A 133,734-nucleotide genomic window follows, 5' to 3' on the forward strand; every position below is an offset into this window, starting at 1 on the left:
GCTCCAGGCCCCTACAGTAAAATAGGCCCAGCCAGCCGCCAAAAAGGCTGCCGAGGAGCGGCCCCCCTCCCTGCCACTACACTATGCTACATGCTACAGCAACAGGCAGGGACCTCAGGCGCGGCCCGGGCCCGCCGCTGCCAGCACTATTACCTGCAAATGGCGCAGGCTCTTTAAAAATAATTTGGAATGACAGGCTGCCACTCTCGCGTTGCAGGGGTCAGAGGCTGTGACACGTCATACAGAGGCTTGGGGCAGACGTGCGTGCCTACGCGGTGCACGTCTACTCCCATGAGCCCCTGGCCAACCCAGAAATGATTTTTAAAGAGCCCGTGTCGTTTGCAGGTAATAGTGCTGGCAGCAGCGGGCTCTTTAAAAATAATTTCCGGGTTGGATTGACAGGCTAGGGGCACCGCGTAGGCACGCACGTCTGCGCCAAGCCTCCGTCTGACGTGTCACAGCCTCTGACCCCTGCAACGCGAGAGTGACACGAGCAGCAGCCTTCCCCGCATCCTCACACTGCAGCACCACCGATCTCCAGGAAGGTAGGGAGATCGAGGATCGGGTGCTGGGGTGATGTAATGTTAATGAGCTGGAGAATGAGGACAGGGAACGGGGGGGGGGGGGATTGCATTGATGATGAGGTGGAGGGGTGTGCTGGGGGGGCAGTTGCAATGATAAGGAGACTGAGGATGGGGCGGGGGGGTTGCAATGATGAGGAGACTGAGGATGGGGCTGGGGGGCGGTTGCAATGATGAGGAGACTGAGGATGTGGTGGGGGAATGCGATGATTAGGAGGAGGGGATGCTGGGGGGTGCAATGATGAGGAGGAGGGTGGAATGATGAGGAGACTGAGGGTGGGGTATGTTTGGGGGGGGGGTGAAATGATGATCATGAGGAGGAGGAGGAGGGTGGAATGATTAGGAGACTGAGGATGGGGTGTTGGGGGGGATGGAATGATAATGAGGAGGAGGGGAAGCTGGGGGGCGTGCAATGATGAGAAGACTAAGGCTTGGGTGTGTGGGGGGGTGCAATGATGAGGAGGAGGAGGAGGGTGGAATGATGAGGAGACTGAGGATGGGGTGTGTGGGGGTGCAATGATATTCATGAGGAGGAGGGTGGAATGATGAGGAGACTGAGGATGGGGTGCTGGGGGGGATGGAATGATAATGAGGAGGAGGAGGGGAAGCTGGGGGGGGGTGCAATGATGAGGAGACTGAGGATGGGGTGTGGGGGGGTGCAATGATGATGATGATGATGAGGGTGGAATGATGAGACTGAGGATGGGGTGGGGGGGGGGGTTCAATGATGATGATGAGGAGTCTGAGGATGAGGTGCGGGGGGGTTTGCAATGATGAGACTGAGGATGGGGGGGGTTGCAATGATGAGACTGAGGATGGGGGGGGAATAATATGGAGTGCGGGAGTGAAGAGCCAAGGATGGGTGGGGTGTATGGAGTGATGAGAATAGCGAGCATCTTGCGGAGGGGAGGGGGCATTGGGGTGATAAGCTAAAAAAGCATGGGGTGGGGGTGTTGATAAGACAGAGGATGGGATGAAGGGTATGCAGTGTATGGCAGTATTATATCCGGGGGGTAAAGTGTGTGGCAGTATTATATTCAGAGGGTACAGTGTGTGGCAGTATTACGTTCAGACGCACAGTGTGTGGCAGTATTATATTCAGGGGTACAGTGTGTGGCAGTATTATATTCAGGGGGGTAAAGTGTGTGGCAGTATTATATTCAGGGGTACAGTATGTGGCAATAATATATTTAGAGGGTACAGTGTGTGGCAGTATTATATTCAGGGGGTACAGTGTGTGGCAATAATATATTTAGAGGGTACAGTGTATGACAGCATTATATTCAGGGGGTACAGTGTGTGGAAATAATATATTTAGAGGGTACAGTGGTAGGCAGTTTTATATTCAGGGGGTACAGTGTGTTGCAATAATATATTTAGAGGGTACAGTGCGTGGCAGTATTATATTCTGGTGGTACAGTATTTGGCAGAATTATAATGTGTTATTATGAATATTGTCTTTATAAAGAGGATGAGGATCTGCTGACAATGTGAGGAGCCTATGATGTCCGGGCATCAGACTCTACAGAGAAGATGGAGCTGGAAGAAGTCCTGGCGTCTGGACCAGATAAAGAAGGAAAGGAAAGACAACAGAGAAGACATCACTCAGGTCACTGATATAATTGTGTGTTCTCCTGACTGTCCCATCAGCTCTGCAGTCACTTGTAAGTTCCGTAGTGATGATGGGTGACAATTTACCGCATTCTGTGGCTCTGCAGCTGTTTCAAAATGGCAACTTCCTTAATTCCTGAGTCTCTTCTGACATGATGGGAGTTGCAGCTTAGCAACAGCTGGAGAGCCACTTGAACCGAGGGGATTGGTGGGGGTCCCAGCAGTCTGACCCCCACCATAAAAATGGTCTGCTTATTTTAAAATGCCCGGGCCTATTTTTGGTCCCAGTCCAGCCCTGCCTGTCAGTCACTTAAATCACTGTGTATTCTCCTGACTGTGTCCCATCAGTGCTGTAGTCACTGATATCTTTGTGCGGCCGAGTAATAAAATTGCTTTGCGTTTTCATTTTATATATTATGTAAATATTTTCATAAAAAGGCCCAGAAAAATTCTCAGCACCAGGCCCATGATGCTCTTAATCCGGCCCTGGTTACAAGGATACCCAATATATATAGGTTTTATTTTATTTTACTACTTAATAAAAAATTATAACTACATGCACCAAAATGAGTATGTTTAAAATTGTCATCTTCTGACCCCTATAACTTTTTTTTATTTTTCCTCATACGGGGCTATCGAAGAGCTAATTGTTTGCACCGTGGTCTGTAGTTTTTTATTGGTACCATTGGTACTTTGTTTTGATTGGACTTTTTGGTCGCTTTTTATAAAAAATTTTTATGGTATATGAAGTGACCAAAAATGCACAATTTTGGTATTTTTTTACGTGCGGTTTAGCTACCCTTATATTTCAATAGTTCGGACATTTACACACGTGACAGTACCACATATAATTATTTTTATTTTTTATTTTATTTTTTTTTTAAATGGGAAAAGAGGGGATTCAAACTTGTATTAGGAAGAGATTAATTCACTTTTATTAACTTATTTTTTTTTTTTACTTTTTTTTTTTTTTTTAGCCCCCATAGGGGGCTATAGCATGCAATCTTTTGATTGCATACAATGATCATTGCTATGCCACAGGGTGCAGGGGGGCTGAGGAGACCAAGGATGGGGTGTAGGGGCAGGGTGATGAGGAGACCAAGTATAAGAGGGGGTGGGGGTGTATATGTATGTATGGTGTGTATAAGTATGATGTATATATGCATGATAGATCTGGGCATGTATGATAAATGTGTATGATAGATGTGTGTATGTATGATAGATCACACATCTATTGAACATACATCTATCATACATACATACATATACTCACACAATACATACACCAGTCATAGTTACATCTCTCATAAATACATAGATACACTGTACATCAATGCGGAGAGATTGGGGGCCAGGAGGCGATGTGGTATTGGTCGCCTTAGGGCAGCACAAACCTAAAATATACCACTGATGGGTTGGGGAATATTGGTTTAGATTGGTGTTCTCCAATCTGTTGCACAACTACAACTCCTATCTTGTTCTGACAGCCTTTTGGAGCAGGACTATGGGGTCTGGGAAGGGGGGCAGAAGGGCCTGGAGAGGACTTAAGGGTCTGGGGAGGGGGGAAGAGGAGCCTGGACAGGACTTAGGGGTCTGGGGGCAGAGGAGCCTGGAGAGGATTTAGGGGTCTGGGGGGCAGAGGTGCCAGGAGAGGACTTAGGGATCTGGGGGGGGGGCAGAGGTGTCAGGAGAAGACTTAGGGGTCTGGGGGGCATAGGTGCCAGGAGAAGACTTAGGGGTCTGGGGGGCAGAGGTGCCAGGAGAGGACTTTGGAATCTGAGGAGGTGGAACAGAGGAGCCTGGAGGAGAAGGACACAGAGGTCAGGGGAAGGATGGTGCAGGGGTGAGAGTCAGCTAAAGAAGAAACGGTGTGTGGCTGAATTATATTCAGTGGGTACAGTGTGTGGCAGTATTATATTGAGGGCACAGTATTTGGCAGGGTTATAATGATTATTGTCTTCATAGAGGATGAAGATCTTCTGTCAAAGTGAAGTACCAATGAAGTCTGGGTGTCAGAGTAGATGTAGCTAGAAGAAGTAATGACGGTTTGTACCAGATGTGGAAGAAAAAGACAACAGAGAAGACATCACTCAGGTCACTAATATCATTGTGTGTTCTCCTGACTGTCCCATCAGAGCTGTAGTCACTTGTAAGTTCTGCAGTGATGATTGGTGACAATGTACCCCCATCTGTGGTCCTCCAGCTGTTGCAAAACTACAACTGCCATAATGCCTGAGACTCTCCAGACATGATGGGAACTGTAGTAGCTCTTAAACAGCTGGAGAGCCACTTGAACCAAAGTGATTGGGGGTTCCCAGCAGTCGGACCCCCTACCCCCCAAAAAAAAAAGTCTGCTTATTCTAAAATTTCTGGACCTATTTTTGGTCCCAGTCCAGTTGGGGGGGGGGGGGGGGTTGGGGGCCCGAAGGCAATTTTTTGCATCGGGGCCCTGTGGTTTCAAGCTATGCCCCTGGTTTAGGTGGTTAAAGGATTGGCATCGGGGAGAACATTGATACCGATCACTGACAGCAAGTGTCAGCTGCAGAAAGCAGTTGGGACCTACCCGCCCTATTCTTAGTTTATGCCCATGTGCCAAATGCATTTGGCCTGCATTGGCCTGGGCACATGTAGTGGTCAAGTGCGATCTGTACCAGCTTCTTTGTCAAGCTTACTCAGGTGGCTGAAGTATAAGAGGCTTGGACAGTAAAATGTGTGTCTAAAGTGCTAAAGGCCATCATCCTCCGCTCTGTCACCTGGAGTGGCGCAGGACTTCGCCTGTAGACCGCACAATGAAATGACATAATTGTGTGGCCTGCAGCATATGGCTATGCTGCTCTATAAGACAGGAGGCCCTGCTCCTGTACATACATTATGGAGCACGTTTTGCAATCGGCATAATGTATGTACAGGAGCAGGAACTACTGCTTACATCCAGTCTTCCTACTCCTGTGCAGGTGCTGCTGTAAGGGGGCGCACAGGCAGCAGCCTGCCCCCCTCTGATTTACCATGATTTCTCCAGGTATCCCGGTAGACCAGTCAGTCCTGGTCGCTGCTGCTGTGCCCCCTTGCAGAAGCCCCTGAGATGAGTGCCTCATTCACCTTATGGAAGCTACGGCTGCAAGTACCAGCATGTGAATCTGGCCTTAGATTCCTCAGAGAGTTCTGCAGTAATATAAAAAATTCTCATCCAGGGTCTGATAGCATCTCAATTCCATGTAGGTATCTGCTTTAGTATACTGTGAATTTTCAATCAGTTTTTCTCTTCCAACTACTGCAATGGAATGAGTATCATTGGCAATCATCTTCAGCCTTTAATATGATTGGTTACTGGATTACAGAAATGTCACGTGACCATTTAAAATGATCAGGGTAATCCTCATTTCACCTTCACTATTAGTGGAATAATGCTGGCCTTGCTAAGAATCATCTTACACGAATGCTTCCAAATCAGGCTTACAGCTCAGAGCAGGGAGATGGCATGAGCTCCTTCTGTCCCCCTGAAGGAGAAATACCCAGGGAATATCCTAATTTCCCTGGGTTTCTGTAAATCTCCATTTTTTATTTTTTATTTTGATGTGTTGAACTTTCTCCGCTGGATTCAGAGGCATTCCTGGGAAGGTGCAGTCTGATCCGTAAGTACTGTACTCAACATGAGTGGGCTGACAGAGGAGGCCGTGGAGAAATTCTTAGACTCTAACCCAACATTTGCCAAAGAGTACTATGACAATAAATTTAGACCTGGTGTTATATATGAGCTTCTGAGCTCCGAAAGAACCAATGTGGACTTCAGCACTTATCATGACCTAAGCAGCGTGGAGGAAAGTGAAATAGTCTTTGACTTGATCAGAGGATTCCAGGAGAACCTAAATGTTGAAAGATGTGTCTTCAATGTACTCAAGAGGATATCCTTTGTTATTCAAGCGGACCGTATGAGTTTGTTCATGTACCGCATGAGGAATGGTACTGCGGAATTAGCCACCAGGCTTTTTAATGTCAATAAGGATGCTGTCATGGAAGATTGCCTGATACCACCGGACTCTGAAATTGTATTTCCTTTGGATATTGGAGTACTGGGATTGGTGGCACAGACCAAGAAATTAGTTAATGTTGGAAATGTATCAGAGGTGAGTAAAATATATGTCAAATACTTTGCTACCTACTGTTCTAGCCTTATGTGCAAACCGTACTTGCTATTGTTTCCTTCTTTGCCTAGCCTGCATACCGAGTATAATAATTCCATGCAAGAGTTCAAGCAGGTCATGTACAATACACATGGATATCTAATCCAGGATTAAATCCTTTCTTTGAAATGTAGTTGCACCTTTACAAGATAAGCTGCCGTGTGTATGTCATTGCATAAAGCCTGAATTTCTTTCAGTTAGTAAAACCTTTTTCTAGTTTCTTAAAATAGCCTGATATCTATATTTGTCACAAGTAGTAGATTTTAAAGTACTATACACACTAACTAAGCATTTACTCACAGAATTCTAAGGCAGTTCTACAGAGCTCATTTGTGTCTGAGAGGATAATCCCATTAAGATGATATAGGTGGAAGACATGTCAAGGAGAGCTATATACTTTTTTGGGCTTGGTATACTTTTTATTTGCCTTTTATTTATTACTACTCTGATACCAAAATGTATTACAAAGTCAAATACCATATACTGTATGATGTAATCATAAGTACACTAGATGAGCTAATATTATCCATGAAAAGATGAAAATGTATAATAAATATTACACATACTTTTAAGGTAAGTATTTGAAAATCACAAAAAGTATACTCTTATGATAGATTATTATACTCGTATAGATCAGTCAAAATAGCATCAATCATAAGGACAAACATTCCAAAACAAACAATTAAAATATATATATTTTTACAGTTTTATTTAATAAAAAAAAAAAAAACATAAAAAGCAATGATAAAACCTACCAAATTGGCCTGGCAGATGCTACAAATAGGGGGTTATCTCTTTTGGGTGTCACTGAGGGGAAATCTTCTGCTTATATACATTAAAAAACAAATAATGAAAACTTGTCTGAGCTGTGCTTGACATATAGAGAAATTCCACACTAAGGGTGCATATTTTCTGCTGCAGATCTGCTGCAGATTTGAGTCAGCAGATTTTTCTGTCCATTGAAGTCAATGGGCAGCAAAATCTGCAGCAGATCTGCAGCATAAATATGCATGTGTGAACATACCCTAGGGGTGCATTCACACGTGAGTATTTTCTGCTGCAGATCTACTGCCGATTTGCTTCAACAGATTTTGCTGCCCATTGAAGTCAATGGACAGCAAAATTTGCAGCAGCAAATCTTCTGTAGCAAAAATACGCACGTGTGAATGCACCCTAATGGGAACATTTTACATGAGCAATCCTTCCCATAGTAAATGGTACATTTCCCCAAAATGAAGTATTTTCTGCACTGATGACTTACTCTGTATGATAGCTACAGCCCAGCATTAGGATATAAAAATTAAAGCAGGTCAGATACATTCCCTCACTGGAAGTGAGCATCAAGGTCATTTACACACAGTGATTCCTACTGTGATGGGTCATTTCTGGCTAAAAATAAGAACAAACCTCCCAAAAAGGAATAAACAGTAATTAAGTAAAAACTGTGAAAAATACAGTATATATATATATATATATATATATATATATATATATATATATATATATATATATATAATTTGTGGTGGCCCAGTACGAGATGGTGTTGCCCCATACCTTTCCTGCCCTGTCAGGCAGTGTCCCCAGAGCCCCCTGAAGTTGTTTCCCCATTTGTATATATGTTGGATACTAAAGATGTGTTATACCTTTAATAAAATGTACCATGTGATTGATAGCCTGGAGGTACCAGTCACCAGCTGACCCACAGAGTGATCTATGGGCTCCCTTCTAGTCTCCCCCATATAAACCCTGGGTGGAGCTTGCTTTGCTCTCTTGCTTCCTGCTGAGGTCCAGTCAAGTCGTGCCAATAGTGTGCGCCCAGAATAGTGGAGGCCTCAAGTCAAATCCTGCAGCCATAAGTCAAGTGCAAGTAAGATAAAGTCACCGTCCTGTCAGTCACAAATCAGTCAAGTTAAGTCACCTGTCTACCCAGTGTTGTCTGCACTAAATTCTCCAGTCCAACTACAAGTCCCAGCAAACCTGCGAGGTCTCTGTGTCACTGGTCACCTCATTGGGCCCTGACTGTACTGCATAGACTATAACAACTGTCTACCCTCAGTAAAGCTACCGTTGTCCGTAACTTGGCGTTGGTGTCTTCATTGCCCCCATGCCGTCCAGAATCCAGCGGTATACCTTCGGGTGGTTAAGGATAAACCATGCCCTGGTGTTATGAACACAAGGGGTTAATACCATCTGCCCAAAGGGTAATTACATCTGCCCTGCACCTCACACCCCACCATACCACATAATATTATTAATATATATATATATATATATATATATATATATATATATATCTTTGTAAAAAATATACCGTCACAGCAGAGAAGGAGGCCTTGAATATCATCGGACAAAAAGCTTAAAATACTGCCAAAACTTTATGTGGACACAATAAAACAACAGCTGTAAGATATTCAGGCCCTCCGCCTCTGCTGTGACAGTGTTTTCTATCTTGTTTGTATCTCTGGACTGGCACCCTAGTTGGTCCCTTGCAGGCTGGCATGCTTAAAATGCTCTTCTACCAGCTCACTCTAACAATCGGTGGTGTCTGAACACTCAGACCCCTACTGATTAAAACTTTTTCCATGTCTCTATATTGTATCAGAAGTTTTTTAAAGTAACAGTGCTTATTCAAAGGGAAACTCTCAGGTGCATCACCCACACTAACATTCTTATACAGGTTATTAGATCAGATGATGTTGATTCCAATGCAGGTTAAATTTTTTAGATCCATTGCATCTTTCTTAATATGTAAATTAGATTCCTGGCGTACTGATATTCCTCTCTTTATCCCGTTGCCAATATGGGCTGTGTCCTTGTCATCACATATGGCTCCTAATGATGAACCGCATGTGCTGATTCCCCACGATAAGGATCACACTGCACATGTCAGCCATATGCTGAAGAGAGGAATATAAATATTTATAAAGGGGAGGGGATTATATCACTGCACCAATGTGGGTAGGCAGAATGGTGCACCAAGAAACTTATTCACATATAAGAAGTTTTGTCCATAACTTGGGAAAAGTGTAACACCATCACCCGCGCTATCAACCTGTATAAGCAGGTCAGTGTAGGGGATGAATAACTGTGACTTAGATAACAATAAGATCACATTTTAGTAGTAGTCAGTGCAGAAATCAATGTCATTTCAAAGAGGCTTATTTTAGAGTTCATCCATGAATCAGTAGGCCATCAGTCCTTAGTTACTTACCAGAATTTCAAGTTACTTAGCAGAGTTTCTAGTTGCTTACCAGAGTTTCTAGTTGCATGATCAGCCCAAAAACTGAGTTCTTCATATAGTGAATTTATGAATAGTCACATCCAAGCTTGAGATCACTGTATGCGATGCAAAGTTGGTTAGAATGGTTCTAAAACATATGAAAACTTGTTCTCTTGACTGGTTACCATACTTTACCATCTGACAGTCTGATGAATTCACTTGGATTTGGCATATGGCAAAATGCTTAGGTTGGGTTCAGTATTTAGAGCTAACATTGAAGCTCATTTTGGTCAGCAATTTTAGCCAAGCCAGCAGAGAAACCAAGACAAAGTAAACTTTATTGGAAATATTTATACCTTTTGACAAGTTTTGGACCTACTTTTGGACCTAGTTTTGGCTAAAAAAAACTGACCAAATACTGATCAAATTACTACAAATAATATTTGACAAAATATTCCAAATATATACAGTATTTCCAAAATGAAAACTTTAGTAGGGAAAAATAATCTGAATGATGGTCTGCAGATGTCTTCTATAGTCTGGGAAAGCTTAAAAGAAACCTGCCAAATGGAAAGTGAATTCTTCCATTGGACACTTGGTTATAGAGCTGAGAAGACTATTATATAGTTTTATGGAAAAACATTCTGTATAATTTGGCATTTCCTGAGCTAAACCTCTGCTCATTCTGGGTTAAGGAGTCCACTGGGTGGTCCTACAGAGTATTTGACACCCTTTTCTGTATCCACATTCATACAGAAGGATATCAATCACTGAAATTGGGACTGACCGCTGGAATTCTAAGCCTCAGCTCAGAAGAAATTAAAATCAAGAAATGTTGTACAGAAAGATGTTCCATTAATGGGATACACTGTTGCTATACATCTTATCCCATTTCCATGCACACACGCCCGTCACGCCTCCTCCCATAGACATGAATGGAGGGGGCATGGCTTGACGTCACAAGAGGGTGTGCCATGATGTCACAACAACAGCCTTCCAAACCCAACATTCTGAACATAATTTTCAGAATGCCGGGAATCTGTGCGGAGATCGTGGGGGGTCCCAGTGGCATAACCCCCATGATCAGACATCTTATCCCCTATCCTATGGATAGGGGATAAGATGTCTAGTAATGGAGTACCCTTTAAACAATTTGTACATCTGTTCAGCTCTTCTTACTCTATAGCATAATGCCTATGGGTCAACTCCATTTTCTGTGTCACATATTCACTTTAATGTTACAGTTTCTAATTGATTTGCAGTAGTTGAAACCTGTATTGAACACCATTTTTCTAACTACATATTATTAAAAGGTGCTAATGAGATAATTTTCACCAGATATTGGTAACATTCCAAATAATCCATACATACAAAGAAACCAAAACAAATAATTTATGTGTAATAATGTGAAAGGACACAGGGAAAAAGTCTTTGTTGGTAATGGCAGCTTCAAGGTGCCCCCTGTATGAAAAAGCTAGTCGCATGCATTGCTACTAGTTTCTCAAACAGTCTTTAAATCTTTCTGGTTCTGCGGGCCTTTTCTATGAATCATGATCTTCAGTTCTTTACATGATCTTCAGTTTCTTTAAATTTTCAAGGAGTCAGGACATAGGCTGGGTCATTCCCGCAGCTTTATTCTCTTTCTTTGAAACCATTAAGATATTCCCTAGCTGTGGGATCATTGTCTTGCTGAAACGTCCACTTCTCCCTCATCTTTATCATCAGCAGTGTTTTGTCAAGATTGCCCATTCATCCCTCCTTCAATCATGGGAAGTTTGCTAGAACCATTTGCTGAAAAGCCGCCCCACACCACGATGTACACTTTTGTATTATGGCCCCAAAGGTGCTCACTGAAACTTTCAGAAGCTTAGAAATATGCCTGTAACCAACACCATTGTTATGTTTTGCAACAATTAGGTTGGAAAGGTCTTGAGACGGCTCTTTTTTTTTACTCATCATGAGATGTGTCTTGTTGACACCTTGGCAATGAGACCTTTTTGTAGGCCATCAGTTTGGACTGAACCAGCTGATATTAATTTGCACTGAAAAGTATCTGTATTGCTTTTTTGATTACTGCTAGATTTCAGCTGTTGTCTTTCCATGTTGTCTTTGATTTCCATGCCTTTTTGTACCTCCCTTTTTCATATATTCAATACTTTTTCCCTGTGTATTACACATAACTTAATTTATCAGCGTATTTGTTTTGGTTTATTTGTATGTATTATGGGTTACTTGGGATGTTACCAACATCTGGTGAATAATTCATGTCAATAGCCCCTTTGGAAATATATTTAGGAGTAAAAATGGTAACGTGTTCAATACTTATTTCACCCATTTGAAGCTGCAAAGAAGGGACCAATACAGTATATCTAGCAAGCATATATTGATGTAGTTTTGATGTAATTTTGTATACTTTATATCCATAAAAGTTTCTATAATACTTTTACAATCAGAACCAGAATGGAAGGAATGGAAGGAATGTTATGGTCTTGAAAAGAAGGCAGCCATATTGTTTGGATAATGTTAGAGAATGTTTGAGAAGCGTGGTTAATTAAAATAAAATGTCTTTTAAAGAAAATATGAGACTGATTAGAAGTCATATTAAGTATGTAAGTAAGTACAATATAGTATTGTACACATATCTAGTCCTCAAGACTTGTCTTCTGGTTGCTGACTCACCAGCCCCATGTCTCCTCTAAGGCCTTCTGGATAAGTTGTAGGCACCATGAGGGACATTTATCAATGTTTGCTTATTTATTGATTTTTTTGTAATTTTTTCCTTACTTTTTTCAGCCTGTTGATAATTTTCTTTAACATAAGCAATTTTTCCTTTTTTACTTTGGTAGTAGCTTTTTCTGCTCCATGTTTGAGCTGGAGTAAATGTAATCAATTTTTAATCTTGTTGCGACTTTTTTTTTTGCGCAATTGCGACTGTCGCAGTTGATAAATACCCGAATAAAGCAAATCCATTTTGAAAAATTTACTACGTAAGCAAGTTTGAATTTTCTTGCTTTTCTTGTTCTTCATGCAAATTGTCGCACGAAAACACACTTAGTCGCAGTTGCGACAATTTTGCGACAATTATAGTAAAGAAAACCTGATTAAACCCGTTGATAAATGTCCATCTATAAGGTTTGCAAAGACTGATTTACTTTTGTGAAGGGCCCTATTTTCTCCAATTCATGTGTGATAGTCAAAGACATCGGGCTTAAGAAAGTGTTAGTGTAATAGAAATAAAGCTTTGACTTGTCACAGAGACATGTTTTTTATCACCTGTGTGCTGAGACCCCAAAGATGGCTAGAAGAAGCAAAGATACATGTTTCTCTCCCCATCTCCCCTCATTGCAAAAGACAGATTATATATAACGTCTACGTGCATCTCTTACCTCTAGCAATCAGTGGTGGTCTCAGCACCCAGACCCCGACCACTTTAATCACCTGTACTGAAACACTTACTGTCTTGGCTGCTGATAGGAGCTCCTGCGCTCGCTTCATAGTTGCACTGCCATTAAGTACATACAGTTATGTCCTGATGCCTTAAGTGCCAGAGCACCTGGATGTACATTTACGTCCATTGTCCTTGAGAGGTTAAGGTCTTTCATATCAAAGCAAGGTGGTTGTTATTTCAGATTGGTAGCTGGATTCCTTTTTTCAGATAGCATAAATGGCATGCCACAAGCATGCGTGCTTGACTGCTTTTATGCATTAATTCACTGCTGTGATCAGTGTCTGCGATTTACCTTCATTGTCTATAGGGAGTCTAAAGGAGTCTGAAAATCAGCTCAGGTCTTGTCACATGCCCACAATGCTGCTTTCATATTAAAGTTACTTTCACACAGCAGTACTTGAATAGAAGTAAGACATAAACAGAGAAACTATAATGGAAAGATCTGCACCTCTTCCATGCTTTAGATGTGTCATGTGGTTAGTAGATGTTGTGAAAAAAATTCAAATGTATTTTGCCGTCTTTTTCCATTGCTTTAGAAACATGGTTCACTCTTGGCCGACTGATCAGCTATTTGAAGGGATTGTGGAGCTGCAGCCTTTTCATTGTTTACATCAGGGATTACTGCATAACAATGTACTATTCTTTGCAGCTGTGCATGTCATTGTACATGTGCCCAAATCTCTTTCTGTGCTGATGTAAAAACCTTTTTTCCTCTAAACGTAGAGGATGCCCCCTTGTTATAGACACAGTCCTGGGTATAAATAGATCATGGGAGAGATCTCTGTACTGTCCCCTGATAAATTTATACATAGTTATTAGGTCTCCCTTAAGCCTAAACTAAATAACCCAAATTCTGATAATCTTTCTGGGTACTTTAATCCTCCCATTCCCCGTATTACCCTGGTTGCCCGTCTTTGAACCCTCTCCAGCTCCACTATATCTTTCTTGTACACTGGTGCCCAGTACTGTACACAGTATTCCATGTGTGGTCTGACTAGTGATTTGTACAGTGGTAGAATTATTTCCTTGTCGTGGGCATCTATACCCTTTTTCATGCACCCAATGAGTTCATTTGCCTTTGCAGCAGCTGCCCGACACTGGTTGCTACAGCTAAATTTTCTATGTCAGTCATCCCCAATATTTTTCTGTTTAATACTTGTCCCCAGCATGTATTTTTTCTCTCTATGTGCATAACTTTACATGTGTTTGTGTTAAACCTCATCTGCCACTTCTCAATCCAAATCTACCACCAATCCAGATCCATTTGTAACAGGGCACTGTCCTCTACTGTGTTAACCGGTTAAAACAGTTTAGTATCATCTGCAAAAATGTACACTGTTGTGTGTAATCCCTCCACAAGGTCATTAATAAACATATCAAGGAGAATAGGGCCCAGAATTGACCCAATGATAACCAGTGGTACACCTACTGCTTAGCGAAACCAGACCCCACTGGGGGCGCACACCAGGTGAGGTGCAAGCCACCAAACAGATCTACCATGGCCACCACTTTTTACATACATACGCAATGGCAGATATCCACAGTGAGAGAAGATAAACATCAATGTGTCAACTAAGACAGTGTCAGGAGGGCTCAGCAGTGGCAGTGAAGTAGTCAGCTGCAGGAGGGAGTTAATTTTCTGAACCACATCTAAGTCCCAGTCAGAAGTTCAGGAGAGCTGCGCTGATGTCACATAACTTATTTGTTACATCAGATGGTGTGACTGCATATGTGTCCCTACATAAATATAAGTAAGACTGTGGGGAATAAGGGAGGCACCATTGCTGAGGATTGGCTATACCTGAAGGCAGCAGCAGCAAGTGCAAGGGAGCATGTGAGTCAGTAGATACTGTGCCCCTCTCTCCTTAGGATTAAATACTGAGCTCCCTATATGGATTACATATTATGACAGTAGTTAATCCATATAGGGGGCAAGTATGTTGTGTGTCCGCTAAGGGACTTTGAAGTGAGCTCAGAAGATGCAAAATACACTTGCTAGACCATTAGGAAAGCAGATCGGGACCATTACAGCAAAATCACTAGAAGACGACAGCCAGAGGGTCCCTACTTGCTTTTGTGCTGTCCGATCGGTGCTCCAGGAACACAGGCAACCATGGTAGCCTGTGAAGGTGAAGCGCCGATAACACTGATTAGTGTTATGCTATGGCACAGCATTGTTCAGTGTTTGCAATTGAAAGATTGCAGGTAATAGTGCCCTATGGGAACTAAAAAATTGTTAGAAAAATGTAGTCCAGGGAACTAAACTTATCAAAAAAGTGTCTCTTATCCTTGGGGAGAGCTCATTTAGTGAAGATGATGTGCTTTGGGAAGTTGTTGTACCCCTTGCAGACGATTCCCCTTGTATAGCCTAAAAAAACTGCAACTGACTAAACAACTGGGATGGTTAAATATGCCATGCATTCGCACATATAACATGGCAGCTTTATTCCGACATGTTAGAGATTGGGTGCTAGGGAGTACATATTTTTCTGACTTAGGCTGGGTTCACACCACGTTTTGTAACTACAGTTCCCGTATACGGCTGGGAGGAGGCGTGGCTTAATCGCTGCGCCCGCACTCAGCCGTATAGAGGAACTGTATTTAATACATGTCTATGAGCTGACCGGAGTGAACCGCAGCCTCTGGTCGGCTGCGTTTTTGGCTGTATGCGGTTTCCCGACCGCAGGCAAAAACGTGGTCGACCGCGTTTTTGCCTATGGTCGGGAAACCGCAAACGGCCGAAAAAGCAGCCGACCGGAGGCTGCGGTTCGCTCCGGTCGGCTCATAGACATGCATTAAATATGGTTCCCCTATACGGCTGAGTGCGGGCGCCGCGATTAAGCCCCGCCCCCCTCCTCCCAGCCGTATACGGGAACCGTAGCTACAAAACGTGGTGTGAACCCAGCCTTAGACTGGGATGTTAACACCCTCCTTCACTCTAAATACTCGGTGATACGATGTAGTGCCCTCCTACATGACACAATACCTTTTGGGATATGCACATTTATGTAATTCTGGGATCCCCAGCATTCAAGGCAGAATGAGACAACAAACTCTACAAACTATGGGTTGACAGGGGGGTTGCTACTGTAAGGGGGGACTCTCTTAATGTAGCTTGAAGTTAGACCAAAATTCCACTTCCCCCGCTTCCCAAATCTTACCATATTATCAGATTCGGGCCTTTTGTAGGTTTCAAGCCAGACACATTTCGATAACCTGGCCATGGAGGCCAAATTTGATCTGATGGGCCAACAGACTAGCTTATATTCGCATATTTATGGGTCTCTAAGGGAACATTCTACGCATACCATGGCTTCAATCTTTGATCATTGGGCCAAAGACGTAACTGCTGAGGACCTAACTTCTAAATTCCTGTAGGGACTGAGGCATGTGTGAGAGGCGGTAGTGGGGGGGGAAGGCTGGTGAGAGATGCATTTTAAGATTCTCCATAAAGCGGTCTATGCCTTTAATTTTTCCCATTTGGAGGACCCCACACCACTCCATTACCTGAAAGCATGCCCTAAGCACCATTTAGATAAGGCAGACCTTCTACATTGCCTTTGGCATTGCGGGGAGGTAGCTGACTTTTGGAAAGTCATATGGGCTTTCTTAGTCATATTTGGAATAGGGACATTACTCTTGACTCGTTACTTTATATTTTCCATTATATTATGTTTACTTCGTTCTTGTCCCCCACCCCAATGGTGGCATCGAAGGGTATTCATCTGGCCTTATTGGTCGGAGTGAAGTGTTTACTGAGACACTGGCTTTAAGATACTGTGCAGAGCCTGTTGGAAGTTTATAGCTACCCTGCTTAGGCTACTCCACTTTGACTCCATGGAGAAGCTTAAGGACCCTGACAAACATGCCATGGCATTCTTCTTTAAGTGGCAAATAGTTATTAAGAAGGTTATGTCTGAAGAGGATAGGCAACACCTGATGGCAAAATATAAAATGACTAAATGGTATGCTTTGGAAGCGTTAAAGAACTCCCTTGGGGTACTCAAAGTGGCCAAGACTCGACCGACTTAGAAGATGTATGGGATGTTGCATGTGACTTCCTGGCCATGTGACTGTATGGGATGTTGCATGCTGATCCCGGCCTTCTGACTCTTGACCTTCTTTTGTTTTCTGTACCTGTTTGATTGGATTATTGACCTTCTCTGTCTTTTGCATTGGGTGACCATGTGTCTGTGTTTGTCCTTATTCATGTTTTTTTTTCATGCTTCTTCCTCCATGTTGTCCTGGTTAATTACATGTAGGTTTCTTTGATGAAGAGCACCACGTTTGTTAGGGTTGGCTTGTTTGTTTTTTTCTTTTGTTTTAGTTATTTTTCTGGATCCTAGAGGAACATTTTCTGCAAGGATATGGACACATGAACGAAGTATTTGTTGTCATTTGAGCTAATATGTGTTTTGATTATTCAGCTTTTGTCTTTTTACTCCTTGCTTTATATGTCCCTTTCCATATGGACAAACATTGTAACTTTTTATGATGCAAAATAATACAAATTGTTATTATGAAAAAAAAAGTGTCTGATTGTGGGGGGTCCGACCGCTGGAACTGCTCGCCATCTCATGTACAGGGCCCAATCTACTTATCCATCCTCAATGCACCCCAGCACATTCCTGTACGAGTGCAAGTGACAGCCCATTCTGCCAATCACCAGATGCGGTGGGTCATCCCTGAGGCTGATGATTGACTGAGCGAGCAGTCACTTTCGTTTGCCCAGGTAGGTTGGGGCCGCAGCACATCAAGGATGGGTAAGAAGACAGAGCCTCATACATGTGATTGCAGGGGGTCCCAGCGGTCGGGACTAACCCAACAGCCAACACCCCTCCACCCTACCTCCATCGCCCTGATAAGTTTAGTTCCCCAGTCTACCGCTTTAATAAATGTAAATAAGCCCCTGCCCTAACAAAAGTTTGAATCACCCCTTTTTTCCTAATTTTCAAATAAAATAATCAAAACACAAAAGAATAAAGCATATATAGATCAGAAGCAGCCCAAAAAAGAATATAATGTTTATTGTAACATAATGTACAACATAATGTACACAAAAAAAGACAATTACATTTAAAAACGTAAAATGCATGAGAATGTAAGCAAACTAGAGAAACCACTCTGTTACATGACAGAGCAGAAGCAGGGCTACGTAAAAAGTCACACATGTGGATGGGACTATTATGTATTCACGCACATGCCCAAATATAAGCTAATCTGGCAGAAGGGAAATGCAGAGTATGTAGATGAATAAATAAATTGCTTTTGTGCAGCACTGACTTAGGGTCACTATATAGCCTGTAAAGGGAAGCATAAAGACGAGTGCTACCAAAAAGACCACATCCTGCATGCTAGTAAAAAGTGTAACAGCGTAACACTGTAACAAAAGTGTAACAAAAATATACACATTTTATAGCCAATGTATATTACAAATATACATATAATGTTATTATCTATATTGTATAAAATGTTTTCACAAATGGAAGGTACACTTTAAAATATTTTAAAAAAAATACCAAAGTCTTCGGTATATATTCCCAAATTTTTCAAAATTGATTTTTTATTTATTTTTTAGTATATATTTCTTCCTTTTTTTTAAATTTATTTATTTTGCCATGTAGCATTGCTATTGAGCATTTTTTTTATCTTAACATGCTGGAGAAGGTATATTGAAACTGCTACTGTTCAAGCAGGCCTGGAATACTACTGTTTGGTATCTATGTACCACTAGTGAGTGGGCAGTTTTTGTTTTTAATCTTATTACATTTGTGCCTATTTGGACTAGGACATCATTTGTTGTTACTGTTTTATATCTATGCAGCATCCCCTCTAATCCCTGGTCATGGGTGAAGTGAATTCAGCCCTATTAAAGACCAACCATAGGTTTTTGGAAGGTAACAGGTGCCCAGTGGCACACCCACTAGGTGATAGGGTAATCTGAGGAGGGATAGGTTTCGGTAAAGGGACCCTTTGCTGGGTAATTGTACTGTCTAAACTTAGGGTGAATCTTTTCCCTATACTAGGGAGAGTTAGTGGGGGTCACAATTCATTACAATCCTGTATCCGGCTCCCGGCTCTATATCTGTTGCTTCTGTTACTTGGTTTGGTGTGGTTTTTGCCCAAATGGGTTTCATATTGGGCTCTTTTGACAGTATTGGGGTGTTATGGCACTGGGTATTGTTTGCTATTTCCGTCCAATTGTTTAAATGTGTCTAATAAAAGCTATATATTAGGTTTAATTCACAGTGATAGCCATTGTAGCACACACCTTTTTTCACCTCCCCGTATGGGCTGATCTGGAGTTATACATGTATTTCATTGAGATACTTCAATATAGTATCTCTTAGAAACCTTCAAACTATTTACATATACTGCAAGTATTGTAAGTTACTTTATGTGACCATTGACAAACACATCCAGAGGTGCATTTATAATGTTTGTGGCTAATAAGGAGTACAAAACTTCTCTCCAATGTGTTTCCAAAAAATGTGTTATAAGGCATTGTTCACACTGCATTTGTTTTTATGGTCAATGTAACTGTTTTATACTTCTGAAGAGGATAAAACGTAAACAGATTTCCCGTTGATTTACATTCTAATATAAAAACGAAAAAACTAACAAATTAATTGTAATGTATACTAGTACTGGAGATGGGTATTTGGTCCAGGAATTTATAAATGCAATGTATAAATGCAATGAGTCAATGATTTATATAGACATGAGCAATTAGATGACTGCTGATGAGGTGTCATTGATGTAATCAATGCATTTATGTAATTGGAAGGATGCTTTTCGGTATATAGCATTGTGTGCAATTTAATATTAGGTGCAGAAGGTAGACTTTAACTGGGGCCACTGACTCTTGGGCCCACTGGCAGTGGTGCAACATTTATCTTTTATTTATTTATTTATCTTTTTTTGGAGGTACAAGGGATGCATTACTACTGTTAAGGGCAGCTCTCTGGCGGGACGCTCCTGCACACGTGTCCTGGGCATTGCTAATAGTAACGCTCTGGCCGTGCAGTCTGGCCAGGAGCTCACTCTCCTACCTACCTTTGGTGGCTCCGGGACGCGCCTGCATACGAGTCCCGGGCATACCCTTACCTCGCTCCCTCTCTGGTCCTTCTCCTCCTGCACATTGCCGGCGTGTGCATCCCCTCCCCTTAGGGCGTGCGCACGCCGGCACCTCTATATTTCAATGGCCAGTACGCCCATAATTTGTCCACTGTTTGGCGGACCTTACATTAATCCGGCACCTCCCTGTTATGGTGCCAGATCTTTGTGCTTGTGCCTTAGAGAAAGCATTATCTTGTGTACCTATTAGTGTTCCAGACCTCCTGCTTGTGACCTGACCTTGCACCTTTGCCACCTGCCTCCTGACCTTGTGCCCATGACCTGACTGTGCTCCTTTGCTGCCAGCCTTATGACCTTGTGCCTGTGACCTGACTACGCTCCTCTGCTGCCTGCCTCCTGACCTGTGCTTCGTCTGACTACGCCTCATCTCCTGTGCCAAGTTTCACCTGGGCAACCTGTGTGAATGGATTGTGCCAGGGGTAGCGACCTTGGTGCCACCTGACGCCTGGTGAAAACCAGTGGCACTTTAGACTTCACTCCCTGGTACAGTTCAGTCCTTGTTCACACAGGACAGCGTATCCACTTCTCAGTTATTATGGTAAGGCCATAACAACTACCAATGAGACCATATAAATGAGGAGTTTGTAGAGGGGTAAGAAATAAGTAGAGGGGCAGAAATAAGTTTCGGCTGAAAAAGAGGAAAGAACATGAGTCCAGAACTTCCCAATGAGGGAGCTACAAATCAGCATCCCTTAGTATGCTGATGAAGTTAAAAACTCTGGTAGGAAAAGGAAAGGGGATACAACTATTAGGGGTCTGTTAGTGGTGGAACATTGCACAGAGGGTTTTCTATTGAGGGGAGGGGGGGGGAGACCTACCCGATGGAGGCATTATTGGTGCAAATGGGCCAATAATGGGGGCATTACCTCTCTGCCTAACTAATGGGGAGTCTATCTACTATATGGGGTGGGTCTACTTTATACCTACTAAATGGGGTGTCTACCTACCAGCTACTTGAGGGGTTGACCTACCTACTTCATGGCAGCACAAAGTGGGCATAACCTCTATATAGCAAGTAGAAATGAAAGAAATGAAGGTACTATTAATGTGGGGGCACTTTTACTGGTTGTACTTTTATTTATTTCTTTATTTGGGGGGGGGTACAAGGGATGCATTATTACCAATGAGGCCATATAAATGGGGAGTTTGTATAGGGGTGAGGAAGGTTATGGAAAAGTGAGGACCCTAAGATGTTTGTCCATCATTTCTACAGAAATGTTTCGGCTGAAAAGGAAAAAACATGTCCAGAATTTTCCCAATGAGGGAGTTACATGTATACTGTTTTTGAAAGTACGTGCATTTTAATAATGCTAATCATTATCATTGATCACAATGCAAAAGATACACACATTTTTACATGCAGTTTTTTAATGTGTTTAATTGAGTTAAAAAAGCACTACAAAACACGATGGCTGACATTTATCATTGTCTTTAGACTGTTTTTTGTGTCTATGAAAGGAAAAAAAAAGTGCAAGCAGGGTTTATTTGCGCCTTTTTTGCGCCTTTTGGTTTACACATTTCTGATGATTTTGAGTTGCAATCCACTGATTTTGGCAATACACATAATATGGAAGGGTTTTATGAAAGGCTTTTTGTGAAAAGGTGCAAAAAAGGTGCAACGCCAATGAAAAGTCTCTAAAACTACACCAGCCCAGACTTAGCTTAGCTTTTTGGTGTATGTAAAGAGAGAAATTTCAGAAAATGTGACCTGCACAAAATTTATCAAATGCTCTATGACCATTTAATAAATTTGGTGCTCCTACACATTACCAACACACAAAAAAAGTGTATAAAAATGCTTCTCTTACACCTACAATAATAAATGCCAGCCTATGTGTAATAGCGCACTACTGTATCTAAAAAAAATTGCCTCCAAAGAATACAATTGGAGGGTGAGGGGGGCACACTCATGGAATTCATTCACTGGGCAGAGCAACCTAATCTTCTGCCAGAGGATGGTTATGATTGACAGAGACATTCTCAAGACAATCTTATGTATCCCTTTAACCTGTTAAGGACCAAGGACGTACCGATACGTCCTGAGTCCGCTCTCATTCTATAACACATCATAGTGGGTCGGGCCCGGCACTTAGCAATGGCCGGGACCTGTTTCTAATAGCGCGCGGCACTGACTGTGGTGCTGCGTGCTACTAACCCTTTAGACGCGGCGTTCAAAGTTGATCGCCGCTTTTAAAGTGGAACTAAACTTCTCCCGGCTAGCTCAGCGTGCTGTTCGGAATTGCCTCGGTGAAATCGCAGCATCCTGAACAGCTGTAGAACAGCAGGAGGGTCCCATACCTTGCCTCCTGGTGTCCGATCTCCGAATGACTGCTCAGTGCCTGAGATCCAGGCATGAGCAGTCAAGCGGCAGAATCATTGATCAATGGTTTCCTATGAGAAACCATTGATCAATGTAAAAGATCAGTGTGTGCAGTGCTATGGGAGCTATAACATTGCAAAAAAAAGTGAAAAAAAGTGAAGATAATTTAACCCCTTCCCTAATAAAAGTTTGAACTACCCCTCTTTTCCCATGAAATAAAAAAAAAAACTGTGTAAATAAAAATAAACATATGTGGTATTGCCGCGTGCAGAAATGTCCAAATTATAAAAATATATTGTTAATTAAACCACACGGTTTATTTTTAGTGTATTTTGGTCACTTTTTATATGATGAAAAAATGAATAAAAAGCGATCAAAAATTCCGATCAATACAAAAATGGTACCGCTGAAAACTTCAGATCACGGCGCAAAAAATGAGCCCTCATACCATCCCATATGCAGAAAAATAAAAAAGTTATAGGGGTCAGAAGATGACAATTTTAAACGTATACATTTTCCTGCATGTTGTTTTGATTTTTTGTAGAAGTACGACAAAATCAAACATATATAAGTAGGGTATCATTTTAATCTTATGGGCCTATGGAATAAAGAGAAGGTGTAATTTTTACCGAAAAATTTACTGCATAGAAACGGAAGCCCCCACAATGTTCTAAATTGTGTTTTTGCTTCAATTTTGTCGCACAATAATTTTGTTTTCCATTTTGTCGTAAATGTTTTGGTAAAATTACTGATGTCATTACAAAGCAGAATTGGTGGTGCAAAAAATAAGCCATTATATGGATTTTTAGGGGCAAAATTTAAAGAGTTATGATTCTTTAAATGTAAGGAGGAAAAAATGAAAGTGCAAAAAACGGAAAAAACCCTGGTCCTTAAGGGGTTAAAGAAGGCACAGAATCTTATATGCATAGGCAATAATATTATCATAATGAAATAAGATGTTTGGACTTCAAAAATGTAAATAATAAATAGAGTTAACGTTAGGAAAACGTAACTGCGCAAAACTAAAATATGATTTAATAAACATTTAATATCTTTTTTCCAAATTTTTTTCATTAATAAAAGTCAATAAACAGTAAATAAAAATATAAATTAAATATCCCCGTAACTGTAACAAACCATATAACATGTTTTTTTTTTTTTATCTAGTGTGATTCGCTATTTTGTGGAGTACTGTTTATAGAGATATAACAAAAAAAGTTGGTTAAACCAATACCTCAAAATAACAAAAAATGCCTTATGACCATATAAATCCCACATTTAATAAGCCCAAAAAAATTGAAAAGAAACCACTGTATGCAAAATGAATTCAGTTTTATTGAAACATGATTATATACCCAACAATTACCCATAAAAAAATATATATACACATAGGACAATTAAAAAAGATGATGGGGGAGCACAGTACATAATAAAGATGTAACATGCACTGATGTAACATGCACTGTTAATAAAGTGCATATAGGATAAAGTGCACTAATGTAAGTAAGGCACTAAAATATATCAAAGTGATTCCACTACTGGATAATAACAACTAGTACCTCCTACAGGGTACATGAAGCCTGCCCATACCACACACGTATAATAATAAAAGCTGCCCATACATACAACAATAACAAGGAATTAAGATAAGTCCCAAAGATTTGTAATAGCGTGTATACCACACACACCGGACCCCCCACCACAGTTTGGATCATTAAGTTGGCAAAATGCCTCTGCTTCATATTTATCTACAGGCCACACTACTACATTACCACCTTCATCGGCTGGTTTAATTACTACGCCCTTCATTTTACTGAGTTGTGCAAGGGCTACTCTTTGTTCCTTAGTCAGGTTGTCATACTTCCGATTTTTGGGAATCCTATCCAGTTCCTCCACAACAATTTAACAAACATTTCCACCGGAGCGCTGATTGATAACAATGGGAATACTGTAGACTTTTTAGAAATGCATGATGGCCACTTACCAATTTCCCCATTCTGTTCTTGTTCCATTAGTAATACTTCTAGTGCCCTGAGCGCTTCCAACTCCAAAACAAGGAGGCACGCTAGTTCGTGAATTTTTTTTTTTTTTTTTTTTTATTGTTTTATTAACTTCATAGCAAAGAGGAAAATATCCTTGATTACCATAAATCTGTCAAAATTTGCAGCCGGACTAAATGTCAAGTCTAAAGATAGCACACTAATCTAGTCAGTGGTATTTCAGACAAATGTATTACCTTTAGATCGCTGTCTCCTTGTTGATCAGGTTTTGGTTATTGTTTACGTTTGGATGCATTATGCTTATTGTCCCATCGTCTCCAATTGCCATTGTTGGAGCTTGCTACAGAATTCTGCGATCTTTGTGAGCTGCCACTCACCACAGACATAAGGGAGTTAGACTTTACCAGGTTATTTTGTTGTTGTTGCTACCACCTGTACACTTTCTTGTTTTGGTAATCTGCTGCATCTCTCTGGAATTTTTTAGCCTTACGTTGTAATATTCCATTATGCCATTTAATAACAGATTCATTAATTTCCGACTGCATGTGGGCAATCTGTTCCACATTCAAGATGGACTTCAAGTTTTCTTGTATTGTCTTAATTTGGCCTTCCAATTTGGCCAGGTTTTTCTGATCCCAACCTATCAGTGTTTCCCAAAAAATTTTGAACACGCTTTAATTGCTTCTTCCCATCTTAAACATAATTCAACATCATCCATGGGAAAGGAGGGAAAAATCTGTATTCTTAGGCCTCTTGGAATCATTTCCTTGTGAATATATTGTTCAAGGGACAGCTTATTCCACCAAGTTTTTGTCCGTTTGAATAATAGGTCCTTGAGCCTCCTTTGTTCTATTAGGACATCTCCTTGGGTTCCACATGTCTGACCATTTTCAGGATCATTAAAAATCTCAGGTACTTTGGATAACCAATTGGTATCTCTGCTATGAAAATCCATGATAACTGAGGTCCTACAAAACAATACATATAACCAAAAAAGTAGGTTAAACAAATACCTAAAAAATAACATAAAATTGCTTATGACCATACAAATCCCACATATAATAAGCCAAAAAATTTGAAAACAAACCACTGTATGCAAAATTAATTCAATTTTATTGAAACATGATTATATACCCAACAATTACCCAAGAAAATCATATACACATAGGACAATTAAAAAAGATGATAGGGGAGCACAGTACATAATAAAGATGTAAATAATAATAATAAATTAATCTATCAATATCACAAAAAGAGATAAATAAACAATGGGAAAATTCCTAAATGTAAAATATATTATGTGGTCAATACCATTATGTATAGCAGCATATAGTAAACGAAGATGGGAAACAATATAAGGGCTGTAAACATACACTATATTGCACTGTTAATGAAGTGCATATAGGATAAAGTGCGCTAATGTATGTAAGGCACTAAAATATATCAAAGTGATTACAGTACTGAATAATAACAACTAGTCCCTCCTACAGGGTACAAGAAGCCTGCCCATAACACACATGTATAATAATAATAAAAGCTGCCCCTACATACAACAATAACAAGGAATTAAGATAAGTCCGAAAGATATGTAATAGTGTGTACACCACACACACCAGCGCCCCCACATAATCTTCCAATGCATTTCGCTGCTGCTTTGTCCAGGAGCGGTGAGGTGGGGAGAGGAAAGAGGGTATAAGATGTTAAGGTGTTTCCCGTGCACCGCCGCCCCAACCGAAACCACGCCACACTGACCCCAGCGAAGGAGCAGGAAACCACCGAAGCGCACAGCGACCCGCTGCCATCTTGAGTAAAGGAAAAATCTCCCTTACTTCTAGTGCATAGAGGATTGGTAAGATGTATCAAATGAGGACATAAAAAACTATACCGCACAAATAAATATACAATAAAAATAAGGATGAATTAATGGACATACAACATCGAATAAATAAATGTAAAATTAGAGCAACATAGTGAAACAAAGTGCAAAGTGCAAGTGATGCTAAAAAAATAATTATAAATATGTTAACCCCTTAACCCCTTAAGGACGCAGGACGTACTCAAACGGCCCCTCTTCCGAGTCCTTAAGGCCTTAGGACGTTTGAGTACGTCCTGTCAAATCCCGGCCCCCCCTGCCGCTAGCTGAAATCGTTCAACAGGCATCGCAGCATATCGCCCATAACTACAACTCCCGGCTTGCACAAACAGCTAAAGTGCATGCTGGGAGTTGTAGTGATGCATCTGCTGGTTGCATAACTACAACTCCCAGCATGCCCGTTGGCTGTCAGTGACTGCTGAGAGTTGTAGTTTTGCAACAGCTGAAGGCACACTGGTTGTGAAACTCAGAGTTTTTTTTTTACCTAATTCTGTGTTTCAAGACCGGTGTGCCTCCAGCTGTTGCAAACTACAACTCCCAGCATGCACCATACATGCTGGGAGTTGTAGTTTTGCAACATCTGGAGGCACACTGGTTGTGAAACACTGAGTTAGGTCACAAACTCAGTGATACACAACCAGTGTGCCTACAGCTGTTGCAAAACTAAAACTCTCAGCATGTACAGTCTGTCAGCGCATGCTGGGAGTTGTAGTTTTGCAACAGCTGGATGTTCCCCCCTCCCCAATGTGAACGTACAGGGTCCACTCACATGGGCGGAGGTTTACAGTAAGTATCTAGCTGCAAGTTTTAGCTGCGGCAAATTGTCTGCCGCAGCTCAAACTGCCAGCGAGAAACTACTGTGAACCCCCGCCCGTGTGACTGTACCCTAAAAACACTACACTACACGACACTAACACAAAATAAAAAGTAAAAACACTACATATACACATACCCCTACACAACCCCCCTCCCCTCCCCAATAAAAATGAAAAACGTCTGGTATGCTACTGTTTCCAAAACGGAGCCTCCAGCTGTTGCAAAACAACTACTCCCAGTATTACCAGGCAGCCAGTGACTGTCCAGGCATGCTGAGAGTTTTACAACAGCTGGAGGCACCCTGTTTGGGAATCACTGGCGTAGAATACCCCTATGTCCACCCCTATGCAAATCCCTAATTTAGGCCTCAAATGTGCATGGCGCTCTCGTTTTGGAGCCCTGTCATTTTTCAAGGCAACAGTTTAGGGCCACATATGGGGTATCGCCGTACTCGGGAGAAATTGTGTTACAAATTTTGGGGGGTATTTTCTGCTTTTACCCTTTTTAAAAATGTAAAATTTTTGGGAAAACAAGCATTTTAGGTTAAAAAAAATTAATTTAATACATATGCAAAAAGGTTCACTTAACCCCTTGTTACGTTCCCCGAGGGGTCTAGTTTCCAAAATAGTATGCCATGTGTTTTTTTTTTTTTTTTTTTGCTGTCCTGACACGATAGGGGCTTCCTAAATGCTTCCAAAAAGCCAAATGTGACTCCTTCTCTTCTGAGACCTGTAGTGCGCCAGCAGAGCACTTTTCACCCCCATATGGGGTGTTTTTTGAATCTGGAGAAATTGGGCTTCAAATTTTGGGGGGTATTTTCTGCTATTACCCTTTTTAAAAATGTAAAAAATTTTGGGAAAACAAGCATTTTAGGCCAATTTTTTTTTTTTTTTTCATTTGCAAAAGTCATGAAACACCTGTAGGGTATTAAGGCTCACTTTATCCCATGTTACATTCCCCGAGGGGTCTAGTTTCCAAAATGGTATGCCATGTGGTTTTTCTTTGGTGTTTTGACACCCTAGGGGGTTCCTAAAGGTGACATGCCCCCCAAAAACCATTTCAGAAAAATGTTCTCTCCTCGCTCCTTCCCTTCTGAGCCCTCTACTGCGCCCGCCGAACACTTTACATAGACATATGAGGTATGTGCTTACTCGAGAAAAATTGGGCTACAAATATAAGTAAAAATGTTCTCCTTTTACCACTTGCAAAAATTTAAAAATTGGGTCTACAAGAACATGTGAGTGTAAAAAATGAATTTTCTCCTTCACTTTGCTGCTGTTCCTGTGAAACAACTAAAGGGTTAAAACACTGATGAATGTCATTTTGAATACTTTGGGGGTGTAGTTTTTATAATGGGGTCATTTATGGGGTATTTCTAATATGAAGACCCTTCAAATCCACTTCAAAACTGAACTGAAAAATATCGAGTTTGAAAATTTTGTGGAAAATTGGAAAATTGCTGCTGAACTTTGAAGCCCTCTGGTGTCTTCCAAAAGAAAAAACTCATACATTTTATGATGCAAACATAAAGTAGATATATTGTATATGTGAACCAAAATTTTTTTTATTTTGAATATCCATTTTCCTTACAAGCAGAGAGCTTCAAAGTTCGAAAAATGCTAAATTTTCATTTTTTTCATCAAATTTTGGGATTTGTCACCAAAAAAAGGATGCAAGTTACCATAAAATTTTACCCCTATGTTAAATTAGAATATGTCACGAAAAAAAAATCTCGGAATCAGAATGATAAGTAAAAGCATTCCAGAGTTATTTATGTTTAAAGTGACAGTGGTCAGAATTGGAAAAAACGGCTGAGTCCTTAAGGTGAAAAAGGGCTAAGTCCTTAAGGGGTTAAGGACCAAGCCCATTTTGTCCTTAACCCCTTAAGGACTCAGGGTTTTTCCGTTTTTGCACTTTCATTTTTTCCTCCTTACCTTTTAAAAATTATAACCCTTTCAATTTTCCACCTAAAAATTGATATTATGGCTTATTTTTTGCGCCACCAATTCTACTTTGCAGTGACATTAGTCATTTTACCCAAAAAGGCACGACGAAACGGAAAAAAAAATCATTGTGCGACAAAATCAAAAAAAAACACGCCATTTTGTAACTTTTGGGGGCTTCCGTTTCTACGCAGTGCATATTTCGGTAAAAATTATACCTTGTCATTATTCTGTAGGTCCATACGGTTAAAATGATACCCTATTTATATAGGTTTGATTTTGTCGCACTTCTGAAAAAAATCATAACTACATGCAGGAAAATTTATACGTTTAAAATGTAATCTTCTGGTATAAAAAGTGACCAAAATAAGCTTTTTTGGACTTTGGAATTTTTTTGCGCGTACGCCATTGACCGTACGGTTTAATTAATGATATATTTTTATAGTTCGGACATTTACGCACGCGGCGATACCACATATGTTTATTTTTTATTTTTTTACACTGTTTTATTTTTTTATGGGAAAAGGGGGGTGATTCAAACTTTTATTAGGGAAGGGGTTAAATGACCTTTATTAACACTTTTTTTTTACATTTTTTTTGCAGTGATATAGGTCCCATAGGGACCTACAACACTGCACACACTGATCTCTCACACAGATCACAGGCGTGTATTAACACGCCTGTGATCAGTGTTATCGGCGCTTGACTGCTCCTGCCTGGATCTCAGGCACGGAGCAGTCATTCTCCGATTGGACACCGAGGAGGCAGGTAAGGGCCCTCCCGGTGTCCACCGCGGTGGTCCCGAACAGCCCGACTGAGCAGCCGGGTCACTTTCACTTTAGAAGCGGCGGTCAGCTTTGACCACCGCTTCTAAAGGGTTAATACCGCACATCGCCGCAATCGGCGATGTGTGGTATTAGCCGCGGGTCCCGGCCGTTGATTAGCGCCGGGACCGACGCGATATGATGCGGGATCGCGGCGCGATCCCGCTTCATATCGCGGGAGCCGGCGCAGGACGTAAATATACGTCCTGCGTCGTTAAGGGGTTAAGGACCAGACCAATTTTATTTTTGCATTTTCGTTTTTTCCTCCTCGCCTTCTTAAAATCATAACTCTCTTATATTTCCAGCCACAGACCCATATGAGGGCTTGTTTTTTGCGTCACCAATTGTACTTTGTAATGACATCACTTATTTTACCATAAAATGTATGGCGCAACCAAACAAATATTATTTATGTGGGAAAATTGCAAAGAAAACCGCAATTTAGCTAATTTTGGAAGGTTTTGTTTTCACGCTGTACACTTTCTGGTAAAAATGACATGTTTTCTTTATTCTGTGGGTCAATTCGATTAAAATGATACCCATGTTATATGCTTTTCTATAATTGTACCGCTTAAAAAAAATCTCAAACCATTTTAACAAAATTAGTATGTTTGAAATTGCCCCATTTTGACCACCTATAACTTTCTCATTTTTCCGTATATGGGGCGATATGGGCGCTAATTTTTTGCGCCATGATCTGTAGTTTTTATGAGTACCACTTAGGTTTTGCTTAGGTTTTACTTTTTATTCATTTTTTATTATTATTTTTTTTTTATAAAATGTGACAAAAGCAGCAATTTGGGACATTTTTTATTTTTTTACGTTTACGCCGTTCACCGTACGGGATAATTAACAATATATTTTAATAGTTCAGACTTTCACGCACGCAGTGATACCAAATATGTGTATTAATTATTTTTTTTACGCTTTTTGGGGGTAAAATGGGGAAAAACGGACGTTTTACTTTTTATTGGGGGAGGGGATTTTTCAAATTTTTTTACTTTTTAATTTAAAATTTTTTAACTTTTTTTTTTTTTACACTTTTTATGTCCTCATAGGGGACTATTCATTGCAATCAGTTGATTGCTAATACTGTGCAGTGCTATGTATCAGTATTATTGGTGATCTTCTGCTCTGGTCTGCTCGATCTCAGACCAGAGCAGAAGACCCCGGGAGACGGCCGGAGCAAGGTGAGGGGACCTCCGGCCGCCATGCTGGATGATCGGATCACCGCGGCAGCGATCCAATCGTCCATTCAAACTACCGCAATGCCGCAGATGCCGTGATCTGTATTGATCACGGCATCGGAGGGGTTAATGGCGGACATCCGCGCAATCGTGGATGTCCGCCATTACCGGCGGGTCCCTGGCTGCTGATATCAGCAGTGCTCGCGATCATGTCGGCGCGTAAATGTACGTCATGGTGCGCTAAGTACCACGTCACCATGACGTACATTTACGTCCATTGTCGTTAAGGGGTTAAAAACTGTGCAATAACATAAATAAAAAGTTTCCGTGATAAGTGAATGGTGACAAATTATGCTCATAGGATTATGTCACACACTGCGCTCCAGCCGTTAATGCCGGCCATGAGCGCATTCCTCCTCTCATGTCCCCAGTCGGCGGGGCTGAGATTCGCATCATGGGACGCGCCTTAATTAGTGTTGCTCGCGAATATTCGCATTACAAATTTTATTCGCGAATATAGCACTATATATTCGCAATTACGAATATTCGTATTTTTTTTTTCACAGTACACATCACAGTGATCATCCCTCTCTGCTTCCAGCTTGTGTGGTGTAAAGAAGGCTCTAATACTACTGAGTGAGACCGAATTTTCGCATATGCGAAAATAAAACGTGAATATTACGAATATGCGAATTTAGCGAATATATGATGAATATTCGTCCATATATTTGCGAAATATCGAGAATTTGAATATGGCCTATGCCGTTCAACACTAGCCTTAATGTGACTCCCAGCCTGTCACTCACCTCAGTCCCCAGCGACTTCTGTCCCTCAGATGCCGCCGTGGACTGAGGTGAGTGACAGGCTGGGACTCGCATGCGAGCACGTCCCGCGATGCAAATCCCAGCCCCGCTGACTAGGGACATGAGAGGAGGAATGTGACGGAGCTTTAAGATTTAAAGGGCCAATGCGCCCGTAATTAGTTTCCACACCTGTTATAAAGTTCTGCTCCTCCCACATTCCCCTGCCAGATCTGTGTTACCCTATTGCCTAAGAGAAAGCGTTATATTGTCTTGCCTTGCCGTGTTTCTGACCCTATTGCTCCATGACCTGACCTTGCTCCTGTGCGGCCAGCCTAATGACCTCCTGCTAAGTTCCTGACTTCGCATATATGCTGCCAGCCCTGACCTTCTGCTATGCTGAGTACGAGTTGCCGTTTCCTTCCTGTACCTCGAATTTCCTCAGCCGCCTGTGTGGTTGAGTCGTGCCTGGGGTAGCAACCTGGGTGTCGCCTGCCGCTGCAAGTCCATCCCGCCTTGCGGCGGGCTCTGGTGAAAATCAGCGGTACCTTAGACTCCGCTCCCAGGCACAGCCCGCATCTGCCACACAGGTCCAGCGGATTTACTATCTCCTGAGTTCCACACTACTGCACTTCAATGGATCTACTGTCTCCCGTGTTCTTGTTTACTGAACCGTTAGTTTTACAGTAAGATCCGGCCATGGATCCCGCTGAGGTACCCCTGCCTGAAGTTGCGGATCTTCCTTCCGTATTGGTTCGTCAATCACTGCATTTGGCTTGACAGGTGCAGCTACTCACTCAACTATCTGCAATGATGCAACCACTTTCTCCACTGGTTCCTGCAGTGTCTTCTGACTCCCAACTACATCTACCTTTACCCTCTAAGTATGATGGTGATTCCAAGTTGTGCAGAGACTTCGTTACTCAGTGATTAATGCACTTGGAGCTCTTGTCTGAACAGTTTCTGATGGAACGAGCTAAGGTAGCCTTTGTCATTAGTCTATTGTCCGGAAAAGCCCTGGCCTGGGCTACCCCCTTTCAGTCCGCGGTGACCCGATATTTTCGAACCTGACTGCTTTCCTGGCAGAATTTCAAAGTGTCTTCAAGGAACGTACCTTCTCAGCTGAGACGGCGTTATTAAGTCTCTGTCAAGGGAATTCCTTCGTTGGTGACTACGTGGTTCAATTCCGCACTCTAGCCTGCTGCCATGGAATGGCGAGGCCTTGCGTGCAACTTCCAAAAAAGGACTGTCAAGCAGGAATAAAGATGCCCTCGCTGCACGTGATCCTCCTTGACTGAACTTATTCACTTGGCAATGCGTATTGATGTGCGTTTTGCTGAGAGGCAGGAGGAACTACTTTGCTTGGAGAGAGAACCTGCCTGAACACAACGTTATCCTTGCCTGGCACCCGCGTTCCAACGTCCACCTCTACAGTCTCCTGTGCCTCTTGCTGAAGAGGCTATGCAAGTGGACCGTTATCGCTTGACGCTACAAGAGAGATCTCGTTGTTGCAGTAAGAATTTGTGCCTGTACTGTGCTAGCCTGGAACACTTTGTCAAAGACTGTACTGTTCGTCCACAGCTTCTGTGAAATGCTCACACCTAGGGTACGTGGGAGAAGAGTGCCTAGGTGTGAATACCTCCTCTCCTCGCTTAACCATCACTGTACAAATCTACGCTGCAGTAAAGTCTTCTTTCAGCGCTACTGCATTTTTGGACTCTGTCTCCGCAGGCGACTTCATTGATGCTTCTTTGGTCCATAAATATCATCTTTCTGTTAGGCTGGGTTCACACCACGTTTTTCAAATACGGTTACCGTATACGGTTTTCCGCTAAAAAACGTATGGCAAAAACCGTATGCAACCTTATACAACCGTATGACTCAAAATTAAAACGTATACCGTTTTTCCCCATACGGTTCTATCCGTTTGCATCAGTTTTTGCCAACGGTTTTGCTATTTTGTCGTAATTAGTTTTCCAGCAATTTAATAAAGTTACTATTGTTCTATTGAAATTCCAATCTGCGCATGTGTCAACTCCAAAAACTGATTTAAAAAACCGTATTCTGATATTCTGTGTACGGTTCTCATAGACAACAATGTTAAAAGAACCGCATACGGTTCGCATACGGTTTTCCAACCGGAGGCAAAAACGTGGTCGACAGCGTTTTTGCCTACAGTTGAAAAATCGGCAAAACTGTATCCGAGGCAAAACGGATGCAATCGTACACAACATTTGGAATACGGTTTACAATGCATTCCCTATTCATACGGTTTCGGACACGGTCGTATACGTTATTTTGCAGAAAACCGTATACAGTTACCGTATTTGAAAAACGTGGTGTGAACCCAGCCTTACTCGGCTTGCCAAGCCTTTGTTCATCTCTTCTGTTAATGGACAAAATCTGGACTCTAAGGTGCTATTCCGTACTGAGTCTCTCGTCATGCAAGTGGGTGTCTTGCGTATGGAAAATATTGAATTCTATGTGCTGGCTCACTGTTCTTCTGAGCTTCATCTTGGTCTGCCCTGGCTCCAACGTCATTCTCCGCAACTTGACTGGAAGTCTGGAGAGATTACATGCTGGGGACAGTTCTGTCAAAATCATTGTCTCGGTCCAGTCCAGCCTAAAGTCATTTCTTTCCTTCCTCCTATGTCTGGTCTGCCTCTACCTTACCAAGATTTTTCAGATGTATTCTGCGAGAAGCAGGCCGAAACACTACCTCCATGGCTAAGTACATCCAGGAGAACCTCCAAAACGGTTTTATCCATAAGTCCTCTTCTTCAGCCGGAGCAGTTTTTTTCTTTGTTGGGAAGAAGGATGGTTCTCTCCGTCCGTGTATTGACTACAGGGCACTTAACAAAATCACGGTCAATAATCGTTATCCTCTTCTTTTGATCTCTAAATTTTTTTACTGTCTTCGGGGTGCCAAGGTCTTCTCTAAGTTGGATTTGCGAGGAGCATATAACCTTATCCATATCTGCAAGGGAGACGAGTGGAAAACGGCCTTCAATCCCCATGATGGACATTTTGAGTATCTTGTGATGCCTTTCGGCCTCTGCAATGCTCCAGCTGTTTTTCAAGAATTTGTCAATGATATCTTCCGAGATGTCATCTACACCTCTGTTGTTGTTTACATAGATGACATCTTGATCTTCTCCACCAACTTGGAGGAACATTGTACACAAGTTCGTCTGGTTCTACATCGCCTCTGGATAAATCATCTTTACGCCAAATTGGAGAAATGCCTATTTGAGAAATCTAGTCTCCCATTTCTCAGTTACATTTTTTTCTCATCAAGGCCTGCAGATGGATCCAGAAAAACTCTCAGCGGTGTTGGATTGGCCATGCCATACTGGACTTCGGGCTATTCAACGCTTCCTGGGATTTGCCAATTATTATCGTCAATTCATCCCACATTTCTCCTCTTTGGTCGCTCCTATAGTGGCTCTCCCTAAAAAGGGCTCTAATCCCAAGTCTTGGCCTTCTGAGGCTGAACAAGCCTTCTCTCTCTTAAAGTCAGCGTTTGCCTCTGCACCCGTGCTCTCTAGATCGGATCTGGAGAAACCCTTTGCTTTGGAGGTTGATGCTTCTTCCATAGAAGCTGTTGCCATTCTTACCCAGGAAAACTCCAAGGGCAAGACTTTAACTTGTGGATTCTTCTCCAAGACTTTTTCACCAGCTGAAAGGAACTACTCCATTGGAGTTCTAGAACTCCTTGCTATTAAGCTTGCCTTGGAGGAATGGTGACATTTATTAGAGGAGTCTGTCCATCCGGTCAGCATCAACTCTGACCACAAGAATCTTCTATATCTATAGGCTGCTCATCGATTGAATCCCTGCCAGACAAGGTGGTCATTATTCTTTTCCAGATTTAATTTCTTCCTTCACTCAAATCCTGCTAACAAGAACATTTGTGCTGATGCTCTTTCCAGGTCCTCTGATGTCGTAGGTTTGGACTCCATGCCAAGGCATATTATTCATCCAGACTGTTTGATTGCTGCAGCTCCTGCTGTACTTCAGAAAGTTCCTCCTGGAAAATCCTTTGTACCCACCAGATTGAGATGCAAGGTTCTGAAATGTGGTCATTCTTCTTTGTTGGCAGGTCATACTGGAGTACGAAAGACCTTACTTCTTATCTCCCTGCACTACTGGTGGCCGCATCTGGAACGCGATGTCTCTGATTTTGTCCATTCCTGTGTTACCTGTGCCCGTGACAAAATTTGTCGGCAGAAACCTGCGGGACTCCTTCAGCCATTGCCTATCCCGGAGATCCCCTGGTCTCATATTGCTATGGACTTTATTACCGATCTACCTCAATCCCATAATAACACAGTCATCTTGGTTGTAGTTGATCTGTTCTCCAAGATGGCTCATTTCATCCCTCTACCTGGTCTCCCATCTACTCCACAGTTCACGAAGCATTTCCTACAACATATCTTTCATCTGCATGGTTTACCAAATCATATCGTCTCGGTTCGCGGAGTCAAGTTTGTTTCCAAATTCTGGCGAGCTCTCTGTACCCGTCTTGACATCAACCTAGACTTCTCCTCTGCCTATCACCCTCAGTCCAATGGTCAGGTGGAGAGGGTAAATCAAATTTTAGAGACCTATCTGCGTCTTTTTGTTTCTGCTCGACAGGACAATTGGGTTGATCTTCTTCCTTGGGCCAAATTCTCCTACAATCTTAAGGATTCTGAATCCACAAGAACCTCTCTGTATTTTATTATGTACGGACATCATCTCTGTTCTCCTCTTCCAGTTCCTGTTTTCACCGATGTGCCAGCAGTTGATGAACTTGTCATGACTTCTCTTCCATCTGGCAACAGACTCTGCATTCTTTGTCACTAGCCTCCTCTCGCATGAAAACCCAAGAAGATAAGAAAAAAAGACCACCTCCATCTTTCTCTCCCGGTCATTTGGTTGTCCTCCAGGTACATTCGTTTCAAGATTCCCAGCTACAAATTTGGTCCTCAATTCCTAGGTCCGTTCGAGGTCGTGCAGAAAATCAATCCAGTCTCATACAAACTCCGTTTACCTCCCTCTCTCCGTATTACTAACTCTTTTAATGTCTCACTCCTCAAGCCTCTACCATTACTCAACCATTACTCTCAAAAGAACACTGTCCCTACTCCCATCTCCGGTTCTTCAGATGTCTTCCAAGTCAAAGAAATTCTTGCCTCAAAGACTTTGCATGGAAAAATGTTTTTCCTGGTTGAATGGAGGGGATTTGGTCCTGAGGAGAGATCCTGGGAGCCTGAGGAAAATATCCTGGACCGTTATCTCCTCAAGAAATTTTTGCGCAACAAAAAGAGGGGGAGACCAAAGGGGGGGGTACTGTCACATTCTCAGCTCCAGCCGGTCATGCAGGCTGCATGCGAGTTCCAGCCCGTCACTCACCTCAGTCCCTGGTGGCATATCTGTCCCTCAGCTCCGGCGCCTGTGCCCCTGCCTCCTAGGGTGCTTGTGTGCGGGAGCTTTAAGATTTCAAGGGCCCGTAATTAGTTTCCACACCTGTCCCACAGTTATAAAGTTCTGCTCCTCCCACACTCCCCTGCCAGATCTTTGTTGCCCTAGTGCCTAAGAGAAAGCTGTTTCTGACCCTGTTGCTCCGTGAACTGACCTTGCTCCTGTGCCACCTGCCTACTGACCTCCTGCTAAGTTCCTCACTTTGCACCTGTGCTGCCAGCGCTGACCTTCTGCTATCCTGACCACGAGTTGCCATTTCCTTCCAGTACCCCAAATTTCCTCAGCCGCCTGTGGGGTCAAGTCGTGCCTGGGGTAGCGACCTGGGTGTCGCCTGCCGCTGCAAGTCCATCCCGCTTTGTGGCGGGCTCTGGTGAAAATCAGCGGCACCTTAGACTCCGCTCCCAGGCATGGCCCACGTCATCTGCCACACAGGCCCAGCGGATCTACTATCTCCTGAGTTCCACACTACTGCGGTCCAGTGGATCTACTGTCTCCCGTGTTCCTGTCTACTGAACTGTGAGTGTTACAGGACACCATGCAAAGGCATGGTGATTCTCGATCTAACACATATTGAATAGTTCATTAAATTAAATTAAATAATTCATTAATTAAATTCATAATTATATTACATAAAGTAAAAAAATAAAATGAAATAAAAGAATTGATGAAATGTGTGTAAACATTCAAAATTCATATAGATTACTACATGATAACAATCAATGTGATATAATAAGTGATTAAAAATGTATTAAACAATTAATTCATTAAATTAATTATTATATTAATGAAAATAAATAAGATAAAATAAAAAAAATGCAAAATACTATATATAATATGTGTTCTGCGAATATTGAAAATTCATGTGAGGTACTTAAGTGATATGAAAATGTGCAAACATGCAAAATTATGCACACTGCACATCCTCATATCACCATATATAAAAACCATGGGGGGCATGTATCAATGTTGGTGTAGGTAGACTTTTTTTGTAGATAATTTTGGTTGGTCTAAATTTGGTGCAATTGCACCAAATTTACCATACTTGTGCAAGGCACATGATAAATGTTGTGCAAAGTTCTAAATTTCCACACAGTTCTATTTGTACACCTGATCTACACAGGAAAAGTGGACACAGGGATTTTGCTCTAATGCTTTGAGGGCAGGATTCCATTGAGGTTTTTTTGTCCACCAGCAAAAACACCAGAAAAACTGTCACAGCTTTTTCCTGTGTTTTGTCAGTTTTTCTTGCATTTTTGCTGGTGTGTGGAAACACTCATTTTTGTATCCTGTGGTGATTTTATTCACTGCCTTCAGGTACCACTGTGGGTCAGATGCAGAGCGCTCAGCTCACAGAGTGTAAGGACGTAATGAGTGAGGCATAGTATATACATATACAGGGTGGAAAGCATCACTACTTACCTCCTAGGCTGAGCGGCAGTGTGAGAACGCTTCAAGACACACAGTTCTTCACTTCACCTGCTTCCAGGGCCGAAAAAATCACCCTATCGCCGGCCGAGTCGGGACTTCGCTGCGGCAGGTGTTTGGCTGAGTGCAGTATGACTCGCCGACCACCGGCAACCAGGAAGAGGCGGAGGCAGGAGCCGGTTACCGGAGGCACCGGGGAGCGAAAGAATGTATGTACTTGTTTATTTTTTTATTGCCGGCAGTATGGATGATAATTTTCCTATTCCGGAGTATTCCTTTGAGGCCCAAAGGGCCTAAAGCTTTCAATTTCGTAATCCATTTAGGTTCACATTGGAGTAATTTTTGATGTCTATCTATACCTTGCGGTTGTTGCGGAATATGTTGTATAACTGCAAATTGAATTGCATAATTTTTATTATTGTGGTGTGTTTCTATGTGAGCAATAAAACGAGTAGCACCCACTTTTGTACTTAGAGAGTAAAGATGTTCACGAAATCTGATATTAAGATTTATTTTTGTTTTGCCCACATAGAAATGGCCGTAACTGCAAAGTAAGCAGTAGACAACATAATTTGTTTTACAAGTAATAAATTGGTTTACTTTTACTGTGTATCCACCTAATTTTATGTATCTTTTTTTAAGAATGTATTTACAGTAGTTGCAATGTCCACATGAAAAATTTCCACGGGGATGTACTTATTCCGTTCGGTATTGGGTTTGTTAATTTTTTTTATTTTTTATGTAATCTGAAATAGTTTAATTTTTTCTGAAAGTCACTATAGGTTTATTTTTGTCTTGAATTAAAGGATCTTGTTCTAACATATACCAGTTAGATAGCATAGAGTTTTTTTTATTATTTTGTTCATGGGGCTATTATCGAATGAGAAGATACATTTTTTATTCTCTTTTTTGCTTTCTTTTTAATTTATTCCGGACAAGAAGTTCTTTTCTTTCTCTATGTTTGGCTTTTAAAAATGCTTCCTCGATTATTTTGTCAGGATATTTTCTTTCTTTTAGACTTTTTTTTTTAGATCTTTTGCTTGTGTAAGATATTGGACATTATCGTTATTGATTCTTTTGAGTCTAATATATTGTGAATATAGCTATTCACCAATCAGAGCTCCCGTGTTCTGGTGGCGGGGATTATGAATTATAACACCGTATACAGGAGCCGGCAGAAGCGCAGTGAAGCCGCATGTGCCGCCGGCTTTTTAAGTTAATAAATGCGGATCCCAGCGGGTCTCTGGAGAATTACCTGCTGCAATCCACACCTCAGCCCCTGGACTATAACTCCCATCATGGATGGAGTCTGTCCATGGTGGAAGTAGTAGTCCTAAGGGGAGTAGTTGTCCCATGTCCCATGATGGGAGTAGTTGTAGTATTGCAGTGCTGAGGGCTGGCTCCTGCATCGTCCAGCGTCTGACACTTTTCTACGTGTCCTTGCTACCACTCGTAGATTTTTTGCAAAAAAAAGCGCAATTGCTCAGAAAAAAAACATCCAATTTTTTTTGCGCAAATTATACATACCAGTCCACTGGATAAAGTGGTGTATGGTACACCAAACAGGTGACAACTTTAGAAAATCATCCACCAAAAAAAACGCAGCACAAATGAAAAAAAAAAAGGCCAATTGCCCAAAAATTATAGACGTGAAAAGTAGTGTAAAGGCAATGATACATGTCCCCCCCATGTTTAAATATATGTGAATAAATGCATATGAAAAAGTTTTTAAATACAAAAACCAAGTGACAAAATCAACTGCAAACTAATGTGAAAACTTGATGAGTAGGGGGAAAATTTTTTTTTTTTAAATAAATGTAAGCCCTTAGGGGTACTCCACCCCTACACATCTTATCTCCTATCCAAAGGATAGGGGATAAGATGTCAGATCGTGGGGTCCCGCTGCTGGGGAACCCCGGAATCACCGCTGAGGCACCGCGCTATCATTACTGCACAGAGTGAGTTCGCTCTGGGCGTAATGACGGGCAATACAGGGGACGGAGCAGTGTGGCATCATGGCTCCGCCCCTCGCGCATTACGACCCGTCCCCTTCCATAGACTTGCATTGAGGGGGCGGGCCGTGACATCATGAGGGGCGGAGCCGTGATGTCACAATGCTCCAGCCCCTGTATTGCCCGTTATTACGCATAGAGCGAACTCACTCTGTGCAGTAATGATAGCGCGGCGCCACAGCGGCGATCCCGGGGGTCCCCAGCAGCGGGACCCCGGCGATCTGACATCTTATCCCCTATCCTTTGGATAGGGGATAAGATATCTAGGGGCGGAGTACCCCTTTAGGGACCAGGACCATTTTGGCCTTAAGGACCAGACCAATTTTATTTTTGCATTTTCGTTTTTTCCTCTTCGCCTTCTAAAAATCATGACTCTTTTATATTTCCATCCACAGACCAATATGAGGGCTTGTTTTTTGCGTCACCAATTGTATTTTTTAATTACATCACTTATTTCACCATAAAATGTACGGCGCAACAAAACATATATTATTTATGTGGGAAAATTGAAAAGAAAACCACAATGTAGCAAATTTTGGAAGGTGTTTTCACGTGTACACTTTCCGTTAAAAATGACATGCTTTCTTTATTCTGTGGGTCAATACGATTAAAATGATACCCATGTTATATGATTTTCTATAATTGTACCGCTTAAAAAAATCTAAAACCATTTTAACAAAATTGGTATGCTTGAATTTGCCCAATTTTGACCACCTATAACTTTCTAAATTTTTCATATATGGGGCGGTATGAGAGCTAATTTTTTGCACCACGATCTGTAGTTTTTATCAGTACCACTTTTTCTTAGGTTTTGCAATTTTGGAGTTTTTATTTTATTTTTTTACGTTTAACCCCTTAAGGACTCAGCCCATTTTGGCCTTAAGGACTCAGACAATTAAATTTTTACGTTTTCATTTTTTCCTCCTCGCCTTCTAAAAATCATAACTCTTTTATATTTTCATCCACAGACTAGTATGAGGGCTTGTTTTTTGCGCGACCAGTTTTCCTTTGTACTGACATCACTCATTATATCATAAAATGTATGGCGCAACCAAAAAAAAAATTTTTTGTGGGGAAATTAAAACGAAAAACGCAATTTTGCTAATTTTGGAAGGTTTCGTTTTCACGCCGTACAATTTATGGTAAAAATGATGTGTGTTCTTTATTCTGAGGGTCAATACGATTAAAATGATACCCATTATTATATACTTTTATATTATTGTTGCGCTTAAAAAAAATCACAAACTTTTTAACCAAATTAGTATGTTTATAATCCCTTTATTTTGATGACCTATAACTTTTTTATTTTTCCGTATAAGCGGCATTATGGGGGCTCATTTTTTGTGCCATGATCTGTACTTTTTTTTGATACCACATTTGCATATAAAAAACTTTTAATACATTTTTTATAATTTTTTTTTAAATAAAATGTATTAAAAAAGTAGGAATTTTGGACTTTTAAAAAATTTTTTCGTTCACGCCGTTCACCGTACGGGATCATTAACATTTTATTTTAATAGTTCGGACATTTACGCACGCGGCGATACCAAATATGTCTATAAAAAATGTTTTTTACGCTTTTTGGGGGTAAAATAGGAAAAAACGGACGTTTTACTTTTTTATTGGGGGAGGGGATTTTTCACTTTTTTTTTACTTTTACTTTTACATTTTTTTACATTTTTTTTTACACTTGAATAGTCCCCATAGGGGACTATTCATAGCAATACCATGATTGCTAATACTGATCTGTTCTATGTATAGGACATAGAACAGATCAGTATTATCGGTCATCTCCTGCTCTGGTCTGCTCGATTACAGACCAGAGCAGGAGACGCCGGGAGCCGCACGGAGGAAGGAGAGGGGACCTCCGTGCGGCGTTATGAATGATCGGATCCCCGCAGCAGCGCTGCGGGCGATCCGATCGTTCATTTTAATCGCGAACTGCCGCAGATGCCGGGATCTGTATTGATCCCGGCACCTGAGGGGTTAATGGCGGACGCCCGCGAGATTGCGGGCGTCGGCCATTGCCGGCGGGTCCCTGGCTGGGATCAGCCGCGCATGACACGGGCATCGCTCCGATGCCCGCGGTTATGCTTAGGACGTAAATGTACGTCCTGGTGCGTTAAGTACCACCTCACCAGGACGTACATTTACGTCCTGCGTCCTTAAGGGGTTAATAGTCCCCATAGGGGACTATTTATAGCAATCATTTGATTGCTATTACTGTTCAGTGCTATGTATAGGACATAGCACTGACCAGTATTATCGGTGATCTTCTGCTCTGGTCTGCTTGATCTCAGACCAGAGCAGAAGACTCCGGGAGACAGCTGGAGCCAGGTGAGGGGACCTCCGGCTGCCATGCTGGATGATCGGATCCCCGTGGCAGCGCTGCGGGAGATCCAATCATCCATTCAAAGTACCGTACTGCTGCACATGCCATGATCTGTATTGATCACAGCATCTGAGGGGTTAATGGCAGACATCTGCGCGATCGCGGATGTCCACCATTACCAGCGGGTCCCTGACTGCTGATCGCGATCACTGCTCCGGTGCTCGCAGTCATGGCGGCGCATAAATGTACATCATGGTGTGTTAAGTACCACTGCACCATGATGTACATGTATGTTCATTGTCGTTAAGGGGTTAATTTAGAGTCCATAATACATAATTATAACTCATATACTAATTCTTCTGGGACGATGACTACAGATTGATTGATGCATCTACAGAACTGAATCCCATGTCATGATGCTATATATCAGGCCATCACTTAGTCAACTGAAATAAAAAAATATACAAATTAATAATACAATAATATGATAATATAATAATACTGTGTGATACCCCTTACCTCACCCACACCTATAAATTAATAACAAAAATAAGAAAGAAGAAGATAAAAAACATAAAGACCCTGAGAATTGTGGACAATAGAAAGCATGAGACCCCAAGATGCTCATTGAGACCTCGTGGAGACATTGGGGGAGATTTATCAAAACCTGTGCAGAGGAAAAGTTGTCCAGTTGCCCATAGCAACCAATCAGATTGCTTCTTTCAATTTTCACAGGCCTTCCTAAGAATGAAAGAAGCAAGCTAATTGATAAATCTCCCCCACTGTTTTTAATATACAAATCCACTTTGTTCCAGTTTTTATTTTGCGTCTCCACCTCTCAGTCCTAAGTGAATCCAGTCAATCCCTCTAAATTTCAGAAGTCTGGCGCTTCCATTGTGATGGGTTCTTAAATTTCTCGGAATCGGTTTGAGTTTTCGCATCCCCACTCTATCTTTGCTGGTGTCAGTGTGGCGTTGTTTTGGTTTGGGCGGTGGAGCGCAGTGCACAGATAATGCCATCTGCATCATCATTGGCCATCTGCTCCTAGACAAAGCAGCAGCGAATCGTGTTGGAGGGTGAGGGGGGGGGGGGGGCGGTGTGTGTGATTTACATGCTATTACATATCTTTGGGACATATCTTAATTCCTTGTATCAGGCCCAAGGCCTGATTATTAAAATCCTATATGTGCATTATAAGTTATGACTGTGTGTGATGGATTGTCCAGGACATGGGTGAGAGGTCATTCGGACGGTGTGTCCTTTTGTGTATTGCATTTTATTGGGGGTCTGGCTGTTTGTTTGTATCTCCTTTGAAGTCAGAGGCTCTTTTGAAGCAGCAGGATGTAAGGGACACTCTGGTCCCATCATATAATCAACCAGATAAGAGGGCCAGGAACAGAGATGCCCCCCTGGTGGGATCAGAGGGAAGGGGGCAATGGCGTCTCCCTCCAAAAAGCCAGATATATAATATTTAACAATGCTAGACTCAGGTTTTTCAATGCTGTGCAACAAGCTGACAAGACCATCCTAAGAACAGCTGGAACTCACTCTCATGGAATGCTATATCATCATGCTGTAAGAACTTCATCTTTTGTTTTCTGAACTTGTCTTGCCAAACTCTTTTATATATTGTTGTAACTGTATGTCATTTGTTTCTGTATTTTTATATATTTAGCACTGTGATACCTTTTATCAGATTAAATGTTTAATTAATCAGCTCTGGTCTTTGATCTCTAAATATACGAGCTCACCTTTCTGAAGGCAGCTCTGGTGGAAACACGTTTATCTAAGGGTTAATTTGGTGACTTGCTGGGACTAGTAGTGGATACCCAGAGGTCTGGTGGCCTTAACCCTTGCACCATCACACTCTCTCTAATGTCTTGGCTGGACCGATAGGGTGTGATCGTGACAACTGGTGGCAGCGTCGGGATATATTTAGAGATTTTTAGTGCTTGCTGGATTTTACCTGTAAGGAAATCTTAGCACTAAAAAGAAATTGCATACATATTCTTGTGTGTACATTCCATAGACAGAGCTCAGTGCTGGTTTAAAAGACATACAAAAAGAGTGCAAGACAGTTCTGTCCTCCCCATCTCCTGTTTTACCTCCTCTGTCTTATCTCGGAAATATGGAGGCATATCGCAAGCAGTCCAAGCCTGCACGGGAGCTAATGTGCCAAGAAAAGGACATCCCTACTGCAGGAAAGAACAAGGAATAACTTATTGCTGATCTTGTGGAGTATGATGCCCGTGCAGAAGAGCTGAGTGACATGAGACAAAGTCTTACAGCTGGAACTGCCATCCAAGGACTCATATCTCCTGGGGAATACAACATTACTTCCCATCAGGACAGTACTCCACATGAGGCCTTGGACTCTTATATGCGGACTGCCTTACAACACCTTGGGAATGTGGATGCCAATATGAAACTCCAACTGCTTCTCCAGTACCAAACTGCAGAGAGGGATGCCCAGGCACGAGCCGCAGAGAGAGAGGCCCAGGCACGAGCTGCAGAGAGAGAGGCACAGATACAAGCTGCTGAGAGAGAGGCGGCAGAAAGAGAGGCCCAGCAGAGACATGAACTGGAGGTTCTGAGGCTGAGAGGGGATGCTTTATCTGCACGCAGTGATATGCAGGATCAAGGAGACCACAAACCCTGCTTGGAACATTTCTCCATGTTGGAGAAAGATGGTGATCTGGATGTGTTCCTGAGGGGATTTGAAAAGGTTTGCTGGCAGTTCCATCTGCCTAAGGAACAGTGGGGGCGATATCTAACCCCACGGCTGCGAGGGAAAGCTCTGGATGTGTTTGCTTCGCTTCCCTCTGAAAGTGACCAGGACTATGAGGCAATAAAATCTGCCCTGCTAAAAAGTTTTAATCTGACTCCAGAGGCTTATTGGAAAAGATTTAGGACTTTGCAACAAAGCTTCACAGAAAGCTGCACTGAACATGCAGGTCAGCTAAGGACTGCATTCAGGCAATGGACTGGGGACCTACAAGTCACTACCTATGAGGCCCTGGAGGACTTGATGGTCTTGGATCAGTTTCTCCAAACACGGAGCTTTGAAGCCAGAGAGTGGATTTTGGACCGCAAGCCCAAGACAGCCATGGAAGCAGCAGAACTAAGATGACTTTGCCAACAACCGGGTGCCAGCAGCAAAGCGTGGATCTGCACAAGCTGGAGCAAGTACCTCGAGGGGAGCCACACAACCACAAAGCACCACCAGGTCAGCCGGGAAATTCTTGCCATCATCCCCAAAAGCAACAGGAGCCACATTGGGTCAGGGGGACACCCGCCGATGTTACAGATGCAACAATATTGGGCACCTGAGCGCCACTTGCCCCAACAAAAAGAATTCTCCACCAGTAGCTGGAGGACACACAGCCGTTCTTCTGGTGTCCGGAGCGGTGGAGAAAAGAGCGGATAACCTGCAGAGTGTAACTGTGGGTGACCGGGTGACAGTGGGTTTGCGAGATTCTGGAGCCTCCTTTACCTTGGTGAGGCCTGAAGTGGTGGATACAGAGGACATCATCCCTTTAAGAACCATTGCTTTAAAAGGAAATGGAGGTGTGCGGCCTGCTGTGCCCATGGCCCATGTGTACCTGGATTGGGGTACAGGCCAAGGTTTGCGGGAGGTGGGGGTCTCTGAGGACATCCCTGTTAATGTTCTGCTGGGGAATGATTTGGGTCGGATGCTCTGTCATTATGCTCCAGTGGACACTACCTGCACACCGGATGGGCTAGGAGAGAGCCCTGTTCATTCTGAGGTACTGTGCGAGACTTTGGGAGACACTGTGAACTGTGGTAATTGGGAGGGAGTGCAGGGGATTGATAATTGTTTACCTGTGACTGAACCAGTAATGTTTTCAAAAAGTGAAATGGGGTGTATTGTGACATGTGGTGACAATGCATTGCCAATGCCAAAACCTAGTGGAGATGGGCTAGGGGGAGGGGTTGGTGTGCCCCTGGTGACATTTAAGGATGAGGGACCAGCGGTGAGTGATATGTCCCAATCCTGTGAGCCTAAGGAGGAGGAGGGAAGGAGTGATAGCCCTGTGTATGATGCCTGTAACATTGTTATGTCTGTAACTGAGGGAGAGGAAGGTGGAGATGCTAGTTCACCTGGGGGAAATGTGCTCCCTGATGTCCCAAGATGGGGGGAGGGAAATGAGCATTTCCGGGAAGCTCTGTGCAGTGACCCTTCCCTTGAAGGGCTGAGACAATGTACTGAGCATACAGATGTTGACACAGAGGGGCATCGGGTATATTGGGAAAATGATATCTTGTACTGGGAGTCCCTTTCCAAAGGCATTCTAGGGGCCCAGGAGAGAGAAAGGCAGTTGGTGGTTCCTAGGCAGTACAGGAAAGAGCTGCTGAGGTTGGCCCATGAGACCGCCCTGGCAGGACATTTGGGAGTGGCCTATGCGGTCATAGAGAAGGAATGTCTACCTGTGGTCTGGGCTTTGCAAAAATTACAGCCATACCTGTTTGGCAGGGATTTTACTGTCATAACTGATCACAACCCTCTACATTGGTTGGACAGAGTGTCCGGTAACAATGGCACCTTGAAACAAATGCTAAAAACATTTGTAGAATCAGAGGGCAGAGACTGTGAAAAGTATTTACCCCATCTGTTATTCGCTTACAGGGAGGTACCCCAACAATCTATAGGTTTCTCGCCCTTTGAATTATTATATGGTCACAAAGTGCGGGGACCCCGAGATTTAGTTAGGGAAGAATGGGAAGGGGGGCTACATGCCCCTGAGACTTCTGTGGTGGAGTATGTTCTGAGATTCAGGGACAGGGTGCAGGCACTGACTGGGCTGGTACATGACAACCTCACAGCAGCACAGTCCAGGCAGAAGTACTGGTATGATCACAATGCAAGGGAACGGGTCTTTGAAGTGGGACAGAAGGTAATGGTTCTGAACCCCATCAGGCAGAATAAGTTGCAGGCTGCCTGGAAGGGTCCCTTCCCCATTTTGCAGTGCCTAGAACCCACCACATATGTAGTTGCCCTTGATGAGAAAGGTCAGAGGCAGAGACAGTACCACATTAATATGGCATACTATGACCCTGAGAAGGTGGTACTCAGTGTATGCAGTGCACTAGAGGAAGGGCTGGGTAGTGATCCCCTACTGGACCTAGTGGTGGAAGCTAAGAGCCAGGGATCCCTTCAGGATGTAGAGATCAATCCACAGCTCTTAGCTGCAAAGAAAAGGCAGCTAAATGAGGAAATAGGCCCCTTCAGTGCCGTCTTTGCCTGGGAATGCAGGACCTGTGGTGTCAAGAAGAGAAATAGATGGTTAATGGAGACAGATCTATTAGCCTGGAGAGGCAAGATCTCTCTGTCCCCATCTTAAGGGGGAGGTGTCAGGCCCAAGGCCTGATTATTAAAATCCTATATGTGTATTATAAGTTATGACTGTGTGTGATGGATTGTCCAGGACATGGGTGAGAGGTCATTCGGACGGTGTGTCCTTTTGTATATTGCATTTTATTGGGGGTCTGGCTGTTTGTTTGTATCTCCTTTGAAGTCAGAGGCTCTTTTGAAGCAGCAGGATGTAAGGGACACTCTGGTCCCATCATATAATCAATCAGATAAGAGGGCCAGGAACAGAGATGCCCCCCTGGTGGGATCAGAGGGATCAATGCTAGACTCAGGTTGTTCAATGCTGTGCAACAAGCTGACAAGACCGTCCTAAGAACAGCTGGAACTCACTCTCATGGACTGCTATATCATCATGCTGTAAGAACTTCATCTTTTGTTCTCTGAACTTGCAATGCCAAACTCTTTTATATATTGATGTAACTGTATGTCATTTGTTTCTGTATTTTTATATATTTAGCACTGTGATACCTTTTATCAGATTAAATGTTTAATTAATCAGCTCTGGTCTTTGATCTCTAAATATATGAGCTCACCTTTCTGATGGCAGCTCTGGTGGAAACACATTTATCTAAGGGTTAATTTGGTGACTTGCTGGGACTAGTAGTGGATACCCAGAGGTCTGGTGGCCTTAACCCTTGCACCATCACACTCTCTCTAATGTCTTGGCTGGACCGATAGGGTGTGATCGTGACACCTTGCTATTGTATGTATGAGCAGCTTTTATTATTATTATACATGTGTGTTATGGGCAGGCTTCTTGTACCCTGTAGGAGGCACTAGTTGTTATTATCCAGTACTGTAATCATTTGGATAAATTTTAGTGCCTGACTTACATTAGCGCACTTTATCCTCTATGCACTTTATTAACAGTGCAATATAGTGTATGTTTACAGCCCTTATATTGTTTCCGATCTTGGTTTAATATATGCTGCTATACATAATGGTATTGACCACATAATATATTTGATATTTTTTCCATTTTTGCATTTTCATTTTTTCCTCATCACCTTCTTAAAATCATAATGCTTTAAATTTTGCACCTAAAAATCCATTGTGGCTTATTTTTTGCGCCACCAATTCTACTTTGCAGTGACATTAGTCATTTTACCAAAAAATCCACAGCAAAACAGAAATAAAATTCATTGTGCAACAAAATGTAAGAAAAAATGTCATTTTGTAACTTTTGGGGACTTCCGTTTCTACGCAGTGCCTTTTTTGACAAAAATGATGCCTTATCATTATTCTGTAGGTCCATACGGTTAAAATGATACCCTACTTATATAGGTTGGATATTGTCGTACTTCTGAAAAAAATCAAAATTTATAAGTTAAAAATTCTCATCTTCTGACCCCTATAACTTTTTTTTTTCCATGTACGGGCCAGTATGAGGGCTAATTTTTTGCCCCATGTTCTGAAGTTTTTATCGGTACCATTTTTGTATTTATTAGACTTTTTGATTGCTTTTTATTCATTTTTTCCTGATATAAAAAGTGACCAAAAATACGCACATTGGCCGTGTGGTTTAATTAACGATATATTCTTATAGTTTTGACATTTACGCACGTGACGATATCAAATATGTTTATTTTCATTTTTATTTACACAGTTTTTTTTATGGGAAAAGGGGGGTGATTCAAACTTTTATTAGGGAAGGGGTTAAATGACCTTTATTAACTTTTTTTTCACTTTTTTTTTGCAGTGTTATAGCTCCCATAGGGGGCTATAATACTGTACACACTGATCTTTTACCCTAATCCCTGCAAAGCCATAGCTTTGCATGGATCAGCGTTCTAGGGGCTCGATTGCTCAAGCGACGGAGCAAGGTAAGGGGGCCTCCACTCGCGTCCTAGCTGATCGGGACATCGCGATTTTATCTCGATAGTCCCGATCAGCCCGACTGAGCTGTCGGGAGCCTTTTATTCTCGTTTTGGAAGCGGCGATCAACTGTGAACGCCGTGTCTGAAGGGTTAATAATGTGGGGCACAGCAATTTGTGCCGCCCGCTATTAGCCCAGGGTCCCGGCTATCATTAGCAGTCGGGACCGACCCGGTATGATGCAGGGTCACAACGTGACCCCGTTTCAAATACCGGGACCGGGCGCAGGGCATACAGGTATGCCCTGCATCCTTAAGAGGTTAATTGTCCTATGTGTATATGTTTTTTATGGGTTATTGTTGGGTATATAATCATGTTTCAATAAAATTAAAAAAGTTTTTCTCTGAATCAAGACTGTAGGATAATATGCTGACCTAGATCCATGTCTTTTCTTAGCTTTTCAAACAATGTTATTATGGTATTAAAGGGGTATTCCAGGCCAAAACTTTTTTTATATATCAACTGGTTTCGGAAAGTTAAACAGATTTGTAAATTACTTCAATTAAAAAATCTTAATCCTTCCAATAGTTATTAGCTTCTGAAGTTTAGTTGCTGCTTTCTGTCTAACAGCTTTCTGATGACTCACATCCCAGGAGCTGTCCAGCTCCTATGGGGATATTCTCCCATCATGCACAGCTCCTGGGATGTGACATCATCATTGAGCAGTTAGACAGAAAACTTCAGAAGCTAATAACTATTGGAAGGATTAAGATTTTTTAATAGAAGTAATTTACAAATCTGTTTAACTTTCCGGAGCCAGTTGATATATAAAAAAAAGTTTTGGCCTTGAATACCCCTTTAACAAAGAAAATACAAAAATATTTATTATAAGTTCACTTTTCATGCGTTTTACCATTACAGACGATATCTCAAGTGAATTTTCTATAATCCAAGAGTAAACTATGGTAGTACGTTTTTGTTCAAAGATACAAAAGAAAGCAGAGCTCTGGAGATGATCTAGCAATTAAAATATTCTTCAAAAAAAAATAATTATAATCATGAAAACTAGTAAGCTCTCCACTTGATGTTCAGAGTATAACAAATAACAAAGATTATTGCATAAGCTACCATTGTCCCCTACATCCCTGACTCATCCCTATGCCTAAACCTTTTGAACCCAAAATATACACTTGAAAACAATAATAGAACAAACTAAAGTAGTACATGTATTATTCTTCTATGCGCTTCCTATAACAAATATATGAGGGCGATGGACATTAACTAGAAAAGTCTGATTAACCCACAGATCTGGGAATCTTTCCACGCACATTGTACATTGCTGACACTGGGAATAAAATAGCTTTACAGATGAAAGCGTTGCTTCATTTTTAACATAAAGTTACAGGTTAAGTTTCTATATTATGCTAAGTAGCTTTGCAAGTGTTCTGCCTGTTAAACTGATGTAGACTTCCTGTTCATATCTAATTTTACAGTTGTAGTTAACATTTGATCTTTCTAAGCATCTAAATCAGGGGTTCTATACCGGGGGTACGCGTACCCCTAGGGGTATGCCAAGGGTTATGTGGGGATACGGCAATTTGCTGACAAATACCGGCCATGCATTGGCCAGTATTTGTCAGCGTAGAGCGGGGATTGGACGCCGCAGTCGCCGCTGCAGCTCACTATGTTGTACAGTGGCCGGAGCTGCAGCAGTTGCCACTTTACGTTGGCTCCAGTGGCTGCCGGGCCTGACGTGTGATGTCCCTGACATTGCACAGAGGTGCCGGCACAGCGCAGAAGGATGTCACACGTTAGTGCGGCCCTCCCACTCCCACCGAACTGGATAGACACAGGCCTGGTAAGCATGTTAAACTAAGTGTAACACCGCAGTATGGGAGGGTGTTATTGTATGTATCTCATATTTTGGCCAAGTTGGCTAAGGGGGATCAGACGGGATAATAATGGCACAAGGGGATTAAGATGGAGGGGGAGATAATGGCAAAAGGTGATCAGAGGGAGGGGGGAATAATGGCACAAGGGGATTAATATGGAGGGGGTAATCATTATCCCTCCCACCCCCCCTCCATCTTAATCCCCTTGTGCCATTATTCTCCCCAACCTCTGATTCCCCCTTTTGCCATTATCCGATTAGGGCAAAAGGGGATCAGAGGGAGGGGGGGATAATGGCACGAGGGGTTTAAGATGGAGGGGGGAACAATGGCACAAGGGTACTAAGTATCACATTAGACAGGTAAGCATACGCCATTATGAAATTAAGTACTTTTATTACTTATTTTGTCCGCAGGTACCCCTCGCGCGTAAATTCTGAATGAACTTACAAGTGAGAGGTACCCACGGACATACTTTCACCCTTTGGGGGTACAGTCGCGAGAAAAGTTGAGAACCACTGGTCTAAATGATGTCTCTTCTGATCAGTTGGAGAAGGAAAATACAGTATACAGGGTAAAAAGTGTTTTCTAAAACCAACAAAAATAATTAGCTTAAAGGGAGTGTATTGTCTAGACTTTTTATTTTACTGATTATATTTAGAACAAAATACTGAAACATGTTCTTTCTTTCTAATCTGTTTCTAATTGTACTATTTTATTTTCATTTGTTATTATGGGGTAACCATATTGCCTGAACTGTTTTTAACAGCATCTAGAGATATTGCATGGACATAGGCAGCAATAGTCTGGAGGTGACCCATTGACATCAACAGTAAAGGTTTATGGTCATGTTCTATGATATGTACTGAGGTCATTCCACAGGGAGGGGAAGGCTGAGCTGTGAATATCACCTATTGTCTTATCTATCTACTAGTGTGACCTTTCACTCTATTCCAGTGATGATATAGAAGAGACTGCTAGAAGGGGATATGTTCAGAACAGGAACTTAAAGCCTAATATTAGGCCTAGTGGTCAGAAAGCACAATTTCAGGATTGATTTAAAATAAAGATGAAAAATTTTGGAAAAAAATCACTATAAAAAATCTTGAAAATATGTTTAGCATAAAAACTTGGTTTAAACAATAATTTGTTTACGAGGACACATAAACAATTATGAAAATTCATTGCGAGGTGCCAAACAACTTATTGCTGACTGAATATATATATATATATATATATATATATATATATATATATGGAACAAATTGCAGCAGCACACCCATATGATGAAAAAATGACCTGGGGGGTTATTTATCATTGTGTTCTATTCCTTTTTTTTTGGTCTAAATCTGCAAATTTTCTTTACTTTCGCACCAGTTCTAAATTCCGTCATTTTGACCTTTTGGTCTTGCTATACCAGTTTTTGAAGTGACGGATGCAGTGGTAACGTATTTATTATCTGCGTGTTTTAAATTTTTGTGCAAAATATTCCACAAATGGTGCAAAAAATCCCGCAAATCTAGACCACCTCCTGACCAGGTCTAAAAAAAATTACTACTTCTGTCTGTTTGCTAAAAATCAAAGAACATCAGTCAAAGTGAAAGAGGGAGATAGAGACTTTAGCAATCCAAAAAAAGTGATGGAAATATCTTTTTTAATAACATTTCGTAGGGTACCATTAAAAAAAAATAATAATAAAAAAGATACACTAATGATGGAAAAAATTGTATTCAATGAAATCTTACCTTTTTTATAACTAAATTATTATAAATTTTTAAACAGGGATCAATTTATGTGGGCGGGCAGGGCACTAAAAATGTAGCTGACAATAATAAAATGTAGTGTGTGTGTGTGTCTAACTTTTTATTTATTTAAATTTTGTAGGTAGTACTACTACTCTCAGCATGGAACACACTGTTACATGATGGGAGTGGTAGTACCTGTACTAATTGACAGATTGCCCCGGGTTCTGTTGCGAACCTCCTGTATAATGTATAGATGCGGCCGGCTGCTCTTCTTTGGTCCCCTGCACTGACGTATATATACACCCATTCATATTTCCCACAGAGAGCTGTGATTGGCCAGATGGTTCCAGCCAATTATAACTCTGTGGGAAATATCAATAGGTGTATATATACGTCAGTGCAGGGGACCATAGGAGAGCGTCCGGCCTCCCGCATCTATACGTAATACAGGAGGATCACATAATACAGGTGTCAGGAGTGACAAGAACATTGTGCAATTGTGGCACAACTCTCAAGCAGCAGTATTCAGAAAGATGTCTGAAAGGTTCAGCAGCTCCTCCTTACATCCAAAGTGTGAACCATATTACAATGTTTTCTCCAACTTTCCCTCTCCTGGGGGACTCTCGGTGCTTACCAAGACCGAGGCATTTTTTTTAAAATTATGCATGCATAATGCTTTCCGGGCTGATCCAGCGTCTTTGTCAGGAACCTGCATATACATGCATATTAAAAAAATATATATATATATTTATTTATTATTACAGTGCCTCGGCCTGGATAAGCACCCAGAGTCCCCCTGGAGGTTGGAAAGTTGGAGAAAACATTATAACTGTGTGAAAGGAGCTGTACAGTCATTGTCAGTTACTGAAATTGACTATATCTTCTATGGAAAATTTGTGCAGAACAGTCCATGCAGTTTCATCATACAGGAGGTTCTAGTAGCTGAGATGGTAACTCTGTCAAGAGCACAGTAAAATACAGTGGCATATCTGCTACTAGGCCAACAAGGTCCAGGCCTAGCATTCAGAGCTGGAGCAGAGGTATAGCTGGGAATGGTCTCTCCCATTGCGTTGCCTCCTTTGACTGCCTGCTCTGACCCCTGCAGTGTCATGTGTGCTCCAGACTGATGACCCTGGGCTCCCTGCCCGGAAGCCACCTGGGTCATTCCCTCCTCCAGACCCTGAAAAACAGGATGCAGCTGCTGGGACCCATGTAGTGCAAAGCCGCACTGAGGAGCCTGCTGCTGGGGACGTGTGGAATAATCTGAGGAGTCAGTGTCCATCTCGTGGAGCAGAGAGCTACCCCACCCGGGGGGGGATTGGAACATATTCTGGACTGGAGGAGGGCAAGATCTGGTCTAATAGAAAGGGAGGGATAGTATATGCTGTGCTGGTGACACCAGTACAGAATAAACAATCACTCTCTAATACACCAATACAGTATATACCATGCCTCTCCATTACATCAGTACAGTATATACTATGTCTTTTTATTACCCTAGACTGGTGTAATAGACTTGGTGTTTACTGTACTAGTGTCATTTATTTGTTTGTTATTGTGCTATCTACAGCATGTATGGGAAAAAAATACCAGAGTGCCTCTTTCAGTTTGCAACATATTGTACATCTAACAACAATAATGGCTGAACGTCTTTCTGTGAGTAATAAATAAAACTTATTCCTTCACCAACTGTGTGTGACAATTTAGTGTTTTCTGGTTTTGTAAGGATGGATAAAAAAAAGTTAAAGAGTACCTGTCACCAAATAAACTTTTCTAAAGTACCTCAGGCTATGTTCCCTAACTACTCCTAACACTCCACCCACCCTTTAAAAAGCTGTGTATCATACCTTTATTCTTGCTCACATAGTGCAATCTCCCAGCAGGAGAAAGTGGGCATTTCCCAGCAGGCATGACATCACTAAAACCTGCTGGGGGACCACTTCTGCCCTCACATCGTTGCAGTGCTGTGATGAATAGAAGACCTCAAGCTCTATGCATGTTTCAGTGAGGCTCTATGCAGCTGTCAATCAAGCTCAGTGCAGAGAAACACTTTCTGAGTTTGGTCTTCTGCCAGGCTGGGAGGAGACCAAACTCACTGAATGGAGATCTATCAAAACCTGTGGAAAGGAAAAGTTGCCCTGTTGCACAGAGCAACCAATCAGATTGTTTCTTGCATTTTGCAGAGGCCTTGTTAAAAATTAAAGAAGCAAGCTGATTTGTTGCTATGGGCAACTTTTCCTCTGGACAGGTTTTGATGAATCCCCCCCCCCTCCCCCCCACTGTGTTAATTGTGGCAGGGACTAGAACAGCGCCACCTAGTGGATGTTTTTCCTATTACATTTTAAACGTATTTATATTGATAATTTTAAAAGCAAGTGAATGGGAAAGTGTCTGCTAATTACACAATGTTCCACTTACTTACGTGATGGATTCTTTTCAACAGCAGCAAAAACCATCCCAGAAATTTTTCTTTGCATCTGAACAGGGTTCTATAAACCCTACATGCATGGGATGCAGATTGTCGTAGGTATCAATGTTGAATATAGGGCGGAATTCACCCTAAACTTTGTATAAGGGAGGAATTCTAAAATGCATCAGCATACTACAGTTACTTGTCTGTAAAAATGTAAAGTTGTACAGCAACTTTTAGAAGTATGGATCTGATATTAAATACACCATGAAGCAATTGGGCATCCTGCAGAGAAAAACTAGTGTTATTTCTGCCAGTAATATGGAAGTGAGAATACATGCTGAGGAAGCCACAGATGTTTGTCAGTTGCCGTTAATATAAGAAAAGAGAACTTTATTAGGAAACTTTGGCTATAGCTCTAACTTCTGAATTTTTTATGTGATTTTAAAGTTTTGGGTGGGAGTACCCTTTAAACAGAAGCAGCTAATGCAAGTATAAATAAATGCAATCACTTTATATTAAGGGAAGTGTAACTCTAAAGAGGAGAATGTTTCATATACATAAACCTCATTCATTGTAACACTCCCGTAACTTTGCAGTGTTGATGGATTATTTTATGGTAAATAGTGCCACCTTCTGGTTATCCATTGGATAGACAAAAAGTTTTTGGTGCTTTTCTTTAACCAACGCTACAGTAAGATTGGATCATAAACGTAGGAAAACTGTAAGGTTTTATGCTACTCTTCATTTTTGGTTTGGTTTCACCTAAGGGAAATGCATAAAAAATGTATAAAAAAAATAAATTATATAATCACACAAAGAAAAAAGAAGCAGAGCGCTCACCGGTCCGATTGCAGGCAAAACGGGACTTCTTAATTCGGAGACCGTATGAGTCTATGCAGGGAGGCGGCAGATGGATCCGGGGGAAGTTCAGATGTCAGGCCACGGACCGTGTCATTCCCCTAGGTGCTTCATCAAGCCGCTAAAGGACGTCATCACGTATACTCCACTTTTTAAACTTCTTCCCAGGTAACGTCATGCAAGTGAAGAAAAGAACACAGGTGAGGATTAACTCTTAATGTGCTAGTGCTTGTAGAAAAAGGTAAAAACAGTGCAATATGAAATAACTTCTTACATGCGAGCATGGGATGATCCTTGCGGGGATTATAGTAAGGGGCCTAACTCATTTTTATCATTGAGATCTAACGGTCCTGTTGCATTCAACTTTGGGATCCATCTTGATTCTTTACCCTTACTCACAAATTCAACCCTTTCAATGGCTCCAAATTTAAGACTTGCTGTTTTACTGTTATGGCAAGAAACCATATGATTAATGAACCGTTGTGACCCTTTTGCCGTTTTAATTGACCTTACATGCTCCCTAATTCTATGAAAAAGGGGACATTTTGTTTTTGCTATGTAGTATAACCTGCATGCACAAATCATGAAGTACACTATATAGGAAGACCTACATGTTACTGACTGTTTAAAAAATACTGGATATCCTCAAAGCTGTATGGTTTTCGTTTTCAAATTCATATCACAAAATGAGCAGGAGCCACAACTGTGATTACCCACACTTCGAGTATCCGTGAGCCAGTTCGATTGTATTCTCTTCTTTTTGTGTTTCTGTTTTAGTTAGTCCCTAATAGATTTTTTATTTCTGAACGTGATGATTGGCTTTAGGCATGTCAGGTCTTGGATGTCATTGTCTTTCTCTAACATGAACCAGTTATCATAAATAATCTGATTTATCCTATCATTTAAATGAGTCTTTTTAACAGTGAACACACCCTAGGCAATTTTTTGTTATTTATTCCTTCTCCCATATTCTTTTTAGAGATGTACTCTTCCCTCAAGGTCTTTTTGATTTTTAATCAGGCTTGGGTCACTACTGTTAAGGGATATCCCCTGACAACTAAGCGATCAGACAACTCATCAACTTGTTGGTGGAATGTATCAGCGTTGTGGTTGATGCGCTTCAAGCGCACCATTTGGCCATAGGGCATTCCATTCTTCATTTGCACTGAATGGGAAGAATTATAATGGAGATATGCATTCCTGGCGGTACTTTTTCTAAAGCCTCCAGTCGGAATCTGATCATTTTCAATGCTAATTTTTTCATCCAGAAACTCCAAGGAGTTTCCCCCAAATACTGCTGTAAATAACATGTTCATGTCTTTGATATCATTGAGATATGAGACGAATTCCCAGAATTGGTCCAGAGTACCGGACCAAACCACGAGAATGTCGTCCACATCTCTCAATATGAGCTTAATATGATGCAAAAATGTATTTAGGGAAGTAAAAATGTAATTCTGTTCAAATATACTCAAAAAACATATTGGCATAAACGCAAGACACTGGGGACCCCATCGAGGTCCCCAAAAGTTGCCTATACCAATTACCTGCACACTGAAAACAGCTATTGGTTAGCACCAAAGAGGTAGCCTCTATAAAAAACTGAATGAAGTCAGCCGACTTCGCAGTGGAGGACAAAAACGTCTTGAGAGCCTGTACACCTGCATCGTGAGGGATGGGGGTACACAGGCTCTCAACGTCAATCGAAGCCAAACTGTTATCCTCCCTCCACTGAAAATTCTGGAGGGCAGAAATTAATTCACTAGTATCCTTCAGGAAAGTAGGTATAATTTTCACCAAAGGAGAGAGGAGCCAGTCCAAATAACTGGAAATAAACTGTGTCGGGGAGCCAATGGCAGCAATAATTGGGCGATCCGGGGGGAGGGTTCTGATTTTTGTGGATTTTTGGGAGGATATACATGTATATGGGTTGCACGGGCTATGTGGAACCAGCTTCTCTGCAGTCTTTAGGGTAAGCATGCCATTCTCTACGTTTTTCCTCAGTAGATTCCGAACCCTTTCCATAATCTTACTTGTGGGTTCCGCTATCAGCTTCTCATACACAGACCCGTTATTCAATTGCTTATTCATTTCGTTGTTGTAATCCTCCGTCCACCACAATACTGTAGCTCCACCTTTACCCGCCTTTGAGACTGTAATGTCATCCCTGCTTGCCAACCAATCCAATGCTAGTTTTCATGCAATTAAATATTATAATTAGCTTTTGAATACTGTAATGCTTTGATTTCCTTGCAAACCATACTGTAAAATAAATCTAAGGGGCTCCTTGGTGTGATTGGTGGATTAAAGGTGGACGCGTTCCCCCTTTTAAAACAGTGTGCTCACTCGTCTTGGTAATTTCTCTCCTCTTGCTGCCATTCCTCCCCTTCTTCCAGAAGCTCCATTAGATCCCCAGTAAGAATAATCTTGAGGCTTACAACTCTTGCCCATCCAAAAACCCAAAGGGCCTATGGAATAATGAACCTCCCCTTCTCGTGGTGCAACATAATTTTTTGTTTTATTTTTCGTTGTATGTTTGTGTGACATAGAATTTTTTTTTTTTTTAAGTTGAGCTTCCTAACACCCTTGAATAGGTCCTCCTCAAAGGTGGGGAAGTCAAAATCTTCCATCAGGCTGAAATCTAAGCCCTTATCCAACACTGACATGCATTCAGGGTCAGCTGTACATTGGTTAGATTCACTACCAGACTCTGAGATTGATCTATTGCAAGGAAACTGTCTTCCTTTTGTGCAGTTGCCCTTTTTCTTCTGCCACCTTGCCTAATTCTGCCCCTACTTGGGGCCACAGTCGGTCCCCTGTCCATGCGGTAGATTTTTTTGTGTCATTTTCATCTGGACTAGACTCCGACTCGGTGGTGAAATAGTCAGATGCTCTTACTTGCCTCCTTCGATTTTTATGTATTTTCGGTTTTCTGTTAAGTTTTCCTCCATGTGCCTTTTTGTTGTTATTTCTGTTCCATGTGAAGACCTGTTGGGTTTCAAAGTCCCTTTTGTCTCTCAACAGTTTATTCCGTTTTGTTTCCTTGATGGTCATTTGTAATGCAGTAAGTTTTTTCTTCACATTGCACATATATGCTGCAAATTGCGCAACCGACAGTCTGGTTTTTAATTCCTGCCGAGCCTTGCAGAGATCTACCGTGACTCGTTCATACAAAAAAAAAATTGGGAGAGAATTTGGCGAACCTTCTCTTGCCTTGAAGAAAAAAAAATGTGATTCCTGCACAGTGCTTGTCCTATGTAAAAACGCTTCTTTATTGAAACCAAATCTAAAAATACAGCAATATACAATCCAAGCAAAATTAATAACGCCCAAGGCTTTTCAGCCAAAATCTTATTCATAGACATTCTATGAATAAGGCTACAGCCGAAATGTGTCAGATGTTATTCATATTGGTTGGATTGAATATGGCTATATTTTAATATTTTGTTTCAATAAAGAAGAGTTTTTACATAGGACAAGCACTGTGTCCTATGAACGTATAATTTTTATGTCTATCACCTATATTTCTCTCACAGATACCTTCTATCTGTTGCTCACTTGATTTATCATCTTGCGTTCTTGAGGGGGCGTGTCCTCACTTTTAGTGATGAGCAGCATTCGAATTTGGGATATTTCGCGAATATATGGATGAATATTCATCCTATATTCACGAATTTTGTATATTTGTTAACTTTTTTTTCATTGCAAAATTTGTAATGAAATTCACAAAATGTGAATGCGCGATTATATCTTTCAACTAATGACTTTCCTATTGGTTGCTAGGGATGCTGCTAACCTCTGATAACTGTATTTGCATCCTTCTCATTAGCCCACAAGTTAACAGAAGGGAGAGTTTAGTGTCCTCTGGTGATATTTGCAAAATTTTGCATATTCGCCTTCTTTGGACCACAAGCTGGAAGCAGGGAGGAATGATCACTTTTTATTTACACAGTGCACATCATTGTGATGTGTACTGTAAAAAAAAATGAATATTCGTCATAACAAATATATTTAGCTACATTCTAAATATTCGCGAAATCACGAAGTGCACATATTCGCGATAAAAATTTGCTATTCGAATATTCGCGCTCATCACTACTCACTTTGCAAGACTCAGCTTTCTTCCTGAATGTCTTCATCCAAACATTGCAATCTGTATCCCTCCCCCTCCCTTTTTTGCATGCTGCAGTCTGATAGGACAGGAGTGGGCATACTTATTGGACTTTGTCCATGCCTGTGCTACAGCTTGGACAAAGATGATGCTGCAGCTGGCAGGATTATGTTCTGGATGGTATGGGGACCCCTAGTGGTGCTTTCTAGAAGCCATCATTTTTATAAAAAGTAAGCAATATGATTGGTTGCTATGGGCAACTTAGCAACTTTTCCTCTGGACAGGTTTTGATAAATCTCCCCCAATGAATGGAAATCTGGCTGCACATGTGCACTGCCACTCCATTCATTTGTGGTCATTTGATGTTCATTCTCAGAATAAGTGAGGGTCCCAGCAGTTAGACCCCCAGAATCAGGTAGTTATTACCAAACCTGTGGATAGAGGACAACTTGCGATGTTAAAGGGATTATCCAGCATAAGGTGATTTTAGTACGTACCTGGCAGACAGTAATGGACATGCTTAGGAAGGATCTGCGCTTGTCTTGGGGCTAAATGGCTATGCTGTGAGATTACCATAACACTGTGGGTAGCTGTTTGTGAACTAGTATTTCCTGTTTGACTTTTCTTTTTTGACTACAAATCCCACAATTACATCTTCCTCCCTCCCACACATCAGCCACCCCACCCATTGAAACATAAATGAGCTGCATCCATTCAAATCTGTGTGGTTTTAAATCAGGGTTCCTACAGCTGTTGCAATAGTTGCAGATTGATCCCTCCACCCATTGAAGTAGGCAGGTTCCCGGTCATCAGCTGATTAGTGAGTCAGGTCTTGGCCGCATTACAAGCTGGGACAACAGTCATTTTGTATGCTGGTAAAAATTAATATTGGGGTGAAAATCACAGAAGAATTGTGAGAAAACTGTCACACACAGGTACAGACACTATATTATGAACTACACTAACTTTACAGCCCCTGTAGCATAGTCAAATAAAAAAATCCTGCAATACCCCTTTAAGGTAACTCCTTTAATACCATATAGCTATGTTATTTAGAGGCTATACGGCTTTATAATCTGGATTCTGTGTACTATACCGAATAAAAAAACACATAGGGCAATATTTAAAAATCAATCAGAAAATTTTCACAAATGGTGCATAGTGTTGAGATTCAAACTATTCAATGTTTCTGTATATCCCTCCCCTTTGCCTTTAAGCCATGCCCCCTTGTCAATTAAGACACAAAACGTCTAAAACACAAAATGAATGTGACGCAAGGATGTATGCCAGTTTTTGTCTGCTATCAGGGCCGGACTTCTTTAAGAGCTGTTAATAAACCTTTAAGTGACACATGTAAATCCTCCAGAACTAAACCTACTTTTAAAAGTCTTAAATATCTTTTTGACACTTGTATTGTTCTCATAGTTACGTAAAGAACAAACATAGGCACTGCTAATCCCTTAATCTTAATTTAATTAGAACAGTCCTAGATTAACCTAGAGGTACAAGTTGTTTTAGCTGTCTGCTTTAGCTTGCGAGCAGCTGGTTACAAAGCTTAATTTGTCATTTCCATATTGTTATAAATTCCTGACTGTAAACTACACTAAGATGAGTATGGAAAAGTTTCCTAAAGTTAATAAAGCCTTCAACCTATGCTGTAACATAGGGAAGGTCTATTGTTTAGTAGAAACCATGAAGTTGAAAGGACTCATGTATCACCTTGTGCAACATATTTTAGCAGGTCACATTTTGTTTTCAAGCTGATTTGCATACAATTGTTCTAGATGGGTGCATCAAGGCATATTATAAAGCCCTATTAGTATGACAAAAGCAGTGGTATATGCTAAAGCAATATATATATATATATATAGATCATCATCATCAAATGATTCTGTTTGTATACAGTGTATTAGGTCCTGTAAAGATCTAATTTCAATGTTTGCACCGGCCCATCAATGTGTCATAGTATGCTCCAATAGGCCTAGGTTCTAAAACATATATAGGTCTTATAAATGGTTCAGCAGAACACAACTCAGTTTGAAGCTGTTTAGAGCCAATTGATAAATTCAAAATTCTTAGTTATAGGGGTATTCTTGGCAACTTAACTTATCCGCTATCTATTGAAAAGAGGATAAATGTCTGATCGCGGGGATCCAACTGCTGGGATCTCCCACAATCTTCTGTACGGGGCCCTGGCAACTCACCTGTCAGTGGAACACTTTAACCCCACCAACTAAGATGAGCAGGAGTGATGGTTCACTCATGATTGGCTGAGTGGGCCGTCATTCCTGCTCGTCTTGAAAGGTGGGGGTTGGAGCGCTCTTAGGATGGGTGAACTGTTGGGCCCTGTGGAGGAGATCACAGTGGGTCCCAATGCTTGGACACTCCAAACCTTATCCCACAACACCACCACCCCTCCCCCCTGCACAACCAGACACTTATTAGTTGAATTCCCCAGAGTATCCCTTTAATTCCTAGATAACCTATTAGAATGTGTAATGATATTTTCTGTGTTCACAATAATAGCATTATGGTTTACAATGGAGGTAACCGTGAACATGCTCATATTCTGTATAGATTAATAATGAACCCTCACAATCACTTTCTCTGGTGAGTCCAACATATTCTAGTGTCCTCATTGGGGTTCATAATCTTAATTGCAAATAAGATGTTTGGAGTGTGAGAGGAAACCAACTTAAACATGGATACAAACTTATTTCTGAAGTTGACTTTGGTGGGATTTGAACCTAGGACCCCAGTGCTGTGTTTTTGGAGCATATTTCTCATTCACTGTAGATTCCTACAACCATAAAAATGGCGGCCTGTTAATCAGGTGTAACAAGCAGATCACAACCACAAGTCTTTGGTTGGAAGTTGAGCAGCTATTACAGTTATATTTCATCCTTGGAAGCCCTTTATAGGTTAAGGGCTATTCTGCCCCTAGACATCTTATCCCCAGTTCAAAGGATAGGGGATAAGATGTATGATCATGGCTGTCCCACCACTGATGACCCCCATGATCTTGGCTGCGGCTTCCCAGCGATCCAGTGCACGGAGCGAAGTTCGCTCCATGCCCCACTTGTGACATCATGGCCACGCCCTTCAATGCAAGTCTATGGCAGGGTGCGTGATGGCAGTCACGCCCCCTCAATGCAAGTCTATGGGAGGGGGCGTGACTGCATAGACTTGCATTGAGGGTGTGTGGCCATGACGTGATGAGTGTGTGCACGGCTTTGATGTCACGAGCCTCCAGCGCTGCACCTGATGCTCTAAACGAACACCGAGTGCAACAGGGAGACTGTGGGGGTCCCAAGCGGCGGGACATTAAATCTAAGTTACTGGGGGTAGAGCTAGAAAAGAAGATGAGCAAACATAAATGTTTTCTAAACTTTGTTTGACACTCTGAATACAGTGAGCGCTCTGGAGATTTCAAAGACTCTTCAGAAAAGGAAGTGATTACCATAAACATCTACAGATCAGATATAAATGTCACAATGTATAATATACAGTTTGTTCAGTTCCCTGAAATATCCTCAAAGGTTCAGAAAACATCAACGTAAGTTTTAACAGCAAATAAGTTTAGGGAAAGATACAAACTACAATAAGGAAGTTAGGGTCAAACCAGGTCTGGAGAAAGTCCACAATGAAAACACAATAATAATAATGATCCTTAATTATAGATTTCATGGTTCAGTAACAATTACAGGAACATGGTAATAAGGCAAAAAAGACTACTTTATTGTCACACAAGCAAAATAAAAACATGAAAGATGCTGTTCTTTAGCTGAAGCACATTGGCATAAACTGCTATAAATATATTAAAAGGCAAACACCCTTATTAAAGGGGTATTAGATATCAGAAAAATATATTTAAATAAAACTATCACCCTAAGATATATGACTTAGTGATATAGTGTGATCACTAGTTGTACTGGCTTCAGGAAGTTATGCAGTTCTTTTTTATTTTCAGCATGGTGCTGTCTTAGCAGCTCCAATGCTCCTCCCTCTCTCCCAATGATGCATCATCTGCTGCTGTCTTAGAAGACATAGCTGGATCTTGTCTTTAATCTCAAACCCCAACCCCTGAGGGATGCCATCACCTCTAACCAGCCTCAGTAGCCTACATCACCATATATATATATATATATATATATATATATATATATATATATATGTGTGTGTGTGTGTGTGTGTGTGTGTGTGTGTGTGTGTGTGTGTGTGTGTTTTTTTTTTTTTTTTACCTGTGGTGGATAAATAAAACTTTATTGGGGTATTTAGAGAGAATGAGGTGTATACAGCATGCTTCCTTGTGCTGAGCTATTCCACAGGCAAAGGAGCAAAAAGAGAATGAATGCAGCAGCTGTTGACTGACGGACTGTGTAAGAGTGCATTCACACATTGTAGATTTGTTGCAGACATTTATGAAACTCAAAACCAATTCCATTCTAAACATCTAATTACCGGAACTGTAGGTAAAATTTCTTCAACTAATGTAAATTTGTTGCAGCAGTGATCGGGCTCCTGGTTGTCCATCACTCCTCTGAAGACCCTGCTCAAAGCATACTAGAACAATGCTCTGCAAACGATACACCACATGGTAAGACATACAGGTGTACCCTTGGCAGTTCAGTAGCACAACATTTATATAATCCATTAGCGGTTTATTTGTAGTTTTCAGCATTTTAGAGGCTTGTTCAGTGTATTTATGACAACTAGCCTATATTTTCTTCATATGGTGGGAGAACGTTTCAATATAACAATAATAACAATAATAATAATTCTATTTATATAGCGCCAACAGATTCTGCAGCCCTTTACAATATTAATATGTCAGCTGTAACTATCAAAAGATGTTGCAGCATCTTGTAATATATTTTTTATTGGACTAACAGATTTTTGATCTTAGGGTGAATTCTCCACATCTATTGTCTTAACCCCTGCATATTTGTGAGATGTAACCTGTGTCTTCTGCTTGTGAGCTTAGATTTGCTTTGGACTTGATAAAGGGAGGAATCCCGAAAGCTTGTCTCTACAAAAAATTCTGTTAGTCCAATAAAAAAGGTATTACAAGATACGGCAACATTTTTTGATTTGCATCTGCATCACTGGACTAATACGGCTACTCAAATTTAGTATGTATATATATATCTATATACATATCTATATATATATATATATATATATATATATATATATATATATATATATATATATATATTACAAAGACTATGCTGCACATCCCAGTCCTCTCCCATACAATGAATACATTACTGCATTATAGATACCTTGGAAACGGTCATTGCAATGAACAGCAACAGCATGAGGACAGATGAGAAAGAAAAATAGGACTATCTGGTCTGTTATTTTCTCTTGATCAGATCTGCTTACAATGACCATATGTATTGATAAAGTGTTTTTCACCAGTCCTGATAGCCCATGCTAGAGATACTACATACCTGGTTAACATGTCTACATAACGTTCACAGGGACCCACGGATCACGCCTCTTGCCATTAAAGTATTCTGCCTCTCTCCTACTAGTGCTTAACAAATAATGTCTCATTCTTGGGAAAAAACAAACATTGAAATACTCATGATTTTATATAATTGTGAGGGTGGCCCATGGATCAGGCTAGTGCATCCTAACCTTTACCTTTCAACCCTTTGACCCAAACATTTAATCCTAAAATATGATGTCCATTTTAGGACATCGTCAGTCGTCAGCCATAACTCCGTCCTCCGTCAGGTGAAACGGCGTCCCGCCTCCTCCCTCACACCTATCGCCATCATCCTTCAGCCACAACTCCCTTCTCCCTCATCCAAAACTCCCATGTCCAAAACGCTGTCATGCCTCAGACAATTCTCCCTCAGACACAACTTCCTGCCGCATAGCAGAGCCGACGCTGCACAGCATGTATAGCAGGGTCGAAACTGTGAAACTTGCACATGTATAATACTGACACTACATTTGCTACAAAGTCTGTATAGCAGAGCCAACATTGAATAGTGTGTACAGCAGAACCCGTATAGCAGAGAGACAACACTGACTCGGCTCTGCCACACAGCAGGAAAGTTTTTCGTCTGAGGGATGACAGAGTTTCGGATGAGAGACTTCAGGATGACAAAGGAGGGAGGAGGGAGTTGCGGCTGTCGGATGATGGAGATTGGCCCGAGGGAGGAGGTGGGACGCCGTTTCACCAGATGGAGAACGGAGTTATGGCTGACGACTGACGATGTCCTAAAATGGACACCGTACTAAAACACTCCTATATCTCCTTATCCATGGTCCAACCACACTGGCAAAACTCTACACTATGTTCTAGTAATGTTCCAGTACATTTACCAGTGCCTAGCTGTTCTTATGCATATGCATATAGTGCACAGTCAAATATCATCAAGAAATGTATACATAAAACTTGCACTTATAAGCTTCAGTCCTGTACAATTTTATTGCTGAAACATACTGTATGTGCATATATTTGCAAGAAATAAGGATTAAAAGTAAGGTTCTAGGATTGTGACACCAAAAAGTCAGCCACTTAAAGACTAATATGTACACAAATGTGTTATATACAAATAGATAGATATAGATAGAGAGATAGATAGATAGATAGATAGACAAAGGAAAATTGGGGAGAAGCACATCAAGACCACAACAGGGGTGATGCACGCAGCAGGGTAGCCCCGGTCCAAGGATGTGGATAGTTAGATAGATAGATGGATAGATAGATGATAGATAGATAGATAAAAGCAAAAGATTCTGCAGCACTCCGTAGTAAATGATAAAAGATGAGTAGTTTATTCCATCAGACAAATGCAACGTTTCGGTCATTGCGGCCATTTTCAAGCAGGATACAAACTGGCGACCGAAACGTTGCATTTGTCTGATGGAATAAACTACCGTACTCATCTTTTATCACTTACTACGGAGTGCTGCAGAATCCCTTGCTTATGTCTACAGTGCCTGGGACCGGGCCTTTGTCTGATTGCACCCCCCTGTGATTTTTACACTCCAGGAGTGCTGCTCCGCCACAATTTTAGATAGATATATAGATTATAGATAGATAGATAGATAGATAGATAAATAGATAGATGATAGATAGATAGATAGATGTACTGATAGGATCACAAGTCCCACTACTGACAATGTCATAGTAAGCTACTTTTATTTGACAACTTTTTTTTTTACATGTGTAAAATACAAGGTACCTGGTGTATACAATGTCACTTGTTGAAGGTCCCACTGGCAGTAGTAATGTTTATGTAATGTGCACAAAGGTTATGTTTGTACTGATATGACATTGATCGTTCCTTCCAGGCAGCTGGTTTAAGGACACTGTTTGTGTAGCAACAATGTATTCTCTGAAATGACTATTTATGACTTATCTGCTTGTACGCTAGAAGCTCTATACCTACAATTTACATCACAAGTTGAGTTAGATGAGTTTACTTATAAACCATTTAAGACAATATCAGTCACATAGAGGCGTAGTAGGGATAAGCCTGAACCTTCTAGATTCTAGACAATTGCCCTTGATTTCAAATGATCTAATAATACTAGACAAAACTTTAGTCTTGGAAAAGTGGTTGTAGTCTGTCATCTGCTGGTAGCAAATGTTATTGCAATAAGTGACAATACTCGGGTTTAGTTATGTAGTATGCAGTACTTGTGAATCATTTATTTAGAAAACATGTGGGAAAGAAATAGAAACCTACTGCTAAAATAGGGGTCAATCGTCTATAGTCCATTGACTTCATCAGGCAGCACTGAACCTATTGGGTCAGGGGTTGGTCAGTGGGTGGTCAGACAAGTCACCTACCATGGACTCCCTAATAATGGCAAAATTAGGGTAATAAAGCTTTGTGTGTGCCTCTATTCAGCAACTATAAAGTGATGAATGCTTATAATGCATGTCAAGAATCCAAGCTCTAACAGTCAAGTATCTTTAGTGATTCTTTATGTAAAGTGCAGGCACTGTGTGGCGACAGAATGTATCCATTGGATTTTTTTAACAACCAAAAAGCTTCAACTTGGGCTACGTATTGTAAGTGAATATTGAGCTGTTGATGTGTTCATTTTATATTATCCCCTTTTTCTTTTACTGTTTTCTTATTTTCTAGTGTGTGAAGGTTATGAACTATTGTGCAAGCTTTTTCATATGTTGGTAATGTAAAAGTAAAATAAAAAAAAGTTATAATATATATTTTTTCAACATGTATTCCTCTCTCTTAGGACACCCACTTTTGCGGTTTCGTAGATGACCTTACTGAATATTCAACAAAGACCATATTAGCTGCCCCTGTAATGAACGGAAAAGATGTAGTGGCTGTAATAATGGCTGTTAACAAAAATAACGGCAGCAATTTTACAAGTAAAGATGAAGAGGTAAAGACAATTACACATGTAATATTGTGTCAGGCTATTTGGGTTGTTGGATTACAGATAGAGAGAGCTCCATAATAACTTTTTTCGTTTTTTTGCATGACTATTATATTATTGTATTTCTTTGGAGTGCAAAGGTAACCTTAGCATAACAACAGATTTCCAATTTAATTCAACTGGAGTGTGACTCAAACAGTAAAAAGTTGTATAACCTGAATTACAAAGGTTTATTGAGGTTGCTTAACCCACCTAAGGCCAGGATTGTGCAACTGAAGATGTAGACTGAAGCTATAAACTTAGAAGTGTAACCAATGTGACATTCCGCAGGAATAAACAGTACTTTATACTTAATGTAAGAAATGTAAGAAAAATTAAAGTTAATTGATAGTCAAAGGGGTACTCCGCCCCTAGATGTTGGATAGGGGATAAGATGTTAGATCGCTGTGGTGCCGCTGCTGGGGACCCCGGGGATCTCCGTTGCGGCACTGCGCTATCATTACAGCACAGAGCGAGTTCGCTCTGTGCGTAATGACGGGCGATACAGGGGACGGAGCCGCGTGACGTCATGGCTCCGCCCCTCGTGACATCACGGCCCGTCCCCTTAATGCAAGTCTATGGCAGGGGGCGTGACGACCGTCGCGCCCCCTCCCATAGACTTGTATTGAGAGGGGCGGCGCCATGACGTAACGATGCTCCAGCCCCTGTATTGCCCGTCATTACGCACAGAGCGAACTCGCTCTGTGCTGTAATGATAGCGCAGTGCCGCAGCGGGGATCCTGGGGCTCCCCAGCAGTGGCACCGCGGCGATCTGACATCTTATCCCCTATCCTTTGGATAGGGGATAAGATGTCTAGGGGCGGAGTACTCCTTTCAGGTTTAGAAATTAAATACTGTAGAATCCTTTCCATGCCCGAACAGTATAAGGAGTATTTGGGGCTGAAATCGTGACTTTTCCTCAAAATACCCCACCAATCAGCTGTTTGACACAGCCACAGTACCGGCACAACACAGTAAACAGGGCTGGAAGCAGTTGGCTACAAGATCTGAACTGCAGTTACATGGAACCAACAGTAATTGGAAGCATGTGCTTCCTGCCCTGATCACTGGCTAGTGCGGGTGGCATGGCTTTGCCAAAAAGTTGATCAGCGGAAGTGTCATGTGTTGGCATTCCAATGATCATCGATTGATGGCCATTAATCATTTCATCTTGGGAAACCCCTTTAAGGGCTCGTTCACACGGACGGATCCACAGTGTATTTTATGCTGCGTATCTACTGACGATTGACCCTAAAGTGTTGCCTCCATCTGTGCCTGCTCATAGCGGCAATCCACCACTAAAAGCAGACATGCTGTGAAGTGCGAGTCGCCTCGTGCATGCGCAGTATACTTGCTCACATCACGGCTGCTCTTGGCCTAGCTCAGGGAGCAGGGAGAGTGGCTGCGATGTGTGCAAGTATACCGCGTAATCATGCGGCGAATTGCAGCGTGTCTGCTCGTAGTGAACAAGCCCTTAAGCTGCAAGCCAAACTTATATGAGACTTCCCATCTTTGTTTTACACCATGCCAGTGCACCTGTCGGTTGCAGACATAACATGATGGTTCACATTGTTGGCAAAAAACAAATGTATATCTTGTTTGGAAGGATAAAATTGCAGAAAACAACAGCCTATAGGGGCTTGCCTATGCACATTAAGCCCAACAAGATAGATATAGACTGCAACAAAAATAATTGAAAGCCATTTTAGCCAATTCACTTCAGTAGGAGCCGAGCTGTAGTAACCCAGCATGACCACTAAACAATACATTGTGCTGTCTGCTTCTGTTTCTTTTTATTGTATATGTGGGCTCTGTGGATCTGGAAAACAGCTGATCAATGGGGGTTCTCCTAGTTCTCTGAAATGCTCTTTCCCAAATAATCATATTAAGTTAGTTACTTTAATTCTCAATGTTTAAAGTTGTAAAGAAGTAGTCTCATGGATAGGAAATAAGTTTTAGATTGCGGGGGTCCGAGCACCCCCCCCCCCCCCCCCCCCCCACGATCTCCTGTATGGAGCCCCGGCTCTCCCCTGGAGCGCCGCATCACGACCCCTGCTCGAAGCGGGAGTTGCCACACCCTCTCCATATACCTCTATGGGGGAGCCGAAGATAGCCAAACGGCTCACAGACCCCCCCGTGAAACTTGTCCCCTATCCGCAGTTTTATTACATAAGATATCTCCTTTAAAGGGGTACTCCTCTGGAATTTTTTTAAATCAACTGTTGCCAGAAAGATAAACTATTCATTATCTGTAAATTACTTATATTTAAAAATCTTAATCCTTCCAGTACTTATCAGCTTCTGTATGTTGCACAGGAAGTTATTTTCTTTTTGAATTTATTTCTGTCTGACCACAGTTCTCTCTGCTGACACCTATGTCCATTTTAGGAACTGTCCAGAGTAGGAGCAAATCCCCATAGCAAACCTATCCTGCTCTGGACAGTTCCTAAAATGAACAGAGGTGTCAGCAGAGAGCACTGTGGTCAGACAGAAAGGAAAATCGAAAAGGAGAGAACTTCCTATGCAACATACAGCAGCTGATAAATACTGAAAGGATTAAGATTTTTAGATAGAAGTAAGTTTCAAATCTGTTTAACTTTCTGGCACCAGATGATTTAAAAAATAATGTTTTCCAGAGGAGTACCCCTTTAAGTTTGCCTTTTTTTTTTTAAATAAAAGACTGCTGTACTTTTGTCAAAAACAAGTCTTCTGATAGATTGTAAGCTCACATGAGCAGCACCCTCACTCCTATTGTCTGGATTGTGTCTGTACATTTTACCCTCTGAATACTAATGTGATGTGGAATAAGGTGATGCTATATGAGGTATTATTTGCATTACTATTATTATTATGTCACCAGGATTTGACATGCATATCATTTTTTTTTTTAGGTGTTCCTTCAGTACCTCAATTTTGCCAATTTGATACTTAAGGTGTATCATCTATCTTACCTTCACAACTGTGAAACTCGAAGAGGCCAGGTATGTAAATATGGGGTAATGCGATAATAATGGGTAAATTTAGCCTAATAGCATAATCTGCCTAAAACCAAAACTTTCTGATTTGCCCATACCAACCAATCACAGATCAACATTTATATCTCAACAATCTCTGGTAAAATTAAAGCTCAGCTGTGATTTGTTACTAAGGGGCAAAGTCCCATGATTTCGGTGTCATTTGTCAATCTTATATTTGCTATGTACTAAAAACAACAAGGCTACAAAAATGTACTGTCTTTTGAATGGGCCACCAATCAGGGCTCTGACTTCCAGAATCCCAACCAATCAGCTGTTTTTTGGGGGTGTTGTATCCTCTTATATATTTTTCTACACTTATCCTTGATATTGCCCTACAATAAGAAGCAGTGATGCACTTCAGCTGTGTCCCATCCAAAACTGTAGTCCCTTGTATTAATAATTAACCCCTTTAAGTCATAGGAGCCAAACCTCTGGTGACCAGTTAATTGCCAGGAAGCTTTCTTCAGAGAAGGGGTGTCTCAACATTGCCCTAAACATTGTCCTCCTTCAAAATGTTTGGGGTGCAGTTTAGTGTACAGGAATCATGATTGTGTTTTCATATCAATTACAGTAAATATTTTTAAAATATATTCCTAAATTCTAGTATTTTTCTCTCTCATTTTTTATAGATACTGTTGTGGTCTGCCAACAAGGTGTTTGAAGAGCTTACTGACATTGAAAGACAGTTTCACAAAGCCCTTTATACAGTCCGCGCCTTCCTTAACTGTGAGAGATATTCTGTGGGGCTTCTTGACATGACAAAGACAAAGGTGTTTTTGACTGATAAACAATTGTAAATGTTTATTATCACAGCATTGTGTGCCATTTTGAAATCCTTATCTAGTACTCTAGTACTTTATATGTCTTATTGTTTACAGATAGTGGAATCAACAATTAAAGGATCGATCTCCTGTTCAAGGCCCGCCAACAGCCTGCTCAGCCAATCACCATCTGCAGCGATGTCCGGCCTCAGCTGGTGATTGGCTGAGCGTGCTGTCAAATCAGGAGTTCGCAGGAGCCCCTAGGGACGGACACTTCACTGAACTGACCTTATCAGACACTTATTCCCTATCCACAGGATAAGTATCTGATAAGGTCAGTTGCCCAGAGTATCATTTTCTTATACAGAGCTCTAAATCTCCAGCTTTTCTTTAAGCATCTGTAGTTAAATGCTAAAATTCTGGCTGGCCTTGACCACCACTAGGGGGAGCTTTACGAAAACAGATTGATAAAGCTTCCATTGAGCTCAGTAATACATTGTTTTTAAGCTCCAAAGCTGTCCCTAGTGGTGACTGCAATGGAAAAGCAAGGGAGTTCTGCAAAAATATAATGGAGCTCTAATCAATATAAAGAAATATAATGCAAGAAACAATGACAATAGTTAGAAGGAAATCAAAATAATAGGATTACATTAAAGGTCTCATATGGTTGTTTACTGTGTATATGTGGTCTGTCTTTGCCAAAATGATCACACAAGTAGCTGCCCAATTGCTTCCCAATGACCTACAACTAAATATTCCCATCACTAAAGTCGAATTACATAAGTCTACCATTGGAAGGAGAATGGTCAAATGAAATATACATGGAATGTTGTATCAGAAGAAAACCTTTGTTGTCCAGGAAGAACATAAGGCTAAGACCAAAGCCTTCACATCTAGGCAAACACCAGGGTTCTGGATCAAAATGCTCCAGAAAAATTAGGCAAAAAAGGTTATTTTTGCCACAGAACCAAGACATGTTTTCACCAGAAAAAGCTGATACTAAGCATGATGGTAAAAATGCCATGGTCTTCGGCTGCTTTGCTGCAACAACGCATTGGTAGCTCACATCATTGAATCCATTAAACATCTTCATTGTACCAGAGAATGCTTGAGGATAACATGAGACCATGTGTTGGAAAACAAGAAGGCACTTTTTATACTTTTACCAGGACACAGTAATTATGTGCAGCAAAGGGGGAAAGATGCACTCACCTGGCAGTGTTATGTTCTAAGCACAACACCGAAAACCACAGTGTAATAATGTGGTGTGAAATATCCAACACAGTGATACCAGTTGCAGCTCATATCCAGCCATAGTCCAGAATGTGACCTGAAGAAGAGAGGACACATCCCTCAAAACCTGTTGTTCATTCCATTGAAATAATAAAATCTACATATATTTGTGTACTGCCAGGTCTCACCTAGAAAAAAATCAGAGTTGCTTTGCTCATCCCTACTAAAGTGAATGTCTGATTTCTATCCCAATAGAGATCATGTAATGGAAATCTGAAACAAGTTGTGCATGCAAGAAATCTCTTAGACACCATACAACTAAAAATATTCTAGTGGACTAGTGGGGAAAAAATGTTCACGTTCAAAGTCAGAAACTGGTAGACCGTTACAGATGTAGCCATCTACAGCTTGATTGTCAGCATGCTACAGCTTTCCCAAGTGGCATTACCCTATTGGTATAGTGCCCATTGGAAACTATGTACAGGAGCATACACTACTTTCATAGGCCGAAGTCCCTGCTCCTGTACACTGACCGGCAAGAACTTCTATATGCTTTGCCATTTAATTAATATTTCCTTGGCCAGGTACAGATTGAATGTAGTGTATAAGAGGCAATGCATACAGCAACACCGCTTAGGTCTGGGTGGCTGCACACTTATGCTAGGGTGGGTGCTCTGCTTGAGTGTTGAAAAAGACATTTTCATTACTTTGTTATGCTCTTTTAACTCCTGATGTAAAATAGAGTGTTCAAACACAAAGTGAAGAATGAAGCAAACAAGACCCTAGTGAATTTTTAAATACCATTTTACTTTATTGTGCAAAAATACAAATAATCAATGTATAATAAAATAATAACGTATGTATACATCAATGACATAATAAGGTAAGCAGCCAGTATTTTTATGCATACTATGAAAAGGAACTTCTATGTGTGAAGTTAGGCATACATAATACATACTGTGAATAGAAACATATGGGGGGGACATTTATCATCGTTGTCTTTGGTGAGTTCTGAAGTCTTTTTTTTTTTTGCTTTAGTTTTGCTTATGTGCTACATATCTATCAAAGTAACACAGGGAATGATAAATTTGGAGCACATGAGAAAAACATAAAAGTCGCAGTTGTGACTTTTTTGAGACTTTTCTTTAGTGCTCATGAAAGGCAGTTTTGCCTATGTGCTACATTTGCATATCATAAATTTGTGCCCACTGCAAAGTGAAAACTGAAAGTTACCTAGGTATGACTGTTTGCAACTTTATGCGTACCCACAAATTCGCAAAAAAAATGCTTAGGCGTTAGTGCCACTTTTTGTGCACCCAGACTAAGCAAAAAAAAAAAGCTCTAAATACCATGATATCCCCATAGACATTATAACATTGCGCTCATATAAATATTTGCATCTAATATATGACTGGAACAATCTTTTTAATACTTTTTTCTTTTTGTAGGAATTTTTCGATCAGTGGCCAGTGTTAATGGGTGAAGTGCCCCCATATTCTGGACCGAGGACACCGGATGGCAGAGTATGGCATCATGCTCAGATATATATATATTTTGTCTCCTAATATAAATGTTTCTGCTCCAACTTTCTGCAGTTTTATACCACAAAACCAATGCTAAAGTAACAATATGTAGTATGTGAAGTTAAACATGTAATACCAATGCTAAAGTAATAGATAAGCTTGTAATTATCCCATCAATGGGGGAAAGAGGTTACCATAAACGGTAATGGCAGAAGTAGACATCTGTCCTGTGACCGGTCCTGGCTAATAAGATTTGCCTGTGTTTGCCACCTTTAAAGTCCTTCTTAGACACTTTTGTGTCTTTTCAATTGGCTGAGTTAAGCCCCAAAAATTCAGCTATGGTATAACATCTTACATGGAGTCCCAACGCTGAGACAACCCAAAGGCCAGAATATAGGATGTCAGGGACGCACAAAGCAGATTATACAAAATCTAGGAAAGAAGAGGATCATAGTAAATTACCACTATTTGGGGACAATTTCATACTAACAAGTGACTTTATCATTGTGCACAGATCACTTGATCATGTGTGCAAACATCCAATATAGATTACCATATCAATTAATTCATATTATCAATTAATTTCCTATAGATTCCCCTAGGGGTAATCCAAAATTACTCTATATTCCCATATACTATAAAAAAATTCCCATAAGCTTTATTTGTTTGAGTTACTACACACCGTCTAAAATCAATAGTGCTGAGATACCCTTGATACTTTTATGCATATATATATATATATATATATATATATATATATATATATAGATATATAGACCAATAAAGAGCAGCACATCCAATGCAAAAAATCCAGGGGTGCCAGCCAATTGAATCTCGGTGCTCCGATCCCCGTTTTAAATATAATTGATAGTAGGTGTGCTGCCTACTATCAATTTTATATATATATATATATATATATATATATATATAAATATATATATATATATATATATATTATCCTGTTAGAGATCACTCCAACATCAGTGAGTATTATTGTTCAGTCTGAGTGTGCCTGCAGGTCACACTTGTTGCTGTGTTGGGCTCAGCACTATTATGTTTAAAGGGGTATTCCAGGCAAAAACTTTTTTAAATATATCAACTGGCTCCAGAAAGTTAAACAGATTTGTAAATTACTTCTATTAAAAAATATTAATCCTTTCAGTACTTATGAGCTTCTGAAGTTAAGGTTGTTATTTTTTGTCTAAGTCCTCTCTGATGACACCTGTCTCGGGAAACGCCCAGTTTAGATGCAAATCCCTATAGCAAACCTCTTCTAAACTGGGCGTTTCCCGAGACAGGTGTCATCAGAGAGCACTTAGACAGAAAAGAACAACCTTAACTTCAGAAGCTCATAAGTAATGAAAGGATTAAGATTTTTTAATAGAAGTAATTTACAAATCTGTTTAACATTCTGGAGCCAGTTGACATATATAAAATGTTTTTGCCTGGAATACCCCTTTAAAATCTCCTACTCTGCCCCCCTCAATCCAATATAGAGCACAAAACTCATATAGCACACTTATTGCAATCTTGGATACATTTGCCCTACAAGTAATTAAAGAGAAAAGTATTTGACTATAAGTACTGGGCTATCATGTAATAAATGATTCAAATCTATTAAAGGAGTATTCCAGAGACTTATATTCCTATATGTAATTCTGGTCAGGCTGGGAAAAAACTGCACTCACTTTCCCAGATCCCTGATGGGGGCTGTCATATACAGAAGGGCAGCAGCGGTAAGTGAGTGGATCAGGGTAGCTGTGAGTAGAGAATTTTTTTCCTATCTCAGCCTGAGCAGAATTGCATATAGTTCCCAGAATACTTCTTAAATTTATTTGTACAGCAGTTATTTGTTTATCTCTGTCTGGACCCTATTTTAGCCAAAAATGTTATTTGGAAGATTACTATTAAAACTGTTTTTCATTATATAACAAAATTAAAATAATTTGCTTTCCTTTTTCCAGGAAATATCATTTTACAAAGTGATTGACTATATTTTGCATGGAAAAGAAGAGATTAAAGTTATTCCGTAAGTTTTAATGGGAGTCACATTGTCCAATGTTATAATGACTAAACAGTTTTATGATACATCACTTGTCTACAAACAATTAAGTCACCAATCGAGTTGCTACTGCCAAAAAGGGATCCTTTTACAATACCTCCTTGTGCATTTTAACACCTGCAGGCATCTGCCAAAAAATACTTTATACAGCTTTATTTTAGTGTTAAAAATCATACATAACCCTTGAACTCAGTGTGTTTTTAAACCAGCTGTTAGTTACCATAGGTTACCCTAACTATGACATTACCTTAGTTTCAAACACTTGAATACATTGCTAGGTGACCCTAGCAGTGTTATGCAAGGCTTTAAAGCTCTTAGGCAATGTTATACAGAGTTATTTCATTGCCAGTTTACAGAGGACCTGTTTGTCACAAACCAAACTTTTTTGTAAAGTTCATCGAGCCCCCCAAATCGAATTCGCTCAACCCTACTTAAAATGCAAACAACTGGTAACACTCAAGAACAGGAAGGCCAGAAAAGACTATTAAACTCCTCCATTATGGCACCAGATTGTTTGGACAGATGAAACCAAGATAACTTTTACTAAAATGATAGAAAGAGAACAGTATGATAGGCTGGGTTCACATCACGTTTTATGCAATACGGGACAGCATACGGCTGGGGGGAGCTGTATCCCAGCTGTGTGCGGCCCGTATGTAAAGACATGCAAAGGTCATAACACTGCCTCTACCATGTTTGACAAGATGATGTGGTATATTTTAGACCATGAAACCTTCCTTTGTATGGCTGGGTTCACATCACATTTTATGCAATACAGCCTGTATGTAATGTATTTCAATGAGCCGACCGGAGTGAAGCGCTGACTCCAGTCGGCTCATTTTTGTCCCCTATGAGGTTTTCCCACCGTACCTAAAACCGTGGTCCACCAGTTTTAGGTCCGGTGGGAAGACCGTATACGGGACAAATATGAGCCAACTGGAGTCAGCGCTTCACTCCGGTCGGCTCATTGAAATACATTACATACAGGCTGTATTGCATAAAATGTGATGTGAACCCAGCCATACAAAGGAAGGTTTCATGGTCTAAAATATACCACATCATCTTGTCAAACATGGTAGAGGCAGTGTTATGACCTTTGCATGTCTGCCAATGGAACTGCGTCACTGGTGCTTATGGATCATGTGACTGCAGATACAGTAGAATGAATTCTGAAGTATATATATATCTTTAGTTTTCACCTTCAGTCAGATGCTACAAAAATTATAGGACAGCACTTCACAGTATAAATGGATAATGACTCAAAGCATACCATACCACACCAAAACAACCCAAAATATTAAATGTTATCTGACCTCAACCTGGCTGAGCATGCCCATAAACCAGCAGTAACTGAAGGCCTGGAAAAGCATCTGAAGAGGGAAATCTAACCATTTGGTGATGCTCATGCATGCCAGACTTCACGAAGACCTTTACTTCAAGGGCATGCATCCAAATATTTAACATGATCCTTATAGTTATAGTTTTGTCAGTTTATCCACTTACTATAAAGCCTATGAAGATGGAGAGGCCATGTAAAATGGCTGTATTTATATTGATATATTGATGGTTTTGTATGATGACCTTTGTGGTGATGTACCGAGACTGAGATATAAAAATTATGTCACTATCCAAATGCTTCTGGTCTCAAGAATTGAGTTGTTTCATCACCCTCCTATTATTGCCAATTGTTTGGACACACTACTAACATATGTTTTATTTCAGGAACCCACCTGCTGATCACTGGGCCTTGGCTAGTAAACTTCCCACATACGTTGCAGAAAATGGTCTGGTGAGTATAATACACAATGTACATATGTATCAGTACATCTGTCGGTAGAGCTGAAGAAAAAAAGAAAAATACAATTAAATTGATAAAATACTAAAAAAAAAAAGCAACCCAGTAAACAAAAGTTGTTGCTAAGAGTTGTTAAAGGATTTCTTTGATTCTCTGTAAATTAATGGAAATCAGCATCTGATGTCAGTATTTACAATATAAGCTGTGCAGTTACTTGGATTGGACAGTGTTGTTTGTCTACAATGTCCATCCTGCGGCCCCATAATAGTCTACGGGGTCTATGGGAGTTACTGCGTGCTTCTCCTTGCTCACTTAGACCCCGACCAATCAAAACTTTTGAAACGTCTCTGTCAAATTTTTTCTAAATGACAAGTACACTTTAAGTTTCTAAGTTGAAATGAGTTAGATAGACGTTTGAGAGGTTGTCCGACAGTATGCAAATGTTTGCCAGTGAGTCTGTCACATGACCACTGTAGCCACTGACACCGATGCAGCACATCATCACTGTCAGCCTGGTGAAAGACGGGTGAGGATCTTCTTATGGTTTTAACTGTTTTATTATTTTGTTTTACTGAAAACCCCTTAAAACTATTCATTCACAGTCCAATAAATAATTGGTTTCCAAATTTGTAACAATGATGATTAAACACTGATTTTTTTTTTCTTTCAGATTTGCAATATTATGAACACACGTGCTGATGATTACTTCGAGTTTCAGGTAAGGATGTGGAAGATTTTTGGAAGATTTTCTGGGGGAGATTTATCAAAACCTGTGCAGAGGAAAACTTTTCCAGTTGCCCGTAGCAACCAATCAGATTGCTTCTTTTAGGCCATCTTGGAAATGTAAGAAGCGATCTGATTGAAACAAGTTTTCCTCTGCACAGGTTTTGATAAATCTCCCCCTATGTCTCTAATTATCCTATAAAGCTGCTGTAGGTTCCAAAAAAAAGAGTTCAGGATTGCTATTATCCTAATATATTGCTAGACGCTGTCCTCAATGAGTGGAGCATCTGAGGTTCTCCATCTGCCAACTGATATACTCCTATTGTGGCTACCTTTGGATAAGGGATCTGCTTTTGCATTTAGAGAGTCAGAATTATCTTCTGTTGTGTAATGTGTGGGCTGATCTAAGATGAATCTATATATGAAACGATCTTATTCCAACATCTATCCTATATATATATATATATATATATATATATATATATATATATATAAATCATATACTCACCAACATTTTACTACAAGGAAGGATGACATCATGACATATCCTATGAGATTCTGTGCCACTATAGTGTACTTTGTTGTTACGTGCTTGCTTTTTACCAGCAATTTCTGCTTGTTTGTTGCCAATGTTTGTATATTGCATTGTATATATAAAATGGAATAATCCCATGCACATATATATGTACATACACATTGAAATCTTTATACATGCACCTTGTAATCCCCTGATGAACTGCCTTGTAATCACATATACAGGGAAACCCATTGGGAATTGTGGGATTGACCCCAAAGGGGATCTCTAAGTTGGAGTTTTCCTTATGTTGAAGGCTAACCGATTTATATGTATTTGTGAATAATATGTATTTTGTGATGGGTATATACAGTGGGGCAAAAAAGTATTTAGTCAGCCACCAGTTGTGCAAGTTCTCCCACTTAAAAAAGATGAGAGGGCCTGTATTTTCATCATAGGTATACCTCAACTATGAGAGACATAATGAGAAAAAAAAATCCATATTGTCTGATTTTTTAAGAATTTATTTGCATATTATGGTGGAAAATAAGTATTTGGTCAATAACAAAAGTTCATCTCAAAACTTTGTTATATACCCTTCGTTGGCAATGACAGAGGTCAAATGTTTTCTGTAAGTCTTCGCAAGGTTTTCATACACTGTTGCTGGTATTTTGGCCCATTCCACCATGCAGATCTCCTCTAGAGCAGTGATGTTTTGGGGCTGTCGCTGGGCAACATGGAATTTCAACTCCCTCCAAAGGTTTTCTATGGGGTTGAGATCTGGAGACTGGCTAGGCCACTCCAGGACCTTGAAATGCTTCTTTCGAAGCCACTTCTTTGTTGCCCGTTTGGGATCATGATATTATCAGTTGAATTGTATGTCTTCCATTTTCTAATAATTGCTCCCACAGTTGATTTCTTCACACCAAGCTGCTTGCCTATTACAAATTCAGTCTTCCCAGTCTGGTGCAGGTCTAAAATTTTGTTTCTGGTGTCCTTCAACAACTCTTTGGTCTTGGCCATAGTGGAGTTTGGAGTGTGACTGTTTGAGGTTGTGGACAGGTGTCATTTATACTGATAACAAGTTCAAACAGGTGCCATTAATACAGTTAATGAGTGGAGGACAGAGAAGACTCTTAAAGAAGAAGTTACAGGTCAGTGAGAGCCAGAAATCTTGATTGTTTGAAGGTGACCAAATACTTATTTTCCGACATAATTTGCAAACAAATTCTTTAAAAATCAGACAATGTGATTTTATGGATTTTTTTTTCTCATTATGTCTCTCATAGTTGAGGTATAGCTATGATGAAAATTACAGGTACGTCTCATCTTTTTAAGTGGGAGAACTTGCACAATTGGTGGCTGACTAAATACTTTTTTGCTCCACTTTATGTTGTGTAATAGGGTTTTATGGCAATTTGTTATAAAGATTTATAAATTTTAGCTATTTGTTTGGTAGTAATAATAAATATGATTGGCTGAGTAGCCTGTCATTTGCACTCATCCAGAAAGGTGAAGACCGGAGCACACCAAGGATGGGTAAGTAGCCAGAACCCTGTACAGGAGATTGCGGGCCATCCCAGCAGTCGGACCCCTTGTAATCAGACTCTTATTCCCTGTGCTGTAGATAGGGGATAAGTGTCTGATAAGTTCAGTTCCCCAGAGTACTCCTTTAAGCTAGACTGTATTGGTATATGTGATAGGACCATTTGTGGGCTTGTTTCTATTCCACTTACACTGTGTTGTTTTCCCACCAGTCTGTAGTGTGGTGTTATGAAAAGAGTATTGTGTGAGACAATATTTCCTGGCCTGTGTAAAATGCCACCATTGTTCCAATGGTGATTTGTACAGTGTAGCAAAGTTGTCAAAATTAAGTGACGCTGTAAATGAAGAAACATCTGAAGTGTATCTGCTTATTGGGCCATGGAACGATTGGACCTCCTTATTCCCACTAGTAATAGCTTGGGTAACAGCTAGGCCAGAGGACCCCTTGTACGGGAGGAGAATATACTACATATATAAGATATCCAATATATTAGACCTTTTGCAGCACAGAACTGCAAGGCACTGCTCCCTAAAATAGAGCCATCATAGTCTGGCTGGTACATAACTGTACACAGGGCTCAAGTCCTGCAGGAACTTATGGGAATGGAGTTCCTGCACTTTTTACACAGCAGGAACGCAGTTCCCATTAGCAGGAGTCCTGCAGGACCAGCCCTTAAAGGGGTACTCTGCCCCTAGACATCCTATCCCGGGGGTCCCGCCGCTGGGGACTCCAGCAATCTTGGCTGCGGCACCCCAGACATCCGATGCACGGAGTGAACTTCGCTCTGTGCCGAATGACTGGGGCAGAGGCTTATGACATCACGGCCATGGCCCCTCAATGCAAGTCTATGGGAGTGGGAGTGACAGCCGTCATGCCCCCTCCTATAGACTTGCATTGAGGGGCTGTGGCCGTGACGTCACGAGCCTTCGGCGTGGCACCCAGCACTCTAAACGAATATCGGGTGTCGGGTGCAGCAGGGAGAAAGCGGTGGTCCTCAGAGACGGGACCACCGCAATCAGACATCTTATCCCTATCCTTTGGATAGGGGATAAGATGTCTAGGGGCAGAGTACCCCATAAAGTGGAAATCTCGGGTGAGTTCCCACACTTTTTTTTCCCAGGACTTGACCCCTGACTGTTCACCTGTATATATGTATGCAATCTCTAAGCTTAATATCCCCTGTCATTTGTACAGCATGTGTGTGTCAAATTATTGCTGCACTGTCTACTACAACAGCTGTAAGGAACTAAACATTTTTCATTCATTTCTTATCTATTAATAGAAAGGTCCACTTGACGAATCTGGGTGGATAATTAAAAATGTCCTTTCGCTGCCAATTGTCAACAAGAAGGAAGAAATTGTTGGGGTTGCCACATTTTACAACAGAAAGGATGGGAAACCATTTGATGAAATGGATGAAGTATTAACTGAAGTGAGTACACAACTTTCTTAAAGAGGTATTCTGGTTAAAAACTATGTGTATATATATATATATATATATATATATATATATATGTATATATTTTTTTTTCCACATCAACTGGCTCCAGAAAGTAAAACAGATTTGAAAACTGTCTTCTATAAAAAATAATAATCCTTCCAGTACTTATCAGCTGCTAAAGTTGAGTTATTCTTTTCTGTCTAACAACAGTGCTCTCTGCGGACACCTCTCTCTGTCTCAGGAACTGTCCAGAGCAGGAGAGATTTGCTACGAGGATTTGCTCCTATTCTGGACAGTTTCTGAGACATACAGAGGTGTCAGCAGAGAGCACTGTTGTCAGACAGAAAAGAACAACTCAAATTCAGCAGCTGATAAGTATTGGAAGAATTAAGATTTTTTAATAGAAGTAATTTACAAATCTGTTTAACTTTCTGGAGCTAGTTGATATGAAAAAAAATTGTTCTTCACTGGAATACCCCTTTAAAAGTTTTTATAACAATTATAGTATTAAGTATAGGGTCCATATATTCTAATGAATTCTCTATTGTACAAAATGAATGCTCGCATTTTACATGTACTGTATATTAGCCCACACATATTTTGTATCTTATAATAATAACTATAGTAATAGCAATATCTAGATAAGACTATGTTCATACTTGCTCCCATCTACAAGGCTATGTTCACACTACGGAATGTCCGTGTGGACATTTCGCAAACTGCTTGCGTCGGCATGCTGCTGTTAGGACCACACAAGAATTTGCCATCTCATAGACGGCTATGCATTCCGTGTGGAGTCCGGAGAAAGAAAGAACACGTTTCAGAATTTCCGTGCCAGAAACATCTGGCATGGAAATTCTGCCATGTGCACAATGGGACTCTGCTGCAGTGAAATCTCCGTGCCGAATTCCAATGCAAGCATGGAAATTCTGAACTTTGAACATGGCCTAACTCTATTGCCTCTATCATACAATGAATACCTACAGCACCCAATGTTGCCTATTGACTTGTATTGGGATCCATTAAGGTTCCCTCATGGCATCTATTGTTTTGACATTCTGTCAGAGCACTATACCTGACATCAAATCTGATGGGCTTTGCAATGGAGGCTTAACTGGTGTCACAGATGTCCATGAGAACTGTGAACTTATGGAACAGTCTACCTCAGGAACTGGTCACAGCAGGAACAATTAACAGCTTTAAAACAGGATTAGATACATTCCTGGAACAAAATAAGATTAATGCTTATGAAGAAATATAAAATCTCATCCCTTCCCCAATATCGCGCCACACCCCTACCCCTTAATTCCCTGGTTGAACTTGATGGACATATGTCTTTTTTCGACCGTACTAACTATGTAACAGATGTTAATGTCAACGGAACATAAAATAGACTATAAATGACTCTATGAGTCTGGTGTAATGCACTCTGAAATGTAAACTATCATTTATTTATATATCCCTGATATATTATGCACGTAGAATGAGAAAATGTATTGATTACTTGGTAAACCTGAGGTAAACTTGGAGATATCGATGGACAGGAAACCTATCCCTTGCAACTAGTACCAGGCAGCTGCTGCCAAAGCAGGTAAAGTCATGTGATGCATTAAAAGGAGGCCCTTCAATTGCAGAGTAACTCATATGTGACTGCTCAATTTGCATGCCTATAGTTATGCCCCTGCCACTATATTCAATGCACACAAAAACAACTTAGTTCTTGTTCTTCTTATCACTTTCTTTTACAGTCTTTGGCACAGTTCCTTGGTTGGTCTGTTCTGAACACTGACACTTATGACAAAATGAACAAGCTTGAGAACCGAAAAGATATCTATCAAGATATGGTGAATTATCATGTGAAATGCTCCAATGATGAATTACAGATACTCTTGGTAAGAAAACATCCTCCCCAACATTGACGTGACTTTATATATACTGCTGTGCTCAATTCGTCCAGGCTGCACATATTAAAAGGGAACACTAACATAACACATCCTAGATCTGAATGAATGAACTAATCGTATGAAATACTTTTGTCTTTACATAGTTGAATGTGCTGACAACAAAATCATACAAAAATGATCAATGGAAATCAAATTTATCAACCCATGGAGGTCTGAATATTGAGTCACACTCAAAATCAAAGTGGAAAACCACACTACAGGCTGATCCAACTTTGATGTAATGTCCTTAAAACAAGTCAAAATGAGGCTCTGTAGTGGTTGTCGTCTCCACGTGCCCGTATGACCTCCCTACAACACCTGGGTATTCTCCTGATGAGGTGGTGGATGGTCTCCTGAGGGATGTCCTCCCAGACCTGGACTAAAGCATCCGCCAACTCCTGGACAGTCTGTGGTGCAGCGTGGCGTTGGTGGATGGAGCGAGACATGATGTCCCAGATGTGCTCAATCGGATTCAGGATTGGGGAACGGGCGGGCCAGTCCATAGCATCAATGCCTTCCTCTTGCAGGAACTTCTGTGTCAGGGTCCGGACAGGTATGCAGAGAGGCCACGTGAGTGGATCCTCTGTGTCAGTGAGGCGATGGCATGGGCCGTACCAGGGGAACGGGATCTAAGAGGTTACTGGTTTTCACCAGAGCCCGCCGCAAAGCGGGATGGACTTGCTGCGGCAGGTAACCCCCAGTTCGTTCCACCCGATAGCGACTCAACCTCACTGACAGCTGAGACAGGCGCAGTACACAAGGACAAGGCAAGGCGAGGTCAGACGTAGCAGAAGGTCAAGGCAGGCGGCAAGGTTCGTAGTCAGGGGCAACAGCAGGGGTCTGGATACACAGGCTAGGGATACACACGAAACACTTTCTCAGGGCTCTAGGGCAACAAGATCCGGCGAGGACAGGAAGGGGAAGTGGGTTTAAGTAGTGCTTGGGTGTAATACACTGATTGGGCCAGGCACCAATTAATGGTGCAATGACCCTTTAAAATCCATAGAGCAGGCGCACGCGCGCCCTAGAGAGCGGGGCCACGCGCGCCGGGACGGAGCCAAAGGAGGACGGAGCAGGTGAGAGGATCGTGACGCGACCCGCGGGCGGGCACGTCCCGCCACGCGGATAGCATCACCGCCGAGGACACCAGAGCAGCGCTCCCGGACAGCGGGACTGCCCGGGGTGCTGCAGGCAGAAGAACACCACAAGCGCTCCGGGTAGGGACAGGGACCCAGAGCGCTCAGCGTTACATTCTGACACACTTCAGCCACATGAGGTCTAGCATTGTCTTGCATTAGGAGGAACCCAGGGCCAACCGCATCAGCATATGGTCTCACAAGGGTTCTGAGGATCTCATCTCAGTACCTAATGGCAGTCAGGCTACCTCTGGCAAGCACATGGAGGGCTGTGCGGCCCCCCAAAGAAATGCCATCCCCCACCATTACTGACCCACAGCCAAACCGGTCATGCTGGAGGTGGTTGCAGGCAGCAGAAAATTCTCCATGGCGTCTCCAGACTCAGACTGTGAAGAGCACAGGGCGCCAGTGGTGAATTTGCCAATCTTTGTGTTCTCTGGGAAATGCCAAACATCCTGCATGGTGTTGGGCTGTAAGCACAACCCCCACCTGTGGACGTCGGGTCCTCATACCACCCTCATGGAGTCTGTTTCTGATGGTTTTAGTGGACGCATGCACATTTGTGGCCTGCTGGAGGTAACTTTGCAGGGGTCTGGCAGTGCTCCTCCTGCTCTTCCTTGCACAAAGGCAGAGGTAGCGGTCCTGCTGCTGGGTTGTTGCCCTCCTATGGCCTCCTCCACGTCTCCTGATGTACTGGCCTGTCTCCTGGCAGCGCCTCCATGCTCAGGACACTACGCTGACAGACACAGCAAACCTTGTTGCCACAGCTCACATTGATGTACCATCCTGGATGAGCTGCACTACCTGAGCCACTTGTGTGGGTTGTAGACTCCGTCTCATGCTACCACTAGAGAGAAAGCACCGCCAGCATTCAAAAGTGACCAAAACATCAGACAGGAAGCATAGGAACTAAGAAGTGGTGTGTGGTCACCACCTGCAGAACCACTCCTTTATTGGGGGTGTCTTGCTAATTGCCTATAATTTCCACCTGTTGTCTGTTCCATTTGCACAACAGCATGTGAAAGTGATTGTCAATCAGTGTTGCTTCCTGAGTGGACAGTGTGATTTCACAGAAGTGTGATTGACTTGGAGTTACATTGTGTTGTTTAAGTGTTCCCTTTATTTTTTTGATCAGTGTACATACATAAAAAACTAAGTTTAGCACTTTTTTTTTTTTAATTTACAATATATTTTATTTCAATATTGATTTAAAATATTTCCTTATAACAAATGTATACAAAAAGCTGAAATGTCCAAAAACAGAGCTAACACACTAAACAAAAAGCAGACTTAAGTCAACAGCATGAATAAATAGTACATTGGATGTAATACACCCGGATCAGTTAAACATAGAGCCAACCAACCACACTATCATGATCATGTAAGTCATACCTTTACAACCTCTTACTCCTAAATGCAATACCACGCTCATTGGCTACAGGATAGAGGTGTCATAACAGTAAAACTAAATATAATAAAGTGCTGGTGGCAAAAATTGGCTACAAAAGTTCTTGCTGCCTGGTAAACATCTAATTGAGGTATATTTATCTTACCTATGATGTCAAGGGCCTCTGCCCACACCCCTACGTACCCTTCGGACAGTTGTCTTTTCTTAGGGGGTACACATAAGACTGCACATATTATTGGTTAACATTTCAAGCTATTCTTACTATCTAATTCCACAACACCTCTCTGGGAAAACCTGAAAGACCTGTAAGCTATACCAAGTCACAAACACATTAGTTATATAGGCTGCAAGCAGTGTCTAGACAGATGGTGTCCACTTATATTTATATTTAAAAATCTTAACCCTTCCAGTACTTATCAGCTACTGTATGCTCCACAGGAAGTTGAATAGTTATTTTCTGTCCGACTGCAGTGCTCTCTGCTTACACCTCTGTCTGTGTCTGGAACTGTCTAAAGCATTAGAGGTTTGCTATGGGTATTTGCTTCTGCTGTGGACAGTTCCTGACATGGACAAATGTGTCAGCAGAGAGCACAGTGGTCAGACAGAAAGGAAATTCAAAAAGAAAAGAACTTCTTCTGGAGCATACAGCAGCTGGAAGATTTAAGATTTTTTAAATCAAAGTAATTAACAAATCAAAGCAAAATGGAGAATATGTCCGGCACTGCAACTGCTGACCAACTGGATATGGTGGACCAGGGATATGCTGTTCGGGAAAACAGTCTATTGAAAAGGTAGGCAGGAGTACAGTAATGCAAAATACTCACATACAAAATGACAGAAAGGGAGAGAGATAAACAGGGGGGGGGGGTATTAACCTCTGGCAACAGAATCTGTTTCACTCGTTAGACAAGCTTCATCTGGCCATGACAGTCTGGAACATATGTCGGTTCTTATACAGGTGATCGACTAGTCCCGATTACTTAATTAATTAAAAAAATGTAAAAAAAAATTCCACCGAAGAACTCCTTTAATTTTGGTGCTGCAGTTAAACTGAACTCTTACTACCAGGTTTTTTTTTATTACAGCTGATTGCTTAGAGGACCCAGAAAAGAGATACCTTGTGATCAGGAGATTGTGGAGAACACCTTTAACCAATACTTTGGTAGAAGTACACTAAATACAACAGTTACAATCTCATTACAGGAGGAAAAAATGTAGCCCCCCTCCCCCCCTCCACCTCCGCTAACTCAAAAGGCCATAATATAATGTTTATATGTCAACGTGAGCGAATCAAATCGGACGAAGTCGAATTCATTCCAATTTTCATGAAAAATTCAATTCAGCCCGAATTCGAACTTCTACTCGATTCGAAATAACAAATTTCTTCATTAGCAACATCCCTGCAATTGTCCTGTATGATGTATAGATGCGGGCTGCTTTCTCGCGTCTAGATAGGATGTTTGCATCGGGTGTCAGGAGTGACACCTACTGTAATCTGTCCTTAACTGCAGGTACTACTGCTCCCAACATGGAGCACCCTCTGCAATAGACAGTTCGCAATGAGTATCCCTTCTGATACCCGATGCGATCGTCCTGTATAATGTATAGGTGCGGGCGGCCGGCTGCTCTTCTCTGGTCCCACTGTAGTATGAGTATATGCTGTATGTATACCTATTATTCATATTTCCTGCAGAGAGCTGTGATTGGCTGGAACCATCTGGACAATCACAGCTCTCTGCAGGAAATATGAAAAAGGGATGTCAATTCTATTCACATCACTGGCCAGTCAGAGTACAGTGCTGAAATGCGAGCGCAGGAGAAATCCGCTCCATCTCTACAATAGAAAGGACAATCGCATCGGGTGACAGGAGTGACACCTGCTGTGATCTGTCTATTAGTACAGGTACTACAGTTCCCATCATGGAACAGTCTGTTCCATGCTGGGAGTAGTAGTACTACCTATAAAAATTCAAAAAAAAATTGAAAAAAAGTGAAACACACACACACTTTTTTAAACACAATATTAAAATACATTACTAATAAAAAAAAAAAAAAGGAATCATAAAAAAGATATTCTTTTTACATTTAAATGGCCCCTTTCTCCATTTTTATTATTGCCAGCAACATTTTTAGGTTCCTGCCCGCCCACATAAATTGATCCCTGTTTAAAAATTAACATTAACCTTTTTTTTTTTTCTGTCTTTCAATTTTCAGGAGCAGGCAGGGACCAGAAAATTCAGCGCTCAATATTAAAAATGAATGGCATTGCATATTTTTAGTTTTTGTTCTAAATCTAATTTTTTTTTTATTTTCACTTTACTTTTTTTGCCCCATTTTTAATATTGAGCGCTGAATTTTCTGATCCCTGCCCGCTCTTGAAAATTGAAAGACAAAAAAAATAAAAAATGTTAATTTTTAAACAGGGATCAATTTATGTGGGCGGGCAGGGACCTATAAATGTAGCTGACAATAATAAAAATTTAGAAAGGGGCCATTTAAATGTAAAAATAATATATTTTTTATAATGAATTTTAATTTTTTGTTATTAGTAATGTATTTTAATATTGTGTTTAATAAAGTGTGTGTTTCACTTTTTTTTTCTAAATTTTTTAGGTAGCACTACTACTCCCAGCAAGTTCAATCATGGGAGCCGTAGTACCTGTACTAATAGACAGATCACAGCAGGTGTCACTCCTGACACCCGATGCGCTTGTCCTTTCTATTGCAGAGATGGAGCGGATTTCTCCTGCGCTAGCATCTCTGCACTATACTCCGCTGGCCAGTGATGTGAATAGAATTCACATCACTTATTCATATTTCCCCCAGAGAGCTGTGATTGGCCAGATGGTTCCAGCCAATCACAGCTATCTGCAGGAAATATGAATAAGAGGCATATATACGGCATATACTCATACTACAGTGGGATCAGAGAAGAGCGGCTGCTGCCATCATCTACACATTATACAGGATGATCGCATGGAGTGTAAGAAGTGACACCTGCTGCGATCTGTCTATTAATGCAGGTACTACAGCTCCCAGCATGGAGCAGAGTGTGCTCCATGTTGGGAGCAGTAGTACCTGCAGTTAAGGAAAGATCACAGCAGGTATCACTCCTGACACCCGATGCAAACATCCTATCTAGATGAGAGAAAGCCGCCCTCATCTATACATTATACAGGACAATCGTAGCAGGTGTCAGGAGTGACACCCAGGGCGATCTGTCTATTAGCACAGGTACTACTACTCCCATCATGGAAAAGTCTGTTCCATGATGGGAGTAGTAGTACTACCTTAAAAATGTTTTAAAAAAATTGAGAAAAACATTTGAAACACACACACACACACACTTTATTAAACACATTATTAAAATACATTACTAATAAAATGAGAATTTATTCAGATTGAAAAGTTTTTTTTTCAAAAATTTCGCTCATCTCTATTCATATGGCTAGGGTTAAATCTCTGCTATACATATTGGATCACATTTACATTAAATAGAAATTGAGCAACAGCTGTTCCCAGGTTCCATACAAGTAATAAAGTATAAGTCAAGCATACACAAATAACAGGTTGAAAGCTTCACCTTTCAGACCTCCTTATCCAGATATAGATATGTGTCCTGTGTTTTAATTGCACTTTTTTTTATATGCACAGAAAACCAAAGAATTGTTAAACCGGCCACCAGAGGAATGTGAAGAAGAGGAACTGTATGAAATATTGGTAAATTAGAAATAACTATTATTCTGACCTATCTGGCAAACAACTACCTATTGTGTATTCTCCAAGAGGAGTGAAAAGTATACCGTAATTAAATGTAGTTATTATACTTAAATAACTAGTGTCAAAAAAAAGAAAATATTTATATTAGAAAAAACTTTGGAAATTATGCTTGGTCTGATAAAGATACAAAGAAAAGTATAATGAACTCCAGCTATATAAAATCAATTTACATTTAGATTTGCTGGGAACGCTCAAGAAAATATATGGACATAAATTAATCTGCATAGAACCCTGTGTTCCTTGGCCTTTCGCAATGAAATGAATTGAGGCTGACTAAAATTTCTCTTCATAAGCAATGTTTATAAAAAAGTACAGAACAGTTCTTATTAGGTACAGAATCAGAAGATTTTAATGGATTAAAAGAGATGGGCCGACCATGCATTCACTGTGCCTTTATCGCTGCAGTTCAGAAACATCTGATAACTCCCATAAACTACAATAGAAATGCATGCATACATACTTTGTCACCTCTCCTTCTCATCTCCTCCTCTATAGGGCATCAATCTCACATATATGGTAAACTATGTGAATTGTTTATAACTACAACGGTTTAATTTACCCTATATACTCGAGTATAAGCCAACCCGAATATAAGCCGAGGCCCCTAATTTTACCCCAAAAACCCAGGAAAAGTTATTGACTCGACTATAAGCCTAGGGTGGGAAATACATCATCCCCCCATGTAATCATCCAGACCCCCGTCATCATCCCCCCCTTCATCATCACCGCCTGTCAATCCCTTCATCAGTGGTCTTCAACCTGCGGACTTCCAGATGTTGCAAAACTACAACTCCCAGCAAGCCCTGCGGCCTTCGTCATCATCCTTCGTTGCGGGCTGTCCATTTTCACCGGGGGGGGGGGGGGGCCTCCTCTCCACGCTTCGGCCCCGGCCCCGGAGTAGTGACGTTGCCTTGACAATGCCGCACAGGGACGTTCATGTGCAACGTTCCTGTGCATCATCGTCAAGGCAACGTCACACACCAGGCCCGAAGCGCGGAGAAGAGGCCCCCCCGGTGAAAATGGACAGCCCGCAACGACTACCCATCCCCACCGGACGGTCCCTGCAGCATACATGGCCCGGACCAGCTCACCCTAACTTCCCGCCGAGGGGAGGTGAGTGCAAAACAAAAGGGGTGGGGGTTGCTGGATGATGACGAAGGCTGCAGTGGTCTTCAACCTGTGGACCTCCAGAGGTTTCAAAACTACAACACCATGCATGCCCGGACATGTCCGGGCTTGCTGGGAGTTGTAGTTTTGCAACCTCTGGAGGTCCGCAGGTTGAAGACCACTGATGAAGAGATTGACAGAGTTCACTCGAGTATAAGCCGAGGGGGGCCTTTTCAGCACGAAAAATCGTGCTGAAAAACTCGGCTTATACTCGAGTATATACGGTACTTATACTAATGATGTCTAATATCTAGTATAAACTATAAAATGTCACCCTAATGTATAAGCACAAAAATAAAAAGAGTGCTGTAGTGAACATGTACAAAAATACAACTTAATATACGCTAGTAGTTTAAAAAGCCAATACAATTTTATAATGTAAGAAAGATTATATAAAATATATAAATAAGGGGAATAGATGGAGGAAGTACAAGTCAAGCCCACAAAACCTTGACTGGTACTTTTTGGTAAAAAAGAAAGTAACCCTATCTGCACTAGACTTTGTCTGGATTGCTTTACAGCCCTACAGTTCCGCCTTCTCTGTATCCTGATGATTGGGGGGGATTGTGGGATTGTGGGCTGCATGACCTGCTTTAGATAATAAGGTAGGTATAGTAATAAAACACAATGACACATTGTTTGTTTCTACCCTGCCAGCAAGAAGAACTGCCTGATCCAGAGAAAGCTGAGATTTATGAATTCCACTTCAGTGACCTGCCTCAAACAGAGCTGTTCTTAGTAAAATGTGCAATTCAAATGTACTATGAGTTAGAAGTGGTTGACAAATTCCATATACCTCAAGAGGTAAGGTGATTGCTAGTGTATAATACATGGTGGTCCACAAGTTACAGGATAGAATATCTTACATTGACATTTCATAATAAAACATTTAGTGAGTATACGTAAAAGGGCTACTAAATGCTTATGTAATGTATCTGGAGATTTGATGTTACAGTATGTAAGAACTGAATTGTACAACCATGATCAAGTCTGATGATTCCATGAAAATCACAGTTAACAAATAAAATGAATTGTCTGTTCATACAGGTTTTAGTGCGTTTCATATTTTCTGTAAGCAAAGGATACAGAAAAATTACTTACCACAACTGGCGGCATGGCTTCAATGTAGGACAAACCATGTTCACTCTCCTCATGGTAAGAATATAATACATGCAATCTTATTTATTTTGAAGCAGTAATACACACTATGGCCCAGATTTATCAAACTGTGTGAGAGAAAAAATGGGGTGATTTTCCCACAAGGAAAAAACTAACTCCTAAGCCCATGAAATAGCTCAATGGTTTCTCAAGCCCATGAAATAGCTCAATGGTTTCTCAACGCGTTTCTGCCGAGAGATGACGGCGTCCTCAGGGGTAACAAAAAAAGATATTGTATAAAGTGCAGTTTGCATATAGTGATAGCATTATAATACAATTAATAGAAACATCCCATAAAGCTCAATATGAGACTGATACTTATAATGTCAAGTATGCCAATATGATAGATCTCAAGCTGTGGGAAAAGAAAAGCCGCAAGACTCCGGGTATAAGGGAATAATTGTGGGCCTATCAGTCCCTATTCTAACAATACATACCCTATACCTAGACAGGATGATCAGCCATCATGTGCATGGTATTGAGACAATTTACCAAAAACCCAGGGCACTAGGCCCGGGGCACAAAATCCCTTATGGGAGGAGCTCCCTTAAAATTTTACTTTAATTGAGTAAATTATAAAACATACAAAGTGACAAAAGGTTAAAAACTGAGTGTCACAGGACCAGAGGTAACCATAAACTGGGGATAAACCCCTTGTGAGCAATGTGTAGGGAACTGCAGTTTCCCTTATTGCTGGACCACCGTGACACAACATAAAACCACTAATTTGCCTCCCTCTAATAGTTATCCTCCGGAGGACATATAGGCCTATGAGTATCTCCTGAAGCAGAGATATTGCCCCCTCAGAATCCCCCCGGGTGGCAGCTCTCCCACCTCAGGGTTTTCTGTAAATAGTGGTGCTAATATTCCATCAGGTTCTTTATGAATAAGAATATTTAAAAATGCTAACTGAGTGATGCCGCTCTCATAGGTGAAATGTAATCCAATATTGTTGAGATTGAGAGAATCAACAAACTGTATGAATTCCTGGTTTGAGCCATGCCACAAAGTAGAAATGTAATCAATGAATCTGGCCCATGAGTGGGCCAGTTCACTGAAATGTTTCCTTTCATCACTAAAAGCACAGGTGGCCTCAAACTAGCCCAGGAGCAGGTTGGCATATGTGGGGGGCACAAGGGCTCCCCATAGCCATGCCCCTGAGCTGGTGGAAGATTTTATCATCAAACAGAAAATAGTTTAGTGTAAGGATGTATTCCAGAAGTTGTAAAATCAATTTGTTATGTGCCACCAAATGTACTCCCCAAAATGACAAGTAATATGCCACTGCCTTTAGTTCCATTTCGTGGGGTATGGATGAATTAAGTGCCTCCACATCAATGCTGGTTAATAATGTGTTTTCTTCAACCTCGATGCCCTCCAATTTTTTAGGAGGTCCATCGTATCACGTGTAGACGATGGGAGTGCCAGTACAAAATCGCGTAGAACCCTATCAATGTAGATGCCCACATTTTTACTTAGGCTCCCTATCCCTGACACAATGGGAGAACCCTTGAGAGGGGTCCTCCCCTTGTGCACTAGCTATAACAGGAGACTTAGGAAGGAGAAAATCACATTCTTTATCGCTAAGGAGTTGTGTGTTATACTCCTGGCTTGTGTGATAATGCCTACAAGTTGTTGTTTATATGGATTTGTGGGGTCATTGGGGAGAATCTCATAAGTATGTTTATCATCAAGAAGTTTACGACACATTGTTATATATTGAGTCTGATCTAGGAGTTCTATGTTGCCCCCACTTGTCCGCAGATTTTATAATAAGTTCTTCATTATCCCTCAGTTGTTTCAATGCCATCCTTTCGGATCTGGGTAGATTTTGTCTAAGTGCAGACAAGGGGAAGGAAGAGAGACCCCTAATATCCCAAAGGACCAACTCCAAAAACACATCCAAACAAGAAGTTTCAGAGACTGGTGGAAATGTTTTGCTTGTGGGTTTGAGAGACGTAAAAGGACCCTCATTTGTAGGCCATTCATAATCACCTAACAAGGAAGTCAAATCCCTTGTGGCAGGGAGTTCATTAATCCCAATACTTAATTCTATACATTCTCTCCTATCCCTTTGCTTAAAAAAAAAAAAATTCTATTTTAATTTCCCGATGAAGAGATGGAGGTACTTCTTCCAATTGAATGCGTCAAAATGTGTGGTTGTAACATATGAGAGACCACGGCTAAGGACCCGCATCTGTGCATCAGAAATGGAAAAATGAGACAGATTCGCAATCCTTAGGGTACTCTCATCATTTTTAGATGTTATTTGTGACTAACCTCTTTGACCCGAATGGGATAGGGGTCCCTGTTCCCTAAAAAAGAGGAGGAGGGAGGTTGTGAGGATGAATGCCACCAGTCCATTCTATATTATTAAACTGATTTCTATTAGAGTCTCCTCTATTCCATTCGGCACCTCTATTCCTCCTACTTCTATAACTACCCCGTCCTCGTCCACCTCTGTTTGTGGCTCTATCACTGTCCCTTGCTTCAGTGTCAGAAGAAGATACTTCTGTTTCTGTCTCCCGTGGAGTGTATGTCTTATTAAACACACTATAGGCCCTGTTTTCTCTGAACTCTTGTAGATCTCTGATGAAAAGGAAGTGTTTTCTCTCTTTCAATTGATACTGGAATCTCTCAATTATACCCTGAGTTTGAGTTTCTTTGACTAGAAAGTCTGGATCATCCTTACATTTTAATACTAAGATAGCTTGAGATCTCTCATATTGGCATACTTCTGCCACTGATAGATTTTCTTTTTCTTCTTCTAGTAGAATATGCAAAAACTTTAAAGAGTTGTTGGTGGCCTCTTGCTCCCACTTCTTGAGCACCACAGGGGTGAGTAATCTGGGTGCTGGGAGTATAGGGATCCTCAGGCCCCTGGGAACAATATTATGTTTGATATTATTCTCAAAACCTTTGTGGCACGTGACCAAATCACTCAGCGCGACCTTGTATGATGGGGTAAACTTAAGTTGGGAAAATGCTCTCTCTGAAAACACCTCTTTTGCTTCCGACAACCATTCAGCAAGATTAGGTGTCCCTGTGAAAAAGCTGGTCATCACTGGTTTCTCAACGCGTTTCTGCCGATTTAACGGCTTCCTCAGGGCAAACTAAAAAACTATATTGTATAAAGTGCAGTTGGCATATAGTGATAGAATTATAATACAATTAATAGAAACATCCCATATAGTTCAATATGAGACCGATACTTATAATGTCAAGTATGCCAATATGATAGATCTCAAGTTGTGAGAAAAGAAAAGCCGCAAGACTCTGGGTACCTGAAAAAAATAAGCAAACATAGGGTGGGGGAGACATAGGACATGATACACTTTAGAATGGTGTCCCTCTATAAAACAGAAAATGTGTCCCCCAAATCCTTTACTCACACACAGTCAATGATGCAGAAGTACATCTGCGGAGAAAAACCACAGATAAGACCCCATTCACAGACTATTCTTTCAAAGCAAAGAGGGGAAAAGGACTGTGTTTCACAAAACGGATTACTCACGGTCATGTTGTCCGGCTAATGTATAAGTCATGGAGTGCATACCTGCATTAGCAGGGAACCGTGACATTCAGCTGCACTGCACACCCCATGTGAGACCGGCGTCTGATGTTATATCCGGTCGCCCGAGCAGACGCGTCAGAATGTCGCACCCCCCCCCCTCTGACGTCACTAATGGCACGCGGATAAGGTAAACTATGCGCGTGCGCTGATACGCAGGCGATTGGAGATAGAAAACCAAGTGCTTATTGTTCGGAATAGCAGAGCTTTGTCACTGAACTACAAGAGATATAGATAATCTAAAAAAGATGATATCTTTTTCAGAATCAAGGTAAATAAAGGTATATAGATGCATATATATATATATATATATATATATATATATGAAAAAAATCCATGTAAAGTTATGCCATGCAATAAATATTCGCACAGCTCTAGGACATGTCAGAAAGTGGGTAACCAATCTGCGTGCCCTATTATAAATCAGATGGTCACCAAACATGAAGTAAAATGATAGGTATCCCACGTTCTGGCCAATAACCAGAGACAGAAATATATTTTTTTATATATATTATTATTTATAATACTGTGGAGTGATTATCCCACAGCAACCAATCACAGCTTAGGTTTCACTTTACCAGAGCTCATTAGCTGAGTTGTGATTGGTTGCTGTGGGAAAATCACTCAATTTTTTCTCTCACACAGTTTGATAAATCTGGGCCATATATGTCTTGGTAATGACTGTACAAGTACCTCTTAGTAGATTATATTGTAATATAATATTGACATATAATAGTGTATATTTCAGTTTTGTTTGTCTTAATAGGTCAGCTTCTTCTTCTCATCTTGCAAGGTTAACCCAGGATAGGGTTAACTATTTACTGTAAAAAATGAATGGAGCAAACACACATGGGTGTCTGATGTGAGACTTGGGTCCCTGTTGTTGAGATCACAGGGGATCCTACCGACCCCCACTTCCCCAACCCTGATCAGATATTCCCTAATTTTGGGACAACCCACATAAGCTGGCCCTATGCCTAAGATGATGGCTGAAATTTTTTTGTTGTTGATAGCTATCTCTTCAGTCCCCCCATACACAGGCAGGCTCAGTTTCATTAAATGTGTTCTAAAAGGAGAGAAGCAAGAAAGCCACTGCAAGACATCCCTGGAGACACCTTAGCTCCCAGAGAACAAAAGTATTAGGCCATTGAAGCACAACATGTCCAATTCTTCTCTTCCCGACATCTGCTGTCAGGGTAAAGAAGTAAAGCTACCATATCCATCAGATGGTCAACTGGGTTTGGGAAACACTGTTCTTAGTACACCCATATACTGTATACTATAAAAATGTTGGCCAGGTCAACTTTTCCTTCAGTTTGTTATGGATGTTTATTTACTTTATTTATTTATTATTCAGACAGGAAACTTGAAACGTTATTATACAGATCTGGAGGCCATGGCAATGGTGACTGCTGCGTTCTGCCATGATATTGACCACCGAGGTACTAATAACCTGTACCAGATGAAGTAAGTTTACTTACACTTCATTTTAAAATTTGCTTTAATATACACTGGATGTTTGTTTAGAAATCTTATACATAAATGCCTGCCTAAAAAGAGGAGGGGCAGTTTGCAAGAAACTCTAGTTTGATTGGGCAGGACCAAAAGCATACATCTTATACTGATCATAGCACTTCTCACTATCTGTGCCACAACAATGCCTGCAGGGACTGAGGCATCTCTCTATATTTACCCAAGCCCCAACTTATTTAGCCCCACCATTGAAACCAAAGTTGCAGCTACTGACTGATCTCTTAGCGTCACATTAACGGGAACTTCTTACATGATAAAATGAAGTCCAATCTGGAGGCATCATGTTCTAGAACAAGAGGAGCTAAGCAGATTGATATGTCATGTTGTGGGAAAAAGTTCCAGGATAACTTCTCATTTTTTCCGGTAACTCTCTAGTCATTTTGGGCTACGTAATCAAGGGGGGCGGTCCTGATCAGTTATTGACAGCTATCTGTATATAAGTGTGCATGTAAAGAAAGCTATGAATAACTGGTTAGGTCCACCCACATGACTACTTAGCACAATATTTACAAGAATAAATGACAAATTATCCTAAAAGTTTTCCACATAACTATACATAGCAACTCCTGTCCTCTAACGTGCTGCCTACACGTTGGACTGCGTTTTCAATGTGACAGTTATCCCTTTAAATCAACAGTCTTCAGGAGGGAAGTGAAGATGACTTACTATTTAACTTGGAGGATTGCTAGCATTGATTTAATCAGAATCTGAGAGGTGACCATGGCCTGGGACAGGGGGTTTGACTGACCAGCATGTACTGCAAAATGTTTAACAGTGCCTGAAAAATTTTAGGACAAAAAGCCAAGGTTAAATTGTAGTTTGCACAATAAGAAAAACAAACAAACAAGAAAACAAATCACTTTATCAGGTCCTTACTAAACTACATGATAAAACCAATCAATATCTCATGGACAGTCTTCATGTTTTGTTTTTGACTGAATTTTAACCCCTTAAGGATGCAGGGTTTTTCCGTTTTTGCACTTTCATTTTTTCCTCATCACCTTCTAAAAACCATAACACTTTCAATTTTGCACAAAATTGGCAAAAAAAAAACCACCATTTTGTAACTTTTGGGGGCTTCCGATTCTATGCAGTGCACTTTTTGGTAAAAATGACACCATATCTTTATTCTGTAGGCCAATACGGTTACAAGGATACCTAATTTATATAGGTTTTATTTACTACTTTAAAAAAATTATATAGCCACCAAAGAAGAAAAGCCAGCACTGCTCAATGGGTAGTAACATGCACGGGAGATTCACTCTGTAACGAGCAATGGACTCCGCATTACTAACTAACAACTGTCTCGTGTAGATGGTGCTTGATCTGAGGCAGTCAAAGATATCCAAATGAAGTAAGAAGCAAGAAGATGGCACTCACCATAAAACGGGGTCATTTTATTCTTCAGTTGTGCATGGACACAAACAGGTCAGGGGATCATACAGACAGCGGGGAGCTCCCCACTGTCTGCACGATCCCCTGACATGTTTGTGTACATGCCATCTTCTTGTTTCTTACTTCATAAAAAAAAATTATCACTATATGCACCAAAATTTGTATGTTTATTTATTATTTTTCCATATACAGGGATGAATGAGGGCTATTTTTTTGCACTGTGATTAGAAGTTTTTATTGGTACCATCTTTGTTTTGATGGGACTTTTTTTAGGGTATACAAAGTGACCAAAAAAACGCAATTTTGGACTTTGGAATTTTTTTTACGTGTACGCCATTGACCATACGGTTTAATTAACATTATATTTTTATGCATGTGGCGATACCACATATGTTTATTTTTATTATGTTTACATATTTTTTATATGGAATTTGGGAAAAGGGGGGGTGATTCAAACTTTTAATATGGAAGGGGTTAATGGGTGTTTTTAAAAAAAAATGTATTTAACTTTTTTGTTTACACTTTTAGGAGGAATCAGTAGATTCCTCATACAGGTCAATGTGGTTTCATAGAACCACATTGATCTGTGTGCTCTGCACCTGATTGATAATGCCTGGTTCAGCCAGGCTCTATCAATCACAGAGCCAGGACAGCCGCAGCAGGAGAGGTAAGCCCTCCACCCCACTGGACCACCAGGGATGGTTTAAATGTCCATTTAGATGCCACTGTCAACTTTGACAGCAGCGATCTAAAGGGTTAATAGCTGTCTGCGGCGATCGTGCATGTCAGCTATTAACGGCGGCTCCCAGCTACAAGAATCAGCTGGGGGCCTGCCGGTATATGGCGGGCTCGAGTCAGGAGCCCGCATCATACACTGCTTGCCATCTCAGGACGAGCCGGCTCGTCCTTATAAGGCAATCGGTTAATAGATGCTGCTTGATGTTTATTGTGATACATAAATGCTAAATATTTACCATAAGACCATTTTCTTTCCTTATATAATGAATAGTTATATAAACTAGGGCTTTAACTATTTTTCTTTTTCAGGTCAGGACATCCACTAGCAAAGCTCCACGGTTCATCTATCCTAGAAAGACATCATTTAGAATTCAGCAAAACGCTACTCAAAGATGAGGTAGTATTGAATATAAAGATGACACAATATTTAATATATTTTATTAGAAGTGGTAATATTGAATGCTATAAAAAAAAGAAAGGCAATATGCACTCACCGCTAGGCTATGGTCATCAATCCATGGAGTCTGGGGACACGGGTAATGTCGGTGTCTTCTAGGAGCGCTAGGAAGCTATACCGGTGTAGCCTCCGAGCGCTCCTAGAAGATGCCGACCTTACTCGTGTCCCCGGACTCCATGGATTGATGACCATAGCCTAGCGGTGAGTGCATATTGCCTTTCTTTTTTATATCATTCATGATACTGCAGCCTTTCTAATGTGCACCCGCAGGTGGTCGAAGTATAAGGATACCTGGACTGCCATATACGAAGGTTTATTTAACCTAAGCGTTTCAGCCAATTAATAGATATTAAAAAGTACCGATCCCATGAGTGCCCCCACTCGCTCTCTTATATGTAATATTGAATGCATTTGTAACAAATGCAAATACAGTTATAAAACCTTTTATGGTTATATAAAAATTACAGTTTATCACTGAATGTTTAACCATCTTTGATGAATACCAAATTTGATCAAGGGAGCCTACAGAATTATTTTCTACCTCATTCGGAAAAAACATTTAACATTTTGTCCAGATATGTTAAAAATTTAGTTTGCATCTTGAGACCCACTATGATTGCCAGTTAAAACATTGTGAAGTGCACCACAGCACACTTCACTCCCTGGCCAGCAGCTACATCCGACTCATTTACAACTTTAGAGTCTATGGTGAATGAGCTGGGGTGAAGTGAGGCACATGCTGCCGCATACTTTCCCTGGCTGTAACTTTCAATCGCAGCTAGTCTTAGGACTGAGACCCAGTGCAATCTAAACTTTTGAGCTGTCTGGACAACATGTTAAAAGTTTTTGCACATGACAGTGACTCTTTAATGTCAACATAGCTATATGTTTATTCTCTTGTCAATTGAGTCCATTCTATGCCTTGTGTCTTACAGACAATAAATATCTACCAAAATCTAAACAGGAGACAGTATGATCATGCCATCCATATGATGGATATTGCCATTATTGCTACAGACTTGGCTTTATACTTCAAGTAAGTATCCTTTAGATTTTCTATTGTGTATTAGAGGATCCAATAGAAATGTTCATTGAACTTCTTTTCTGCAGAACCTCAAACCTATACAGTATAATTTATACCATTGTTTCCTAACCATCTTAGTCTCAGGGCACCCCTGAGGAGAGAATTATTACCTTGGAGCATTCCTAACAATTTTCAATTTATTATTATTATTAACATTCAATGAACCCAGTGCCAGAGGCAGAAAAACAAGTCCAAAACATCATTGAACCTCCACCATATTTCACTGTAGGGACTGTGTTCTTTTCTTTGTAGGCCTCATTCCATTTTTGGCAAACAGTAGAATGATGTGCTTTACCAAAAAGCTCTATCTTGGTCTCATCTGTCCACAAGATGTCTTCCCAGAAGGATTTTGGCTTACTCAAGTTCATTTTGGCAAAATGTAGTCTTGCTTTTTTATGTCTCTGTGTCACCAATGGGGTCTTCCTGGGTCTCCTGCCATAGCATTTCATTTAAATGTCGACGGATAGTTTGCACTGATACTGTTACTCCCTGAGCCTGCAGGACAGCTTGAATATCTTTGGAACTTGTTTGGGGCTGCTTATCTGCCATCCGGACTATCCTGCGTTGACACCTTTCCTAAAGGTTTCTCTTCCATCCACGCCCAGGGAGATTAGCTACAGTGCAGGGTTGCAAACTTCTTGATAATATTTTGCACTGTGGACAAAGGCAAATCTAGATCTCTGGAGATGGACTTGTAACCTTGAGATTGTTGATATTTTTCCACAATTTTGGTTCTCAAGTCTTCAGACAGTTCTCTTCTCCTCTTTCTGTTGTCCATGCTTAGTGTGGCACACACAGACACAAAATGCAAAGACTAAGTGAACTTCTCTCCTTTTTATCTGCTTTCAGGTGTGATTTTTATATTGCCCACACCTGTTACCAGGTGAGTTTAACCCCTTAACGATGCAGGACGTAAATGTATGTCCTGGTGCAGTGGTACTTAACGCACCAGGACGTACATTTATGTCCTTTACATGACTGTTGGAGTGATGCTTGGGTCATGCGCGGCAGGTCCCGGCTGCTGATAGCAGCCAGGGACCCACCGGTAATGGACGACATTTACCCCTCAGATGCCGTGATCAATACAGATCATGGCATCTGCGGCAGTGCAGTCACTAAAATGGATGAACAGATCGCCCACAGCGCTGCCGCGGAGATCCGATCATCCAGAACAGCAGAAAGAGGTCCCCTCACCTGCCTCCGCTACCTTCCACAGGTCTTCTGCTCTGGTCTGAGATCGAGCAGACCAGAGCAGAAGATGACCGATAACACTCATCAGTGAAATGCCCATGCATAGCACTGAACAGTATTAGCAATTGAATGATTTGAATAGTCCCCTAAGTGTAAAAATAAAAGCAAAAAAATTTGAAAAATCCCCTCCCGCAATAAAAATGTAAATTGTCTGTTTTACCCCATTTTACCCCCAAAAAGTGTAAAAAAAAATTTTTATAAACATTTTTGATATTGCCGTATGCGTAAATATCCAAACTATTAAAATATAATGTTAATTATCCTGTACGGTGAATGATGTGAGCGTAAAAAAAATTGCTGCTTTTTTATAACATTTTATTCCAAATAAAATTTATAAAAAATGTATTAAAAGTTTTATATATACAAATGTGGTATAAAAAAATTACAGATCACGGCACACAAAATGAGCTCTCATACTGCCGCTGATATGGAAAAATGAAAAAGATATAGGTCAGCAAAATAGTGGGTTTTTAAACGCACTAATTTGGTTAAAAAGTTTGCGTTTTTTTTTAAGCGGTATAATAATAGAAAAGTATGTAATCATGGGTATCATTGTAATCGTATTGACCCACAGAATAAAGAAAACAGGTCTATTGTACAGTAAAAGGTACAGCATGAAAACGAAACCTTCCACAATTTGCAAAATTGCGGTTTTCTTATCAATTTCCCCACACAAATAGTATTTTTATGGTTGCGCCATACATTTTATCGTAAAATTAGTGATGTCATTACAAAGGACAACTATTCATGCAAAAAACAAGCCCTCATACTAGTCTGTGGATGAAAATATAAAAGAGTTATGATTTTTAGAAGGCAAGGAGGAAAAAACAAAAACGTTAAAATCTTAACAATCTTATTTTTCCACAATTTTGAAAGCTTGCCAATAATTTTGTCCAGTGCATTTTTAGAGTTTGGTGTGATATTATGTCCAATTTGTTTTTTTTCCTCCCTTTTTTGGTTTAGTTCCAATACACACAAAGGGAATAAACATGTATATAGCAAAACATGTGTTACTGCAATCCTTTTATGTGAGAAAAACTTTCCTGATGATGCTCTCTCCCTACTCTCCTGATGAAACTCTCTCCCTACTCTCCTGATGACGATTTCTCCCTACTCTCCTGATGACACTCTTTCCCTACTCTCCTCATAAAGCTCTCTCCCTACTCTCCTGATGATGCTCTCTTCCTACTCTCCTGATTACGCTCTCTCCTTCCTCTGCTGATGACGATCTCTCCCTACTCTCCTGATTAAGCTCTTTCCCTATTCTCCTGATGAAGTTCTCTCCACAGCCTCCTGATGATGCTCTCTCAATTTAATCTCTTCAATTTAAGCCCAGCCATCGACCCACCCTTATCCAGAGGCTGCTCTGTTTATCTGCTTACAAAAAAAAAACTTGTACATGGTGCAAGCAAGGCAAAATTCTTTTGAAATTGTGAGCTGCAACACTATTTTTTAACAAATCTGGCGACAAAAAAATAAGTTAAATGTAGCTAAGCATAAAGATGTCAGAAAGGCAGCCAAAAGTAAATAAAAAAAAACTAAGTCTATAGCAACCAAGAACAGAAGGGGAGATAATAAAAATTGTCTGTGCTAAAAATGTGATGCAATCTGCACACCCAAAACATTGGCTTAGATGTTTCAATGTGTTTTAGACACTTTGGCCCATGCTTGACTAAGGGTGGTGGATGTAGGCGTGGCTATGGAAAAAGGTTGTTTCTTCAATGCACCTAAAATATACTACATTTTGGTGCAAGCTTTTGATGTAAAACTTTGCTAACTAATAGAAGACGCAAACTAGATAGTCTAAGGCTAAGGTAACACATTTGCATGAATTTTCAGCTGTAAAAATGCAGCTTTAAATTTTTGCCAATTACAGGCAAGAATGCATGCAAACATTTAATGATGCGTAAACTTAGCCCAGGATGCACCCGATTTTTAAACAGGCTAAGTCACTGTTAAAAATCTGGCACATTCGTAGCCTGTCTAGCTTAAAGGAGTACTACAGGAAACTGAACTCCTCCCCTATCCACAGGATAGGTAATAAGTGTCTAATCGCTGGGGGACCAACTGCTGGGACACCTATGGTTCCTGGCAGTAGATCACAAGGGGTCCCAGAGGTCGGACCCATACCCCCGTGCATAGGGGATAACTTCAATTCACCCCTTTTAAGTTTATTCTGTATGAGAGGTTTTATTATCATCCTCAACATGGACATTTACTTAAGACAGTAGTAGTCCACAATTCCAATGACACATTGCCCTACTCATACCTAATCTCACACAGGATATAAATGGAATATTCAGATTCTCAAGTTGATCAGGTAGAAAGATAAATATCTTGTTTGTACATCAAATGCATTATATCTAAAAGTCTCTGAATCTTTTTGTCATCAGAAGAAGCCAATTGAATTCTGTCATCTGCATCTCCACTTACTCTATAATGATCCGTGTCCTGATAAATTATGCAAAGATATTGTAAATATTATAAATTGTAAAAAGCAATGCCATTCTATATTGTAATTACCTGCATTGCAGTTATTTCGTTAAATGGCATGAAAGATGATGCTTTCAACTGTACTACATTTCTCAAGTGTGACTATTCCGTGATGTGGAAAGAACAGAATATTTTAAATCTTTCTCTTTTTTCTTCTTACAGAAAGAGAGCTATGTTCCAAAAGATTGTAGACCAGTCTAAAACGTTTGACAGTGAGAAAGCTTGGACAGAGTATATGCAGCTGGAACAGACCCGCAAAGAAATTGTCATGTATGCTACATCAATACCTCTTAACTTGAATACAAACTAATGCAAATCTGTTCAAAGAAAGGGACTTTTAAAGTCTACATACAACTTTCTATTCTTATTTTATTGTTGTATTGTAGATAAAAATCTTATTTTCCATCAGTCTTTATTAAAAATTTTACTCAAGATACTAGTCCACCTTGTAATTATGCTTATTATTATTTACTGACCATATAAAGATGGTTCATGTTGTCCACACAATAAAGTACAGTAATACTTTATGTTAAGAAGAAATGATTTGCTTTTCTTTTTAGGGCAATGATGATGACTGCATGTGACCTGTCAGCCATTGCAAAACCCTGGGAGATCCAGAGCAAGGTATGCCGAACCAGTCTGTGTAAAGCACACATTTTTGAGCCACTATTAATAAAACACTAATTCTTTTGAGCTTTCTTGATCTCATGTAATTAGACAAAGTAAGACTTATGTCAGAAGGTCATTGACTACCACTGTTTTCTAGAATAAAAGTGAATTAGTATGTGCTGTTTCTAAAAAAAAAAAAAAAAAGAAACAAGTGAGGAGTAACTTAGAATATTTAGAAAGTCACTGTCCAAAACTTTTGTTTCAATACTACGGCACTCCAGATGAAATTTAGCAAAGAGTTTATTAATAGATCTTTGTTGAAATAATAATAATTGAGAAAATAAGTAGACACCGCTAAGATCTTAGGCTGCTTTCACACTATAAAATTCATCCGTATTAAAGATCTATTTGTTGCTCCATTATGAAAACCCTGAAAATCGTCCGTTAAACGGCTGTTACAAAATCCCATACGGCCGTTAGAAAATCCCATTATAGTCTATGAGATTTTTACATTATCCTTTTTAACTCGTTATAGCCCGTTATTAATAACGGACGTTATTTTGTGACAGAAGATAGTAAAGGGAGAAATAGGGCATGCACTATTTCTTCCGTTCATTCTCCTGTCACAAAATAACATCCGTTATTAATAACGGGCTATAACGGGTTAAAATGGATAATGTAAATATCCCATAGACAATATGTCACGTCTGGGCTGGGAAGGAGTGCACACTATTCTCGCCCACTCCCCTGTCCCTGCCTACTTACGTACCTGCCCTAGACGACAGGTCCATAACCACAGTGACAGTCCAAGTGAGGGACAGTCAAATAGTCAAAACAATAAACTACAAAACTGACAAAAGGTCGGGAAAGGCTGGAGGTACAGGACTAACAGAAAACAAACCTAAACACGCACACACAAAAATACGTAGTAAGAGGGCTGAGTCTAAACCTGGAGAGCACGAAGTACAGTAACAGAGTATCAAAGGGAAGTAAAAAACCAAGCCAAAAGTCACAAAACCAGAATAAACAGAATGAGCACAGAGATAGCTAGGTAAGTTACTAAGAACTATTAGAGGCAGAGAATGACTGAAAAGGGCCTCCTAATATAAGCCTGAGCTGCAACCAGGAGGACTCTAATTGCCTCAGCAAGCTTAACCACACCCAGAAGCACAGAGGCGTCATCCCAGCAACCAAAACAAATAACAGGGCTGGAAATCATTAACCCTATGGGTTCTGGCAGAACGGCTGTATGGGATTTTGTAACAGCCGATTTTCAGGATTTTCATAACAGAACATTAAATGGATCTTTAAAACAAATTAATTTTATAGTGTGAAAGCAGCCTTATTGGGAATGTCGATGTTTTAAGAGAAAATAAATAAATAAAAACTATCCATATCCTGTCAGTATGACAAAATAAAAATTGTCTTTATAACAACATCCATGCATAATTTGTCCATAAAATCAGATAAATCATCTTTTACAGAAAAACTGGTTACAGATAAATCATCTTTTACAGAAATGTTTTTATCTTTAAAGGGGTACTCCCCCTGAAAAAAAAATGTTTAATCAACTGGTGCCAGAAAGTTAAACAGATTTGTAAATTACTTCTATTTAAAAATCTAAATCCTTCCAGTACTTATCAGCTGCTTTTTGCTCCACAGGAAGTTATTTTCTTTTTGGTTTTCCTTTCTGTCTGACCACAGTGCTCTCTGCTGACACCTCTGTCCATAGGTTTGCTATGGGGATTTGCTTCTATTTTGGACAGTTCCTGAAATAGACAGAGGTGTCAGCAGAGAGCACTGTGGTCAGACAGAAAGGAAATCCAAAAAGAAAAGAACTTCATGTGGAGCAAAAAGCAGCTGATAAGTACTGGAAGGATTTAGATTTTTAAATAGAAGTAATTTACAAATCTGTTTAACTTTCTGGCACCATTTGATTAAAAAAAAATTTATAATGTTTTCCAGCGGAGTACCCCTTTAAAAGTGTTGTCAATCTTTTTAGCTTAGAGAGCGGTTTGGGGCGCACCAAAGCATCAACATTTCTGTTGTGATTCTAATAATATCTGTTTATCTTCTGTTTTACATTAAACCTTTCTGTACCGACATGTTAGTGCAGGTGACACTGATGATTTCCTTTAAGGAATGATGAAGAGGTAGAAGCGCTAAGATCCCTTTAATTTCTTTGTTAATTCAAAGAGTAGACAGAGACCTACAAGAACAGGTCCTTTTAGACATGCAGACCCATGCCTGATATAAGCACCAATCTAGTAGGTTGGTGTTTGTTTTCTGATCCTTTTATACTGCTCAACGATTGTGCAGCCAGGATCCCATGAAAGATTGCCAGATTATTCATGTGATTCTTCACTTCACTTTACTTGTAAGCTGGGTGCTGAATGCCTTATAGGGATAATAGAAGAATGGGCTTCTCTGCTGGCACTGGTGCTGCAAATCCAATATTAAATATGAACTTTTTTTACATTAAATAGTCATTTAAACAAACTGTCTTTCTCCTGTTATCCAACTTTTCCCCCCACCCCCTGCTGCTAAACTATTCCACTCTGAAAATCACTTCAACTTTGTCCTATGTCAGCAAGACAAGTCAATACAAGTCTATTGAGGGGGAGAAGGGCGCTCGACTCACTAGCTCTGGGAGAACTGCAAATTGTACATAAGCCCTGCAGGGCAGAAATCTGCAGAAATCTACCAATAATAATTTATATAATGGCCAGAAATAGTGATGCTTGGTATGTACATGTAGTTTTCATACAAATAAGGTGCTAAGGTGTTACCATGCCCTCTCCGTCAGGTTTACACAGAGACATGTGCGGTCAACCAGCCATGATTTTCAGGGCTACATAATGCCAGTGATCGGCCAATGAACAAGAGATTGCTGGAGATTTTACATGGGGCAATAACTGTTGTGTAAATATTTGATCTACATCATTATATCAATGTAAATAAATGTAGAAATACATTGCTATCCAGACTGACTTGATGTAATGGTCCATATAAACCAACATTGGTATATTAAAATAAATTTACTATGTCACACCTTTTTTCACCTGTAGGTTGCACTACTGGTTGCAGCTGAATTTTGGGAACAAGGTGACCTGGAACGAACTGTACTACAACAAAACCCAATTGTAAGTTTGTAAATGAATGGTTATGAGATAATGTCTGTGTATTGCGAAACAAATGACTGCATTGGCATTACCACAATAACATCACTGTATGTAGCACACGCAGGATACAGCGTGAGCATAATGACTTAATTCAAGAGGAAATATCGGTTCTGAGAAAAGCGCACATGAGATGAAATGATAAGACTTTTCTCAAATACTTCCAATGAGTTTTTTCAGTATTACAGGGAAACAGGTCTAAGTTTTATTTTAGTAGGGAGAATCAACAATGAGATAGGAATGCTGACTCTTTATGGCATCTGGATGGTGCCTCGTGCTCAAATCACTGAATACAATAGGGGAATGGATATAGCAATTTCTTTTCATAAATTTGCCACAAAGAGATCTCAAGCTACAGTAGGTGAATTAATTCACCAATGCATCCCAATAAGAGGTGAATCTGCAAAAAAAAAAAAAAATCCAGTGAACATTTTTCCACCTCCTGCCAGGAGCCTGTCATTTACTCATATAGAATATTGTTATCAGCCATGTAATGTTTCCTTTGCATACTATACACCTAGTTAAAGGGGTACTCTGGCCCTAATACATCTTATCCCCTATCCAAAGGATAGGGGATAAGATGTATGATCGCGGGGGCCCCACCCATAGACTTGCATTGAGGGGGCGGGGCATGACATCACACGGGGGCAGAATCGTAACATCACGATACTCTTACCCTGTGGTCATCACGCTTCACACTCGGAGCCTCCAGCACTGCGGAGAGCTCACAAAGATGGGTGCGGAATGAAAGATTGTGGGGGTCCCAAGCCACGGGACCCCCGCGATCATACATCTTATCCCCTATCCCTTTGGATAGGGGATACGATGTATTAGGGCCACAGTACCCCTTTAAAGCAGGATACAGCTGCTTTTAAAGGGTTAATCTGAGTCTCTCACAGTATACACACAGTCAGCAGTCATACCACAAAGAAGAAAACTGTAACAGGGTTTACCTAGCTAATGCTGTTCCTAGCCTCCTCCTGCTCTGTAATACTCAGCTCCGGCTCCATCTTACTTTGCTGCTAGTACAACTATCAGGCATGAAGTTAGCAGCACATAACTCCCCTGTATTTCCATGATGTACACTTACAGTCTTCCTTCTCTCAGTGGACTACTCTAGCCTAGGTGCAGGAAGTCTCACAGAGCTGTTAAAATAGTTAGCCTTCACTGCTGTTGGTGGAGAGATTGACTCTCTCTTTAGGGTCAGAACTGTATTTCTAAATTATAGAGGGAAATTAATATTTTTCCATGTTATATAAATTTGAAAAAAAGCTTAATATGTTTAGCATCCTGTTACTTCATGAGGTTTCCCAGGAGACGATAGGTCCTTTTTAAATACGGTGTGTGCTGGGCTTATAAACAATAACTAACTAACAAGCATGAATATACAAGAAATTCCATCCCACTATCCTTTGGGATTCCTTGTATAGTCAATAGCTCATAATGCTTCCCTTAAAGGCTTATTCCTACATTATAAATATTTAATGGTATAATATTGCTATCATACTGATATAATGCATTTTATTTATTCAGATGGCTTACAGTATAATTATGACTGTTGATGCACAAAGGTTATACAGTATAGACTTTGCAACTGCTGCAATCTAGAGAGCATAGCAATGGCAATATCAAGTACAGAATCATTTTATTGGCCTTTTATTAACAGGCACAACCTTCTAGTAATTTCTTATATTGTTTCCTTATAGCCAATGATGGACAGGAACAAAGCAGATGAGCTTCCTAAGTTGCAATGTGGTTTCATTGATTTTGTATGCACATTTGTATATAAGGTAAGTTTCTCGTATTGATATATAAATGTAACAAATATATACAAATTGAGTTTGTTGATTTTTGTTATAAAGGCTAGATAATGAAAACTATGTTAGTACTAATAAGCTAATACTGCATACAAATATAGAGTTCTCGGTAAATGGGTGGACAATGTTTCTTCAAGGGCCAGTTTATTGGCAAGTGGAGTACCGTAAATTGTTTCTGGGCTTATAGAAATTCTATAGAGTTTGCCTACCACTACCACTGCAGTTTTTAAACCAAAGCTAGAAGTGGATCTAGCAAGAAGGGGATGCATATGTTTTACCCAAAAAACTAAAACAAAAAATAAAAAATAAAAATATTGTGTGTCATGGCAGCCTAAAGTGTCTACTTTTATACTGGGAAAAACACTTTGAGCCAATATATTCTGCAGTTCTAAACATTTTATTGTTTTTATATCTATCAATCATTTACATGCCGTTTGGCATTTTTCAGTGTTTCAGCTTCTCAATGGCATAAACAAGAGAAAGGGGACCTCATAACACAGAACAAAATGTCAATGGGAGTGGCACTTTGGGCATTGACACCCCTCTGTTTTGTACACGGAAATTGATGTGTTTTTTGCGCCCAACTGGGATCAGTTATGTAAAATACAATATACCGTACTGATCTAGAGTCACTACCAATTTCCTTGGTAGCCTTGATTTCTTCTTATCTCTTCAGGGAAGGGAGACAACTCTGATCTTGATAGGATAAAGCTTGACTGCCGTCACATATAAGGAGTTCTAATATTTAATGGATGTTTTTTTGTCATGTTCCAGGAATTTTCAAGATTCCATTCAGAGATACAACCAATGTATGACAGAATTCTCAACAACAAAAAGGAATGGAAGGCATTGGCTGATGAATATGATGCAAAAATGAAAGCTTTAGAAGAAGAGAAGCAAAAGAGAGAAGGCATCATGCCTGCAAAGTCCGGTAAGTATAGAAGAGGACAATGACTATAGGTCTTTCTGAGAATAACTAACAAAAAACAGTAAGGTGTAGCACTACATTGTAGTACTGTTTTTATTTTAAGGAAATATCACAAATCTATGTTTTATATATGTAGACCAGGGGACATTGAAGAATTTGACATCAAAAAGGGTCTTAACCCCTTGGGGACCGAGGGTTCTTCCATTTTTGCACTTTCATTTTTTCCTCCTTACCTTTAAAAAATCATAACCCTTTCAATTTTGCACCTAAAAATCCATATGAGGGCTTATTTTTTGCGCCACCAATTCTATTTTGTAATGACATCAGTCATTTTACCCAAAAATCTATGTCAAAATGGAAAAAAAATATCATTGTGCGACAAAATTGAAGCAAAAACACCATTTTGTAAATTTGGGGGACTTCCGTTTCTACGCAGTACATTTTTCAGTAAAAATGACACCTTATCTTTATTCTGTAGGTCCATACAATTAAAATGATACCCTACTTATATAGGTTTGATTTTGTTGTACATCTGGAAAAAATCATAACTACATGCAGGAAAATGTATACGTTTAAAATTGTCATCTTCTGACCCCTATAACTTTTTTATTTTTCCGCTTATGGGGCGGTATGAGGGCTCATTTTTTGCACCGTGATCTGAAGTTTTTAGCGGTACCATTTTTGTATTGATTGGACTTTTTGATCTTTTTGTCCATTTTTTCATGATATAAAAAGTGACCAAAAATACGCCATTTTGGACTTTGGAATTTTTTTGCGTGTATGCCATTGACCGTGCGGTTTAATTAATTACACATTTTTATATCTTGAACGCGGCAAGATTACATATGTCTATTTTTATTTACACTATTTTTTTTTTTTTAAATGGGAAAAGGGGGGTGATTCAAACTTTTATTAGGGAAGGGGTTAATTGATCTTTATTAACTTTTTTCCACTTTTTTTTTTTTTTTTTGCAAAGTTGTAGCTCCCATAGGGGGCTATAACACTGCACACACTGATCTTTTACATTGATCAATGGTTTCTCATAGGAAACCATTGATCAATGATTCTGCCACTTGACTGCTCATGCCTGGATCTCAGGCACTGAGCAGTCATTCAGCGATCGGACAGCAAGGAGGAAGGTAGGGGACCCTCCTGCTGTCCTACAGCTGTTCGAGATGCCATGATTTCACTGTGGCAATCGCGGTGCCGCACACTATTAACCCTTTAGATGCGGCGCTCAAAGTTGAACGCCACGTCTAAAGGGTTAATAGTGTGCGGCACTGCGATCAGTGCCACACGCTATTAGCCATGGGTCTCGGCCATTGTTAGAGGCCGAGTCCGACTTGCTATGACACAGGGCCACGGCGTGGCCCCGCGTTATAGAAAGGGAGTGGGCAAAGGGCCTACAAGTACGCCCTCCGTCCCTAACAGGTTAAAGGGTACTCCGGGGAAAAAATATAATAATTATTTTATTTTTTTAATCAATTGGTACCAGAACCTTAAACAGATGTGTAAATTACTTCTATTTAAAAATCTTAACCAGTATCTATCAGCTGCTGTATGCTCCACAGGAAGTTCTTTTCTTTTTATATTTCTTTTCAGTCTGACCACAATACTCTCTGCTGACACCTCTGTCTGTCTCAGGAACTGTCAAGAGTAAACCTATCCTGCTCTTGACAGTTCCTGAGACAGACAGAGGTGTCAGCAGAGAACACTGTGGTCAGACTGAAAATAAATTTTAAAAGAAAAGAACTTCCTTTGGATCATCAAGCAGCTGATAAGTACTGGAAGGGTCTATTTTGAAATAGAAGTAATTTACAAATCTGTTTACATTTCTTGCACCAGTTGATTTAAAAATAATTGTTTTCCACTGGAGTACCCCTTTAAGGCATCCATATACTTTCAGTAACTGTCAGACGAACATTCAACTTATATCTCTCCAACCTCACCATACACATGAATGTTAAGTTTAGCCATACGTTCATATTTCCTCTATTGGGAGGGGTAAGCAGCAGCCAAACAGATCTGTTGGTGGCTTTTGTCTCCCAGAACGATAGACCATTCTCTCCACCTCTCTTCTGTGGGAAGACCGAATGCTGCCATACACCTTCGACTAAACCCTCTGAAGGTGGTTATGGTAATTATTTGTGTTAAAATAAAAATATATATTTAAAGGGCCCAAATGCATTAATATAACAAACTAACTAATACTTACCTCTCTGAACCCATGCTGGTCCCCTAATGAGCCTTCGGTCAGCACTCCAGTCATATTATAGTAATGGATGTCAGCTAACCACCTTAGCCAGTCAGCAGACTTCAGACCCGTATTCCTGGCATCACTGCTCAGCCATGGGAGCCATGATGCCAGGAGTATGAAGCGTGTTTGGCTGCAGTGGTCACATGATATCTGCTCCTAAAGTAAGACTGTAATGCTTGACCGGAGGCTGAATGGGGGACCAGCACTGGATCAGAAAGGTAAGTATCAAATAGTTTGTGTTTTTAATGCATTTAGGTCCTTTTACATAATTTTTTAAAACTTGGATAACCCCTTTAACGGTCCTTTTTGACGGCAGACCACTTAGGGTCACGTGATATTAGCAATCAGCTGGTTAACAAGTATTTGGTCATTTGTTGTATGATGGCGGAGTCTTTTACATGCAGCAAGAAGTGGCTCATTTGGTTGCTAATCCCCTTGTGTCAAAGGACATTAAGTGCTCTCTTTTTATGGTAGCTGCTAATGGCTACCCTCCACTGTCCCTTGTCGTAAATGTCTTAGATACATTTCTGGCTTATAGAAGTTCTCCGATTGATAGATCATTTAAAGGGGAATTCCAGGAAAAAACTTTTTTTTTATATATATATATCCACTGGATCCAGAAAGTTAAACAGTATTGTAAATGACGTCTATAAAAAAAATCTTAATCCTTTCAGTACTTATGAGCTTCTGAAGTTAAGGTTGTTCTTTTCTGTCTAAGTAATCTCTGATGACACGTGTCTCGGGAAATGCCCAGTTTAGTAGCAAATTCCCATTGCAAACCTCTTCTAAACTGGGTGGTTCCCGAGACACGTGTCATCAGAGATTACTTAGACAGAAAAGAACAACCTAAACTTCAGAAGCTCATAAGTACTAAAAGGATTAAGATTTTTTAATAGAAGTAATTTACAAATCTGTTTAACTTTCTGGAGCCAGTTGATGTATATAAAAAAAATAGTTTTTTCCTGGCTAACCCCTTTAATCATATGACTATGAGAATCTCCTCTTGTGACCAATATTCTGATGCATAATCATGATTTCTTCTATCTACAGCCCCAGCAGGGACAGGGAAAGAAAATGGAGGAAACGTCCCAATAGCTGAGCAAGCACCTCAGTCAAAAAGCTGTTCTATCTTATGAAACTGTAAATACTTTTCCTTTGTTTTTGTTTTTTCCTTTTTTTTTTCTTCCTTTTTTGGGTAGATTAAGTATAACGTTATATGACTATAATCTAGTTCACATACCATGAAGAGTTTTGATAACATACATTTGTAATGTTATTATTGCTCAACATTTATGGAAATGTTTATTTTTGTAGGTTGCCTAAATATCCTATAGTAACATTTTTTGTTGACTGAAATAAAAATTAAGCTGCAATCAGAACAGTATTTGAGTATGCAGACTGGTATATGTTGGCTACTAGACATTCTTCCTGAAATTGTAAAAGGGAACCTGTCATTGAATATGGAGGAAACAGAGGAACTGGGCGAGCTTGCTCGTCGCCTCCAGTAAGCAGAGCTGGAAGATTAAAAGGGTACTCCGGTGGAAAACATTTTTTTTTGTTATAAACAGGTGCCTGAAGGTTAAGATTTGTAAATGACTTATATTAAAAAAATATTTATCCTTCCAGTACATTTTAGTAGCTGTATGCTACAGAGGAAATTCTTTTCTTTTTGAATTTCTTTTTGCCTTGTCCACAGTGCTCTCTGCTGACACCTGATGCCCGTATCAGGAACTGTCCAGAGCAGGAGAATATCCCCATTGCAAACCTATGCTGCTCTGGACAGTTCCTGACATGGACAGAGGTGTCAGCAGAGAGCACTGTGGACAAGACAAATAAGAAATTCAAAAAGAAAATAATTTCCTCTTTAGCATACAGCTGCTAAAAAGTACTGGAAGTGTAAAGATTTTTTAATAGAAGTCATTTACAAATCTGTTTAACTTTCTGGCACCAGTTGCTTTAAAAGAAATATGTTTTCCACCGGAGTACACCTTTAAGAAGCTGTAACTCTGCAAATACAGCATGTATTCAAGGAAGTGAGGAGTTTCTGTAAAGCTGTTCACCGGCACTATAACGCAGTATATTGGGTTTAGTGCAGGTAAGCAGAGTGTCAGATTGTCTTATAAAACAGATGTCCTGTCTGCAGGACTTGCCCCACATTTGCAGGTACATACCAGGCCCAGATAAATGGTCTTTAAAGCCTTACCTCAAAGCCTTGAGATATTTTCAAGTTCTGAAGAACCATATTACTAACCAGATATCATTTACTCTTTTACTCTTGTAATTTACTCTTGAGGTTTACATATTGTCTATAGATAGTTATAAATGTTACTAGAAAAAAAGGACCAGCAAATAGGACTGATCAGACACAATGGCCCATATTGTTTTAAATTGTGTGAGAGAGAAAACTGGAGAGATTTCCCCCAGCGACCAATAACAGTTAAGCTTTCACTTTACCAGAGCTTGTTAAAAAAGGAAAGCTGAGCTGTGATTGGTTGTGATTGGTTGTTTTTGGCAAATCACTCCAGTTTTCCTCTCATACAGTTTGATAAATCTGGGCCAATGAATCAAAACTTATGTCCTTGACTGCAAGGAACATACGGGCTGCTCCAAGGGGAACAATATTGAATGCTGACCATTTTTATTTGCTCAGTTTTTAACATTAATGGAAAATAAGGCTTTAGCAGCCTCCATACCTGCATAAACAGAAACCATGGCAGTAGTCACATTAGTATCAAAAGACACCATGATTCCTGTCACATCGGAGTACCATTAACTTTGATGTTACTATATATAACATCAAAGAAATGTATGTTCTAAAAATATTGGGGGAGATTTATCAAAACCTGTCTAGAGGAAAAGTTCCTAAGTTGCCCATAGCAACCAATCAGATCGCTGCTTTCATTTTGCAGAGGCCTTGTTAAAAATGAAAGCAGCGATCTGATTGGTTGCTATGGGCAACTCAGCTACTTTTCCTCTGGACAGGTTTTGATGAATCTCCCCCATTCTGTTTTACCAACCCTCCATATTGTTGTGATTGCAGTCAGATTGTTTTTTTCAGTCATAAAGTACACCCAGATATAAAACCCAGTAAATATGTGGTGTTTCGCTCATGTAATAGTTGTATTTAGTTTTGAATCCCAAAGGTAAAAATATCAAGACAATGACACAGCTCAGGATTTCAGTGACATTTATGGAATGATTGTTCTTGTACATATGTGTATAAATGATGATCTTTTTACATAGCAAGACTGTCAACAAATTAGTCTATTTGCACTGGGCTCGTGTTTGCGAATGAAGAAAGACAAAAAGTTTGAAAAGTCAGGCCATGTGTAAAAGCTAATTTCTTAGTAAAGACTGTGGGCGGGTTCTCTTTGTGCACCGTGAGGCTCAGCACGGCCCCTTTGACACTTCAACTCTGAGCAAGATCTAGAGCTGACAGATTCCCTTAAAGGTTCATAACATTATCATTATTCTATTATGAATCACAAAAAGTCACAAGGAAACCAATGGTCAGCTGATCCAACCACCCATTAGTTTTAAGGGCTTGTTCACACAGACAAATCCGCATGGTATTTCACGCTGTGGATCCGCCTACGATGGACCCTACAGTGTGTCTCCATTTGAGCTTGCTTGGAGCAGCAATCAATGTGCGGGTAACCGTGCACATGCGCAGTATACTGCTCTTGGCCTAGCTCAGGGGGAGCGGCCACGATGTGTGCAAGTACACCGCGCATGCACGCGGCGACTCACACATCACCGTTTGTCTGCTCATAGTGGCAGATTGCCGCTCCGAGCAGGCACATATAAAGACACACTTGATCCACTAAATAAAATACGCTGCAGATCCATCCGTGTAAATGAGCCCTAAGGGTGATTACAATAGGTCATTACCTTGACCAGGAAAAGCCAAATTAATGTATTCATAATATTGCTTCCAGATAGCTATAAGGAGTTAAAAGCAGATACATCTGAATATATCAGTTTAAAATATTTGCATCATGTTGTACTTTTCAATAATTCAATCAGCAATGCAAAGTGATTCTTAATTTCTAAGGCCTGAAATGTTAGCATTAGCATCAGTGAGTAGTCCTTAGACAGGCGAAGAATAACATTTCTGTTTGTAAAAATAGCTTAGTTACAAGAAACCGCACAGTATTAACTGAATGAAATGTGGATGATGCATACATATACTGTAATGATTTTAGATTTTGCATGTACTTGTTAGATAATATCACTAATGACATGTATGACATACTGATTGTTCTTGTACCTTCTTTTCCACGTTTGGTGCTTTATATTGCATCGTTCTCAGGCATTTTTCATTCATATTTCTAAATTCACATTCATCTGCTCTTGGAATAAAATAATAAATCTACTGTTGCTGGGGGACACAGCTTTACAACATGTCATGGTTACTTCTGCCTTACCTCATACCCTTGCTTTTAGCAGACAAAACTGGATACCAACATGGGTCTCTCAACATCAACCAATTTATTAGCCCCGTAATGTGAGTGGAAACACTGACCATTGAGATAAAATAATCTTATGGTCCATTGACACAGAAATAGTGCCGAGCTCTGTGCTTGTCTGCCCAGCCTTAACAAGGCTCTATTAATCTTGCGGCCCTTCACTTCATCATTGCTGGTCACATGTCATCTGTTTCCACACAAGGGGGGAGATTTATCAAAACCTGTGCAGAGGAAAAGTTGGCCATAGCAACCAATCAGATCGCTCCTTTTATTTTGAAAAGGCCTCTGAAAAATGAAAGAAGAGATCTGATTGGTTGCTATGGCAAACTGATCAACTTTCCCTCTGCACAGGATTTGATAAATCTCCCTAAATAATTTTATTGGCCACATAAAAGATGCAATCGGCTCCCGAACGAGTGTTTGCTCATTCATTGGCCTATCATTCGCCCTTTTACACAGGGCGATTATCAAGACTGCTCATTCGCCTAATAATCGACCCATGTAAAAGGTTTTTTTAGAATGATCCCCCAGAAATGGCAAGGGTTCTGCAGTTGCTTCAGTTGGGAATTGTAAAGTACTAGTTACATAATTTAAATGGTTGTTAATGGCTAATATGGATATTTCCTCCTTAACATTTATGTCATATCCATAGGATATACTGTACCATAAATGTGTGATAAATGTGGGTTCTACCTCTGGGACCCTAACCTATCTTGAGATCAGGGTCCCCCCTACACTTTTTGGCCTGCTTGCGGCAGCCAGAGGAGGTTGAACAGCTGAAAGCAGTTAAGCCGGCTATTTTATGCATTTTACATAACTCCCACTCACTTAAATATGAGCTGCATCAACAGTGTAGCAGAAGAGGAGTATCTGTTTAAGTTGGAAGATTAAGCTTCATACCTGTAGTGGTCCTAAGGTATATTCTTCACATTGCTTAGGAGCTTTTAACTTAAAGAAGTATGAAACTTGTACAGTGTTTTACAAGCACTGGGGTGGTAGACAAATAAACATGTAATATATTGGGTTAAAATATCTATAATTGTGGGATTCCTAATGTAAGTCACTGCGAGCTTAAGACAATGTAAGTATGGATTGCTCTTATCATGAGCCTGTTTTGAAAATATGTACACTATTCTGTAGTCTCTTGTATATATAACACTACCTGTAAAGTTACTTGAGAAGACTGTGTGATTTAACAGACATTGTAATCTGGGAAATTGGTTTAAAATAAATGTCTGTCAACAAATACGAGTATGTGTTCTGGTTGTTAATTCCGTTGGTTTATGTCAATTGCTTTGGCCATCATATGCCAAGTAAAACAAAGAAAGGTTCATTTAGACAATTACATTAAGGCCTAGCAATTCTTCACCCTTGCTACCTCAGCCAATTTGAAAGCAGTATGCACAGAATGCATGTCTAAAGTACTTGCAGATCCTGGAACTGCTTCTCCCATACACTGTAGATCCCTCCGTGGGCCTGTTTCTTTAATCCAGCTCCCTCATTCTCCCACTGGAATTCTGACCATTACTAGCCGCTCCTGCAAGGTGTGCGTTCCACTCCCGCCCACTCCTGTAACATATCAGGTCCTGCGGAACGTGTGGGATCCCAATCCTATTGCAGTCCTCTAATAAACAGTTATATTAATTTTCCATTTGAATGTATTAAAGAGGAGCCATAGTCCGTGAGTTCTGTTCATAATAAATTACTTTTATTTAAACATAGCAAGCAAAAATGACAGCAAAAAGTGTCGCCAACAAGGCTGGAAGAACAAGGTAAACTCGACATCGAGGTTCATAAAAGATGCAGGATCCAAGAAGAGAAAACACGCTGCAGCATACATCCAGGTGCCCCTCCCATCACCCAACCAGAGACAAAGTACGCCAAAGTGGAGTGTATACCTAACATAAAAAGATCAGCACATACCGCGGTTTCAGGTCTAGTCACAAAAGTGGATACGGGGCAAAAATGAGCCAACCGGAGTCACTATCTAACTCCGGTCAGCTCATTCAAATGAATGTGATACGGGCTGGGCCCGCCTGGGATATGGGAGCGCCTGGTTTTCCCATCTCCCAGCCGGATCCGGTCCCCGGATGTGATAAACATGGTGTGAACCCAGCCTAAGTTAAGCCAAGAAGATAGGACTGGTACATTTGTAGACTTCCAGGACATAATAATGATTTTTTTGCAAAATATGAAGAATAACCTCTTATGTGTTCTGTGAATCATTTTATCAAAAATTCCCAAGAGACACACCTGAGGGGATAGAACCCAAGGGAAATAAAAATAAGAGTGCAGAAACTGTAGAACATACAGAGAAGGATCACTACAAACACTTGCTACACTTGCTATTTAGGAGAAATGAGTCAGCCAGATATACACCTATACCTTAGGTGACAAACAATACCCAAATTAAAAACAGGAAACTGACACTCAAGCTCCTCTTAAATAGATATAGAATAATGTGATCAGTCAGAATTGTAGTAAAAAATTTAATCTATTTAATAATGAACAATAAAAGTAAATAGTATCATTTGATAAAAAGTTATAAAATAAATTATATTTATAATATTATTAATAATAAAAATAATAATAAAGATGAGTAATATGTACATGTAAATTATATAAAAGGCTGGTGTTATAAAACTTGTGCCCTGCATCCTTTTAGTGCTGAGTGTTTTATTCTACAGATCTCACAGCCAGTTAAAGCATATCCCAAAAATGTTCTATGGAATTACAGTCCAGCGAGTTTGGGGGCAGTGTATTGAAGTAATTGCAGTGTTCCTCAAACCCTTCCCTAATGATCTGAGCCCAGTGACAAAGTGTTAAAACATAGCACTGAAGATATGGGTGTAGGCGGTCAACTAACAGGTCCTTATAGCGTTCACCATCCATCTGTATGGTCCAGAAGGAAATAGGACTCGTCAGTCCGGAGAACCTTCTGCCAAGTGTCCAAGATCCATTGATGTCTTTCCTTTCGCCATCATCAGTACAAAACCCTGGGAACCTCAGTGCAAACCACTGCACAGGACCAGCTGGTATCAAAAACACCAGAAAGGTGTAAACTATTTTGAAAAAGTGCCATACTTATAACGTGTTTCGAGGCAGTAGGCCCTCTTCCTCAGATGCAAATTTGGTCCTATTACCAAATTTGCATCTGAAAAAGAGGAATTACCCCTATGAAATGTGTTATGTGTATAGCACTTTATCAATAAAGTCTATGGGGGAGATTTATCACAATCTGTGTGGAAGAAGAGTGGTGCAGTTGTTCATAGCAACCAGTTGACTTCTTTCATTTTTAAAAAGGCTTGAAAGAAAGAAGCAATCTGATTTGTTTGCCATGGTCAACTGCACCACTCTTTTTCTACACAAGTTTTGATAAATCTCCCCATTGGTTAATATGATACCGGATAATCCTATGTAATGGTTTGCTTCAAAATTCCCAGGGTTTGGTTTTTCTGTTTCTTCACGATTATACCCATCTGCCAGGAGTAGATCTGCTGACTATTTCTGGAAGGCTCCACCACTATATCTATATTGATCCTGCACAAGTTGTTGTATATTGAACACAACAGCCAGGGGTGAGGTTCCCCATAGGATGTATCGCCTTTATTCTTTGGTTTGCTTATACATACATACTGTCCTGAGAAGCTCTGCTCTGTCAGTCTTTGGTTATTGAACTTCAATTAATACAATGTACGTAGATACAAGGTACTAGGGATGTGAATCGCCAATAATTTGGCGATTCGATTCGAATCGCGATACCATGGTGGCGATTCGATATATCGCAATATATCGCGATACTGTCATGTTGGCGATATATCGCGATATTCCCTATTAAAAGCTTGGGAAAACTTATTCTAGCTGAGAAAGAACAAGATCCCGCGAGAGTTGTCCTGTGAGTGCGTACGTTCTCCTTCCTGTTTGTTCTGAGTCTGTAGTCTCGCGGTAGCAGCCTGCGAGTGGGACAGAGCTGATAACAGGTACACTGCCAACTAGTGGTCAGGAGTTTTTAAGTGTTATAAAAAAAATAAGACAGACAAATAGGACTGTGACTCAGTGAGTGAAATACAGTAAATGTTAATTATAATAATTTATTTAAAAAAATCGATTCTCAGAATTTTAAAATCGATTCAGTATCGCGGAACAAAAAATCGCGATAATCGCGCGAATCGATTTTTTCTTACATCCCTACAAGGTACATAGTTATTACTTACCTGCAGTTGTACTGCTGGGTCAGTTGGTCGACTGTGGAAAGATATTCTCCCATTCAGTTCATATGGAAATCAGTCAAGCATGTCATGTTCCTGTCAATGTATGTCCAGCTAATTACTGGCTAAAGGCCCTATTAGCGGGCAAAAGATTGTTCACAGAAATGCTTTTTCTCGATTATTGCCTGGTGTAGAAGTGCCAGCGTTTGTGTGCTGTTTGCTTCTTTTGTGCGTCCAATTAATCATTGTTGTAATTCATACATGGCCCTGTATAAACACGACATGTGCATTTGATAATAAGGACTTTAAAGGGCCACCCAAACATGGTTGATTGAGCCTTGTGAAGGCTCAGTATACAAACGCTGATCACCAAGATCGGCCCATGTAAAAGGACCTTATGACAGGTCATCAGATCAGCAAGTGTAATAGACTCCTGGTTTTGATCTGTTGGAAAAAAAAATATATATATTTTTTGACCACACATTTCCCTATGCCCCAGACAAATGACTTAAGGACTTCATGAACAATCCAGAAATCCTCATTCCATTCCTTACACAAGCACCTATCTAGTTGTTTGGCGCTCATATCAGTAGCATACTGCTAATTTAATACTTCCCTTAGTGAATTACGAGGGAAGGGTCTGCAAAAGAAAGAGAATGTTATTATTTTCTGCCATTTTCCAGACACAATGAAGGTGAAGCTCAGTCCCAGTGACCCTGTCTACATGCCTCCCCTCTTACACTACAAAGACTGCATGGTTAAGTCAGTACCATTGCCAATATTATCCCAGGACTTTATTTGCAAGCCATTTTCCTATTCAGACAGACTGGTAGTAATTCTGTTTATTTAGCTCTGCCTTGTTAGGATAGAAATATAGGGCTGCTATAACTCAAGTTCACATATCTGCTTCACATGTACCACTTATTAAAATGCAGTTGTTAAAATGATAATTCTCAATTAGAAACTCGAATCAGACTCTGGTGCATATTCTAAGAGGTTTAAGTAGATCACTGGAGGTAGGCTCTGAAATGTTCTACTTACATATGCCAAGGAAGTAGAGCACTAGTGATATGTTAGAAATAGTTTAGCCAGCAATTATCAAGCTTTGCACACTTGCGTTGATACATCTTAATTCCCTTTGAGGCCGGAATGAATGACAGATGCTGTAGAGGGCTTTATCATAAATGTGGTTAATGGGTCGAGTACAGGTTCTTCTCAAAAAATTTGCATATTGTGCTAAAGTTCATTATTTTCCATAATGTAATGATAAAAATGTAACTTTCATATATTTTAGATTCATTGCACACCAACTGAAATATTTCAGGTCTTTTATTGCTTTAATACTGATGATTTTGACATACAGCTCATGAAAACCCAAAATTCCTATCTCCAAAAATTAGCATATTTCATCCAACCAATAAAAGAAAAGTATTTTTAATACAAAAAAAGTTAACCTTCTAATAATTATGTTCAGTTATGCACTCAATACTTGGTTGGGAATCCTTTTGCAGAAATTACTGCTTCAATGCGGCGTGGCATGGAGGCAATCAGCATGTGGCACTGCTGAGGTGTTATGGAGGCCCAGGATGCTTCGATAGCGGCCTTAAGCTCATCCAGAGTGTTGGGTCTTGCGTCTCTCAACTTTCTCTTCACAATATCCCACAGATTCTCTATGGGGTTCAGGTCAGGAGAGTTGGCAGGCCAATTGAGCACAGTAATACCATGGTCAGTAAACCATTTACCAGTGGTTTTGGCACTGTGAGCAGGTGCCAGGTTGTGCTGAAAAATGAAATCTTCATCTCCATAAAGCTTTTCAGCAGATGGAAGCATGAAGTGCTCCAAAATCTCCTGTTAACTAGCTGCATTGACCCTGCCCTTGATAAAACACAGTGGACCAACACCAGCAGCTGACATGGCATGTTCAAAAGTGGCAGCTGACATGTTTCTGGTTCAAAAGTGGCTTGACCTGGGGAATGCGGCACCTGTAGCCCATTTCCTGCACACGCCGGCTCTGGATGTTTCTACTCCAGACTCAGTCCACTGCTTCCGCAGGTCCCCCAAGGTCTGGAATTGGTCCTTCTCCACAATCTTCCTCAGGGTCCGGTCACCTCTTCTCATTGTGGAGCGTTTTCTGCCACATTTTTTCCTTCCCACAGACCTCCCATTGAGGTACCTTGATACAGCACTCTGGGAAAAGCCTATTTGTTCAGAAATTTCTTTCTGTGTCTTACCCTCTTGCTTGAGGGTGTCAATGATGGCCTTCTGGACCGCAGTCAGGTCGGCAGTCTTACCCATGATTGCAGTTTTGAGTAATGAACCAGGCTGGGAGTTTTTAAAATCCTCAGGAATCTTTTGCAGGTGTTTAGAGTTAATTAATTGATTCAGATGATTAGGTTAATAGCTCGTTTAGAGAACCTTTTCATGATATGCTAATTTTTTTAGATAGGAATTTTGGGTTTCCATGAGCTGTATGCCAAAATCATCAGTATTAAAACAATAAAGACCTGAAATATTTCAGTTGGTGTGCAATGAATCTAAAATATATGAAAGTTTAATTTTTATCATTACATTATGGAAAATAATGAACTTTAGCACAATATGCAAATATTTTTAGAAGAACCTGTAGTTGAAATTGGCTTTAAAATCAATTTATTTCTATACTTTCTCTAGTACAGACATCCATGGGTTTCCGGCATCACCTATACAATCACAGCATATGTGCTTTTGTATACCAAGTAATTGATTTGAAAGTCATTTCATCTTCAGAATTAAGCTTTTGCTCCATAATGCTCAGATCATGATATAAAGAGCAGAATCAGAGTTGATATTATTGTGATGTGTCCTATGTAACATCATCAGACACAAATTTTGAATTGAAAACTTTGCTTTCTGTGTGTGTAGAAAGTAGTGACACATAGATAACACAACACACAATTCAGTCGTGAAAAAAAAAACATTTTTAGTTAGTGCATCAAATACTGCAACTAGTCCAATATACAATTAGCTTTGTGTAACAACTGCTAAAACTTATTGACCCATATGTACCATTGCAGACCATTCAATCTCCGCACTGTTTCACTCCATTCGGAGTCTTTCAACCAACAGAGCGCTCCCATAAGGAGGGACTGAAACAGATTCCTTTCACTGCCTAACACTGCTACATTTCAGGGGTCACGTCCATTTTTCCAAGCATCAGAAAAAGAGTTGACAAAGGGGGCAAGACCACTGAAACATTGCCTTGTTCAGTGGTGAAAGAAATACACTTTGGACTAGGATAAATCACATACTTCTCTTTGCTTCGTAAAGGGACTTGCCACCTGTCCCGTCAGGCAGTGATAGAATGCATCCCTGAACTTGCCCACTCCTTCTGTCCCTGCCCCTAGGCAGTGGGTCCACAACCACAGTGCCGGTCCCTTCCTATATAACTGGTGGACAGTCAGTGGTCAAAACAATAAACTACAAAAACTGACAAAGGTTGGGAACAGCTGAAGGTACACAAAACTAACAGAAATAAACCTAAACACACACACACTGAAAAAGAAGTCAACGAGCCGAGTCAAAGTCAGGAGGGAATGGAGTACAATAACAGAGAGCCAAAGGGTAGTCAAAAGCAAAGCCAAAAAGTCACAGAGCCAGAATAGACAATATAAGTACAGAGATTGTTAAAGTCACAAGAACTTTCCCAGGCAAGGCATGACTGAGCCTGACTTCCTTAGATATCCCTGTGCAGCTAGCAAGAGGATTCTAATTGCCTATGCAAGCTAAACCACAACCAGAAGCACAGAGGCGTAGTCCCAGCAACAAAATAACAGGGCTAGAAAGCATTAACCCTACAGGTTCTGGCAGAACCAGTCATCACACCACCTTTACTTTAAAGCAAACTTGTCATCACTTTCCTGCTGTCTGAAAAATGAGTCATTAGGGTGGTCTCTGATGGCTTCTGCTTACCCTACTGACCTTAAGAGATCTCGACCTATACCCAAAGAGGGAGAAATCTATTAGTCAAGGCTAGTGGGGTGGAGAGAAGCCACAGGGACCATATTGGCAACTCATGTTTTGAACAGCATGAAAGTGTTGACAAATTTGCATTAATAAGGCGAGTCTTATGGTACATGCTTTAGCTGATCTTTCTTTAGTCAAAGATTTTGGTAAAACCTTCCAGCTTTATCTCAAAATTTCATAAAATCCAATCACGAACAGATATGGGTCAGAAAACCCACCTTGGGGCCTTGATTCAAAATAATTACTGGAAGAATCTGGAGGGAATATCTCAGTCTCTTGACTTGAATCCTAGAGAACATATTTGGTGGGTTTTAAATAAGGCGTTTGAAGCATGCAGACCCAAGAATATTAGTGAACTTGAGACCATTGCCCATGAGGAATGGACTAAGATTCTTAAGGACACTGCTAGAAGCTGGTGTTTGGCTATACATCACATATGCAGCAGATCATAACAGTAAAAGGGTGCTTTAAGTACTAAAGACACTTGCCATAAAGGTTGAAAAATTGTAAATAAGCCTAATTTGCAATGGAGATTGAATTATTTTTATTGCAAATGTATATAGGGAGATGATGAAAACAGAAGTGGTAGGACAGATCTGTGGCCTTTCAAACTTTTTTGCATCATTGGCTTCATTTTAGGGAATCTGCAGCCTCTCTTATTTGAATGAAGTTCCCCTTTTCTTTAATATTGTTTATGCTTATTTTTCCATGATATCCTTTATCTTTGTTGTCTTTCTATTTATTTTTGTCTTTTTCCTTATTTTTAATGTTATGTGTTTGAAATCTTAATTGAAGACTAGACCCAGGACATTGTTCAGTCTCTCAAACCTCCAGTTTTACATCTCCTAAGGACCAAGCAGTTTTCTTATTGGTTTTCTTCCTACCAGTCCAAGAACCATGTTTGTGTTTATTTCCCCATTGATGTAGCTGTTTGAAGGGTTGTGTTTACAATGACAAGCTGAATTTTTCATTGGACCATTTTGGGGTACATATAATTATCAATTAGCTAATGTTAACTGTTTACGTAGGGAATAAAAAAAAGAAGAAAAAAAAGCAATTCAACCAATGCTTTATTTTACACTGTTTACCAAGCAATAATAACGTTTTCATTTCATCCTATGGGTTAGTATGAATGAAGTGATACCAAATAGGTTTTAGATAATAATTAAAAAAAAAAAGTTTTAATTTAATTTATTGGACTGCATTCAGATAGCTATAATGTTTAAGGTTTTCCACGCTGAGAATGCCATGAGGAGACATATAAGGAATAAGCTCTATTTGGTACCATAAAAATGAATTACAACATTTTTTTTTGGTTAAGAGAAATAGTGGAAAAGGTATTAACCACTTAAGGACCCGGGGTTTTTCCGTTTTTACACTAGTTTTTTCCTCCTCACCCTTAAAAAATCATCTCTTTCAATTTTGCACCTAAAAACCCATATGATGGCTTATTTTTTGTGCCACCAATTCTACTTTGTAATGACATACAAAGTCATTTTACCCAAAAATCTACAGTGAAACGAAAAAAAAAAATTGTGCGACAAAATTGAAGAAAAAACGCCATTTTGTAACTTTTGGGGGCTTCCATTTCTACACAGTACATTTTTCGGTAAAAATGACACATTATCTTTATTTTGTAGGTCCATATGATTAAAATGACACCCTACTTATGTGGGGTTGATTTTGTCGTACTTCTGAAAAAAATCATAACTACATGCAGGAAAATGTATACGTTTAAAATTGGAATCTTCTGACCCCTATAACTTTATTTTTATGCTCATGGGGCAGTATGAGGGCTCATTTTTTGCGCCGTGATCTGCAGTTTTTAGCGCTACCATTTTTGTATTGATCGGACTTATTAAAAAGTGACCAAAAATACGCTATTTTGAACTTTGCAATTTTTTGCGTGTATGCCATTGGCCGTAAGGTTAAATTAATTATATAATTTTTCTAATTCGGACATTTCCGCATGCGGTGATACCACATATGTTTAATTTTATTTGTATGTACAGTTTTTTTTTTTTAATGGGAAAAGGGGGGGGGTCAAACTTTTATTAGGGAAGGGCAACGTTTTACTTTCACTTTAGACGTGGCGTTCAACTTTGAACACCGCGTCTAAAGGGTTAATAGCCATGGGTCCCGGCCATTGTTAGAAGCCAGGGCCGACTCGCTATGACGATACTGAATCAGTCGGCGCTAGGACCGTGCAGTCACTGCAGTCTCCAATAGACTGCAATGTGTTCCGCAAGTATTTCTGCCTGAAGAATGAGCAACGCCATTCTTCAGGAAGAAATTTCCAAGCGGATTTTCCATTCACAAACACTGGCCGCACTCGGGATCTCTGGGCGGAAATTTTCTGCCCGGAGATTCCGTAGTGTGAACCTAGCCTTAAATGAGTACTCTGCTGCTCAGCCTTTGGAACAAACTGTTCTAAATGTTGGAGCTGGGAGCTCGTGACATCATAGCCCCGCCCCCTCAATGCACGTATTTGGGAGGGGGCGTGACTGCCATCCCACCCCCTCCCATAGGCCTGCATTGAGGGGGCGTGGCTATGACGTCACAAGCTCCAGGCGCCGACTCCAGCGTTGGGAAGTTTGTTCCAAGTGCTGAGCAGCAGAGTACCCCTTTAAAGGACATCTGCAGCAAAAAAACACTTTTGCCCTATCCACAGGATAGGGGATAAGTGTTTGATTGTGGGGGGTCCGAACACTGGGACCCCCGGGATCTCCTGCATGGGGCCACGGCTCTGTTGCGGCTCTCCCATGCAGGAGGCGCGCCGACCGCAGCGTGACATCGCGGCCGACACACCTCCTCCATGGAATTCTATGGGAGAGGCGGGGAGGCAGCGTTTGGGCCTTCCTGCTTCTCCCATAGAACTGTATAGGGAGGACGCTATGCGCATTAGCCGCTCATATAGAACGGCAATCCGGGGCCCCACTTGTGAGATCGCGGGTATCCCAGCAGTCAGACCCCCCCCCCGTGATCAAACACTTATCCCCTATGCTGTGAATAGGGGATAAGTTGTTGTTTGCTGCAGATGTCCTTTAATCCCTTAAGGACCAAGCATTTTCCGGTTTTTGCACTTTCGTTTTTTCCTCCTTACCTTTTAAAAATCATAACCCTTACAATTTTGCACCTAAAAATCCATATGAGAGCTTATTTTTTGCGCCACCAATTCTACTTTGTAATGACATCAGTCATTTTACCCAAAAATCTACAGCGAAAGGGGGGAAAAAAAATCATTGTGCAACAAAATTGAAGAAAAAACACAATTTTGTAAGTTTTGGGGGCTTCCCTTTCCACATTTTTCGGTAAAAATGAAACTTTATCTTTATTCTGTAGGTCCATTCGGTTAAAATTATACCCTACTTATATAGGTTTGATTTTGTCGTACTTTTGGAAAAATTATAACTACATGCACGAAAATTAATACATTTAAAATTGTCCTCTTTTGACCCCTATAACTTTATTAACTTTATTTATCTGCTTATGGGGTGGTATTAGGGCAAATTTTTTGCGCCGTGATCTGAAGTTTTAATAGGTACCATTTTTGTTTTGATCAGAATTTTTGATTGCTTTTTATATGGTATAAAAAGTGACAAAAATACGCTATTTTGGACTTTGGAATTTTTTGTGCGTACGCCATTGACCGTGCGGTTTCATTTATGATATATTTTTATAGTTCAGAAATTTACGCACGCGGCGATACCACATATGTTTATTTTTATTATGTTCATATAGTTTTTATATGGAATTTGGGAAAAGGGGGGTGATTTAAACTTTTAATGAGGAAGGGGTTAATTTGTTTTTAAAACTTTTTTTTTTTTTTTACACTTTAAGTCCCCTTAGGGGACTTTTAGGAGGAATCATTTGCTTCCTCATACAGATAAATGGGATTACATAGAATCCCATTGATCTGTGTGCTCTGCGCTCGATTGATAAAGCCTGGCCCTGCCAGGCTTTATCATTCAGAGCGCAGGAGCCGCCGCAGCAGGAGAGGTAACCCTCAGGGTAGCCCTCAGGCTACCACAGCAGTGGATCACCCCCCCCCCCCGCGCGCGATCGCGCTGCAAGGGGGCGATCCACCCCACTGGACCACCAGGTGCAGGATAAAGGCACCTTTAGATGCCACTGTCAACTTTGACAGCGGCGATCTAAAGGGTTATTAGCCGCCCGCGGTGATCGCTGCATGTCGGCTATTAATGAAGGCCCCCAGCTACAGGAATAAGCTGGGGGCCGGCTGGTATGACGCGGGCTCGAGTCGGGAGCCCGAGTCATACCCAGTTAAAGGCCATTGGACGAGCATAGACGTCCATGGTCGTTAATGGGTTGAAGGGGTACCCCGATGAAAAACTATTTTTTCAATTGAACAGATTTGTAAATTATAAAAATCTCAATCCTTCCAGTACTTATAAGCTGCTGTATGCTCCAGAGAAAGTTTTGAGGTCCTTTCCAGTCTGACCACAATACTCTCTGCTGCCACCTCTGTCTGTGTCAGGAACTGTCCAGAGTAGGAGCAAATCCCCATAGCAAACCTCTCCTGCTCTGGACAGTTTCTGACATGGACAGAGGTGGCAGTAGAGAGCACTGTGGTCAGACTGAAAAGAACTATACAACTTCCTCTATACAACTTTTGCCAATATAATAAAAATTGCAGCTACATTTTAGGCAGTAAACCACATAATCCGATCTGCATGTTGCAACATGCAGATCGGATTA

At 40.6% G+C, this 133,734-nt stretch overlaps 1 protein-coding gene across 1 annotated transcript; it reads left to right on the top strand.

Annotated features, from left to right (window-relative positions):
- Positions 1-5,684: 5,684 nt before the first annotated feature.
- PDE6A (phosphodiesterase 6A) lies at positions 5,685-117,921 on the top strand. The gene is made up of 22 exons (XM_056569414.1): positions 5,685-6,316; positions 69,632-69,784; positions 72,709-72,798; positions 73,464-73,604; positions 76,277-76,351; positions 78,316-78,380; positions 80,136-80,202; positions 80,879-80,926; positions 84,274-84,423; positions 86,181-86,324; positions 92,574-92,639; positions 94,524-94,670; positions 94,914-95,021; positions 99,953-100,062; positions 102,571-102,658; positions 103,654-103,754; positions 107,709-107,816; positions 108,107-108,170; positions 111,224-111,298; positions 113,041-113,124; positions 113,926-114,082; positions 117,387-117,921. The coding sequence occupies exons 1-22, from the start codon at positions 5,843-5,845 to the stop codon at positions 117,470-117,472; spliced, it is 2,601 nt and encodes an 866-aa protein (XP_056425389.1). The 5' UTR covers positions 5,685-5,842; the 3' UTR covers positions 117,473-117,921.
- The last annotated feature ends 15,813 nt before the right edge of the window (positions 117,922-133,734 follow it).

The sequence above is a fragment of the Hyla sarda genome, chromosome 4, assembly GCF_029499605.1.
Source record: "Hyla sarda isolate aHylSar1 chromosome 4, aHylSar1.hap1, whole genome shotgun sequence".
NCBI lineage: Eukaryota > Metazoa > Chordata > Amphibia > Anura > Hylidae > Hyla > Hyla sarda.

Excerpts from the sequence above, each read along its gene's own strand:
- PDE6A (XM_056569414.1), top strand. The coding sequence starts at position 5,843 with ATGAGTGGGCTGACAGAGGAGGCCGTGGAGAAATTCTTAGACTCTAAC. Across the intron at positions 6,317-69,631 it reads ATGTTGGAAATGTATCAGAG|GACACCCACTTTTGCGGTTT; the intron begins GTGAGTAAAATA and ends CCTCTCTCTTAG. Across the intron at positions 107,817-108,106 it reads ACCCGCAAAGAAATTGTCAT|GGCAATGATGATGACTGCAT; the intron begins GTATGCTACATC and ends TTTTCTTTTTAG.